The sequence below is a fragment of the Manduca sexta genome, chromosome 3, assembly GCF_014839805.1.
Source record: "Manduca sexta isolate Smith_Timp_Sample1 chromosome 3, JHU_Msex_v1.0, whole genome shotgun sequence".
In the NCBI taxonomy this organism is placed as follows: Eukaryota; Metazoa; Arthropoda; class Insecta; order Lepidoptera; family Sphingidae; genus Manduca; species Manduca sexta.
The window spans coordinates 7,463,657-7,607,835 of NC_051117.1; the positions used below are offsets into that span (position 1 = coordinate 7,463,657).

At 34.1% G+C, this 144,179-nt stretch overlaps 1 protein-coding gene and 1 long non-coding RNA gene across 2 annotated transcripts; one reads left to right on the plus strand and one right to left on the minus strand.

Moving 5' to 3' along the window:
• Positions 1-14,547: 14,547 nt before the first annotated feature.
• Positions 14,548-106,055, minus strand: LOC115451392 (zinc finger protein 135). Its single transcript, XM_037438670.1, is given in 12 exon segments — positions 14,548-18,942; positions 18,944-19,103; positions 20,532-20,753; positions 21,667-21,832; positions 22,910-23,035; positions 23,037-23,095; positions 51,804-52,035; positions 86,112-86,180; positions 87,410-87,478; positions 89,272-89,337; positions 91,136-91,761; positions 105,953-106,055. Coding segments are annotated over 11 exon segments (2,562 nt in total). The 5' UTR covers positions 91,664-91,761; positions 105,953-106,055; the 3' UTR covers positions 14,548-18,077.
• A 2,913-nt stretch (positions 106,056-108,968) lies between these two features.
• Positions 108,969-114,585, plus strand: LOC115451393. The gene is made up of 3 exons (XR_003939364.2): positions 108,969-109,167; positions 111,202-112,244; positions 113,288-114,585. It is a non-coding gene; the product is annotated as an uncharacterized LOC115451393 (long non-coding RNA).
• The last annotated feature ends 29,594 nt before the right edge of the window (positions 114,586-144,179 follow it).

Sequence of the window (144,179 nt, forward strand, 5' to 3'; positions counted from 1 at the left end):
ACACTAGTTATGCTGAACTGACTGGGCCGTTGAACTAATACCTTCTAATCGTTACTTTGTAGACTATTAATATTAATATCAGCCGTATTTGTCCCACTGCTGGGCAGGATCGCTGGGAAGGTTTAAAGGGTATGTACTCAATTTTTAATTGGAATTCGTACGCGCTTTTTATTTAAATTTATAATTGCAAAGTTTACGGAGGTAGTGACTGCAAATCATCCGCGTTTTTTATTTAAAATTTATAATTAAAAAGCACTAAAATTAAAAATATATTAATTATTTAACACTTTCGGCAGAACGTTTAATAACGTCAATTATTTTGTAATAAAATCAACACAATGTCTTCTTACGTCTTCCGTAAATTTATATTTACTCGTACTACGTTTTACAATGTTAGTAGTGTGAATCTCGGACAATTCTTGACATCTAGAAATCGCAATAAAAGCCTCATAATTCATAACCCACTACCACCACTAGTCCCATAAGGGTATTGAAATACTAGTAAATAAACTACGAAATATTAATAGTCATTTCTAAAGTGTTAGTTCAAATATGGACTATCAAGAAAATAGCATTTCACAACTATTAATTCACTTGGATCCATGAGGTACCGTGAAGTTTGTGTACGGTGGCCATTAATGAAGGAATATGCGTATAATTTTACTATATACAGTCTAACCTGAGAGAATTGGATAAGTGAGAAAATTATAAGTGAAAGTAATTCATGACTACTTCTTAAGATCTAAATACAAGAAATGGTTACAGAACTCGATGTAATAAGTAATTAATATTACAAATTAAACACATCCAAAACAAAATAAATGTTTTACTTTCTTCATGCCCTTGGGATTTGAACCTGCGGACATTCGTCTCACATCCAACTAGGTTATCGCTGCTGTCCACTAAAGTAATATTTTATATTTTATTTACTACTAAACATAGTAATAATAATAATAATAATATCAGCCCTGTATTATATACTTGCCCACTGCTGAGCACGAGCCACCTCTACTACTGAGAGGGATTAGGCCTTAGTCCACTACGCTGGCCCAGTGCGGATTGGTAGACTACACCCACCTTCGAAACTCGTATAGAGAACTTCTCAGATGTGCAGGTTTCCTCACGATGTTTTCCTTCACCGTTAAAGCGAACGATAAATTCACAAAGAATACACACATATTTTTTTAGAAAAGTCAGAGGTGTGTGCCATTGGTATTTGAACCTGCGAACATTCGTCTCGGTAGTCCGTTCCACACCCAACTAGGCTATCGCCGCTTAGTAGTATCAAACATAGTATCTATTATTTATTCCAGCATGGTCACCACATTATACAGAACAATAGCTAGGCATTAGAAAACTTCGCTATGAGAAAATCTACTTTCTAAGAAAAAAACATAATTGTATTATCAGCATATAAACGCAATCGGTTCAAGTGATGTCATTATGAAACTTCTTTGTCGGCAGTCTCAGGTTCGATCCGGTGAGATAACCTTTAGCAAGGATTAATTTGAAGAGCTCTATGAGTGAATGCAGGAAGAACTTGGCATCCTGCGGGCTCCGTTAAATTATAAAAACATATTCCAGTACTGAATTGAGAGTTACTGCAACAACTATGAACCTAAAAATAATAATAATTTATTTTAAAACAAAAGAATTACAGTCAGTTAGCAAAACATTCTACACTACGCACTCTAGGTTTTCGGTTATAATCTCTCAAAAGTTATAAACTTTCAAACTCCAGCTTTATATAATAATAAAAAGTATCCTATATCCGTCTTCTAGTTCTAAGCTACCTCCTTTCCCTTTTTGAGTTATAGATAGTGTAACTAACACGACTTTTTTATATATTATATAGATATAAATATAACCCTTCAAAGCATTGAAGAGCACAATTTCAAAACGAATGAATTGTTGAACACTTCTACAAACCATATAGTACACATTACCACCTACATAATACAGAATGATGATACAAACTAGTGTAGTACTGGGGCAATGTACTCATTATTTTCCTATCCTAGAATACGAACGAGGGACCTGTGTCACGCTTCGCTTACTCACAAAGCCATAGGTTATCAAACTGATTACCTTTGCAATGTAAAAAGCGGTCAAGTGTGATACGGTTGTGTTGCCGTGCGGTCCGTACAATACAGGGTAACATTTCTAATAATGAAATAGCTCTGAAAGTTAGCTATAGGTTATCAAACTGATTACAATGTAAAAAGCGGTCAAGTGTGATACGGTTGTTTTTCTATGCAATCCGTAGAACACAGTGTAACATTTCTAATAATTAAATAGCTCTGAAAGTTAATGGGTTGAAGTGGCAATGGCTACAAATGTCACAGTTCAGATAACTGCTGCAGTAGGCATGTTCTGGAGTGGAGACCGCGTCTTGACACGTATCGTGAGTCACCTTCTGATCAGATGGCGGGTCGACTTGCACAAGAGAGCTGTCAGCGACTGGATGGAAGTAGACCGGGCTCTATGGCGTACCTTGGGAGAGGCCTATGTCCAGCAGTGGACTGCATGGGGCTGATGATGATGAATACTAATTTTTCATACGAAAGTTTCTTAAAACATTATTTCGTCGGTTTACTGCAAGAACTCATTAACTGACAAATACAAAGTATGAAAGCCACTTTTAGTTTTATTTATATAGTTTTCCCTATATCATCTTAGATATAATTATGGTAAAATTAAAATACTATTAATAATAATAATATCAGCCCTGTATTATATACTTGCCCACTGCTGAGCACGGGCCTCCTCTACTACTGAAAGGTATTAGGCCTTAGTCCACCACGCTGGCCTAGTGCGGATTGGTAGACTTCACACACCTTCGAAATTCCTATAGAGAACTTCTCAGATGTGCAGGTTTCCTCACGATGTTTTCCTTCACCGTTAAAGCGAACGATAAATTCACAAAGAATACACACATGATTTTTTTAGAAAAGTCAGAGGTGTGTGCCCTTGGGATTTGAACCTGCGGACATTCGTCTCGGCAGTCCGTTCTACACCCAACTATGCTATCGCCGCTTTTATTTTTATTCTTAAAATCAAATGAGTATGTTATAAGTTATATGTTCAGGGCGTTATAAACTGTACTTGATGATTTTTTGCCATTAGTTAGTTCTTGCAGTAAACCTACGATTTATACGTTTTTATTTTTAGTATTGTTCGTTGGTATATCCGTTCCAATTCTATTGGCATCTCAGCTTTGACTTATAAATGCTGTTGAAAAATATTTAACATAATATAATATTAAATATAGTTTATGGCATGTTATCTATGCCTTGTTGCTTGTCAAGTCTATATTGTCTATTGCTGTACTCTATGGTTATATAATCTGTAACCAATTCAAATAGTTGTATGTTAAACGGTTCGCAGAAATATCCGAGTATAATTTTAATAAATGCGAATATTTATGAATATAGTTAGCTCTTTATTATAAGGAAATATAGAAATCTTAGAATAGATATTTATGAATTAACCCCAAATATAGACTAAGCTTCGTGTTATTTATTTTTTTAAGTCCATAGTGTGAGTTTTGTTCTGGAAAAAATACAAGCAAGAGCACGAGCAAAAAAAAACATATTCGATGAATATTGTAGTCTTTTTTTATACGGGCTGGGTATCAAACCTGGAACCTCGAATATCACAGCCCACATAACCAGCTTTCAGACCTATGCGATAATTAACAAAAACAATTTAAAAAATATTGATACCCAATAATGAGCATTTGTTTTTATATGTAACGTAGTATTCTCTATTAAACAAGAAATTGTAACAAACATACAAAGAAAACAACCGGATAATTATTCCATATTGTTAATTACAATAATTGTTGGGCCCCATGCATAAACTGCGCAGGCGCATCTAAATGCATCGTTATGGTAATAATGGCCGCGTCTTGAATGATGGGTTTGCTTTGCTAATTGTGACGTGCAAAGCGATTATAATCGCGATTGTAATTTCTTTGTAGGGATTAAGTATTGTTTATTGAGTTAATAGTTATTGATAGACTAGATAATGAACGGTAGAGAGAAGATTCCAAACCAAAAACTTACATTTCGAAATTGTGAGTATTTTTATTTAATACAATCTTTCGTTTTAAAAGTGAAGGCAAACATTGCGAGGAAACTTTAGAATTTTCTAGAAGTAATTTAAAGGTGAAGTATCTTAACCCGTTTTAGGTGAATGTAGTGGACTAAACCATCTCAGTAATAGAGGAAGCACATCTTCAGAAATCAAGTATACATCATTTTAATATTACGTTAATAAATGGGACCACATACCATCTTGGTTATCAAAGTCGTGAAGGTTCAGTTCATCCATTCTTTAAAGCTCCAATAATTTTTAACCATGTTATGTGCTATAAATATTTTTTATGCTACTAAATAATAATATTAAAGGCAAGCCAATTAACAGTTTAGGAATGGAAAGATCAATTTCTCGCGTCACATAAACAGCAAAAAAACACGCATACTATACATAAAATATTATTCTAGATCTTAAAGCCAATCTGCTATATCTTATACTAACTTTTGCTCGCGGATCCGCCTGCGTGAAAGTGTTTTCCAGGATTCAAATCTTGCTATATATTTTCTGACAGAAAGTTGCCGTTATACTTCCCAGGGTCTTAAACTATCTCCATACCTAATTTCATCAAAATCCGGTACGTAGTTTTTGAGTTTATCATGTTCAAACAGGCAGACAAATGTGGCAGGAGACTTTGTTTTGAAATATTTTTTTGAGAATTTTTAGGAAGAATAATTCCGTCATACATGATTGTTGCAGCGCACACAATGGAGGCTCTCAAAGGGCATATTATTGATAAAATACTGAATTATCGTATATGAGTTAGTTTTTTAAGAATTACACTAGTTGAAGCATGAAAGACAGCGCGTACAGCGTTTTGTTTTAAGAGGAAAAACTACGCAGTCACAATAAATTATATAAGAAAGAAGGTTGTATTCATATTTCATTTTTATCCATTTTGCAATATTCATTAAAACTCCACTCCTATTGGTCATAGCGTGATGATAAATAGCCTATAGCCTTCCTCGATTACTACACTATCCAACACGAAAAGATTTTTTAAATTCGAACCATTAGTTCCTGAGATTAGCGTGTTCAAACAAACAAACTTTTCAGCTTTATATAATTGTAGATATATAAGGTCATCCTTAAAACAACTTTCGTGACAAAACACAGTTTATTACAACGGTCAGTTACCCGTGATAGTTAAACACAGCGCGTAAACAGTTAATTACTGTTTAGTTAAATGCCTTTAACTGAGACTTTTAACTGCATGTAAAAATATAATTGAACTCGCAAGCCACTCAGATGTTAGATTAACACGTTAAAAGGCATTGTGTGGTATTATATTTTATTATACATATTACAAAACAAAGTCACCTTGTTTGTCTGTATGTAATCGATTTTCTCAAAATCTACTGAACGGATTTCTATGAAATTTGGTATGGAGATAGTTTAAGACCCTGGGAAGGTTATAAATCCCCGGAAAATATATAGCGGGACTTTTATCCCGGAAAACAACTTCACGCGGGCGAAGTCGCGAGCAAAAGCTAGTGTGTCTATAATTTTTTATTAAAGAACAAAGAGCATGTAATTAAGGAAATGTTAGCATTTTTTTTGGATAATTAGATATTTATTAATTAAGGCATGTATGTTTAGAGTTTATATAATTATATCGAGACGAGCTACTTACTCGCTTGCTAGTAAGCTCGATTGCTTAGAGGTGAGCAATACTCAGAACTTTCTATTTGACAAGTTTGCTTTTTTATACTTGTACAGCGAAGTGACCTGCACCTGATGGTAAGTGGAGTGGTCCAATAGAATGTCGACTGACGAGAAATGATTACCCCTCAGCAGTCGACACAATTATGCCGGCCTGTTATACACAGGCTGTTCTGAACGCGACACACGTGCGCCACTATGGCGGGTTTTAACACCTTGTGTACGGTGGTCGCTATCCGGGCGGATATAAAATATATCCTACCACCAGCAAACCTAACCGGACACTCTTATATTTGATAACATTAAGAATCTTTGTTGTTAGGCGTACTTACGACAATTTTACCATTTTTTAGATGTCATTCTGGCAGTCAGTAGGATTTTAAACAAAACTATACATTACAATGTTACAAAATGCCAATTATCGAAAACGTCAAAACAAAAGCCATTCTAGCGAAACAAACGTCTTAATCGCATGTGTTTAGAGTTGATATTCGCGTGACTGTGTGAAACGGTATTTTTTTTATTGTTAATTAACGCAAAGATTTTAATAGACGATGGCAATAGACTTATTTGTTAGAAAACCACCGAGCGTGGACGTTTGGACGCACAAATGCAGGGCTCGTCAACATTTTAGAAAAAAATACAAAAAAAAAACGGTTATAAATAAAATCAGTGAAAAAAAAACAATAAGCGTAATTCTTTATTTCCATAATGATTTTTTTTAACAACAAAAAGTTTTATTTATAGAAAAAAACTGTTGTAACTAAAGTTCAATTCCTTAAGATCTAATATTTCAACCACCAGTTTACAAATCATTCAGATTATTTCTAAACTATGAATAATCCTCTAAATTATTTTAAATAAACAATAACAGTATCACTAAATTCACTTTATGCTTTTTGTGGCAAATTTCTTTTAGTATTCATGGAAACATATCACTTTTCCTATTTAAAAATCGATATCCACTAAAATTTGTTAACAATTTACCCTAATTAGGCAACGAAGTTCATACATACCGCTTATTAGTAAGGATTAATAGCTCATTACAATATCTACGCAACATACATTCCAACTAAACGAAATATATTAATTAAATAAACAATAAAAACGTACGAATGCACGAAAAACTAAACGTTTAGACGCAAAAAGCGAGCGTAACAACACAAAACAAACCGAATCACATTAAATCACACACATTGGTCGCACGAAAGATTTACAAGTAGTGTTTTTAAACGCAAAGTCGTACTGTCGAAAATAAAAAAGTCAAATAAAGAAAAAAGTTTAAAAAAAAATAACCGTGAGGCGCCCCTGCACGTGAAAAGAGGTAAAGTGGAATGAAAATTACTTATCGGCGATGTGAAAAAGTGATGGAAGAAAAAACTCACTTAACGTATTCTTAGCGATGGGCGAAACACGCGAGCGCCGTCGCGAAACAACGCTATGGATACGCTAGCCAATAAAATATGAACACAATCAGAATAAAAAAATCGATTATAATCTAGAGTTTGTTTGAACGCGCTAATCTCAGGAACTGCTAAACTGATATTGAATTATTTTTACTTATACGAAGCTACATTAGTCTGGAGTGCTATAGGCTACTTTTTATCCCGGAAAAACTTTTGCACGCGGACAGAGCCGCAGGAAAAAGCTGGTCAAGTATAATATGATCATACAAAAAATAAGGTGAAAGATTCCCCATTACTCAGACGTACAATTTGGTAAGTCAGTTGAAAATAACTGTTATTTATTTAGAAGTGTCACTGTATACTTATAAGTCTTAAAAAATACGTAAAGCCGTTGGTCCTGCGCCTGATCTCTCTCCGGTCATGTGGGATTGCCGTCTCACCTATGAAAGTGAAGGAACAGAGAGTGCTTGTGTATTGCGCACACACTTGTTCACTATAATATCTCCTGCGTACCTGGCTGATCTTCGTTGAGATTGGCCGCCGTGGCCGATTTTCGGCTAGGAATGATACATACATTAGTTTTAGAAAAGAATTGAACATAACCTAAAAGGTTAATGTAGTCTTATTTATCTTCGCATATTGTTCACTTGTACCTACCAATCTTGTAACTCACCTAAGAAAACTCAAACTGTGGTTTTATATATACTTGCTATATGTAACTTTTAATTTCTAGAACACATGTTTTAGGTTATAATTATAGTCCAGGATTTTTTTTCGAATATGTCGCATACATGATTGTAACCTGTTTTGTGTTTAATAAACAAATAAGTAAATCTGGTGATAGGTCTCTCATATGTGAGAGTCCGCCTGGGTACGTACCACCGCAATGTCTATTTCTGCCGCCAAGCAGCAGTAGTCACTGTTGTGTTCCGGTTTCAAGAACAATGTAGCCAGTATAAGTACTGGACTTAATGAGACGTAAAATCTCATGTGTCAGGATGGCGAGCGCAGTGGAATACCAAACAATATTTGTAATTCAAGGTGTTGGATGGTGTTTCGACTGTTTAACGAACTGTCGAACGGCAAGTTCGTCTCGTCATTCAGAACAATAAAAAAAAATGTGACAGTTGGGTTAATAAAGCCACGTCCACACTAAGCTATCCGCGTGCAACAACGCCCCGATTCGCTTCTACATATTCTGTACTTGCGTATCAGTATTTTTTAAAGTTTTTTCCCCACGATTTATTTAATATTGTATTATTAGACTTTTTATTCGCCGTCTCGTTTCCACAACATGGAACTTTTGTTTAATTAATTCTAGTTACGAGAGACTGAACAGAGCAAATTATATTACCTCAGACCAGACGCAGTTATCATTTAGATTCAGTTATATGCCGGACCATTTAACATATTCCAGATCTATTTTGATTAAAAAATAAGTTTTTTTAAAAGAGAAGTTTTTTTTTTGATTGACGACAATGTTAACAATATTATATAAAAATTACAATTAAATAATAATATTAGAGTAACTGCGATTTGAATTACAATAAAATTACATTGATCCAAAAAAAATAATTAATAATAAGTATATGAGTAAAGAACTTTTAGCGTCGTTCTATGTTTTTTTATTTGGAGTTTGTGCTAATATTTAAAGTTAATAATCTAAGGGCATCCTGGTTCGTCCAAAATCTAATCTAAAAGGAATCCAAACCAACCGTAACACCTTACTTCTTCCTTTCTTACTAATATTACAAATGGCGTCGTATTAGGCATTTTTGTAACGGGCAAGGCTTTACGCGCATAGCCGCCATCGAAGCTTAGTTGTAAATAAAAATGCATATTTTCCATAATAAAAAACATTTATTGCACACAATTCACAGACATAGTTACAACAAATACTAATAAAAAGAACATAACACAATGAAAAAGAAACCAAAAATAAAATTAATGATAAAAGGTGGCAAAATTGAGTGTATTTCTAATACCTTATTGTTAATATCACGAGGTGTTACTTGCAAAAAGTAATATTACCAATAGCTTTTTTTACAACCAATATCAAAATGTAAAAAAGTCGGCAGCTTCCTAGAGCTTCCTACATGATTGTGATTTTATTATAAGCTAATCCATCAAGGGCGCCTCGTAGTTTTTCCTTCACATCTCCGGCGCTTTACATTTTCATTCTATGATAAATCGGTATTATCAGTCTGGTATTATGATCAATATAATTTATCACGTGGCTGGTGGGAAGGACGCATCCTTCCTGGATTTTATATTATGTATATAAATATGACTAATTTTGGATGTAATTCCTCCTTTACCAGAATTAATCCTACCTTAGGGACCGTTCAAATATTCCGTAACGCAATTTGGGGGGGTGTCTTGTAAAACGTTACGATGCGTTACAGGGGCGGGAGGGGGGTTCGTACAACGCGTTATGTAACATTGGATTTTTTATTTTAAAACAATAACAAAGGTATTTTAGCGATTTTTCGGTACTTTGCAAAAAAAAAGAAAATTTTAGAGATACATAACTTTTGGAGGGGTGGCGGGGGCGTATAGGAAAACGTTACAGCGTGTTACGTGGGGGGGTCAAAAATCTCCAAAAATTGCGTTACGTAATACTTGAACGGCTCCTTAGATCAAAAGCTAGAAAAATTAGGACATTGTAGTGGAAGGGGGCCGGCCGTATCTGCAGAAGGACGGATTATAATCGATGGAGCAGACAGGTGCTGGAGTGGAGACCGCGATTAGATATAGTCTGTTCAGAAAGAGAATCGCCGTGCCCGAAAAGTGAACTTTCGATTTTTACATAGCAACACTTCCCCGCCATTTGGTAAATGTTAAACTCATTGTCATGTATTGCTTTGTTATAAATGATCTTGCATGTTTTTTTTAGGGATTTTTGTATAGAAACGTACAGAAACTAAACAAAAGAGGTATTTAAAAACAGTAGCGACCTCAAATCATAGGACGGTTCTTGTTCTGAACAGACTATAGACGTAGTGTGGGTCACCGTACTGCTCGATGTACCGACGACTTGGTAAGGCGACGGATAGTGGATGGGTGCCGGCTACTAAAGACCGGTATAGTTAGCGCTCATTTGGAGAGGCCCATGTTCAGCATCTGCTCGATGGACTGAGGACTTGAAAAAGTCAGCGGGTAGTGGATGGATGCTCAAGACCGGGTTAGTTGGCGCTCTCTTAGGGAGGCCTACGTTTATTAGTGGACAGAGACAGGCTGATTGATAGGTTAGAAGCTGGAACTTGATCCCCTTTCTGGACTAAGTCTTGAGCGAGCTGCGAGCGCAGATAAATGCATATTGCATACCCTGATTAAAAGGATTATTGAACATTTTCTTTAGCAATCAGAATATTCATTCTAACAATAATCTGTTTTATTACGATTAAGGTGTTGAAAAATAAATACTTTCTAATGATAGCGAAGGGTCCATATAACCTGATTCTAACCGGCTTTCCTTTCGTAATTTATGTAAAATCTAATTATCAGTAGAACGATTTACAGACCACATTTATGCAATAGTACGTATTTGTTGTATGGGGTAACTTTTAGAAAACGTCACCCTTCGCCACTGCTTTCTGATGTAGCGCGGTTTTTCTTTCAGCAAATTTTAAAATCATTCAAAATTTCTATTTACCAAATAGTCCTTTATTAAAGCCCAGGTTGACTAGAGTTCTTTATTTTATAAATACAGCTAAAACGGGTTTTGACATAAATCTAAAAATTCGTCTTTTTGTCACTGACAATATATAGATGAAAAACCTAACCAACTTCCAGATGAAAATAGATAGAACATTTAAACTTGGTGCCCAGCTGAATAATGGTGTGTACACAAAGGAAAAAATAAAAAACGTTGATTTTTTACGATACATTTTCCAAACTATAGATTTTTATCCCCTTTCGAAATTATAATTGTAACAAAAAGTTTTTCTTTCGCTAAAGATACTATGATAAAAGGTTAGGTTAGGTTATGGTTGTATACTCAATTATTAATATAGCGCCATCTCGTGACACTTATGTTAAATAACTAATAACAACACAGGTCAACAAATATTTTACGGGATTATCATTTGATTAGAAAGTCACAAGATTTAAAGCAATTTAGTTGAATTATAACATAATAAGCGCCGTTTAAATAAAACTACAATGTAAAGAGTTTTTTGTCATAGTAAAATTTTAAAAGTAGTATCCTGACAAGACTAATATTTGATTTGGTACTCTGAGAATGAAATAGATGACGCTCTTCACAGTTTTTCTAAATGCTTTTATTGAAGGATCCAAGTTTGATTATCAGGCAACTTGATCGATTTTGCTTTAATTTTCTTTCACATTTTCTTACCAGTTACCATATAAATTATACAAGCTACACTTGGACACCGTATAAAGTTATTTTTTCTTTAAAATAACGCCATCTTTAATCGACTATGGGATTTAACTACTACACTGACTGTGCAAAATGCAATTCTTGTAATGTAATTGGTTAACACATAGTCTAATAGATGGCGTTGTAATCACAATATTTGACAATATCGGGATTTAGTTTTAAAAGAATCCAATAGAGGGCACATAACTTTAAAATATTACTTGACACACTGCATTTCTTTTTTTTTCCGCTTTCGACAGGTTCGTCTTAAATCTTTAGGGGAGGGCTATGTTCAGCAGTGGACTTTATGTTACTGATGATGACATTTCTATATTAAACAAGTGCTGAAATTCAGCAGCAGGAGTCGATTCAGTTGGTCTATAAACCATTTTCAACGTGCGTGAAAATTTTCAGGAAATCTTTTATACCTATTTTATGATTAGCAGTTTAGGTAGTTATAAAGTGGGTATTTTTACAAGAATCCAAGGGAGTTATGACGGCTACCCTATCCGCTAACGTTAAATGTTATATAATATGATGATAGATAAAGAAAAATGCCCATAAAAGTAGCTAGTGTAGTTAAGTGTAAGCACTAAAAATACGACTTATTTTTTACACATTAATATCAATAACTGCCTCATTGGCGTAATTGTATTACGGTACGACTGCAGTACTGAAGCTCAGGGTCGATCCTAAGGTCGGGCAAAGTGATGTTGGGTTTTTATATTCAATATCAGCCCGTAGTCAGAAATTAGTGCCGTATATGGCGATAAGCTGGCATTCTTTCACATCATGGGACAGAATATACACACGGCGAAAAGTGTGTGCACCAGTCGCGCCTATGCCTACCCATTCGGGGATAAAAGGTGTTAGTGTGTGTATTAAAAGTATTATTTTTTACGTAAATTAAGTTTTATTCAAAACTTTTTGATGATGAAAGAACTTTTCTCTTGGTTTGGCTGATTACTACAATAATGCTGATAAACTTCAAAAGAAATATCTATAAATTATTAGTTTAATATTATATTTTCAACTCCTAGTACCTTTAGTGAATTAATAAGCATACAATTACTCTCAATTCACAAAATTCTTATTAGATTTTTACAATTATTGTTATGATTTGAGATCTAATATCTATTAATTATAATCTTTGTATAATTTACGAGATTTATAAAATAATGAATTTTTTTATATAAAAATATTGGTATAGTTGGACCCACTTTACCAAAATGTAACAACTCACAAATCATCCAAAAATAAGTTCAGTATTAATAATTAACACGAAATTAAAATAAATGAGATACTTTACTGTTTGGCGAAACACTCTAAGATCTATTTAAACTGATACAAAAGGATGTGAGAATCAATGCACACAATTTTTTATAATATAGACATAGAATAATCCAACTGTATCAAACAAGAAACCAGAAATATTGTAAAATAATTGGTACATTTTGTACTGGGTCCAATTATGCCAATTGGATAATAATTTTTTTTCTTATACGCCTATCTTACAAGAATTATTCTTTTATTACACCTATTCGACAACAGATGGCGCTAATGCACAATACAAAGTGCAATACTTATAAAAATTCTTTTATAATGGTTTTTGAGTTTTTAATATATAAAAGTTAAATATTTTTGTATATAATATTATGTTTACAAAAGGGTGTTTAAAGAAAAACGCAGGTATGAATCATCGTTTTTATTTTTTAAAATAATTATAGCTAACCGTTCCGGCAATAATAAGTAGTTACTATCTCAATGACACAATAAGCATTTTCCGTTGTTAAAATTATATTTCTCATTTAAAAATAAAAATTAATCGCTTAATTTGTTCGATAATGTAAAATTAATAATTAAAATATCGCTTACAAACATAAATCAACACTAAACTATATTACATAGCAGTTCATTTGACTACACGTACCATACAAAAAAATATAACTTTTATAAAAAATATAAGATTCAATAAACACATTACTAATTTAATTCTTAAAATATAATGAAAACATGGCATCTTTTAATGTTAAATTATTAAAAATTAAATTAAGAACTTAGTTGTTTTAAATTTATGCACGATACAACTCTATACAATAATAATTAATTATTAATAATAAAATAATTAAACATTAAATAAACAAAATTGTCGTGAACACGTGACAGTAAACTTATAGTGTGCTAAAGGTGGGTTCACATGGCCGCGTTCGAAAAACCCTCTGAAAATTATTTGACAACACAAAAATCGTGTTCCGTTCAAACTTTTCATGGAAAAAAATCGTTTTTCATCCACCGCCATGTCACCAACCTTGAAAACATGTCAACACGTATTTGACTCGCCTAAAACATCGATTAGGTACAATAATATCGTCACATCACATTCCTAAAAGTATGTACAATTTCATTTTAAATACTCGCCAAACATGAATTTTGACATCTACCTAACCTTTTAATCTAACGCCTAAACTTGAATTTTACAAATTTTATATCGCCGAAATAGTTTACATAATTTTGAATGTACACTCGTTTCCATTGTTCAATACATCGAATGTTTTAATTTCATACAATTTTTGGTAGAAATCACGACACGTCAGAATAAAAATGTTAAACAAGACTAGAAATACACCAATCAGAAAGTGTTTACGTGGATAATGTGTAAACATTAACAAAATTGTTTGAAGTAACAACGTAAATGCCACATTGTGACATCACCGAGGCTAGGCGTACAATAAAGTAGACAAAAAGTAATGCGCTGTCGGCTCAGAAATGTTCGACGAAATTCTCACAAAATGTATTTTTTATTGGCCGCAAAAACGTTTTTCTCTTTCACATTCCAATTTCAAATTGTAATTTTTTTTTAAACTATTTTCAAAGTTCTTCATTTGAATTTTTGTGTGACTTCAAAAATGGATACGACGTATATAATTGGGTTATTCCCATAAAACACCAATAATAGATTCCAATACCTATGACATTTAAGTACGTTTAAGTACACGGATATTTTTGTATTTATGTGATTTTTTATTCGTTGTTCACTACGGACATAACAAAAACTAAGCACATCTGAATCGTGCTTGATTTTTGTTACCTAACGGGCTTGTTTATAAAAATTACAAAACGCTTAGTACTAAAAGCCGCGTAGCATTGCTGAGAAAAATTGTTAGTATTTTTTTTATAGAGAAAAAGGTCTAATTTTTACAAAGAAGCCCTCGACTGTATTACATTACATTAATTACGCTAACTTACAATAAGATACATGCAATAACTACTGTGTGTTTATAAATTGAAAACCTGGCTATCCTGTCTACACTTAACTTACGAATAAATGTGTATATTTAGCTATATATCTCACAAAACAAGCCGTTTTATAACAAACATAAACGAATAAGCGGCGAAAATCAAAAAATCATCGATAACAGTCAATAAGGATGTTTAAATTGAAAACAACAGCAATTTATTATTAAAAACTTAACAATAGATGCCGACCCTAAGGAACAGAGCCCGTACGGCCGACAACTAAAACTCGTAAAATTAAATGTAATGTAATCGCGTGTTCTGCTGCGAAATGTTTTAAAATAGTTTTTGAACGCTCTTCCCTACCGTCCGAGCGTCCTTCAGTCTCAACGTATTCACCTAGTAACACAACACGAAACAAATTTAACATTAATAGCCAATAATATTACAACATGGTATACGTCGCATCCATCTCCTGGGACACCACCGACAGCGCATGGTGAGGTGTGTATCCACATGGTTCAACTGAATCCAATACTATTGACTCTAAACGCAGGGCCCGTGGGCGCTGCGCACGCGCAACCCCCGCAAACCCCGCATGCCGTAGCAGGCATTAATATTAAATGTACACAGCTTAACTATAAAAATTGTTTTCGTTAAATTAAAATGTAGAAAATCATTTTTTTGAGAATCCATTTTTATATTTTCGTGTAACATTTGAAAAATTTCGGTTATCATAAAGTAAAATGTAAAACAACCACGGACAACTCGCAGACACGATCTGTTATACCATTTCGATGATCACAGAGTGCGCGGCGCAGGCGCAGGCGCGTCGCGTCGCCGTCGACAACTACGTGTACTCATCAGTACGTAAATTTTCCTCGTCCAAAATACAATGAATATTTTTTATCTAATACAATATAGGACGGCGGCGCGGCGCGGCGGCCGCGCGTTATCGCTTGAACACTTTCTTGGAAACGTAACGTTTTCTCAGTAACTCTAAACTCTAATAGTAGGATACAGGATCCGTGCTTCACGTTTTGTACAACTCGCCGCACCGAGTTCAGTCCCCTAACGCTGTTATAATAACTTTAAAAATACCAAACGTCCATAATTTTTTTTTCTCCCTCTACTAAGACCTAAATTTAAAACAATACAGTTTATACAATATTCATAGGAACTTCTTTTGTTGTTTATATTAAAAATTTATTTATATATTAAATTTATGAGGACAATATGTTTTTTTTTACATAAATAGCGATCCGTTCACGTGATTTTTATTGCCGTAATATATTTTTTGTTTTTTTTGTTTCAGTCGGAATTTGTTTTTCGAAAAGTATAAACGTTTCCTTGAAATAACAATCATAGTCGGGAAGCCTCGCGTCTCGTTGGTACCGGCCGATCTCACTCCAAATCATAATAAAACGCCGAAAAGTTTTGCATTTCAAAATCAATTAACATACACAAAACAATAATCGTGGAAAAAAATCTCTTCAAATAAACGTCAATAGAAAATGATAAACATTTTTTGGGCTATTGCATTCTGTTTTTTTTTTTCATATCGGTTTACATCGACGCTGCGTACGCAACGCCGATATTAATTCAAGAATGAAATAATTACGTACATTAAAATCAGCTTACTATACCTTACCTACTTTATGGTTATACGTATAACACAAACAGTGTGAACAATCAACGCGACTGCGACCGACCACAACCGTTGCTGATCGTTCGCACCGAATGCTACTTATTTATAATACATGATGATAATTATTAAAAGAATTATTATTCGGCAACACTTGACATTCTCTTATATGTCGGATCACAAAAGCATCCCCCCTCGACCCTACGGATCCAGTGTTAGGGGGGGAGGGAATGTTTTGCAATCTTTAGTAAAACTATAAATCTATTGCAGCGGCAACTGTAGCATATTTGCTGTGATTATGGCTAAATGAACGTGATACGTTTCATTTAAAACCATTTGAAATGATCAACTGGGCTATTGCTGTTCATTTAAATGTTTATATCATATGAAATAAAAATAAATGTAAAAGTTTGGGCTATTGTACGAACATCCGTGTTGAAAAGAATGTCTCGTGTTTGTTATCTTTTGTTTTGTATCCTCAAGTAGATTGTCGAAGCTGTTGGTGGTTTTAAACCTTCGACCTTGTCCAATATTGCATTGTCTTCACCTGTACGTATGTTCAGTGAAAAGTCGCTATTTTTCTTAGTAAAAATTATTTTCTTTTCAATAAAAACTCAATTATATAATCGTATTTACAAAAAAAGATAAGTAACGGCAGTCTTGTAAAAAAATCAATAATTTTATATACACAATGTACATAATTGTAAATAATCATATTCGTAGTCAAAATAAAAATAAAAAAATAAATGAAAATAAAAATAAACATAAAATAAATTTGTTATTGAAACAAAAGCATCAACGGTACTTAATATATCTAATATTTACATATTTATTATCTAATATGGCATTTGTATTAAAAGATATTGCGAAAGAAATGAAACGATTTTGAATGAAACAATAATAAATGAAACGTTTCTCAAATGTATAAAGACAATTTGTGCGTTCGAAACGTGACTAGCATAAGATTTGTTATTGCGCGAAAATATATAACGTTAAATGAACAAGATTTCCTACAATATTTGTAATCTAAGGAAGTTTACGCAACTAAATATTGCAGCGTCACTAAATGCGTTACAAATAAATGTGTTAAAACATTTTGGCACATCCAAAACTGTTTAGCTAAACTCGCAGCTCCGTGATAATAACTAATACAATAAATATAACATATATACGTCACCTCTACTGAAAACATAATCATAAACACCTGGATTGCACTCAATATTATTTGTCGTCTTTCACTATGTCTAATTGATTGCTCGGGCGAGTTTTTGTTCCATTTTTTGTTCAAACATTCGACTAAGTTAAAGGTACTTTTTCCATTATTTACATTAAAATTTTGTTTTTTTCTAAACGTTCTCGTATTTACAACAGTTAGTACTATCTAATGCGTATTGTTATTAACATATCTGTATACTTTTGCGGTCAACATACAACAAAACATTTACATTTTTGATTCCAAACTAACTCTGTGAAAACAATAACACAAATTACTAATCAGAGGCGATTTCACCCACGCTCCGTTCAAATAACACTTTTCATTTTTTGTTACCTCCTAAAAATACGAAAAAACTATTTTTGCATCTGACCCTTACGAACTAGATAAATTTTATTATTGCGTCGAAATCGCGTCGGATTAGTAATAGCTGAATTTTCATGGCTGAGGATTCTGCTGGAGGTGGACAGCTTGCTGGGCGGCTTGTTGCGCGGCCTGTGCCGCCTGCGCGGCTTGCGCGGCCTGCGCCGCGTGCTGCATGTGCTGCTGCTGGACGGCCTGCTGGGCCGCCTGCTGGGCGGCTTGCTGGGCGGCCTGCGCGGCTTGTGCGGCCTGGGCGGCTTGCTGGGCCACCTGCTGTGCGGCTTGTTGCGCCGCCGCCGCCTGCTGTGCCGCGACGGCTTGCTGCGCCGCTTGCTGCGCTGCCTGCTGCGCGGCCTGTTGTACTGGCGATGGAAGGTTGAAGCCCAGCATTCTTGGATCATGCAATCTCAATGCCTGTTCTAATCTCTGTTCTTGTGCGATTCTAAATGCCTCAACTAGTTCAGGTGAGAGTTGTCCGCTGGCATCGTTCGGTGCCTGCGGGGGGAAGCCACCGTTGTGTCTCAACGGGCTTGTCGCGTCATTTCCGTGTGCTTGGGCAGCTTGGGAGACTGCCAGTCGTAGCGCTTCGGCCTGGCTTCTCAGGAGTGCCTCGGCTTGTTGGATTCTGAGAGCCGCTTCGGTTGGCGCGGGCGGGGTCTCGGCAGGCGGCTGCGCGGGGGGAGGTTCTCTGGCGAGTTGCTGTCTCATCGCAGAGACGAGGTTGGCGGCAGCTACTTGTACAGCGTTCGCGCCTTCTCCAGGCTGTGCCATCATATTGGCGGCGGCTGCGGCAATGGCGGCGACTCTCTCGTCCCCGTACGCTTGGTGTCCATTGTTGGCTGACCGCAGCAGGTCGCTGAGCTTGTTGACGGCGGCGCCCGCCTCCGAGCCGGCGGAGGAGGACAGGCGCCCGTTGGAGGAGGAGTCAGAGTGCGCGGGGAGGGGGCGCGAGGTTCAACAGCCCGGAGCCCCCGGCAGAGGCCGACACTGCTGCGAGCAGGTCCCGTTCGCGTCTCTCCGCCGCTGCTCGTGAGAGAACGTACTGCGCGGCGAACTGGTGTTTGGGTTCCATTCTCATGTGCTCCATGTGAGATAGGAGGCCTGGAATTTGACGTGATTTGTGAGGGTCATGTATTCTTATAGTATTTGATATAGATATCAAAACCCTAAAAGTGTTTTTTTAATACCTTAGATCTAAACTTAGAAAATATGGTAACCAGGTGAAATCACAATAATTAATATATGAATAGATATATTAGGCTTTATTCTATTATGTTCATTTCATAAACACATCAAAAAACTTTGCATGAGCCCCTTCCCTATTTTAATATCTTAATAGATAACAGGAAAAAATCGATTTTGGTATCGTATTGAGTATTGACACCAAACACCATAGACACTTGTGAACCTATTGCTACAGTTTACAGGCTTGTGGTATGACTCATACGGTGTTAGATGGTATAATTTAAAGTAACTCGTGGAACGATATTTGTATCCGCCACGATAGCGACCACGACCAAATCAGATTTAGCCTAGCATACTCTGGGTCCGCCCTTGATAATCTCCCGTCAGCCTACTCTCTCTGGCCCCTGCTCCATTACCATCAGGTGCAGGGCAGTCACTTTGCTCAGCCCATATTAAAATATAAGATCAGAAAGTTGGAGGTGTTATCGATTCTCGATAAAGGAACTGGGAGTTATAAAGGGTACGATGGATGATGGTACTATGACTGGATGTCTATTTTTAAAGGCGTAACATCTTTGATGATGCATCGTTATTTTAGAATTCGTTTCACCTGTGACTAATCTTTGATTCCTATCTGATAATGATTACCCAATGAATTGAGGAAAAGAATTATATGTAGGAAGATTTTGGATAGAAACACACTAAAAGTATTAATGTAAAGGAAAGTTATTGCTGCACTAAAATATGAAGAAAATGGGGAAGGTCAATTGCACCAGACATTTCCGAACTCACACTTACTACAATTCCTGTAAGCCAGGATCAGTGGCACGCATTTTATGACAAGCGATGAAGCTCGGCGAGTCTCAGGGAACACTAATATGTCATTATCCGGCAACGAAATTAATCGAATAGAAAGATAGGGAGGAGTTGGAAATATTAATTGTCCACTTCCCTCCATAGCATCAATTGCATCAGCAGAATTTCCAGATAGATACGACCTTGTGGCCTTTAAAAATAGAGCATATTCCCACCTAAAAGCCCTGCTACGCATCTCTAGGTCTGGTATTGTAGATGTTCATGGGCGGTGTTGATCACTCATCATCAGATGAACCGTATGCTAGCCTGCCTTCTATATCACAAAAAAGTACCCTTTTTCTCTCTATATAACGATGATTATAGAATTTAAAATTTTGTATAAATTATCTACCTTTAATTTAAAAGATGTTAGTTTGACGAGCATGCTATGTTCACTTCTAAGGCACATACAACCGAGTATTTTTTTTTATTTGTCTACACTTGTAAATAAAGCCTAGTTTAGTAAATCAAACAAAAACATCCACTTACCACTTTCATGGGTAAACACGGCCTGGCAAACCGAGCACGGCCACATCCTCAAACCGCTGGTCAGCTGAGTCTCCGGATGGCACGCCAGATGCTTCCTCAACGACCCTTCGTTGACATAATGCTTCCCGCAGACTGGACACGGGTGGTTCGCCGTCCTCCGCTTGGCTATATAAGGATCAGTTGGTTTAGCTTGAGTTGGGTACGGTGACGTAGCAGGGGGGCCTGCGACGCGATCACCAGGAGAAAGGTTAGGTTAGGTTAGGTTAGGTTAGGAGGGAAAGAAAAAAAATGTCCAGGTTAGTTATGATTGTTAGTACAGCGGTGTGGAGACGACTTTTTTAATATGTTTGCTGTTCTCAAAAAAGTCGCCTTACTTAAATAGTACAAATAATAAGTAAATGAAATGGACAACGAAAATAAACCGGGGAAGAAATAATTTTGAATATAAACGAAAGGAAGTTACAAAAATAAACAAAAACAAAAGACGGCTATCGGTGAAATGAAAACACGAACGCAATTAGCGGAACAAATAAACGTTCGCGAAATTGATTAAATGTAACATAAACTATAAACACAAACGTGTTATGATAGTTTGGAACGCCATCCGAAGAATTTGTTTTTAAACCGATTGACAAAATGTTTGCAAAACAACCCCGGCCGAACAATAACATCCATTCCTTGAGACCGCGTTCCAAACGGGCTTATTTATTAACTCACTCGTAGAGATTTATGGAAACGATACGTTTTGTTTTACCGTTAATTTTAAAACCAACACCCCTTATGGCTTTGTGCCAACTGGAAGCTTTGTAATGCGAAATATCATGTAGCGTAATGTTTCGACTATCAAAACTAATTTATTATAACCGTCGCGGCAGGGCGAAAGTTAGCAAGCTTCCAGCTCGCAAACCTTAAAACTAACAGCCCCGTCTGTAACGGCGTTCGTAATCCCACTGTTCTGAATTCAAAAATATTATTGCAAAACTTGAACGTCCGTTACAAAAGAGGCTCCCTTATTCTAAATTCGAAAAACGAAGCCAACACTGAAAAAAAGAACGTCATGAACGTTCCTTTTGACACACGACAATGATGGAAAATTCGAATTCAAAAACCGAACGTCCCCATTCGGCAAACTTACTGGCAACACCGGAAGCGTTGGGGTCCTTGTGGGTGTTCTTCATGTGTTCTACAAGAGCTTCGCCACCGAACACAACTTTGTGGCATATGGGGCAAGGTGTGGCGGTCGCGCCACCTATCATGAGGGCGGCGTGTTGCTGCAAAACACCAAGGTGCAGCTGAAGCTCCTGATCCACCGACGTGGTGGGGCGGCGGGCATAGCATTAAAAGATTAGCATACATTCACAACAACAAAAACACATATACAGTAAAGTCAGAAGGGAATTTTGAACATAAAATCAGCCAAAAGACAATTTTGATTTTTGATGCCGCAGCATTTTTAAATAAAGAACAAAACATTTAAAATAAAAGTTTTTTTAAATCACATTATCGCAGTTCGAAATTCAAACATATTAAAAAATAAATATGAAAAATAAACGTATATTGTTTAAAATTCTAAAATTTAAAAATAAAAATTATATTGCTATATATGGTAATAATTATTTTTTAAAATTCATGGCATAGTCATATATTAATTTTGTTGTTTCTTATAAATATGATGAGTTTATATAATATAATCACCAATTGCGATTCAAAAGGTAAACTTTAAAGTATATAAAACAACCATCAGGTATTAGTTATGAAGATTAACACCTAATATTAACTATAATTATTTAATCACTATACAATGGTCCACGAGGCAATCTTACTACCCTTGTAATACGTCATAATTTAGCACAGCCAGTTAAAAAATCCTGAAAATTAATCTATTTAGACTGTCGCAATCTATGTAAACATAACCAGCGTAATTACTAGGCAAGATACGACCCCATCTCTTTCATGATGCAGTGTGAACTTCCAAGTTCTAGATGTTATTGGCAGTTATAGCGTTTACAATCAGCTCATGTTGAGAATAGTAAAGTTCAAATAACAACCTTATTCTCTATGACAGTAAGCTCGTAATACGGCCGTAGTAAGTTATTAATTAAATAAAAATTAACGTGTAATGGTACTCTATATGACAATTTACTGTCTTAAACGCGACGTGGTGCGTTACGTCCTTGTCAAAATAACTTGTGGTCTAGAGAATAAAGCCCTAGTGTAAGACGTTGCATCCTTTGACGATTGGAACAATTTTGCCGGCTTGCTGTAGCTTTGGCTTTTTAGGTAAAGCTAGCCAGCCTTATAGCACCTGTTGCCTCACTAGCTCAGCATCCTGTATAACAGCTCAGCGCAATTCTAGAACATTCTATCTAGATACTGACCTTGGCGGTGTGTGTTCTGAGACTGCTCTCGGTTGCGAACCCTTTGCCACAGATGTTGCAGTGGAAGGGTCTGTTCTTGGCGCGTTCCACCTGCGCGTCGTGGTTCCTGAGGTGCTGCTGTGGGTTTTGACAGCTGGATGAACGCCCGTCCGCAGTCTGGTAGGTGGCATTTGTAAGGCCGTTCGCCTACGAGACAAATATATAGTTAATATCAAAACAGCGGGGATCAGTTTGTGGGAATATGCATTTAGTACTGGATAATGTAAGGTTGAATGAAACAATTGTACTTGACGGGCAATTTTACATGTTACTGGATGTTATGACATTGAGATAAATAAAACAAATTCGAACTGCGAAACATTTTAAAAATCGAACACTGCCTAACGTCGATTACGCAACCGGTCAAGCCCCCGAACGTGTAAGCACCCGAAATCCGCGACCTAGCCCAACGAGAGAAAGCCGACGCGTTCCATTTTTAAAAATAAGACCATAATACGAACGCGCATTTAGCCCGTAGTGCGAGCGAGTGTAGGTCGTTGACTCGGGCACACATACACGCGGTGGCCCGCGCGGCGTGTCCGTGGCCCGCGTGCGAATGTGTGCGTGCGGAATGCGTTCGTACTTACGCGCGTACGAAGATATCGCGGAATTATTTCTCAGATACCACTAGATGTATGGATGTTAATATTATTTGTTTAGTCGGGCCAGTGTCGCTGTCATGTGGATGCTGCGTTAGGTAATGTTTGATGCTATGTTTCCCGCGCAAACTGTCATGGCGTCGGCTATACGTAGAGACGATCAGTGAATGGGAGTTTAATCAAAAATGGTTCAGTAATTATGGCGTATGACGACTTAAACACATGATATATATTATTATTCTGTGTCAAATTGTGCATATTTAATAATAATATAATTTCAAAAAATCATTTTGTCGAGTGACTAAAAATTTCCGAGTTGTAAATATTTTTGAATCTACATTTTAATACACGAAAAAATAGCTTGTATTTCTTTTATAAGACGGCTTTAGCCCCTTAATGAAGCCGACATCAATTAAACAGACAAAGTAGAGTGTCTAATATCAGAAATAACCTAGAATAGCGAACCTGTAACAAATAAAAATAAACGAGGTCTCCAATAAAAATACTAAGGGCAAAGGTCAGCGAGCCCCACTTGTATCTCGGATAGGTTGGCGCGCTGTGACGCTGTAACGGGTCCATAGCTATATTGGCACTAAATTTTACAGCTGAATTGGTTCTATTGGGTCCACAGATAAAAGTGTCCTTTGATATGTAGTTTTACAGCGCAGTTGACTTGCGACTCCGCGAGAATTATTGCCCCAATTATATCACAGGTATGTTGGTGGTATGTGATGAAAGTATTAATGATTTTTATATTTATTTTAATGGTTGATTAATTTTATTTCGTTTTTTTTCAGTCATAAATATTATGTGGGCAAATTAAATATATCATAAGTCTTAGTTGATATGATTTAACTAAAAAAAATAATAAAACTTTCGTACGGTAAATTGGACTCAATGTGCCAATTATGGTCTTGCAGTTGATGACGTCATGTGACCCCTGTGGTAAGGTTCGAGTCTCGGGCTTTACTTTTTGCAAACTGGTTATGTTAAGTAATCGCCTCGTGGGAGCATGTCGGCTATGAATTTTAAAGTCCCGAGTTCGATTCCGGAAGTAATGTCATTTTATAAAACTGTGTGTTATAAGGTGAATTTGCTTTAATCAAGTATTATAGATGCTTTAGATACGTATAAAGTGTAGGAAAAATTCAAAGCAAAAAAATACTATAAAAATTTTTTTTTTCCTTGATACCACGTACCTAACTGCGAAATCTTTCGCCGAATCTCCTAAAGGCAATAACATCAAAATTCTCACAACTAGAAATCGAACCGTGACTCCGTTTTACCACCCACGTTGGGATTAAAAAACCAACTCGATTTATGTGCCCAAGGATCGATAATTCACAAAGCTGTCCGTACGTAACGGTAAAACTACATCAAAATCGGTCAAGTGGTGCTCAAAGTTAAGCACACACGCAGACAAACATACTACATATACTATAAATTATGAAAGTATGTGAAGATGTTTGTACGGTTGTGTAAAGGCAAAACTGATAAATGGTTTTGGATAAAATTTAAGGCAAAATTTGATGGAATTAATATCGGCTTTATTTTCCAGCAGATTCGAGATTTTGCTATTTTTTAAATATTTTTTCTATGTAGCTGAAATAGTTTTAAATATGCTAATATGTTCCGTAGATTCACTTGAATTTAATAAGGAATACTGGATATATTGTATCCAATTGACGATCCGCCATAGTGGCTGATTCCGACGATTCTTGGATTGTTCACCTGATGTATATTTAATGTTATAGACTGGTAAGTGTACGAGTAAGTGAGCCATTTTATGTGAGTTATACGAAACGTGGATACCGGCTTACGAAAAATTAGTAAGGATTAAGGATGGGGGTGAATACCGGCTTCCATAAATTTCACCTACTTCGTTTTTTACACGAAATAATTATAAAGTTAAGTGTACCAACTGAAGCAAGCCGATGGGAATCGTGCTATGCCTTCGCCCCATAGACACTATTTTTATTTACCTTTCATTAATCCCTAATACAAAATTAATCAAACACCAACCCATTCTCACAATACACGTTATAAAAAACACACACATGCATACCATAGATTAATCTCGTCCACTGTAAATCTTCCTGGTTCGACGTACCGGCACTATTGTGGCTCGGTCGCCATTTTTCAACCTATACACTGCGATACAACCTACGCAATCGGCCACCAGCGTAAGTTGAGCCCTCGCACAATCTTTAGTTAAGGCGAATGAATTTTGCTCAATGATCCTTGTTTGGATTTGAATGTTTATATACATGCATGAAGCTTAATTCGAAGATATCTAATTTTTGGCAAATCGTTAACAAAAACACATTATTTTTACCTAAAATCTGGGCTTTGTTATATTACGTGAACTAGCAAAAGTGTTTTTTAATGATTTTTATTAGATTATCAAACGTAAAATCTTTAACAAATTCGGCCTGTATAGATATTTATGAAAATAAAACAAAATATGTATACGTAAGAATAATTTTGTCGATTTTTTTATTTTACGTTTCAATGTAAGTAACAATTGATTTTAAATAACGAAGCCTAAAGCCAGAAATAGCGACTTTTATTAACATTATTTACATCTCACAATGTATCATAAGGATAGATCTCTAAGTACAAAAAGTCTTATTATTGAAAATATTTCGTATAATACCGATAATCATCATGTTTTTCTATAACTTATTTGTAACTCATCGAATACGAAACAAAAATGTGTTCGCCTGACTGTAACCTATAAATTCACATAAAATGTAACTTACTACTACAGAGCAAAATATAAAAAAATTATAGGCACTGGGTGCTCATCATCCCAAAATATTGGATGCCTACAACAGATTATTTCAGTAGCAACATTGATATTTATTGGCGTACTTTCGTGTACTATGACAAACCGTATACATTATATTTAATTCAATTAGAACTACTTTATCAAAATAGATTTCCTGTCCATTAAAATCTAAATGTCTATATTCGCCTTAAACACTAAAGGAGAGAGGCACCGCGCGGCTCAACTTACACTGGCGGGATTTGTCTATGGTTATTTTTGTTATTTCTCTATGAATAAATGTAGGCAAGGGAAAGGCGCTTGCCTTAGCACCGTTTGGACGATGCGCGCCGCAAAAGGATGCTATCTATAGATTGCAAATTAATTTTAAACTGTATTATTTGGATATTAGGATTCTTTTTTTAAAAAGAATGTTTTTTTTTTTTCATTTTTGATTTTGGAATAGGAAAGGAGTTTTAATAGGTTATTTAAATCAAAGCCTAAATTATTTTAAAAAATGTTAAACAGTTATTTATATGTCTGTATTTTATTTTATTTTATTTAGCAACATAGGCCAGTTTAATTTAAGCTAAACGTTTTGCTGTCGAAAATAAATCATAATGCAGTATGACCGGTTTTCGGGACCAACGCCTTATAGATTTTATAGACGCGGCATATTTTCGCTAATACGTAACCGTTACCAACCTGAGACTCGAACCTATACTCCATAAGTCTCCTTTGTGTTGCTAACTGAGGTTGCTTCCATATAAAGTCTTTCTATAAACCCATTGTGAGGGTTATTTACGACAACATAATATATTATGTATATTGCCGTCTATATATCAGTCTAGACCTAGTATCTAATAAGTTTATGTCCTAGGTTTTAGGCCACATTTTATCTAGACCCGTCACGAAGTTACCGTGGGAATTATCTTGCCGAATAGAGGCACGGGTTATCACTAGTTAATTTATAATGGTTTAAAAGTTCATTCTGTCAAAATTATGCAAGGAACGTTCAAGTGTGCTTTGAAAAGATAAAAATAAAGATAATTTAAAAAAAATACTGTATAAAAAATCATAATTTATAAAACTACTTATATTAATTATTTGAGAATCAAAAAAAATTTTTTTTTATTGTTATACAACTTGATTACATATTTTAGGATCAAAGAATAATATATTTTTTTACCAATAGTTGTCACTTAAATTATATTATTTAAGAAAAAAAAAAACATTTCGAAAATATATAAAATTCATGCACACAAACATTTAAATACGAGAACAGTTAAATGCCATTCTAATTATATACATAAGTAAAAAGCTCGTCTCAAACATTCGTAGGTATTACAAATCCAGGTCTGCAACGTTCACAAAGACTTAGGCAGCCTAGCTAAAGCCTACGCAGTTGATTTACATACAAAAGTACTTCCCTACAGTAATACAAGAGCCTTTTGACTGAACGCGTAGGCATAAAACATTCTTGCCGGTGCCTAGGCGCGAATTAAAAAAATATCCACAGATTATGTACGTTTTATGTCTGATGGAGGTATTTTGCTGTTCCGCCTAGTTCGCGTAAATTGCTTTTATTAAAGTTGTTAACTATAATGGGTAAAAAACTAATTTCGTGCGATATTACTTTCTATGGGGTTTTAGCATGTGAGCGTTCATGGTAATTTGGGTCATATATCATTGATAAAATATCATGAAGTTTATATGTTTCGTATCCATAGCTGTATCATATATTTTATATTAAAAAAAAATAAAGAAAATGTTAGTTTTTATCTTTGTTCGATATTCAAAAATAAACGCATCGCGAAATGCGTAACACACCACGTCGATTTTAAAACACGACAGCCCGACGGCCGTGTGTGTGTTGCAAATTTATTTTTGAATTTGGAACGCGTCTTACGCGCCATTTCGACTTGCATCCGAGTAATTCACGAGTTTTTGCCGCTTTATTAATCTCATTTCTTTTTTTCTTATTTTTTTTAGGATGCAAGTTACTTAAACTATAGTGCCGTCCCTACTTCACAATTCTGTAATATTACCGACTATATTCGACTACTCAATCATTTTAATATTACTAATTAAATAATTTTGAATACGCAATTATCAAGATAGTATCAATAGATGCATGTACGGATTATGTATTGTAAATTTCAATTCAATTTGAATATTCCCTTTGTAGATACAATAGCGTAACAAATAATTTATTCTCAATGATATTAGGTGTGGCATGCAGGCCCGAACATCGATGTAACTAGTATTGCATAGACTGAGGACATTAAAAATAATCTTTTCAGAGTAGCCAATACATTAACGGCGTCTAGTGTCCGAAATAATCACGAACAGTTGAGATAAAACGCGAGCGCCACACGAAGGCGTGTAAATACATAATATTAATGCTACATTTATCATGGCTATTGGAAATTTATATTATTGGACATGAATTTGCGTGCACACATGGTAAGTGCAGCCGGCCGCGGGGGCGCGACCCCCCGCCCGCCGCGCGCGACCCCCCCGCGCGACCCCCTCGCCGGGACGCCCGCGAGGGGTGGGCCCCGGGTCACGCACTCCCAACTATTCCCACCCTCGCCCCCAACTATTTCGGGGTGGGCAGCGGGCATGAAAAAAAATATAATAGTATTCCACCTGCGTTCGACGGGCGGAATTTCGTATTGACGTACCGTTAAAATATATGGACGTCGCACCGCCATTTTGTTTTGCGCCCGTTAAATTTTGGCTTCGATATTTGAATATTCAAAATTGGTGTGCCGATTGTAAACTGTCCGCCATGTTTTTGAATGTATATAGCATTGTGAATGTTATTATTAAATGCATGAAATATAAATTAACACATTGATTGGTTTCCAAAGAATATGAGATAGTTTCCATCGATTATTATGTTACTGATAATGTTAAGTTTAATAAGAGTACAAACCAAATAAAATACCTTCCAAGACTGCTGATGAAAACCGTACTTTAACACATAAATGCGAAAGTTACTCTGTGTATTATGATTTAAGCTAAAACCGCTGAACTGATTTAGATAAAATTAGGTATGGACGTAGCTTGAGGCCCTCGGAACGACATAGGTTACTATTATCCCGGAAAAATATATAGCCAGAGTTTCATATTGGAAAATCTTTTGTATTCAGACGAAGGTACTACCAAAAGCTAGTTGAATGGTAAAAACGGATAACATTTTGTTCTAAAGATGACAGATATTCATGGGAAATGGCCAACATACGTTACTAAAAAATACTTTTTCCATAAAAATATAACAGAACTCAAAAGATGGCACTTAAAACCAATCTTAAAAAGCGACGAACGAAATCTGTGAAAAATCCGAGTAACTTTTTAATTGTATTCAGTTGAAAAAAGCAAACAGTTTTGCGAAGAATTTCCAACTCGTAGCGGGATGCCGGTCCCGCGTCTCGAGTTTTATCTTTCCTTTCTTTCGTTTTTTTTCTTTCGTTCCTTTCGTATCTTTTCTTTTTAATTTTCACCGCAGCGCTATCTCGCGAACGCTTCACTGGTCAAATAAAAACTGGAGAAGTTTCGCGAACAACGAATGGGGTGGAGACATTTTTATTATTCATAACTTTGTATTTTTGTTTCAATGTAGCGTAGAAATTCTGTAAGTGCGAATGTCGCAGTTTCATATTGCGGAAAAATAAATTACGGATTCATAAATAAATTAACAGTAATGTAACTTCGTGTTGTAGTTTTTCACGCTATATAATAAAATAAAATAAAAAATAACTTTGACTACTGAGTTGTACGCCTTAAAACCTACACTATGTACTATATTCATTAATATTTTTTTACGACAAAATCTTGGAAGAGATCTATATGAATTTAACAAGCTTGGACCATGTAAAAATATAGAATTATATTATCCGAAACTAGTCAAACTCGCATTTGCTTCAAATTCAGCTGTTAAGCCAAAATACATCATAAGTTGTTATTACAAAGAATCTTTTATCATTAAAGTTATTCGCCGAATATTCTAAAATAATAATATATTAACTATTTCCAAGAAAAAATTAAATAAACAAAACACTCCATGCCTTCAACTATTCGTCTTGGAAAATGTTTCAAAAGGTCGGGCAACGAGGAAAAAAGAGGAAACTTGGAAGTTTCAACTCTACAGCATTTTAAAATCTCAACGAGATACGAACTACTGAAAAAGGCTACACTTTTCAGCATCCCGCTGAAATATTTAAAATGGCGAATAAAGGGAAACTTGTAAACTATTTTTGTTTCTTTTATAACTGCGCTGTTGTTTTGTACAATGTTGGGAATTGGGTATTAATACCTTTTGCATTGGCACTTATAATCTTATACAGAGGTCTTAAATTCAATTATTAGATTGTAAAATAAAAATTAAAGTGTTATAATAATATCAGCCCACTGCTGCACGGGCCTCCTCTGCTGAGAAGGATTAGGCCTTAGTCCACCACGCTGGCCTAGTGCGGATCGGTAGACTTCACACCCTCAAAATACCTAAATAAAAATGATAAAAATGTTGGAAATTTATGCAGTTTAAATACTCCATCGCTGCTTATATGAAAGTCCTTTAAGTAAAATATCTTTTAATTCAAGGCTTCGTCTATCTGTGTGGGTAAATTTCATTTAAATCCGTTCAGAAATGACCAGCGTATACTTCTAACATACAAACAATATTTTACAGACTCGACAAAGTGACTCCCCTGCATGATGGTAACTGGAGTGGGATCCAGTAATATCGACTGACGAGAGATGATTACCTCTCAGCAGTGGATAGTATTATGCCGGCCTGTTGGTAAGGTATTTTTATTATCGATCAGAAACACAATGCCATGTATCAGGGTAATAAATTAAAATTAATAGACCAGCTAAGCTCCATTGTAATTATAGGTAAAGACGTGCGTCTTGCATTGGTATTAGTGGAATATTTAATTTTCATAATTAACCTTCAGTGTAAGTCGATTTATTGACTGCTTGGTGGCGTGGTTGTTTTACGGTACTGCAGTGATGAGGTCTAGGGTTCGATCCGATAAAGTTTTTCTATTTAATAACAAAGATAAGATAAGATTCTGGAAATTGAATCCAATATGGCGATAGACTCGCCCACTGTCATGGGACAGAATAAGTATGACGACAATTGCACCAGTTGTGCCTCTGCCTACCCCTTACTGACAAAGGGCGTGAGTGTATAAGTCTATTTACTGTAATTATGAATTTATTTTACCGATTTATTTTAGATTTTCCGACAGACGTTGGTTTTAATTTGGCATTATTTTTCCTTAATATTTGAACTTATTTAAGTATATTGTTTTTTTTTACTCATTATAATTATTATTTTTAATTATAATACATCTGAAAAAGGAAATAACGTGTTGCTTTGACTACAAACCTCTATTACAAGGGGTGTAGACTTTTTTTTAAGTAAATGCGAAAGAACAAAGATCCAAGTTGTACGCGATGGCGCGGTGTCCCTACAATCTTACTTTTATCTTATACTTGCAATGTGTTTTGCCTTTTCCGCAATAACATTAAGTAGTTAGTACAAGTTTTCAAATTACAAATATTTACTTAAATTATAACAAACAGATAAGAAGAGTGGTGATAGCCTAGTTGGATGTGGAACGGACTGCCAAGACGAATGTCCGCAGGTTCAAATCCCAAGGGCACACACCTCTGACTTTTCTAAAAATCATGTGTGTATTCTTCGTGAATTTATCGTTCGCTTTAACGGTGAAGGAAAACATCGTGAGGAAACCTGCACATCTAAGAAGTTCTCTATAGGAATTTCGAAGGCGTATGAAGTCTACCAATCCGCAGTAGGCCAGCGTGGTGGACTAAGGCCTAATCCCTCTCAGTAGTAGAGGAGGCCCGTGCTCAGCAGTGGGCAAGTATATAATACAGGGCTGATATAATTATATATTATCATTAAAACAAACACGCATCACGCTTTTATCCCTAAAGTGGTAGGTAGAGTGCTCCCAATTTGCGCCTTGTCTGTTCCCGTGATGTAACTGGAAGCAGCCTATCGAGTTTAGTTACAATAGTCTATTAAAAAAGGTTTTTGAATTGCTGCGATTTTGATATTTTAGTTACTTATAGTTATTATATTTTTTTTAAGCAATTTTAAAAAATGCCATATTACTATTGACTTTTATATCGTGTCAAAAGTGATTTTTCAAGTAACTGAACTTTGCGGCCCTTAATTTTTTTTAAATTTGAATAACTAAGCAGCATTCTCTTAACCCTTAACTACTCGCACGAATAAAATCGCTTAACTGCTCGCACGGGGTCCGTGGTGACCCTAATTTGTATGGATGAAATTTGATGATTCCTTTTTTTTAATGAAACAAGCGAATAGTAATTATGAAAGTACTTTATTTAATCTATAAGACATAAAACCACAACTTAAAATAAAATCTTCTAAGGCATAAAAATAACTAAAATATAAACTTCTACAATAAGGAACATTTTTGGCACAACATGAGATCATGCATTAAAATTTCATGAATATTTAGGAACTATGGCAATCATCGTTATTGCAGTTTTGGCAGTAAACAATAAACAATAAATAAATGCCATTTCTGCCTTTATGTCTTGAAAAATAAAAATTGGCATCTTGATTTGTAGAGTCATCTTCGTCGTAGTCCGGCGATTCGTTTGAAATTTCCTCAATTTCACTAGCTGTGTCGTGTTCACTATGAAGGACTTCCTCTGCTTCCGACTCTGAATCCGAATCCCCAAAAAAAAGACCCATGTAAATAACATATTTGTACGAAAAATACAAAAAAAATAAGTCTAAACCAGTAGAACGATAGAAATTATCATTTACTATAATATTTCATTCAAAGTTATATCAATATCTAAATAAAAACAATAGAATATAAAAAGCTTACCTTTCTCAAAAAAGTTACGTAAGTACTCGCACGGGGTCACGGCTTAAGAGAGCAGCGGCGTGGCCTTCACCTGCAGCGGCCTAAATGGTACTAAAGTATGTCCTTTAGCGCATATTAAGAGGCTAGCAGGCGCGCGGGGAGGTTCCAACTGTTGCAAGTGCATTTTTTCGATACGCGAAAGTGCGTTGACCCCATGCGAGCAGTTAAGGGTTAACTCAATTCTTGATGTAAAACGGAAGCGAAATAATAATAAAATAAATTAAGACAAATCAAAGCCGGACTATTAACGTGAGGCCCCAGTGCCGTTCATACCAAACTATACAAATTAAAAACAATCGTAACAATACTGGTTCGAATCAACCCTTGATCCATTTTTTGTCTACATCCATTATTCGAATTTCGAACCCTTACCTGTGACGGGTCCGAGAGGCCGGTTGTCAATCTATTTTCAAACTCCTATTTAATTGTTATTTTCGTTCGGAAACTATTATTAATTTGCCGTTGACGTTTGACACAGATTAAAAATTGGCGCGCATTTTTTGTTTTTTTTTTTTTATTTTACTGTAAGGGATTTGATATTAAATTTAATTATGAAGATAATTCTAATATAATATTACATCCTTGTAATAGGCAATTAATATTACAAATTGTTTTGATAAATTTTATTTATTATTAGCATAAACTCATTGCGTATCAGAATAAGCATGACGAATACTTTGTTTTTAAATATTACTAAATAATTTACCTTACATGACATGAATAATAAAATAATTGAATAATATCAATAACAAATTTAATTTGGTATGGAAATAGATTTATACCCTAGAGAAAAACAAAGGCTACTTTATGTCCCGAGAATTTTTTTATCCTGGACAAACACGAACCGCGGACCAAAGCTACAATTATATAATTAGATATTATTAACACATTTAATTTCTTATAAATTAAAATTATCGGGAATATTCATAGCTGTACGTTCCTAACACTTCACTCTTATTTGCAATAACACCAAACGCCGCAAAAACTATTATCAAAGGGTCGTCTGATAAGTCCATTGTTATCCGGCCCATCCCAAATTCCGGAGAAATGACCTCGAAAAACTGCAGCTGCCCCGCGGCCGGCGTTATTGTTAGCCAATATGCACGGAATAATAGTAGCTAACGCATTATTATGCTAATATGAACGCGAGAGGCATTATTTTATTCACAGGTAAGAATATCTTCCGGGGCCATTGTGTCGGACCCTGTGTTTGGACGTCATTCCAACTTGCCCGTTGCACGGACGCTTTATTTTTGTATTTGACCATCCGCCGCTCGTGACTAATTTGATGAATTACATCGCACATGGCGTTTTGAAGGGTTGAATTTTATGGTTATTGTAGATAAAAAATTATATGGATTATGTTACGGAATAATGGTTGGATTTTGTGTTTGAATTGATGAAAGAAATACTGGTGAAGTCGTTGTTAGATGCGAGAATATAAAGTATTTGCTTCTAACGAATAAAGTTGCGAAAAAATAGTCGTCATTATTACTGGCCACTTTTCTAATCCATAACCGCCAAATTCAAAAATGGAATCTGGTCCAGTAATTGCCGGAGCACGGGCGACAATTGTTCGTCCAATTAAAATGCACCGCGTTACCTCAGCACGGCCAACACATTCGGCTCGATTGTTCCAAAATTGAATTTTAATCACCAATTTCTTACAATGGCTCCGAACGGGCCCCGCCTCCGAAGAATGCCAAAAAATAGGGAAAATGTCGTTGAATTGCTCTCCCGTTCACAAACGGGTTCGATTTGTGAAAGGAGCCCCGCCAGCAATTAACTCGAGTATCTTTTGAGTTTAAATTAAGTGAAAAAATCTTTGGATCGACGCCCCGAATGATCTTGAGATAACGTTTGTCTATGAATTGAAGATTATGGACTAATTGTCAAAGGCGAATTTGTTTTCTTATGCTAAATTTGAACTTTTTGTTCCGACCAGATCAATTATTTGAATTTAGAACCCAGTTTTTTACTTCTTTTCACTTGATATTGTGACAATTCGATAAAAGTCTGTTAGTTTCTAAATTCAAAATAACAGTTTATAACCAAGAATCTAAAATATAATTAGCTTTTTTTGGTATTATTCCGGTTTTCCCTTCACAGTCTTAGCTAAGCCATAATAATTTCAAAAAAAGCGCGCATAAAGCACAGAGGTCTCCGACGGAGGTCGAGCATCGCACGCAAAATCCAAACGTGTTATACATCTATATAGTTTTAAACAAAAACCAGTTTGGGCCGTAGAGCGCGCCGTATTGCACACAGTGGTTACCGTTAGCCGCTGATGCAACTTTAGATGCATATAATAACATAATGGTACACTTATCTACACACGGACGGGTTTTTTGTACTTTAACGTCATTATTGCAAGTTTGACAGGAGATTTTTTTTAATTTTCGCAGACAGTTGAGAAATGGGGAAAGGCTATTGATTGATTTGATTTTTCACGAGATGTCGCAATGGCATATAGATAATGGAAGAAGGTTGATGTTATTTTCGATTTTATTGATGACAATGTAGATTTAAATGAAATGTGCGTAGGTTAAATTTTGGTTATAATTTTGTGTCAAACGTATACTACAATAACGTAGCGCTGTATTAGAGTCTGGCTCTCACAGAGTAAGAAAACTAATTTAGTTTATTCAAGAAAAGATTTATAAAGCATCAACAGCAACCCACTTTTAAACAGTTTCTTTGTTATAGTTGTTTTAAATTACAGAATTTTAATATAAAGTAGGACAAAATTACCTTTTTGTATAAAACAATACTTAAATACCCGCTCGAAGCACCCGAGTTATCGCCATCTATCACAACTCGCATTAAATAAATCACACGTAAACGTGTATGACATGCTCCAACAGCATTTAAATTACCTTATTTAACAAATAAAAACAAAACTAACAATGAATTTACAAATAAATTCCTTTATAATTAAAAAAAAAAAACAAAACCCCGATTTTTAACAAAACAAAAGTACAAAAATTTGCATGTCCCGACAATCAGTAATGGCGGAACGCATTATGACCATTGTCTTCGCAAGTAATTAAATTAAAAAAGGTAAAAGCAACACGCAATTCTGCCGCTAATTAAAGTAACGGAAGAAAGAAACGTCTAAGTAGTAAGTTGGCAACAAAAATACAAAAGGCGCCACAGGGATTTGGTGACGGAATGAGAGTTTGCGTGCCGCGTCACTTCTTCGGATTCCATATTTGAATTGTTTGCGACTGTTTTGTTTTGTTTATTCTTTTTTGTTTCTTTTTTATTGTCTACGGAACTTGGTCGATTGTTTTGGCGGAAATTATAAGTGCTTTAATTAGTTTAAATTATTGTGGAATACATTCATTCAGTTCACACGATATCTAGATTGTAAGAGTACAAGTAAGAATTTTAATATACTTTTGATTGAAACTATTAGCAATATCGAGATTTTGAAAAAATCTTGATATAGTTGCTCAAAAAAATTCGAGCACGTGTACGAATAATACTATACAATTTATACAGTTCTTATTTCGAAAGACAAATGAGTTCCAATTTTAAAAACACAACATTTTTTTCCTACCAATGGAATCGATATCGTAAATCGATTTAAAAACAGAACAGCTGTCGGTCCGACACCATCATAAAGTACGTTTTACGAAGAAATCACCGAAAAAACCGGAACACTCACATCACTATCGTACCGGTGATTTTTTACCTGTATTTTGGTAACATATGCGTTAACAGGTGCTGTGCGTGAGATTTGGAACGTCTATAGGAAATGTTAATATTGCGAGACACCGTTTTTACAAAACGTTCTTTGATACTTTGTATTAAAGTAGCTTTTAGGTATTCATTAAAATTTATTTGGAGAATCGTGTTATAATAAAGATAAGGTGCAGAAAATATTGTGTTTAAATTAAACTTATAATTTCTGCGCATCCTTATTTATATTTATTAATATCTACATGCTATAGTATTATAATATTTTGAATAATTGTATGCCAATTAATTTGATACATAACAGGAATCACACACAACACATATAAATTATTAGCTTTCGCTCACTTCGCCCGCGTGAACGAGTTTTCTGAGATAAAAGTCCCGTTATATATTTTCCCGGGATAGAAAGCCTATAACCTTCCCAGGGTCTTACACTATCTCCATACCAAATTTCATAAAAATCCGTTCAGTAGATTTAGAGAAAATCGATAACATACAGACAGACAGAGAAGGGGACTTAGTTTTATAATGTGTATAGAATGATATTCATGAATTCGTCCTCGTGAAATAATCTCTTTAAGATGAAAAATGGACTGAAATTTCCTCGGGAAAAAAGTAGGCAATATAAATTGTCTTTAGTTTATACAAGCGACTTTATCTAAGTAATAATTAAATATTCACATGTACCTTGACTTATCATAAGTGTAACTATGTTCGCCTACGTGATGAACAAAGCATTTTTTTTATTTTTAAGGCTATATAATTGAATAGACATTCATTCAAAGCTTATTCAAAAAAATATCAATACAAACCCATTTATAGATCCATAAACTAACACATCATTTAACAATTCTAAAATCTAGTTACGAATGTGCATATGAAAAGGCTGCCATGTTTTTCTCTGGACATTATGTAGACCTCTTTCAACAGCCAATTGTAATGCTAAATCCAGCATCTTTGTCTTGCCCGCTGTGTCCTCAATTTGCAACACTTGAGATTAGAATAAGGAAAAATATACGTTACTGGAATTATTTATGCGCTATATTTTCATGTTTGAATAGCTTAGATGCGTGACGAATTGTATGAAGTAGATATTTTAATAAATAAATAGATGTATCTTGTAAAGTTATGATGGTAATAGGGCCCAGTATTTTTAATATATAATAATATAAGCTCTGTATTATTACTGTCTCATTGCTGAACGGATTTTCTTTACTACTGAGAGGGATTAGGCCTTAGTCCACCACGCTGGCTTAGTTCGGATTGATAGACTTCACATACCTTCGAAATTATTATGGTGCATTTTTTACACCAAGCAATTTCCTCACGATGTTTCCTACGCCGTTAAAGCAAGCGATAATTCAAATATATGTACACATAACTTTAGAAAAGCCGGAGGTGCCTTTGGGTCTGAACCTGCGGACATTCGTCTTGGCAATCCGTTCCACTCCCTACTAGGCTATCGCCGCTTTTTTTCCTTTATATTAAAAAAGACTATAATTTTACAAATATTTCTATTTATATGAAACACTTTTTAGAATATTCTCGAAATCTACCCATATTTCAAATTATAAATAAATAACGTTTTCTTATTGAACAATTTTAGTTCCAAATTTAAAATTTAAAACCCAAATAGTAACAACACTGGCTGTCTAAGATGAAACTTGTACGAAAAAAAATCTTTTAAAGATAACTTTAATTTGCGCGAAAGAATAACAAATAACCAGCCTATTCGAGACAAAGGAATATCGCCCTTAAGAAGCATATGGCGGGGAAGGGGTTGCAAGTAGAAAAAAACAAAAAACGTTATAATTAATACGAGTAATTAATTGTGCCTTTGTTATAAAAATAATTTGTAAGACGCTTCGTCGGATTTTTGGTGTTTAATTATTAGTGTTGTTATATTATTTGGAATAGACGATTTATTTATAACGTATGAATGAACCTTGTATGTAAATTGTCCCACTGTTGGGCTCGGGAGTTTTTTTTTATATAGAAGTTCTTTAGTCCATTGAATTAATTTTGTAGAATTTTATAGTAGTCATATTTTTTTTAAGCTTCAAAAATCATAATTTTCACGTAAATGGATATTTTTTCAAGATAATTGTAATTAACAAATCTTGTAACTCCAAAAGTCTAGGCGTTTTAGAAGACCTAAATTCCATCTATCCGTTTAAGTAAAGCTTAAATAATTCCCAAATCGAAACTCCCCAAAAACTACAATCAAACTGCAATGGCGAATATTAAAAAAGTTGCAAAACGTGAGACAATTAAAAGAGGGTAAAACGGTAAGTCCATTTTAATACCAATCAGGGGCCGACACCTAAAGAAAAAAGAATATGGCCGAAGAAATTTCTCGCCCCAATATAATTTCCTAATCGCTGGGCCGAACGTCCGGTTCCGGCAAAAAAAGATACCTCAGGAGCGATGTCTTGTCAAAATACGATTAGCGTGGATGCGATCTTGGAGGCTTTGTGACTCTTCTTATTAGAAACTTGAATCATTTTGATTTGACTTGAGATTGGTTAAAAAAATCCTTTATATCTTTTTATTTAAGTATAATATTTTGACGGGTTTTTTGGCTTGAGTAATGTGACATATAATAATAATAATATCAGCTGTATACTGTCCTACTGCTGAGCACAGGCCTCCTCTACTGAGGGGGATCAGGCTTTAGTCTACCACGCTGGCCTAGCGCGGATTGTTAGACTTCACATACCTTCAAATTTCTTATTGAGAACTTCTCAGGTATGCAGGTTTCCTCACGATATTTTCCTTCACCGTTAAAGCAAGCGATAATTCACAGAGTAATATGATTTTTAAATAATATTAGCTCCAGCGTACAAGAGGCAAAATTACTACGGCCCTAGTTTCTATTTATATTACTTTTAATATTACCAAAACTCGACAAAGAACCCAAAGACTCTACCAATAAATTGACCGAACTGTTAAAGGTTTATATTATATCAATTTAGCTGATTTTTTATATGTCATTGCAGTTTGCATAACGATGGAAAATATCAAGAACAAAAAAAATTACTGCTAATAATAAACTGTCCAGTATAAAAATTCTAAGTGCGTTACTTCTACATATTCCATTCCTAACACAAATTAAATAACAATAATATATGCAGTCTTATCCACTTAAACCCAACGGTACGAATGTCAATATTTACTGAAGTAAAAGAAGGCGACAAAAAATAAATTAGGCAAAAGCTCATTTTGGGCTCAAAAATCTCCGTCGCGACATCTGTGGCGGGGCCGTGGGGGACATAGACGGGAGCCAGAGGGGCGTGAGGGGCAATCTTCATTACTATTTGAGTGCTTAAGTGTTTGCTAATGGGTGGAATATTGCATGTGGGTAGGCTTTGGAGTTTTCGAAATCAATGGTTTTAGGCATTGTTAGGTCTCGAAGAACTTCATGTAGGGATTTAAATATGGCCTCATAGTACTCCTGGCTGCTGAGAGGGTCCAAATACTAGTTAGAATGATTTGACAGACTTTATTGAACTTTAATATTGTAGAATATTCTTAGGTATGTACATTTTTAACAAAGTATTACATAAAATTATCGTTAAAATAATATGAAGATCTATTAGTAATATTATCATTAGATAGATTATCTCCAAAAATGTTAGTAGTAAAAAGCCAAATTATCCCCGTATAATTTTTAATTTAATTTAGATTTTTACTTTTACCCCGGGAAATTGTAACCCAAAACAGTGAGTAAAATCTAGTATATGATAAAAAGTGCGTACCCGATAACTAAGAGCAAAAATCATATTTCCCACAAGTACTACTCGAGTATAATTGAAAAATAACTTGGGGGTTTCTTTCACCCAAAAAAGCAAGGGTTTAACCTCTGGTTTACTTTAAATTACGAACTTTGCGCAACTCCGACCTTCCTGCCATTTTGCGTGTTTATCTTTAGAATTTTTATTATAAAACAATTTTGTGGTGTTTATTGATGCAAATCTGACCTGTGGCTTGATGCTGGCTGATCTCTGTTCGATTTTCAAATACGTTATTATTTTTTAAATTGGAACGATTCGAATGTTCGAATTTTAAACTTTGGGCATTCCATTTGTATAAAATGATAATATTATTAACACATTAAGGTGGAAGCTCAAGGTCCATTTTCATACATTTTGTTTCGGCTTTAATCTGGGTAACTAAACAAGTATTGGCAAGTAAAGAATTTAAATTCACGTCTAGTTAGTGATTAGTTCTCGCAGATTAAAGCCGAAACAAAATGTATGAAAATGGACCTTGAGCTACCACCTTAAAATATGTTATTTATTCATAAACAATCTAATTTAAAAAAATCAAACGGAAAGTCACGTCCTAAAAAAAAAACTAAGTTCTTGTATAAGTACTATATAAGCCATTGAAGAATTATTGATGCAAAATATCTCCAAAACCTAAAACTTAACGGTTGTCGAAAATCTTAATTATATATAGAAAAAATTTGCCAGTCGCCTAAGAAGTAGGTAAGCGTCATATCCGAATATAGTCGATTATTTACTAATAAAAACAATAAGAACAAGGACCAAAACAAACGGCAGGACCGAGCCCTAATTTAGAGGTAAACATCGGTGAAATCAAATAAAAACCGATCGCGCGAAACAACCTTTTTTCCATCTCGACATTCTGCAAATAGGCTTCTGTGTAGGCGGTAGGATGTGTTTTGATACTTGAGATAAGCAAAATAATATTTTTATGTATATACTGGTTTCGTTTTAGAAAAGCAAATTAATATTTCAAATATTTCCTATTGGAGTTAATGAGGTCTATATTTTTATTTTACCGCAAATAGCCTGTCACGCAAGAAACATATTTTAGTTATAAAAAAAATCGCATTTTTCAATAAAAAAAGTCTAATACGTAATTGAATATGCAATTTCGAAGAGGACACTTCGCATAAATATAATATCTAGATCTATATCGAGTACATTATAATAACAAATAACAAAAAAAAAAATATTGCTAATTGAACCTAAAGTCTAACCCAAATATTTTTTTTTATCCTTCTTAACACAAATGTATTGTCTGAACTTTTTACATTTTTGGACATGTACCATTTTCAAAATAGCATATTCGATTTATACTTTAATTAAAATACCTATTGACGCAGAAAACACGTCGTATCGCATTTAATTATTATATAACCAGGAAAAATGGAGCAAGAACAAAGAATATTAATTAATCCATAATAAAACACAACTCGCTGGTTTATATTAATTAAAAATATAAAACTATGATAACAATAAGGCAAAGCGAGCTCAATATAGATAATGATGACAATATATAACATAGTATTAATATATTTTTATGTAGTAATTCACTACAGCATTTTAAACATATAAACTAATTTTAACACTTTTTATTAGGGTTTGGTATATGGTTAAGTTCATTTTTGGATAGCAAATATCTAAATATCCCCAGTAGTTATACTGGATATAATGTATTTATCCTTTAAAACAGTATTAAAAGAATACTGAGCGTGAAATATACTACTTTAAGATGCTAGCAGAAAATAGAGCCCATATAATCTATCGAAAATATCATAATATTACATATAATACGATTAGCAAGTAATATTTGAGATGGAAAAAACCCAGTCACAATTATGTTTGGCCCGACCCGGGATTTGAAGCCAGGACTTCAGCGCGGAAGCCGTGTTCATACCGCGTACGCATTACAACTGCATCACCAAGTTAGTCAAACATAAAACTTATAGATTACGGGACCAAGGAAGGTTCCTTCTATTTCTTTCTTCCTTGATCCTGATAAGGTAACCAAGATCAGAGATACTACTGTCACGTCCAACTATTTCTTGTCATAACTACGGCAAGGATTTTTTTTTTTAAATTATATAACTGCCAATCTAAATATCAACTTACCGCTAAAAACATATATTAAAACCATATTAATAAATATAAAATAATAATACTATACTACTACGGAAAAAAAATACTTATTAATAATAAACGTTTTGATAAACCCAAGTATCAAGAAGGATACACCGCGGTACCATCTTTTCTGGAGGGTGGCACAAAGACGCGATGGAAAATGAAAAAAGCGACAGAAAAAAAGATAACCGAATCCCTTCCATTTGAACCAATCGTGAAAATTACGCACACTTCTATTGGACTTTGTTTTTTTATTTGCGTTTCGTGTTTAAGTATTGTTTTAAACAATCCACTGCGTTTTGTGATGTCCTGGTACTTTTTATTTGTTTTCAGGCAAATTGACATACTGCATTATCACTTGGCTGTAGACTATCTCAAGTGCTAACTTCTCGTCAATGGTTAGAATAAGCCAATCAAAACAACGGAACTGTAAGATTGTCAAACTTATTTCTTATTGGTAAAGTTTCACTATGAAACCGACTTTAGCGGGTAAGATCGTGAATAGGAACGAGGTATAAATGACAACAAATCTGACCAATGTTGGTACAAATATGAAGGAATTCCTCCTAGAAGAATTTCGGCCACGGCTGCCAATATCAACAGAGAACAGCCAGGTACGCAGGAGATATTATAGTGCACAAGTGTGTGCGCAATACACAAGCACTCTCTGTTCCTTCACTCTCATAGTCCAGTGAGACAATCCGACATGACCGGAGAGAGATCAGGCGCAGGACCAACGGCTTTACGAGCTTTCGAAACCTCGGGGGTATCACCGCTAACTTTCCGACATCGAACTGCGGCTCAGTAATTTTTAAGATAGAAAACCCCAGTTACAATTTTTTTTTTGTTTTGGTTTCACTGAGAAAGTCCCTTATTACTACCGCCCAGCCTTCGTGGGGGGCGACTGAGCGGTTATGCTGGGGTAACCGTGCCTTACGGCCCGGCGTTGAGCCGCCCGGATTTGATGACGACCTTTGGGCGACCGCAGCCACCCCTGCGCGGTGCCGCCTTGCGGCCCGTCTCCTATGGGGGGGGGCTCAGAAGCCCCCGCGCACCGAAAGACGCCCTCGGCGTCTACGGCAGCGTGAGGCCAACTACACACACTGCCGTCCAACTCGGGGTTAACCGACAAATGTGCAAAGATGCACAGAAATGCACTAGGGCGGACAGCCCCTGCTGCCCGCCGACGACCCCCTTCGTGGCCCCTGTTAGTCGCCTCTTACGACGGGCAGGGGATACCGTGGTGGAATTCTCCAAACGCCCCCATTCCACAAGGCGGGACAATTATTTTTGACCTGACCCAAAATTCGAAAACTGGACCTCAGATAGACGTAGGCAGAGACTATACAGCTTATAATTCCGGTACATTTAATTAATGTGTATATTTGATATTCCATACTGTCTACTATAGCCATCTAATACGTTAAACCGAATAAAATTTATTTGAACCTCAAAACGGGCCCTTACTGACCATACTACAGAGTTCAAAATTATTCTGATTTATTTAATTATATTCCAAAAACCACGTCAGTTAAACTGTACCTTTTAAGTAGGTATTAAGAACCACATAATATAACTCCCCGGTGTCCCAGTGGACGGGGATTTCTTTCGGGCGGACAAAATATTCCATTAAGATTTTTTTTTAAGCGATAAGATGGATTAGTTGCTAGAGTTACAATTCCCAAGGTCCCGTAACCCTTTGCGGTGTTGTTAATTTCTAATAACCAAAATGGCGGATAATTTTTTTGGGAACATTTTTCATTCTGTTTCATGCATCAACTGGGCTAGGGCTTTATTAAAAATGATTATTTGAAAAGTGAATATTTTGATTATATGAAAAGTGAGTAGGCACTGATATAAGCTCACGTACGGAGCGACATAGTGGTGAAATTACGAGCAATCTCCTTAAATAAAGATAAAAAAAATCTATTTCGAATGTCAATAAATAAAAAGTTCACTTGTAACAGAGAGAACTGAGAATTATTTTTGAAATGAACTTTATGTATCTTTTTCTCAATTTAAAGACTTATTTTGGTCAAAGTTATAAGGCAAGAAGTCAAAGGACATTGCATCACATTTCTTCACCTAGTCTCATTATTATAAACATTTGCCACTGCTATTTTGGACATAATATAACTTAACAGTCTCAGGATGACGAGCGCAGGGGAATACGAAACAATACTTTGTAATTCAAGGTGTTGGATGGTGTTTCTACTGTTTATGTTTGGTCGTATCGCTACCATCAGGCGAACGGCAAGCTCGTCTCATCACTCAAAGCAATAGAAAAAACTTTATTTTATCTTAAAACTATGTAAAACACCTATACACAGTGCTCAATTTATAAAATAACCGGACAAAATTCACGTAATGTTATTCTTACAGTCGGTGCCTAGCGATGTTTTACTAAATTATATTAAAAGGTGTACGTTTTGCCAAATATGTTTGTACCTAACCACAGTGCTGCGGCCACGCGCGGCGAGCGCTCATATGCATTTCCTTTAAATTAAACTAATGCGATATTCGATCGGTGAATTAATGATAATTTCGTGTATTTCACGGTGCCGTGCGGTTTGTGTTTGATTCTGAATATATTTGAATATGATTTTTTTAATTTCTTTGTGAGTTTTGTCCGCTAAATGTAAGTTCGGCCAGTGTGCGATAATTTACAGTTTATCTTGGGCTTCATCGAAAATCAAGAATTTATTATCAGTTTTAAAATACATCTTTTTTACGATTATCTAATTATTTCTTAAATCTATTTCGCACAGTCAAAAACGTTAATGGTTTCTTTCCAGATCTTAGAGTAATTTTTGTGACATAATTCCTTAGGCACAATTATCATTGTCTTGTAAAGTAAACTCTCCAATCTCTCGAATTTTCGTTATTGCTACTTCGTCATACATAGTTTAATTATACATATTTCTTATTCAACATACAGCTTTAAACAAACCATTCTTTAAATCATTCCAATCAACTGAAAAATCATCAAAATCATCCAAGCCGAACGTTAGCTGTACTCTTTCACGACTCGTTCCGGAATCATCGCTTGTATGGCGCAATGATTCTATTGATTTCCACTATCCCGCGTCCCCCCCTAACCCGTGACGACCCCCGACCCCTCCCGCGGGCACACGAGATCCCCCTCTCAACCCACTATGTACATAAGTATATAGTGGACGATAATTGGCAGGAGCGTGAATATCCAAATTGTATATACTTTGCATCATACATTTTGCTGGAGTTAAATGTATTGAGGTGGTGTGCAGGTTCGATTCTGGTTAATAGAAAGATGGTTTGTGAATGTCTGATGTCTTGAATTAGTTTTAATATATGAGTAAAGAGTGTTACAGGTCGGGTTAGATGCTTGGATACTTCATATTAGCTTATATTTTGAGTTTGATTATTGACTTACAAACTATAAACTATATATATACTTATAAACTTGTTTTAGCGTTAAGAGGTGTAAGAATTGCTTAATTAGCTGTCAAAACATCACCGGTTCCTAGTTTAAACCTTATTAAGAGGCAAGATGTATTTTGAATTACAGCTAATCGAGTAAATTTATGTTTTAACTAAGTATATCTTTAATAAGTCTTCAGTAAATGACGAATGACTTAAAAAAATCATGACTATAGCAAAATTTTATAGATCCAGAATTTGAATGTAATTGTTTTACAGCAATGCCTACCACATTCCGACCGATGTTCCGGTTTCAATTCTCAGTTCGATCAAAATGTATTGTCTGAAATGATAGCGTTGAAGTAATCCATGATGATAAATAACCTTCAGAAGGTTAGTCAATTTATCATATTGTTTTTCTTCGCTATAATACCTTAACTGAACTTAAGTGAAAAATGAAAGAATCACTGTCACCCGCAAATTTTTTATTTGAGAATCATCTTTTTTTTATTGCTTTGAATGACGAGACGAGCCCACAGTTACCTGATGATAAGCGGTACGACCGCCCATAAACAGTAGAAACATCATCCAACATTTGAATTACAAAGTATTGTTTGTTATTTCACTGCGCTCGCCATCCTGAGACATGAGATGTTAAGTCTTATTATGTCCAGTTACACTGGCTAGATTTTACGTTTAAGATATCCAAATACACGAATTCTAACTACTAAAAGTTTAGTTCATTGTGAATAATACGCATTTGCACTTTGCTTAATAAAAACCGTGATTTTCACGACTGACCGGAATATTTCAACCTATAGCTCACTCGAAAATAGTTCAAACAAAAAACCTTGTTCAAAAGGCGAATTTACCGAGGGAAATTATCGGAATATTTGCCGGAAAGTTGCTGTTGGTTCTTTGTTCTTTTGAATTTTTCAAGGCAACTTCGGAGTTAATATCGAGTTTTCGCGCCGCCGACCGGAACGGAGTGATGTCCACCTGGGTGTCGCAGTTTATTGTAATTAAATTAGAAACTTTTTTAAACAATTTATGGAAGAAAATGCGTGCTTTATGACAAAGATGTATGAACAGTTTCAACTCCGTTTTATAGAGAATTATTTTATTGATTTAAATTATTGTCACGCCTTTAACCTATAGTGGGTAGGAAGAGATGGAACTAGTATCTTTAGTTTTCCCGAACTTATATCTTCCTTAACTGATAGGCTCTTGCTAATCAAGCATAAATTCCGATACCAAACGACGTTGTTGTCTAATAGAAAATATTCCGATTTTTCCGGGATATATCGGTTCTCACTTCCATTATAAATGAGACGAATGTACCACATACCCTTATCACTACAAAATGGGGTCGACACTATACCTACTTAGTCCATATTGTACTTTCCTTACGTCAAATATTAATTAAATAATTGTTGCCAAAAATCGAACCCAAGCCCATACAAACAAAACGTATCAACAAAGCCCTGTTTCAATACATAAAAACTTAAAATAATACAGACACACTCAAAAGTCCCTTATACACCCAACTTTTCAATTTCAATACAAAAATTCTACACGACTTCGCAACTTACAAATATGACAAAAGACAGTCGAAAAACTCGGACCTTTGTTCGCTGCGTGGAACGAAACGTGACAATTAAAATTATGTTTTATATAGATGGCGCTCATGGATTCAATGTATACTGTCTTGCTAAGATAGTATGTATGTTACAAATAAGACATCATATCTTATAAAACGCATATTTTTCCGTCGAGAATTAAAAACAAGCGACGATAGCCTAGTTGGGTGTGGAACGGACTGCCGAGACGAATGTCCGCAGGTTCAAATCCCAAGGGCACACACCTATGACTTTTCTACAAAAATCATGTGTATATTCTGTGTGAATCTATCGTTCGCTTTAACGGTGAAGGAAAACATCGTGAGGAAACCTGCACATCTGAGAAGTTCTCTATAGGAATTTCGAAGGTGTGTGTAGTCTACCAATCCGCATCAGGCCAGCGTGGTGGACTAAGGCCTAATCCCTCTCAGTAGTAGAGGAGGCCCGTGCTCAGCAGTGGGCAAATATGCAATACAGGGCTGTTATTATTATTATTATAATTAAAAACATATTTTGCAATGCCTTTGGCATTAAATACGCCAATATACACATGTTTATAGTACATAAATAAAATAAATATATAAAAACACATTTTATGTTACACCCCATAACTAAAGGATCATACAAGAGTTCTACAGTGAAGATAAAATATGCTTTACTTCTTTTCCAAATAGGCCCAATTTTATAGATATATTAATTTAATTTGTATGAATCAAGTATCGATGTATGTTTTGTGAGTTGTTCCTTTTAATAAATAAATAAATAACTCAGACATTAATCTATATAGTTAGTTATTAGCAATTGGTAATAAGTCGTCTTATTTGAAATGTCCGTATGAAAAGATGTCACAGCGTCGAATAATACAAAAATAATATATTTACAGAAAATATGCTAAAATTCGCATTAAAAACGTGCAAATCATGATATGGAAAAAATATGAAGTATTTTACATTGACATTTTGTTAGTTCACGGTACATTGAGTGACCAACACATAAGCGCACAATTTTTGTACGACAATCTTCTCAATGTCCGCTCTATATTATCTCAGAACTCTTTGGTTGCAAATAAGGAAACCACTGAACGGATTTGGATGTAATTTGCCACAAAGACCTCGGCTTAGATTGACGTTTAGACTTTTTATTCTAGAACTTTCCATCCTAGAATAGTATATAGTTGGACTTACTTATCTAATTTATTCCGGGAGAGGTATATCACACAGTCGGAACCGCGAACATAATGTACGAAATATTGTCTCAAGTAGTAGGCCCGGTAATAAAAGTAAAATTATTTTACGGTTTCTTAGTACTAAATAAGCATCGATGTCTACTCTCCCCCATTGACTTTAATAATAAATCACCTTGTAATACCAACGTGGTGACGGATACTATCATGCCGAGTTATGGGGTAGGCAGTATTTATACTTAGAAATATGAGATAATTTATGGATTGGCGATATGGTTTGATTTTTAGTGAAGGCGTCTAAAACGGAAGGTTGACGGTTCGAACAAGAAATTAGATTAAGTGTTATTGGGTTTATAAGTAATTATTTGTTACAGTTCGCAATTATAGACTTGAAATTAGATTTTATATAGTATGATTAGTGGTATTTATATTTGTTTCTTCTTAAACTGTAATATATTTTAATATCCATTATTATTTAAAAAAATTCGGAAACACAATTTCTCAGGAAAAAAAAAACTTATAAAAAAGTGTTTTACACTTTAAGTATCTCTTGATCTTTTGTCACACACTTAACTGTGAAAGGAACAACCCTAACAAATGTAAAGATACATCGATACCGTCGCACCGGTGTCACGTGGACCCGACGCGGCGGCAATTAACGACAATTAAAAAACTCATTACACACTGGCAGCCGACAATCATCGCCTGCCAGTTACGTACGTATTAATTACATACACGCGTGGCTAATACTGGCATGTTAGTTATATGAAAAAAAAAACGGCTTCGGAATTTAAATAATTTATTACAAACTGACAGCCCTTGCATTCGTGTTTGAATTTAAATTAAGAATGAGATTTGGAATTTTGTTTTAAATGTACTGTTAACAGTTTCTTTTTGTTTTTTTTATTTACTAAGATTAAAAACAATCGGTAATGACGATTTTTAAGTTTATTTTATTTGTTGGTGTGAAGAAATAAATACCACCATTTTATTATTTATGAAAATAGTACTTAATATTTTAAAATCAGCTTATATTTACTTATAAACCCTGTGATTAGATAACATATTCCACAGTTCACAGGAACAGTTTAAAGTTCTTTTATTTAAATTATTATAAATGTATACCGGCTGATTAAGTTTTCTGTCACTTACATCAAAGAACTTCTCATCACGTATAAATCAATCCATATATCAAAACAGACGCACGAGATTCCGCATAAATCAATTAAACATCACTATAAAAACTAAACGTTTGACTTACAATGCGCGTACGTGTTGCAGAGGCCGCCCATTGGCCGCGCCGACGTGGAAAAACACGTGAACGCGCGAGTTTTTTTTTATTTTCTAAACGTAAACGTAACGTCCCGCGCCGCCATTGGCTGTCCGCTCCACCGCTGCCGACCATTGGGCAATTTTTTTTCCCGGCTTTTCACGTATACGGCGCGCGTATTTTTTTCCGAGGAAACTCTAGCCAATAGTGACCGCCGCGTTTTAATTATAAAACTTGTCCCATATTTTTTTTGCGGTTGGCAATTATTGGAAGGTTTGTGTCTATTGCGGTTTGTTGTTTGGAATTATAATTGCCAGGTCTAAAAATAATTGAATGTTTATGTAATAGTGTATGTGGAGGAAAATTTATTTACCTAAAGAAATAGTGTTAAGTATAAAGAGGCCTATAATTGTAGATATGAAATGTTTCATACCTTCATCACTGGAAGTTGGAACGAACGTATTTACTAAAATAAAAAAAAATCCTTTCTGGTTGTATTTAAATACGATGAGTAATAAAATTTTGAATTAAGAATAATACCTGGATCTCATTAGAAAATAATTTATATTTTTTTTACAGCCGAATAAACTACTCTGAATATTTTTCAAATAATTTAAAAAAGGAACAGAAGAGCCAATTTTTTTAATGCCAAATAAATATTGTTCAAGTGCAATAAAATTAATTATTATTTTTCTACGAAGATGTAAAGGAACCACAGAACATACAGCCTCATTTAATATGCCATTATTTTTCTCAGAAAGGAGGATGGTGTTACAGTATCGGCGGCGTGTTTAATTTTGGACTAACGTCTGGTAGACATCGCGCGCAACGTTTTACGAGTGTTCAGTTTATTTAAATAGATGTTGCTAGTTGCAATTTAATTTTGTTATATCCCAAACGCACGCAATGTGGATTTTGTTATATTTTCGACTATTCTGTAGGAGTAAATGTCAAATTTGATTTATTGATATTGTTGCGAATTATAACACTAAAATTTGTTGGCGGATTTCGTCCACATTCCTCAGATGAAGATATTTATTTCACACTGTGTTCATGTGTGGGGTGAGATTTGTGGAACTTAATTTTAAGGCTCAAAACTTTTATTCCTAAAAGCGACTTAATCTTGACGTTTTAAGAGACACTTAATTTCATTCTACGTCTCATCGGGAAGTAAATCTAATTGTATTTAATCTTGCCTAAAAGTTAACTAAATATTTCCTAAAATAGGTAAGTAGCCTTTACGCATTCTATTTTTCCTCTACTTCAGGAACTAGCCTCAAACACAATTCCACTACCTACAGAGAAACCTACTCCCATCCTACTTGAAAGTTGACCTAACCATCCCCTTAAAAGACCGTAAGGAATTCCTCGTCTTCATACCTACTTCAACCCTGATCAGTCAATAATAACAATCAAGTCCTCTTGACCGGGATCAGTCAATTGCCTCAGTCCGCACTGACCTGTATGCAGCCGCGTATGCTGTTGCACATGACTGAGTTGCTTGAATCTCCGGTCGCAGTACGAGCACTTGTACGGCTTCTCTCCAGTATGGACTCGTATGTGCTGCACCAGCTGGTGGTTCGAGCTGAACGACTTGAGACACTGCTGGCATTGGTGCGGCTTCACTTCCCCGCCGAGGCCGCGCTGCAGTTCCCGCGCGTGCATCTGCATTGCGCTCTTGTGCATAAATATCTGTAACAATAGGCTATGGTAAGTGTTTGCTGATGTGTGTTAAATTTGGGAGATGTTTTGTCTGTCTAAGCGTCTTTGGAAGACTAGAAGATTTTGTGGAGAATTAGTTGTAACAGTCAAGGTTTAAAAGACGCAAGAAAACAGTTATGCATTGAATTTGACACTCATAATTTAGTAGAACCAATATTAGGTATGAAGCGTTAACTCAAAAACTATATTTAAACTTGGTATGGCATTTGTTCGCCTCATAATAATATAAATTATATTACTAGTAACACTTTTGCTTAAAGAGAAGAAAGCGTGGTATCCATAATGTTAACAAATGTTCCCGACTACGTTTTAGCTACTCACAACTTTATCTATACTCTAAAATAAACCTTTATAAAAGGTTGTATAATAAAGATGATTTGTTAGTTTACGTGTGCATGATCAATACGCATAATTTATATCCAAGACTCCGCACTCTCAGGTTTCATTTGCTGTACATATAATTCAAATAAGTCCTTCCGAGTTAGTGTTTATTTTTGTATGATATTAAATATTGACCGCTTCGTCTACTTGAAGACCTAAACTATAATTTATATGGGCTCTGATGGCAATTGTATCTAGTGTAACTACTGGACAAAAGACTTAACATCTCATGTCTCAGGATGGCGAGCGCAGTGGAATACCAAACAATACTTTGTAATTCAAGGTGTTGGATGGTGTTTCTACTGTTTATGGGCGGTCGTATCGCTTACCATCAAGCGAACGGCAAGCTCGTTCAATGCAATAAAAACAACGGAAAGGAGTTCAGATAGAATGGCGACTGATGAGAGATGTCCCTCGCTAGTAGTCAGAATTATGTCCGCCTATAAATCTTTTACTTAAACATTAGGGTAAAACATGGACTGTCTGTGTACCAAATTTAATCAAAGCCTTTCATTTTTGCATTGACTCCAAAAAATATCCAAACAATTTGAATAGCTTTTGCTTTAGTATTATTAATTTTTTTAAATATAAGTTAAAATTTATTCGTTTGTTTTGATTTCAGTTACACAGAATAACAGTTTCCAGGTTACCTTCTTAAATCGAGATTTTTTAAACGAAGACGTTGCTATTTTGAAAATAGAATAAATGTAACTATTCGTTGAGAAACTATATTATAATTATTTTGAAGTAAAAACTCAATAACAATTCAAATAAAATCAGGTCACTCGAAAAACACAGTTATAAATATTAGTAGCTACATATTTTTCATAAATTAATAATATTATAAACGTAAATAACTATACGTTTTCATATCCTGTTATATTGTCAGGTTGTGGTTAATTTGTGTAAAGATACTATATCTTCCTCTGTAACCTTGTTTAATTATTTTATAAATAAATAATTACGCCAAATATCGCAATATGAGCGAAGATAAAACAAAAAGGTACAACGTTTTTTAATGTATATATGTATACTATATTTGTACCTTCCACCTGTAAAAACTGCATGAAAATATACAGAAGTTTCGAAGATAGGCACTAACAGAAAAAAATCTAAACATTGTATTCTATTGATCTTGTTTAGTATTTCTTTTTTTTCTGTCAATGTACAGACAGCCTGATAGTTACTATTTTATTAGATATATAGATTAAGAAAGCTCCATAACTAGCATCGCGCGATTTGAACCGGCGACCTTGTAACTGCTTATGCTAATGCAGATCCATTTTAGATTAAAAATAGATATTGATGGGTATTTTGTTTATCTTTTACAATTTGGCAGCGAGTATGGTATTTCAGTTAAATCAAAAATTCTGAGATTATATAGAGCGGACTTTGAGAAGATTGTCATAAAACATTTTGCTCTTATGCAATTGTTACTCAATCTACCACGAAACAAAACACCAATGTAAAATAGTTCATATTTTTTCCATGTTTTTAATGCGAATATCAGCATATTTTCTGTATATATTCGTTTTTTATTCATATCTAAGGACGCCGTGACATCGTGTCATACAGAAATTTTTAATAAAACAGCGACTTATTACCAATTGGTAACAACTTTTGAATCAAAAATTTGGCCCTGGTCCAGTCTATAACTAACTATATAGTTTAATGTTGGAGTTAAATTAATATATCTACAAAATTATTAAATTTTATTATTATATTAATGTAATTAATTAGGCGTATTTGGAAAAGAAATAAAGCATGTTTTTTTCGCTGTAGAACTCTTGTATGATCCTCTATTTATGGGGTGTAACATAAAATGTGTTTTTATATGTTTATTTTATTTATGTATTATATATACATGTGTATATCGGCGGATTTAATGCCAAAGGCATTACAAAATATGTTTTAATTGCCGACGGAAAAAATATGTGTTATAAGTTTAAGCTGTGTATTTATATATATGTTTGTCTCCGAGGCATCGTAGCTCCCAAACAAATGTATAAATTTTCATGCAGTTTTTGTTTGATCGTTCGTGTGTTTATATTGTAGTATTTCGAAAGACATTAAAGACGTTTTTATATCACTGAAAATGTTAATTAACACCTTTATTACTTTGTAATAAGTCTTATATTCAAAAAACATAAAATTGCGTAATAGCCACAAAGTTTTATCAATACGATGTTGTTATGTATTAAATCGTCTTAATCTAGAACTAATCTCTGTATTATTTGTGCACGCTTAGCTATGTTTATTGAAAACCCTTGCGATCGCAAAGAAACGACTTCGGGCACGCAACTGTGCAGTGCCGGCCGTGATCATGCGAGTATTAAATGGATTTACGACTTTTTTTACTTAGGCTTTAGGTATATTTTAGTTTGAAAGTAAATTATAAATGGTTAAGGAATAAATTAAAAAAAAATATTTGATGATGCAACTATTTATGTGAGTAATATTTTTTTAACAATTTAAATAAAATAATATAAATTAATTTATGACGAATAATAGAGAATATTTTTTTAAGTTAATATATAAATTAGTAAGCACTAATCGATCTTCCTAATATGATAAAATTTAATGATAAAATATTCAGTGAAATCATTTTTTTGTACCCTAAAACATTAAAATGTAAACTGCGTTCTAAAAATTGTATAAAAAAAAATATTCGTATAAAATTCTATAAATAAAATAAAAAAACATTACATTGAACAAAGTTGTATGATTGCGAAAAAATTAAATAAGCTAAACATCTAAATATTTTTTCATATTCAGTATTGACAGCGCGACAAATCAATTGGCAAATCACGTAACGCTACAAATAAAGTTACCTCCATCATCACATCAGACTTGGCATAATTCCACATTTTTTCCGACGGCAAAGCAACACTACACCACATCAATCACGGTAAAGACGACATCGTGAACTAAACGTCCCGTACATTAATTTTCAAGCGGAGGAAAACAAATTCAAAAAACAATTAAATAACATTTGCTACTTGAAAAATTATTTAAATATTATATTATTTTATCCTCTTCCTTGTTTGCCGAGAAGTTTATTTTGTCTCTAACAGGAAAAAACGTTAAGAGATATGTATTTACTAGTTACAACACGTATATCTTAATAGAAATATAACGTGCGGCTAAAAATAAAATAATTGACATAAAAACGTGTTTTATTTACTGTTTACGGAGAACTTAATCCTAATTGGTTTGCTAATTAATTCACATATAAATATATCTTTATTAAAAATGCATTGAGTTAAGTAATGATTAAATATTAACAAAAAATGACTATGATGTATTAATACTGTTTTTTTATGAATCTATGTTCGTAATAATAAAAATCTTTTGAAATGTACGTAAAATACATCAAAATATTCCTGGCAATATAAGGGCGACTACAAGTCTGTGTTATAAAGTTATTTATTTGTAGCTTTTTATGTAATATTTATATAAAACCATTATCATACTGTATAGGATAATTTGTCAAAAATGTTGTCAAACGTCTACATCAGCACTGCACTTTTTCAATATGGCAGAAATGGTTTTACTATGTTTGTAGGGTAAGCCGCTAGCTTTAAATCTCCAGTTCCGAAAAAATCGTGTTAAATGAACCACACAACATCGAACCCAAAGCCTTCCCACGTTGCCAGACCAAAAAAAAAACATTAAATATTTGAAAATAATTTAAGTAAATCACAAAAATTCGAAGTTTAAATTTAATTATATAATCTTTATTTAAATGTGGCCTATACTTTTGGCCAGCAGTGTAACCCTTTCACGCGTGTTAGAAAGTGGGACTAGACGTTTCGATCACGCAACTAAGAAATTGCAAAGAATTTATGCTTTTGATGCGATATGATGCCGAGGTCTTAGGTTCAGTCCCGGAAACGTACGCTCGTGAATTATTGCTGTTATTGATGTAATAGCGAATTATATTTTAAACTGTAAATGGTTTTTGTATGTAATGTTATATTAACTTCAAATCATATTAGTATTTTATGTTTTATTACCTATATATTTTAAAATTTCCTATATCACAAGGTTTATATTATTTTTGGATGTTTGAAGTAAAGAAACCATTAAACAGATTTTGATGAAATTTGACAAACAGACAATATCCTAGATAAACGGATAGACACTAATTTATATCTCGAATACTGTTTCTATGTCATTCACTTCGTTTAACATCAGGTGCAGTAACCATAATGCCGAGCCACTCCAAAAAAAAAAGAAAAAAAACGGAAAGTACCTACTGTGAGCTTAGAATATAACAAAAATCACTACTCCTTATTGTGATTGGTTGAAAGACAAACACGTGAGTGACGCATTGATCCAATCACAAACATCAAAATAACCATCGACATTTTTTGGGTGGTAGGTATCTCATATTAGAGTCCGCCTGGGTAGGTACCGCTGCTATATCCATTTCTACCGCCTAGCTGTGTGTAGTCACTGTTATGTTCCGGTTTGAAGGAAATTCTAGCCAGTGTACTGGACATAATAATTAACATCTCTCAGGATGGCGAGCGCAGTGGAATACCAAACAATACTTTGTAATTCAAGGTGTTGGTGTTTCTACTGTTTATCGGTCGTATCGCTTACCATCAGGCGAACGGCAAGCTCGTCTCGTCATCCAAAGCAATAAAAAAAAACTTAATCGTGTTTTTGGACATTCTAAGGCGCTGTAAGAGTCCACCGCAAAACGTCTCACCAGCAAAAAGCATTACCCTTTTTCGTTAGTCGGGTAAATACACAATCAGTCAGCCGTCCCCTTCAAGTAATTAACGCTATAAAAAATTAAACGCTTCCACGCAAAAAGTATGAAATATGGCGAGCACATTTTAGGAATATTGTCCCGTTTCGGGACAGCTTAATAACAGACTTTTTTTTGCATGAAATAGCGTTTTAAAGTACCATCAGTCGGTAAATAAAAATAGAAATAAAAAAGTACTCTTAGAGGCGCATTATACATTTCGCTATGTTGTTACAAGTAATAGACGTATTATATACGCGCCTTCTATCCCTGAAGGGGTGGGCAGAGGCGCAACTGGTGCACCCATTTCCGCCATGTGTATTCCGTCCCATGATAAGAGCGTGCCTATCGCACATATCGGGCAAAAATTCCAGACTTCGAGCTGATATTGACTCAAAAACTCAATATCACTGCCCGACCCGGGAATCGAACCCGAGAGCTTACTACTGCAGTCGTAATGTAATACAACTACGCCAACGAGGCAGTCCTAGTACCTTCAACCGTATTTTGATTCCGACCTTATTCTAGCTGAAAAACCCAATACCAACGATAAACGCCATGTTGTATTTACCACGTTATATATTATAGCAATCCTCTTTAAGACTATCACCGTAATGTCCAGAAGCAACGTGAATGATATAAAATAGTACTAGGACATAGATCAGGCCGTCAAAATTATAACAATCAAGGGTTGTTGCACCATAGTAGATACTAGAGACAAAGCTATACCTTCCATATATAAAGATCCCTATCACAAGCTAATATACTTGAAATTATTTACAAAACAAAAAAGAAAAATGCATAAAATATTCGGTATTCAACATTGATCCAATTCCGAACTCAATGAATCAAGAACTCGGTCAGAACGAACGAAAAAAACATCAACACGTTTATTTATAATGAACGAAAGAGAGTCAAGTTCAGAAAAATTACTCATTCATTCGTGTACGTCGAAAAATGCGGCCGAAATCGGCTGTAAGTATTCTTTAACGTTTTATATTTTAAAAATCGAATGCATTTTATCGGTAACTGGCCGCGAGATGTTCTGAATTTGATTTTTAAAATAGATTAATATTATGAAGTAACTTCATGCCTTTTTTCGTTCTCATTTTTCATTTTTGGAGGGTAAGCAGTAAGCACAGATGTGATTTTAGGTTTAGTATCAGTTTCGGGCTGTGTATATAGTTTATCGATAGGAAAATCTTGAGTTCTGTTTCTACATTGGGTAACGGTTTTGTATGTAATTTTAAAATACAATTTACGGGAAAATGTATAGATAAAAAATGTGATAAAGGTAATTGATTCAAAAAATAATATGCCTATCAGAGATGTTATAGTCTTTCCAGATATTTCAGACTTTAAGTCCGACAGATTTTAAATTGTAGCATTAATGTTCAATATAATTAATGAAGATAATACATCAACTAAAATCGTTTTTATCCAGCAATGATATCCTTAAATTATAAAATAATGAAAATAAAATTACAAACCAAAATAAATCTAGCGCGCGATTCAAATATCGAATCATATCTCGCGAAAATCGACCTTATAATCCACACTCGTCGATTCCCACGATGGCCAAACAAACAGGTGTCAAACTGCCAATTAACAACTTATCACTTCCCGTGTGTTTAAAAAAGCATACAAAAATTGTCGGACGATTAAAACTGTGAGGTGTTATTACACAGCGTTTAAAAATTGCGGCCGAGTGACAAATTAACACGTTCGCGGCAGTTGGGCGTGTGTGACTAACAAAGTTGCGTGCGATTGTTCTTTTTTTTTTAATTTTTTATCGGATTTCAAAAAAAGAACGAGGTTCTCAATTTGTCTTTTTTATTTGTAACTCCGAAACTCAGTCATTTATTGACAGATTTGGATAATTCTTTGAAAGAATATACTTCCAGATTGTTCTCGTAGTTCTTTTTTCAAACGCGGTTGAGTATTTTTTTTCTAAATAAAATAACTGGCATAAGAATGTTGTATAAGTAAAAGAAATTGCGAATTTTGCTTTCTTAAGTCTATTTCATTGGATTTTTAGTATCCCTAAAATCTAGTAGTTTAGGCTGAAGTTTGCGATGAGCTATTTTCTTCAGAACCCTAGCTTGTAAGACGGGTAAGTGAGTAACTTGGGTTCACATTTAAAAAATACCCCAATATTAGAAGACTAAGGTGATTTTCTTTGCTCAAAACTTCCACAATAACAGAAGAATCATGGATGCCGGACTTGTATAAAAGATTTTTATATTGACATAACAAAGTAACCCCACTACGCCTGATGGTAAGAGGAATGACTTTCAGATGGTCTTAACTGAGGAGCAATGATTAACCCTTGCCAGTCGACACAATTATGCCGGTCATTTACAGATATACACAGGCTGATCCCCGAACGCGACCTACGTAACAAATTTTTGCGAAATTTATGATGTGAAATGAAGAAATTTGGATCACCAGAAATCTGTAATTTGCAACATCTTGTTATTTATTTTTAACGCGGGGAAATAAGTTTACGGATGCGGACCCGCCGGTAGAGACAAAAGATGTTAAGTATCCCTAACCTACATACACTTAAATAATATTTTATCTACAATATATTGAGGAAAAAAGAAAATTGTGTTTTTTTTAATACTAATTTTAATAGTTGAAAGTCGGTACACAATAGGTAATTTAAATTTTCCTTCCGTAAAAACCGTAGAAATGCCTAGCTTTTATTCGCTCTGTCATTTTACAAAAGAAGGCTAATGTGGTAAAGAATAAAATATCTTTCTATTAGGAAAATAAAATTCATAATCGAGGTAGTCATTTTAGAGATAACATATTTAACTTCTCATTAGTACAATTATTGTTTTAAAGAATAACTACAGTATTTTATATTGCCTCGGTGGCGTAGTTGTATTGCATGCGCGGTACGGTAGCGCTCGGAGGTCCTGAGATCGAATCCCGGGTCGGCCTAAGTGATATTTGGGTTTTCCTACTCAGTATCAGCCCGATATGGCAATAGGCTCGCCCCCTATCACATCATGGGACGAAACAATTGGCGAAAAGTGGGTGCCCTGGTTGCGCCTCTGCATACCCCTTCGGGGATAAATGCGTGATGTGTGTGTTTACAGTATTTTTTCCTCACAAACGTATTATAAATAGCGACCTACAATATCACAATATTCATAAAAATAAAATATCAATATAAAATACTTATTTTATCCGCTATATAAACAATTGTTTACCCAACGATTTAAAACAAATGACGCATATTCCCGATAACAGCCGACCACACAAAACGGAGAAATTTAAAAAGGACAAGCGATCGATTCAAGGCGATTACTCACTGGCTGCAAATAACCGGCCTTGCCTCGCAAACTGTGCAAATATATTTGTACACTTCGTAAACATTTTTTAAACTGAATGATGTTGAGACTCCGTGATACTTAGATGTAACCGCGACGTCTATGGTAAGCGGTCATAATGAAACCACTTGGAACTACGTTTATATATATGTAGGTAGGATATATTTTATATCAACCCGGATAGCGAATAACATACACAAGGTGTTGAAACCTGCCAGTGGCTCACGTATGTCGCGTTCCGGGATTTGTCTGTGTATATTCAACAGGCATAATAGTGTCGACTAAGGGGTAAAATGCGACGATAGCCTAGTTGGGTGTGGAACGGACTGCGAAGACGAATGTCCGCAGGTTCAAAACCCAAGGGCACACACCTCTGACTTTTCTAAAATCATGTGTGTAATCTTTGTGAATTTATCGTTCGCTTTAACGGTGAAGGAAAACATCGTGAGGAAACCTGCACATCTGAGAAGTTCTCTATAGGAATTTCGAAGGCGTGTGAAGTCTACCAATCCGCACTAGGCCAGCGTGGTGGACTAAGGCCTAATCCCTCTCAGTAGTAGAGGAGGCCCGTGCTCAGCAGTGGGCAAGTATATAATACAGGGCTGATATTATTATTATTATTATTATTATTATAAGGGGTAATCATCTCTCGTCTCGACATTCTATTGGACCCCACTTACCATCAGATGCAGTAGTCACTTAGCCGTGCACGCATACAAAAATATAACTCTCTTTTCTCTTTTGCTCGCAGTTCTGCCCGCGTGAAAGTTATTCTAGGTTAAAAAGTCATCATTTCCTTCCTAAGATCTTAATCTATCTCCATACCAAATCACATCGAAATCAGTTTCGTAGTTCAGACGTGAAGGCTTGACAGAGTTCTCGTGTATAAGTATCGAGCTGGCTGAGCATGGACCTCCTCTTCTACTGAGAGGGTCTTAGTCCACCACGCTGGCTTAGTGCAGGTTGGCAGACTTCACAAACCTTTTAAATTCTTAAGGACAATTCTTAAGTATGCAGGTTCACGATGTTTTCCTTCACCGTTAAAGCAAGCGATAATTGACAAAGAATTCACACATCTTCGAAAATTGAGGAGTGTCTTGGGCTTTCAACCTACGGACTTTTGTCTCGGTATTCCATTCAATAGAGTCGAAAATGCCCAAGCAAGGTTAACGCACTTATATCTATATATATAAAAATCAATGTCAATTTCCCTTGGTCATCGCATCACGGGTGAACGGCTGGACCGATTTCACTATTTTTTGTTATTTTTGTTATTGTCAGGAGAAGGTTCTTTGAAAGAAAAAATTAAGGAAGTTGAGCGGAACGTTAGAAATTTAAGAAAAGTAAATTTCAGCGTATTTCAGTATGCACACAAATTCATAGTTAAGACGGTACAACGTCTGTCGGGTCAGCTAGTTTTATTATATTTCCTCTATTAGGCTTTTTATCTATTACCACGAAAGCTATTTTATTTTAGATACGCTACGAAATACAGTTATAGTCGAGTATGGCCGTACGTTTAGAGGATTTTGGATCACTGCCCACCGGCGGCCGATAAGGGCATTTTCTTTATAGCTGTTTTTTCTTGGCAGAAATCTAACCATTAATCTGGGTTCCTTGGACAGCGTACAAAAATAATCACATCTATTTTTTTTATGATAAATCTATTTTTATTTGTGGTGGTGTTGGAAGTTAATGTTGATGTTCATTCCCATCACATGGGACAGAATACAGACGAAAAGTGTGTGCTCTAGTTGCAACCTTACGCCTTGGGGAATAAAGCTATGTGTTATTATGACGAATTAATTCGTCATGTTTTTCAGTTCTTCTAGTAGCGAAGGGTCTATGGACTATTCCTGTCGGCTTCTCTTTCATAATTTATGTAAAATAATAATATATTAAAATTAAACTACTTTTCGGATTTTATCGAGGTTTTTTATGGGACTGGGAGTCCAGTGCCCCCCGTGACCATGAAGGCTGAAAAGTCTTCGAAAAGTCGGGAGAAAACTTAAATATAAAAAACCGCGATAGAATCCGAAAAGTAGTTTAATTTTAATGTCTAACATTCGCGTAATAAGAAATCATTATGATAATATTAGAACGATTTTGTTGACCTTCTTGCATATTAGTACTTATATGTTGTATCGGGTTGCCTTTCGGAAAACTTCATTATTCGTCACTGTCTTCTATTAGAAAATTTAGATAATTCTATAACAAAATACGTCAGAACATTTATTTATAATATATAACATAAGTTAACTGTGTTTGTTTTCTCTAAAAATCTCAACCTATTTTACGATTCTTTATCTTATATTTATCTGAGGATTATGACGCATTCGTTATAATGACCAATGTATTATGACAATATATACTAGCTGTGAATGCAGTTTTGTCCATGTTAAATTGAATATGCATTAATAAACAGCCTATTTATTGATTTTTGTAATCGGAAAGTTTTATTGTGCTTTGGGATAATAGCCTTTATTATATTTCAGGTTTATCCGTGTACAAAATATCATGCTATTACCCTAAGTTTATAGCCTGACCAGGAAAATAAAAAACCTGGTTTGACGGCGTACTTTAACTTTCTCGTTTTTAAAGGTTGTCAATACAAAAAAAATATTTCGTATTTTACCACAACATGGCGGGCTTTTTTACCTTTCTAACATTTTTCCGTTATCTTTAAAAATCTACGTTTATAATATTCAAAAAGAATGAATGAAATACGCCTCAAAATTATTTCAGTTTCAACAAACGTATAAACTAACTCTGAATATATTGATGTCAACATGTTATTATAAAACTATGTTATTATGTCTGATTAGTACACTCTTTTCAGGAAATGAGCTTACATATTTTCAATGACTACAGAACGAGAAAATTGTAGCTCACCTACAAATTGTCTGAAATTAAATCTATGATTATTCTGTAGTTATATATGCTGTCAATCATTACATCATCCGCCTATTTCATCTGTAAACTGAACTCTAAGATCAATTTCCCATATTTGAAATTTGTGTCCTACGCATATTGTAATACAGTTATAAATTCCCCAAACTATATTAAGATTTATTTTTAATTAACACGCACGTAACAGAACTGGAGTCTTAATACTAAATCTGCATCTATATATCGAGCCTCATTATTATTTATTCACTAATTCTCAATACAAGATAGCGGTCCGGTATAAATCACGGCGTGTTCCGTCCCTTTCTTTAGTACTAAGTGTGAGCGAGAGGAACGATTCTGCAGTCTAGTTTCGAGATAGCTGTTAAGATACCCTTATCGCGACCCTACGCCCACAGGGGAATGCGCTCTGACTATTGGACTTCCTGTAATAGTAAAAACTTGATTTTTAAGCCTAATAGTTGTATTCAAAAAGGATTTATGGAGACTGGAAATGTCTAGTTTAACTGAATTTAATATCTCAAAAAGCTAGTTTTCTGTAGTTATTTTGAATATAAATGAACGTTATAATATTCTAAACCGAGCAACACACATCACGCCTTTATCCACTAAGGGGAAGGCAGAGGTGAAAATAGGAAACCCGCCTTTCGCCTGTGTGTTCAAACTCGTGATAAGACGAGCTTATCGTTATATTATCGGGCACCCAGACTCCGGGCTGATATTGAGTAGAAAAACTCAATAATTTTGCCCAACCTGGGAATCCAACCTGGACCTCAGAGGGATGTCATACCTCGCACGCTGTACAACACCAACGAGGCAGTCTTACAGTATTGGTTAAAGGGAAATGTGTTTTTAATAAAATCCAAAAAACTCAATTTTAGGATGCAACTCAAAGACCCAAATGACGCCGGAACGCAACTCTTCAAAACTAGAAGCTATGTCAACAACATAAGTCCACTGATCTAATATGAATGTCAAACACAAAACCTATCGATTAAATTCGTCAATTCTATCTTTTACACTTCATAGGTCACGCAAGTTATGAGTAATGCATTCGAGTATAGGAATTAGAATCCCAAATACGAATAGAACAGGTTCATATTTGACTGAAATTATACTGGGTTGTTAGCATCTATCAGAATTCGACTTAGAAATCATGAGTGCCTTTACCTTGAACTCTTTGTACCTGGACATATATCATGACACAGCGGAGGTATACGAGGGAATATAGATATTTTTCCCATGACAATAGATCAGAAGGATAACTTTGTTGATACCCTAAAATATAAAATTCAAAGGAAATTTTTTCATCATAAAGAGTACACCAACATTGCCCTAAGAAACTATTAAAATAAAACAGAAATTCGTTTCCAAACTCTATCAAAAGGGTTAAAAGAATTAGTTCAAGGATTTCAACACTCAAATAAGTCCAAGTCAGTTATGCCAAGAAGAATCAACGCATACCCAACGAAACAGGAGCCAGAAATACGCTTCCATACTCCTCAAATGATGAAGAGAATATAATTAAAACAAAACATCACGCCTCTGTCTGCGAAGGGGTATGCAGATAGACAACCAGAACACTCGCTTTTAGTCACGAGTGTTCCGTTTATGAGACTATCGCCATATCGCGCATAAATTCCAGACCTCAAGCTGATTCTGAGTATACACCAAATAATTGTCCAAGCTATACAGAATCAATGATATAACTGAAAAAGTCAGTAACCATAAATTCTTTACCAGGCTCTTGATGAAAAGACTAAACAACATTTGCCCAAGAATACTAGGACACTTTTGTTTACTTTTGTTCTCCGGTTGCCTTCTTTCTTAGATGTAATCTCACTCAACATTTGGAATGAGGTCACTTTGCTGAGCTCTTGATAGAGTTTTTATTGCTTTGTATGATGAGTCGAGCTAGCTCTTCGCCTGATGGTAAGCGATACGATCACTCATAAACAGCAGAAACACCACCCAACACCTTGAATTTCAAAGTCTTGTTTGACATTCCACTGCGCTTGCCATCCTGAGACATGAGATGTTAAATCTCATTATGTCGAGTTAAAATGTTCTTAAACACAACAGTGACTTCACATTGCTGCTTGACAGTAGATATAGACATTGCGGTGACCTGCCCGGCAAACCTACCCAGGTCAACTCTCACATATAAAAGACCTACCAGTCTAATAACAAGTAACCAGAAATCCGCCTTCAGTCTTTGAACAGTTTCAGCTCTCAACGTCAGTCCACGCCTTGGGAATTAGTCAGACGACAAAAATGCGGGCCGGCACTCCAACCATCCCGGCACGGCCGGTGTAAATAAAAAAGGCAATAAACACTGTGCCGTTCCGACACTGACCTATGTCAACAAACCGAGCCGCTTGTGTGCGAGCGTTTGTGTGCGTGGGTAGTGTAGGGTAGAGCAGAGATTTCGATTTTTTATGTTTGATAGAGTTGTCGATTTGGGACTTTACAAGTTTTTTTTTTTTGTAGAGTCGCATCTCTTTGGAATGTTTTATATGTTTAATGCATCTGCTAATTATGAGAACTACGCTTTCTGACTCTAATATTATATAATTTACAAATGTATTTTTTGATTTAGTAACTGCAAAATTAATATTTGTGAGGAAGTGAGATTTGAAGACAATTTTTTTTGTACTATGTGTTTTATTATGAAATAAGCTCGATTTCAGTTTACTAGTTAAATCATTTTTAAACTATGACTTTTTAATTAACCAAATATCAAGGTCATCTTACATAAACACACTGTTTAATATCAGCAAAAAATTTGGCCAGTAACACAACAGTAAAAATCTAATATTTTTTAATCTATATTCCTACAAAACACTTACGTAGTCAAAAACTCTACCAATAAACAATTCGCAAATTTCTCTACATCGGCACCGCTCTACGGCAGACTAACAGGGAGACAATGACAGGCACATTCAGATAACCTCATTTCTTTCCGCGATAGCACGCACACACCCACGCCGCAATTGTACTGCACACACACATAGAACTAACAGCGTAAAAAAGGACTTCTATCAGCACATCTTGCTGCCAGAGAAAGCACTGACATAAGTGACTATAGTATTTTTCGTAATATAGTTTCAACCAAGGATTTGTTGTATTCATTTGATGATTCTGTTCGTTAATAGAACAAAAGGTTTAGGAGCTTTGAATAAATCATGTCACTGAACTGCATTCATTATGAATGAATGTCAAGTTTCATACTGACATTTTTTTTATAACGTAATTAAATTAAACACGATCTATTTGCGAAAATTGCTTCACGTAAGCATTGTTTAGACCTAAAGAATATAGGCCTAATAAATCGACAATATAGCCTAAAACATCGTTCCATAAATTAGAAGCTTAATACAACAAAAGAAACTAAAATTTGGTAATCTAAAACTGTAACTGGCTTTTAAGTAGTAGTTTAGCTTGTAAGTAGGGAACAAGATCTATTAATTGTTATGACTAAAGTTAAGATCCGGAATCAAATAATACAGTTTCTGATTACATTAGTAATTATATTATGTTATTATTATTTGACAAACTAATTAGCTCTGTTCGTTATTTTAGCTCTATATTTCGGAGTTTACTATCAAATTATTCAATATCCTGGTATCTTATAAAGATGTACTATCATAAATCAAGAGCATATATTAAAGACATATTATTTTATAATAGTATTACAAATAGATTCTATTTTATAATATTCCTAATTATAGACAGTATTTAGGCACTACAAGGAAACTTCTTAAGGAAATTTTTTTTTTCAAAGAATAATAATTTTAGTAACACGTTTGTAAGGCTGCATTTAAAACATTTTTAAACCTCAAAAATAAAATATGATAACTCTACTAAACTATTTTCATGAATTAAATCATTATCCTTCTATATTGTCATATTTTTATTCAAACATGATCAAGAATTATCATATCATAAAAACCCTACACTCACACACTCACAGCACAATAAAAATGTCACTCACATAGCATCCATGTGTGTGTATGAACGGTGATGCAATACCTAATCGCGTTTATCGGAGAAATGACTGCGCGTAGAGAATTTTTTATTAAGCTTATATAATAGTTTAGACATTGTGTAATGTAGGACGCGGTCGTGTGTCGGACGTCCATGCTGTGTTGGCTGTTGGTGATTTGCGTGGGAATTGTCTGGCTGAATGATAATGATTAAGCGTTGAATTTTGACGCGCATGGACCGACGAGCGAGATTTAATTAGACGACTCTATCTGATGACAATATTTGGCTATTTATGTCTGCCTCTACATACAATTCTAAGATACAGATGTTTTAAACAGGCTGGTGTAATTGTGTCGACTAACGAGGGATAACCATCTCTCGTAAGTTGAAACTCTATTTGGGCTCTACTCGGCTTCCCGAGACTGACATTACCTTGTTGAACCCCATCCTGCTTAGCAAGTGCAGTCACTTTACTGAGGCCAAATAAATAACTCAAAACAGATATTCGATATTGTCAAACATGTGACTCTACATAAGTTTACAGAATTAAAAACACTACCCACACTTAATACCAAGAAAAATAAATAAAAGTGACCTGTGCCTAAGACCTTAAAAACGTGAACGCTCCCTCAGGGTCTCTGATAAGAAAACAAACGACGCTATCACGCAAGTGCAATGCACTGATGAAAAAGCCTTGATTTTTATCGTTCAAGAGCCTATTGAAGACAGGGATTCCCTTATTAAATATAACTGGAATATAGAGTTCTCTAGAAGTTTCTAGACTTTACATTTTGGATATCTAGGGTTTGGTGTTGTAAACTGGAGGGATCCATGATGCAAAAGCCAAGAATAGATCTCACATCATCATTCAGGACTTGGCTTTAGGAGTATATTTGTTAACATTTCTAAATTCTTTATTTCAGATGTTAATGGAGTGTTTATATCTCTTGGCTAAAACCTCATCTTGGCAGTATGGTAGTCATAAAATGGAAACAAGATACTTTCTCCTTTACACTTGAACCTTTCAGGGTTAAAAATATATTTAGTTTGCCGAAAATAACGCGGTTATTGCGTCGAAAGGCGTCGTATGCAGCCGCATGCAGTATTCATGCGCCCGCGCATGTCACGATCACGGACATCGAACTTGCATTTTTAAATCGATTACGCCACAATGGCTCCGTTTTTAAACTTATTTCCTTTTCCGATTGTATTCCAAATTGTTTATTGTGTGTAAATGGTTTTATTTTTTTTCTTTTTGTTAATGTCATTGTGTTTTTAATTATGCCATTTTTGTTATTACAAAATGTTAATTTTTACATTTGTGAAATGCCTAACATGAAAAATAAGTTTAAAGAAAATTGAATTCCAGTCAGTACGTAAAAAACGTTTCATTCTAAATTCAAACTTTTTCTTTTCACACAACATCCTAATGAAGGAACAAGGAAGGCGCGTGTCTGCCAATGGTCCACGTGTACACTTGCAATAAAAATAAAACGCCGCCGCGGGCGAAACGCGAGAGTTCGCTCACCTCCCTAACCTAAGACAAGAGCTGCGCGCACGCATCACGCACACACGCGTCCGTTTGTAGGCCATGTGTACACGCTCGGTTAAGGCGGTGTATGCAATCACTTCGCGTTTGTCTATGACTCATGTTTAAAATCAAGACAGTTTGGACAGTGCGCTAAAATGTGTTTGAGTGTTTGTCATATGTGGTATTTGGAGCGTTTTATAGGATTAAAAGTCGTGCTGTTAATAATAAATGCATCTTTAGAGACCCAAAACCTAATAAAGATTTCTGAAATTATTACAACTCTTTGTCTCATTACCTACGACTTTACCAGAATATTTGTAAAGATTTATGCGTAATAGTGTGATGGGCGTGTTTTTTTCACATTCTATCCCTTAACGCACACCAGCGCTACGCCCACATGCAAAACGGTGCGCGTGCGCCGAACAAGTTTAGACAAACGGAAGAAATATTATTCTCTTTTTAGGTATTCGCTCCAGTCTATTCCTGATGTATTTCAACTCTACATTTATTTGAAATTATGTTTTTCATCTATTTCAACAAAATTATGATTAATTTTAGTTATAATAAATTGTACATATTGTATGTGATTGACACATCTAAATTACTTAATTTTTTTTGGAAATAAATAAATTAGATTTCTATGTTTCTTACCGTTAAGGTTAAAAAATACTTTATAACACGAAATATTTACAAGAATCTCAATGAAATTGCTTCTAAGCGAAAAACATAAAAAAGATATAATTTGTAGACGACTTTAATGCGTCTAAAAGCTTTTTAATTGAATTGTCTGAAACATTCTTTTTTAATGGGTACATTATAAGAATGTCTGTTATTTTTCTTTAAAAGTCAAAGTTACTGTAATTACTTTAGTAGCCGAAATTGACTTTAGCTTCGATTTGTGAAGACAAAAAATAAATAGAAACATAGTTATGATACATTGTTATGCATAAAGATATTTGTATGGAAATTAAGAATAATCTGTAATAGTACAGATATTATTTTAGGACAGAATGGAATAATATTAAATTTCACAAACGGATAGACAGTTTTTAGATTTACCATAATATAGACTTTTAGGTCCGGAAAAAAAATATTCCGAAAAAAGTCAAGTTTTCAATAACTCTATCTATATAACTCTTTATACACAATATTCTTGATAGCCTATAAACTTATTTATTTAAACATATCAATTTAAGTCAACATTTAAATCCGCACCGCATTTTTGCACACGCCAAAGCAACACTTGCACAACACCGACCTAATTAAATACAAAAACAATATAATATTACAATATATCAAAGCTGAACCCGATATGCGCACATTTTTCTCTCCAGTGCCCGACCTACCGCAACAACATGCTTATTGTCTCTACATGTGTTAGTGTGTTGTGTAATTTTTTACATGGACACTCTTTAGATATTTTCGCAATGTGATAAGCGAATGTGAATGAACTTGAGAAATGCGAAAGCGTTTAAATAGAGTCACGTATGGATTTAGTGACGTCTCTATGCTCGTATTTGTCACGACTTGTAACCTCGTGTGACGAATATCGGCAACGTAGGACTGTTATAATTTAATAGAGATACTAGAAGGCTAATAATAACGTGTTTGGAATTTATAGGCAAAAATGCAGAGTTCGTCGTATGTTTTAACCTAAAACATGCCCTAAAAGATAGCCAAAAATACAATTGTTATACCAAAACTTAAGCTATCTAATTAATAAAAATAATAAATGTTTTTCGAAGCAAAATCTCACATAAACCTATTACAGTTTACTGTACACAGTACTTTACTAAGGCTTCTATCAAATCTTACATTAATATTATACTTTTTAAACAAAAGCAAGCTAAAAATTGAAATAGGTAAATCATCAAGAAGTCCACACAAAGTACACATTAACGATGAATGAGTAGCAGATAAATGTCCCCGCAAAAGATAAAGTCGGAATAGCCCTGAGAGCGTCGGACAAAAGAAGTTTATTTTTAAAATCTCAGCCAGCCAGCAAAGTTTTCAAATAATTAAATTTTATTCTCACAAAGTGTTTTTTTAATATTTTCTCTACATGACGAGGCAAAGGTCTTGCGCGTGAGCTTTTGATACTGTTTGCAATTCCTTTTTGAGGTTTATGTTTATTATAATTTTAGATTAAAATCTTTGAGAGTGAAAATATGCTTTATGGGATTAATTTTAAGATCGGTTTTACAAATAAACGTTATTAATCAACTAATTAATGTTTTACTTGTTGTTTTTACAACATGCATTTTTTGTTTTAAATGGGTAATGTTCTAAAAAGGTTTGGTTTCTTTAATACCTACATGCCTATGTTTTTTATTTGTCATATATTATTACGAATTTGAAGGTTTAATAAATCAATGCAATACCTTTGTTAAAATAACTCCTCATTTAAAAACAGGAAACTTTATTTATATAACCGAAATATACACACATACTTAATTACATATTTTATTTATACATCTATAAGGATATATTATAAATTAAATGTGAACCGAATAAACAACAATATTCCTTACTGGTAGATAAAATGTCTAAAACTTATTATAAACAAAAAAACATTCTAAAATCAAAAAAGTAACGCTTATTCGAATGCTCTACATTATATAGTTTCAAATATAGAAGAAGTAACTTATAACGTTCCAAACTATTTTTTTATCTGATTTGTTTATGTTACTTAATATCTGAAGAAAATGCATTGCAATTCAAATATAACATCGATAAAAACTGTTCTTCTATTTTAACCTCCTCTTGATATTTGGTAGAATTATATTAAATACAATATTTAAATAGTATCAAATATCAGATTGCCGAACATCACGTGCTTTAATGGTCACCAAAATAATGCCAGTTTAAATTCTTCATTAAATATAATGATCCTTTCATTTACTTTATTGATAATCTCTACAAAATTATTAGAAAATACAATTTTAATTAATAATTATTCTTTCTTTTATAAAAACTGCGCATTAAAATCAAAAGTACATACATAGATAAATAAAGCAAAATATAAAGCTTGTTTTCTAAACAGTAATCTGATATGTTTACTTCAAACTTATTTTTTGTAAATAATGAAACGTTGTGAATATATTTTCCGCCATATTGCCAATATTTTGTTTATCAAATCTATTGCGTTATTGTGAAAGCAGTTGGAACTGGTTTAATTCGGCAATAAAGCTTTATTTGATACACCAAAAGACACCTTATGGAAATAATATACAGTAATTAAAACATTTTTTCGGATTTTATCGTTGTTTTTTATACTATAATTTTCGTTACGGGGTGGACTGAGGCGTTGATCGTCCGAAAATACATAGTTACAATATCTACCCGCATGCTATAATTTTATTTTTGATAATATAAGAAAAAAAAATTCAACATCTTACAATTGCATAAACATAAGAAATCAGTATAATATACTTTAATTATTTGTTCTCCATAAAAATTTCAAAAGGTATGTGAAGTCTACCAACCTGCACTAGGCTAGCGTAGTAGCCTGAGGCCTCACCATACCAGTAGAAGAGGCCCGTGCTCAGCTTTAAGCAGTATGTAATACAAGCTGGTATTACTAATAATATATTATATGAAATATGGAGGCAAAGATTCCTAAAACTAAAGATTCGATAAATCGGTTTTGGTCTAAGTAAAACATAGTAAATTATAAAATCAAATTCTGCCACATGGACTAGAGATTCCATCGCTCATGTATGTATGGTTTTCCAACACCAATATTGCAGTTCTCAAACCTACCTAAACCAAAGGAGTAACACCCAACATTGTCATTAATATAGTCTAGTGGTCAGTGAATTAGTAAAAACAATAAAAAGGATATTAAAAAATATTTTTTTCTCTCGCCTCTATAAATCCTAATAAGAAATTACAATATATCTCTACTAATCCAAATCATAACATTTATTGCTTTAGAACTAGACGTTAAAATAGCGAAAATCACGTCCCGACATAGTGCACAGGGCAAATGCTACGCTTGGCACAAAAATAGAAAGTCAGCAACATAAAAATAAAGTAAAAATGTTAAACTAAATGTCACGCTGACTTTTACCTTGCTCTTTGGGTTAGGTCACTTTCTCTTAAGCACTAACTTAGACCAGGTAATGTGTAAATTGAAACGAGATAATCGTTTGTACTTTGTTGAAAATATTGGAATAGCTATGGCAATTTATACTTATAGACGATTGTGCGTATTATAATATATTATATATAACATGTATTTATTTTTCTTGTCATATGTTTGACAATATACTGAAAAATTAAATAATAAAAAGTTCCTATAAATAATCAGGAAATCTAAATAAGTAGAATCTTTAGGGTATTAAAATATAAGTACGAACTATAAAAGTATGCAAAACATTATTTTAAATTAATTAAACGACTGATCACCCTTATTAAAAGCCAATTTTTAACCATAACAATTTATCAAAAATACATGATTATATTATCCGATAACATTACCCAACATTATGAAATATCTATAAGCAACAATGATTCATACTATATTACATTTCTATACCAATTATATCTAAAAAATAATTAAACTATAAACTTTAAAACTAAATTGGCCCGCGGTACTTGGCAGATAAATTAAAATTGACGTTATTTATTACTAGAGTTAGGTTTATAATCACGTTATGTACAAGAAGGGAACAACCATATACCTCTTAGATTCTATTCAATTTCGCAATACTAATTTTGTTTATTCAATTCTATAAATTTGCATCATTCTCAATAAACTTATTAATTATATGTACTTGTCTGATAAACGGATATCCTGTACAATATAGTTGTCACCAATATTGTAAATTTACTTTCTAAACTTATACGACGTGTAGATTATTTTTATTTTATAAAGCGTAATGCGCTGATACTCAGAAACACAAATCAATTTAAAATAATAAATACCTGCATCTATGACGTTTGTTTAAAAATCGAACACAACCACGTAAATGACAACTCATCTCACGAAATGTCAAACGTCACTTCACTTGCACGTAAAAAAGTCCAACAGCGAGACGGCAACTTCCTTATTATGTCACAAACGTTTAAATTTAGAACACCAGGCCATAGACCGTAAGCGTGCTGATTTTTTTTCACTCAACTCTTTAACAGCAAATAGGTCTGTTTACGTCAAAATGTATTTTTCAAATGTGCTGCAAAAAATCGTTGTGTAGCCGTCTCCGTGGGTTGCAGGCGTACTGTTTATAAGTACCATAGTTATAGAAGCATGGCATCGTAATGCACTTATGTGTAGGTACTTGCTAAGTTTTTTATTATAGTCGGTTATATCCACGCGGTTCCTTAGTTTGAGACTCGTTTCTTTTAACACTTCTTGGTGGTTTTCTATTACGTAACAGTTTTGTTATTACTAACCTACTTGCTATGAAAGTTGCTTTGCGTTTCGTCCAATTGTGTGGGATTGGACTTCCTAAGTTAATGTGGAGCGGACAATCTGTCTCAAGACATTAGCTGGTGTAAAATTGAGATTTCCTTTGATGTGGGTACTAAAAACTTTATGAGGTAACGATTTATATTCGGTTCGTTGCTGTTTTAGTTTCAATATTAAACCTAAAAGTTTATGAATAAAATTTTAGTTTGTAATTTATTCTCTGAGAGAAGATAATTAAAAAACAAGGTAAGCATTGAGTGTATAACAATATAGACGTTATTAAATATTAAAATACAAATTAGAGTGAAACTGAATCTCTAGAAGGAAAGAAAAATAGGCATTTAATTTAAATTTTATTATTTATTCTACTCATAAGTTTTTAGATCCATTCGACTAAGCGTATAATCTTCTAAATCCACCCTAAAACACCCACTTTCAGGTGAAAGTTCATATAAAAGCAAGTATCAAGACCGCTCGGGCGCGGCGAGAGCACGAGTGCGAGCGAGACGGCACTACATGCAGTTTTTCATCACGCTCTACGCCCTGACACGATGTTTTTTTCCGTGATTCGTTTTTATAACTCGTCTTACGATGCTTTCTTATAGGAAATAACTTTTTGCCCCGGGCTTCACTCGAACAACGTATTGTTTTTTATTATTTTCGCTATAAACATAAACGTTTTAACAAGTATTGTTTGGTTAGTTCTCGCGGGAAGATTGAACGAGTAAAAATTTTGTGATCGTACTCGAGTTTTGGCACTTTTCGTGAGTTTTATCATCGCTACATAATTTTTGCGAAACTGGATTCTATTTGTATTACATTTAGGGTGAAAATTAGAATCTAAAGTCTAGTCTTGTTACAATCATGTTCTCTGTATATACGACCTTATATTCAATAATGAAATATATTTATTTACCAAAAGAACATTTTAAAAATTATAATAGTTAACAATGACTCCCATACTAGGCTAAGGCTGTCCTATGCGAGTCACGAGTAAACGTTAACATGGTGTTTTATTTAATTATTAACGGTTTACGGTAAATATTATGTTTATAATGTAAATAAATAATAATATATATTAATATATCGTTTTAAGGGAAAATACTTTAATGTACAATAAATGAACATAACACAGATACCGTCTCTATCATGGGTAGTAATAATGGCCGCGGAGAAACGCAGGTGGTCCTCGCGTAAGGAAAAACTAAGAGCTTTTATTTTCTTGTAATGAGAGTATTCTTTTAAATAACTGGCTTTCCCGCGGAGTTAAACATGTTTACTTTAATTTAATTATTTTATAAGGAATTTTATTATTTCTAATTGTAAGTAAAGAAAAATCTTACTTATATAAATGCAAAGGTTCGTGTTGAGTGTTTATTAGACGGAAATTACTGAATGCTTTTAAATGGAATTTTGCACATGGATTGACCATGTCTTGGATTAATTTAAAGACTACTTTAGTAGTTTTTATTTCGCAAAAGGTTTACCACGGGGCCGAATCCGCGAAGGAAAATTATTACAAATCACTATGCAAATTTATTTATTTGCGAAAAAAAAATAATTGATTGTCTCGGTGGCTTAGTAATATTGCAAGCGCGATATCACACCTCCCTGGGGTCGCGGATACGAATCCCAGTTCGGGCAAAGTGATACTGAGTTTTTCTACTGAATATAAGCTCGTGTTTTAAAATTTGTGCTCAATAGGGCGATTCGATCGAACATTGGGTGCACCAACTGCTCCTCTGCCGATCCTTTCAGCGATAAAAGGCGTGTGTATAAGTGCATGTAATTTGGGTTAAGTGATTTTAAATAAGATAAATGGTAACGCTCATTAAACAAAAAACTATTCATCATTTCTTAAGGCTATATTTTCAATACAAAAATGCACAGCATACAATGCTTAGAATCGAACTTATCACATTATTTTCGTAAACACACTATTTCCTTCATAACCTATTAGGAAACATTTTTACAAAACAAAGTCGTTATATCGTTTGCACATAATTAGTATTAAAACACCGTGAAATGACCTAATAATTTGTTTCCATTCTAGACTATTAAAAATAAGGGGACACTTAGGTCCGAGGTCCAACGATGCAGCAAAATTAGGGGTCTTGTAATGAGTAGTTGTGCGGACGTAATGCAATGGTTAGTCGATTATTGTACCGATGTCGCCACGTTTATTTATTATTCAACTGGTTTTTAATCGATATTACACAATCGATTTATTTTGAATGTAGAATTTGAAAGATGAGAAAGGTGTTGCTTATTTGTTTACGTTTTTTAACAATTTTAAATTTAGAAATTTTAAGTTTACTTTTTAATATTATGTTTTTTTAAAACGCTTTAATTTTTAGTCAAATTACGAACAGTTTTTGAAAACACAATTCAATAATTACACCTCACGTAAACTCTTATAAAATCTAAATATAGGTAAGCGTAGTGATTTTTAAAATGCCATAATCTATGTATAATTATTTAATAATATTTGTAACATTACAATTTCGAATTACAACTCATTGCGCTCGTCATTACATCAGGAGTTAAGTCTACGATATTAAGTGTAATTAGGTATGCTGTATTACATCAATATCCTTTTAAACGGAACTGCTTGGCGATAGAATAGACAAACCTGATACAAAAACAAAGCACAAAGCACAAAAAATCGTAAACTTGATCACATCACGCTTTCGCTTTTCAGAAGCTGACAGACTTTCAACCACATTTCGCCTACATTGGATCCAATGTATTGGGGGATAGCCCATCACCATACCAAATACAAATTCCACTCTAACTTGATCCAAAAAAACTCAATATTGCTTTACCCAACCCAAACCCAAATCTACAATCACTCTTGAACCCTAACTTAAATTAGGTAGCGACCTAAGTTAGATTTAAAAATGTCAGACTGCGATATTTTTAAAGTCACAATCACAATATTTTCAAGGCAAAAGGAACAAGTAGGAAATTAGGGAAGATGTTGGCGCGAGACGGCGAGACGAGAATGGCCTTCGTTAGCCTCTTTTAATTTTAGCTAATTTTTATCTTCCAACGTCGTGGCCTTTTTTACTGTAGCACGAGCCATTAGCTCCGATATACTGCGATTGAACGGGGTTGGTACTTGATTTTATTATAGTGACGGTTGGGGTTTGAATTTGGAATGCTTAAATCGAAAAACGATGTGGCAGTGGTATGTCTTCTCATCTTGATTATAGAAATGGGGTAACATCTTATTATGTATCAATGAGCATATATCTTATGATGGTTATATACCTCATATATGGCTTTTATCTCCTGCCCTAATAAGATTTTTGCCTTCGTTATATAGATATATTAGGCTATCGCCGCGCATATCGATAGCCTGGTTGGGTGTGGAACGGACTACCAAGACGAATATCAGCATGTTCAAATCCCAAGGGCACACACCTCTCACTTTTCTAAAAATCATTTGTGTATTCTTTGTGAATTTATCGTTCACTTTAGTGGAGAAAGAAAACGTCGTGAGGAAACCTGCACATCTGAGAAGTTCTCTATAGGAATTTCGAAGGTGTGTGAAGTCTAACAATCCGCACTAGGCCAGCGTGGTGGACTAAGGCCTAATCCCTCTTAGTAGTAGAGGAGGCCCGTGCTTAACAGTGGGCTAGTATATAATACAGGGCTGATATTATTATTAATAATAATATAGATTTTGAAAAAATCCTCTTTAAGTAGTCAATAAAATAAATTGTATGCTAATATACTAGAGGCGATGAAAATAATTATAATTTCATTGAACATTGTTTACATTAAACGTTTATCGATTTCCTATTTATTAAATCGTCTTGAATATAAGTGAAAGGTCATTGATAAAACATGGAAAAATAGGTTTAGAATGAATATATCCGCAATTAATAATCATTATACAAACATCTTAGAAAAAGACATTTTAGAATATTTCTATTACCTTCAATGCTTTCTAGAAAAAAAAATTAGATTAAAGTGATTTGTTTTTGAATATACAAGTAAAATTTGCTTGTGGTCCTTCAAGCGGAACGTCAATAATCAATCATGCAAGCCGGCATGACTATGCCGATAATCCGGAATTGCTTATATCTTTTGCCGGCACTTTATTTAGGCTTCACTTTGTATCAGGTATAGTAAAGCCACGTTGACGACATAAAAAAATGCTTTAAAGTATCAAGAACATGAATCCCAGTAGTGAACGCGAAGAAATCTAATTTTTGCCGAGTTTTTCGTACTGTCCGGTCCCCTGGCGCGCTGTTTGCTGCCAATTTAGGTGTTTGTGAAAATTTCATTTAACCGTCATGTCCACATCTTGTTACAAGCCATTAAACCCTTTTTTAATGTTCGCGTTAATTTTTAAGGAAAAGCGGTCATTTTTTCGATTGCGTATCTCTTTGTACCGAATCTTAATGCATTCTTGACGACTTTTTCTTTAGTGGGGAGAGTTAAAATTAATGATAATGAGGAAATTTTTATTTTAATGACCAGATAAATCATATTTACTTTTATATCAATTTAGGGTATTATTAACAATAGTCTGTAAGGTAATATTGACTGTTGCGAACGGGTTCGTAAGTACCTTAAAATTTTTTAATACGTGTATAATTAACTATCATTCGCTTTAATGGTAAATAGTATTGTAAGGAAAAACATACTTGGGAATTGTATATAATTAGTATATGACGTCTACCATCTCTTAAATGGCTCCAAGACATTAGACATTATTTATTTCTTGTATGGAAAATCGAACTCTACTGCCTCGTAGACAACTTCAAGACATCAATTCTTTTTGTAGAAAAACGCGTGTGTAAAAGAACTAACCATCTCTAAAGAACATATCCAACAGTACTTAAAGGTTTTCAGTATACTTCAACCCTCAAATAAGGAAAAGAAACCCACAATAAAGACACACCTCGGTTCCTGGACGGTTTTTTGAAACTTGAAAATTTATATCGCAATTAGCAACGACACTTTTAACCCGCCAACATTATTAGAAAAGTTTGTGTCGCTCGTAAAAATAACCTGTTTTTTACCGGTGTACACCTGAGCGCACGTGAATAAATTATTTGAACAATATTAGGAATTTTACGGTTGGATTTATGTTTTTTTTTTTATAAGTTTTTTGATCGGCAGAGGTTTCAATTATTTTTTTTATAACTATGATAAATTATTTGAATAATATTAGGAATTTTACGGTTGGATTTATGTTTTTTTTACAAGTTTTTTGATCGGAGGTTTCAAATAAAATTTTGTATGACTATGACTATGATTACATACAGTAATGGTGATCTATATAACCCGATTAATACCGGCTTCTCTTTTAGGTTTATTTACGTTTGTCTTAGAAAAAACAAAAAAAAAATTAAAATGGCCGCGAAATGTTATCTACAATATTTTCTTCCATCGGGTTACTTGAAAAATGTCATCCTTCATCAATGATATACAGTATAAGATATTGATGCATTGATTATTTATGAATGTTAGTATAAAAAGTCTCTGAGACTAGGCATTTGGACAATTAACATACTTAGAACGTGTAAATAATTTAGCTTTAAGCAAAATTTTATTTCAAAATTCCCAGAGGAATATATCGCGCAAGAACTTGAAAACCCGTTTACACTATCGGTAATATTTACAAAATTCTGTACACATGCGACTCGGCACAAGTCCTACAAGCCTTAAAATTTTTAGAAATCATTGCTGTAATTGTTCAAGGTATAAAAATCGCCTAAAACGACTCCAGCAAGTATTCTAGCTGAACTATACTCCGGTTTATTCATACTATTATAGTTTCTAGAAAAATCTATAATTAAGCAAGCAACACATTCCCTTTTCAAATAAATCAATTAATTAAATAACGATTCACAAATCACTTAAGGACAGACTGAAGAGTGTACTCGTATGATGTCAAAAAATATTATGATATAAACCTTTAAAAAACACAATGAAAGAAAATAATATCCCACATAACGAAAACATGAACTAGAAATATTAAAAACTACGTTAAAATAAACATAAAAAGCGAAGCAAAACACCCTAATTATGAATAAGATATCGAAGGGTTGCCGGAATGATAGAGCGTCGCGACTCGGACTGCTTTATATTTAAAATTGTCCAGGGTTGTCTGTTTTGAGAAGGATAGTTCTTTAAATCCTATTGTGGTATGCAAATGGAGCCTTTATATGTGTGGTATAAATGTTAGCAGTTAATTCAGAATCTATAGATCTTGGATAATATTTAAAATACAAATAGACAATGTCTTGATTAGCTCCATTTTTATCCCAAATAAGTACATGGAGACTTTTATTCCGGAAAAAATGTTATACGTCGGCGACGCCGCGAGCAACGTCTAGTATAAAATAATTTGGAAATTACATGAAATTTTTACAGCCACGCCTTTAACAAGAGGTAGGCAGAGGCGCAAGTGAGGTACCTACTTTTCGCCTTATGTAATCCGTCACATAGTGTGATACTGAGTAAAGACCCAAAATTACTTTATCCCTCCCGAGGATCGCACATAAGACCTCCAATGTAATTGTAATATAACTACGCAACCAAGGCAGTCAAATGTTATAAGAATTTACATTTTAAAATTAATAGGAATAAATGACATCTGTATCCCAGTAACATTATAAATGCGGCAGTTTGTGAGGATGTATGTATGTTTGTTCCTCTTTCACGAAAAAACTACTGAACGGATTTGGATGAAACTTTACAGTAATATTGGTTATACATCAAATAACAAATAGGCTACAATTTATAATGACTTTATGTAATTGGATCATAATATAACAATACATATCAAGTTAGTCGGAAAAAAAAAATATCCCGGAAAACTCATTCACGCGGGCGAAGCCACGAGCAAAAGCTAGTATACTATAAATAAAAGGCAATCCCAAATACTATATCTTAATCCTCAGCATCACTAAACTCCTTCCACCGGACCCAACCCAACCAACACCATAAGAATATATTATATATCCATAATCAAAAATCTGTTCTAAACTTTTTCATCGTTAAAATCAAAACCTCTTTCCAACCCTGCCAGTAACTGAGGTAAGACTATCGGCACAATCTCCAAACCTATTAAGTTTAAAAGCTGTTCGGTCATTAGATCGTTTTTTTAAACGTCCTCGGTTCGTACAATTTTTCCTCCCCTCTTGGACACTTTTCATAATTACACCCGCTCTGCCTTACAAGATGGCGAAATTGGTGGAGAATTTTTATTTTTTATGAATTGCGTTGCTGATATTGTGTTTTAAACCTTTTTTGTTAGATTTACGAGAATGTTAGGCAAAGAAACCACTGATAGAGTCTTAACCATAAAGGCTGCATGGTCTTTGAAATGTTATGAGAAAATTTAGCAAAAATTGCGAAAAAAATACACAATCTAATTGTATCTCTTTGTTTTTATGATATTAAGTTTAGAGACTGCCTCGGTGGCGTAATTGTACTGCATGCATACGGCAGCGCTCTGAGGTCCAAGGTTCGAATCTCAGTCAAATTGAAATAAGTCAAACGGGTTTATTTGTTTTCGTGTTCACTGACGGAGTTCGCAGAGGCCGCTTGCATCTTAGTTATACTTATTATAATGTTATAAAATGTTGGTTAGTAGTATTTAATATAATACTTAAGATGTCCTGCATTACTGTATGGGGTAACAATTGACGTATATTCTATAGAGACGAACGCCCATGTAAACTATTTGTTCAAAAACTAAAATAGCAACGAAAACTTCATTGTTATAACCTATTGATTTACTTGAACAACAATTAATTTTACTTATTTGACTAATATTTTATATTCAAATCCAGGTTTACACTTAGACTCAAGTTCTTATATCATGAGCCACTCCGTACATAACCACAAGCTGTCAATATTGACCATACTAAAGTCAGTTTGAATGGATTCAGTTGAACACAGTAAATGTTCGGAACGCCAAATCTAGTACGTAGTACATATATATCGATGAGTGTAACCTGTAATTAGTAATATGTGGAATAAATAAATAAAAATAAATGTAAACGGTGTTTCGAACAGGCACAGTGATGATCAAAGGTTGATATCTAGTTAGTCAATAATCCATGTGGACGCCACTTATCAAATGGAGTAGAATCGTTGCCCTCCCGATACAAAGACTTATATTATAGTTACTTATATTGTCGTTATCTAGTTTAGGGCCCGATTCACAACTTCAGAGTAAATGCTACTATATATTTATAAGTCGACCAAATACAAGTCATACTTTATGTTTCCAAATATATTGTAATAAAATAAGTATTATCTACTACGTAAAATTTTTAATGAACCTTATGACAGTTGTCTTTAAAGTTACGGCTGTAAAATTTCATATTTTTAGACTATGAAATATCAAAAAACATCATAAATATAGTAAGGTTATTTAAGCGACTAAAAGTTATCGATGTTCCAAATAATAGAATATAACACTACGATTAAAACATGCAACACGTCACTGCTGGTTAATGTATTTAAAATATTATTATTTAGGAACTTTTAATTATAAATATTAATATATATTAATCGATACTATTTTTTATTTTTAATTTGTCCCTGACACTTTACTTTGACAGCTATCATACTCATCCTAAATTCCACAAAGTATAGCCGTTTAGTAAGCGGCGATAGCCTAGTTGTGTGTGGAATGGACTGCCAAGACGAATGTCCGCAGGTTCAAATCCCAAGGGCGTACACCTCTAACTTTTCTAAAATCATGTGTGTATTCTTTGTGATTTTATCGTTCGCTTTAACGGTGAAGGAAACATCGTGAGGAAACCTGCATACCTGAGAAGTTCTCTATAGGAATTTCGAAGGTGTGTGAAGTCTACCAACCCGCACTAGGCCAGCATGGTGGACTAAGGCCTAATCCCTCTCAGTAGCAAAGGAGAACCGTGCTCAGCAGTGGGACAGTATATAATACAAGGCTAATATTATTATTATAACAGTTTAGTACGAAAACTTACAAATTAAATTTACTGAGGACTTGTGAAATAGGCCCTTAAACTTATATTGTTTCAAGTATATTTATCTAGTGCATATACGATAAAATAAACGAAGCCAATAACCTATTTAAAAGAATCTAATTCCTTAAATATTGTGATATATCGAGTCAATTTAAAAACGTCTACTCCATTTAAAATTAGTACTGGGAAGCTTTGAAATACTGGCAACCACCCCTTTCTCTTGACCTCAGCGGTGTGGGGAGAACGGGGGAAACAGAACCCGCAGGTTTAATTCGGAGAAAAATATTTATGATTGGACAGATGTGTTGCGTTTACCCTGAGAGCATACGTGTCACTATCTCCAGGTTCTTTGAGTGTGCATGGACTATAATGAGCCTGGAGTTCGGAAGTTACCAATTATTTATTATGAGTTAGACTTAGGCTTGTGAAGACCGTCGTGTGTAATCACACACACACACGCTTTTATCTCCGAAGAGGTAGGCAAAGGTTTATATGTGATGCACCCACTTTCCGTCGTACATATTCCGTCCCATGATGTTATTCCTATGAAGCATACCTTTCGCTCTATCGGACACAAAATCCAGACTCCGGACTAATTCTGAATCCAATATCAACGTGTCTAATGTACTGAACTATAATTTTATTATAAAAAATTGAGAATACTTCTGTTTATTTCTAGGTAGACTATAATGACAGTGAAAGAAAGTATGGTAAACTTCCATAGTAAATTCAAGGAGTAATACACACTGGTACTTTAAAAGCCGGCATAATAATGGCAATAACTGACATTCACCTAACAAGCTCTTGATTTACCGTTCCATCACGCATAATAACCAAAAAATGCCGTACATCATTAATTATTTAAATATTTACAAAGCGGCCGCCATTGATTTACTATCGGTGAATAAAAAACATCGGTACAGTCGAACAAAAAAACATGTCCGCAACGGACGGCGTACGTCAAAAGCGTCTTAATTTCGAAAAAACAATTGCTATTTGAATTTTAAATGTGGCAGGAGGTCATATGGTGGGATTTTTTCGCAAAGCGGCACCACAATAAATCTGGATGCAATAACTATAAATTCATTGCGGATCGACATGCAAATGTACGGAGATTTTTTTCGGCAACGTTTGCTGCGAGCGAGTTTTTTTTGGACAAGAGTTGGTGTGGAGTTGATTGTGTTTCTCAGAGTTGGACTGAACTATTTTAGATATAATTAAATATTTTATCTATGCTGGATAAAAATATGACTGAGGTTCATGCTAGTCATAGATACCCAGGCACACAAAAATTTTTTTTTCATCCACACCGCAAAAAAAATCATAAACAATGATGATCAATGAAACTTTAATACTTGAAAAAAACTTTCTAATGACTAATTCATCATGTATCAAAATCTTGGTAATTATACCTATATTAATTCTCTCTTTCTAACTTCCATAGTCTAAAGATATTTTGTCAAAAGTCCTCTACTTTTGAAAAAAATATGTTCGTATGACATATCCTTATATTAATACACTTACGAATGTATTTCCATTTTTTTACTCGTAACACACTTTTTCATTTAAACTTGTTTACGAATTTATTTCAAATTTTTTACAATACAAACCAACTCCATTCTACTTTTAGCCCACTCTAAAGATCAAGTGCCCGCTCGTTCACAAAGAGTGCAGTTTTTATTTCGCCCCAGTGTACTTTTCCGTTTCACATCCGATGCGCCGCTTCACTTTTTTTCTTTTTTTGTCAGACACCTGTGCTTTTGGCTTTTAACTTTAGGATCTAGGTTATATTGTGTTAGTACTAAGTGGTTTATGGATATAAAAAACACGTGAAAAATGAGTTTAGTGTTGGATCTAAGTTGTTTACGGCAAGAAACGTAAAAAAGTTACAACCTGAAATGGCTTCTATCGATCTTTAAATAAAGTTTTCTGTAAATGTTACTTTCGAAGTACTTTAAAAATTATGATTTGTATGGCTTTTAAAAAGTAGTTTTAATCACAATATTAAACCTAAATTACCCTCTAAATATGGTTTAAATTCAACTCGTCACACCCAAAAAGATCCGAGATAGCTATCATTTACATCCAATATTATTTATTCGATAACCCCTTCCTATGCAGATGCGTTGTAAAACACATCCTGAATCTCAAGTACACCTTGTACGCAGATGGCCAATACCTTTGCCTGTATTTAAAAAATGGCGCGCAAATTTCCATTAAATAAATTGTTAACACGCCTGCGACTTATCTCGATCGATACTATTCGAAAAACGTTTCCTTAACCACTAATGAATATGCAAAACATAGATCGGACCTAGATATTTTATAGGAAAAAAAAGTTGGCCGTAGACGCGTTTCCTTTGCCACCCACTGGCTCGAGATGTCGCGATAAAACGCTTTAGCGCTAAAAAATAAATTTACGCGATTTATACGCCTTACGATTAGATAACGAGGGAATTTAAAAAGTAAAACTCACCTTAAATAAGTATTATTTGTTACGAGTGATTGGTTTGTTAACCAATACCCCTTTTGTTTAGGAACGCGATTTAGCGACTGAGTGCCACGAGCATTCGAAATCGAACATACGTTTTCAATCAGATTTTTTAAATTAAGAATTATTTTTAAAAACATTCTGGAATTCGCATTTAAATTTTTTTAAAATCGAATATGTGTACACAGCCGCCGCATCGCGTCCCCTACCCTTGGAAGATAACAATACGCATTGAAACAGATGCCAACTCACTCGCTGCAGTGTCGACCAGCACTCCTCTAGCGTTCGCTCGCTGATGCTCTGTCCTGACCGTGCTTGTTGCTGCGAGGAACAATATGTGAGTTAGTACGGTACACATTACAAATAAGAAAATATATCTAGAACCCTTGGTAAAGCGATTTATTTTTAATTATTATTTTAATATGCCTGAATCTTGTGCAATTTGATCCATAGAGTTCTTTGATTTTTATTTTTTTGTTTGACTAAGGTACTCGTAAAATTTTTAGTTTTTTTTTATAACAATACAAAGGGTTTTAGTGAAAAGCAATTAAACAGAAGACAAATGAGAATGAACACAAGCGTTAGAATAATCAACTCTTACTGTGACGAAGTATTAAATTTTAATTTTTCCATTTCTCAAAGTAAGAATTCATTTGAAAGGCAAACTTAGCAGTATTCTCTTTACATAAAAAAAAATAACTGCTAAGTTATTAAAGTTGGAGTCAGCGAACTTTGTCATGTAGATTTTAAAAGACTTAAGGTTGCATTTTTTAATTTAAAGAGTGTCAAATATATTTTCGACTAAAATTCACTGACTTAAGAAGAAGTGTGGTGGTCGCTTTGGAAACTCACAGTTTTTTTTTTTCAAATAGAAATTTCTTGTTTTCGCGCATAGAAAAATTGCATATCAACAAATAATTGATCAGCAATTGATGCCATTTATGTTAATTTGATAACTAGGAGGTGCATTTAGCAATTATAAATTTTATTAAAAATGTAATGCTAACTAATATGCTCACAATATCGCTCTGTATTTCCGTCGGCACAGAGAATCCGACATTTCCTTTGTCTATTTTTAACAATTTCAGTCATAACAAAATAGTGATACAATTATCATATCATTCAATACCGATTTACTATTTTAAGATAGTTTTCCTTCTGTATAACAAACTATGCAATAGATATCAAAATGTATAATTTTTCAATGTGTAATCCAATTTATACCTACATCAAGTATATTCATATTAATTATGCACTCAATTGTAGGTATTAAACCAAAGAACCCGATAGCATACTGATCTATCTTTACTTTTTTATTTCAATATTGTACATGACTTGAAACATTTTTTTATTTTATTTTTTTCTTTTTTAATGGCTATAAGCACTGGGTTGCTGTGCTACGCCAAGACTTGAAACTTCTTCCTATTTTTAAATTTATTTACTCATAAAAATCTCGACAAATGAGTTTCCAAAGTACCGGCCAGTGCGATAGTGATGTGAAAAGTAAAAACAATAATTACATCGATATTGAGGCTATTCAGGAAATTTACCAATGCGAACGGCAACATGGCGTTACGGTCGCCGAGCGGCGCGTCCGGCGTCGGCGACTGCTGCTGCGGCTGTCGCGTGCAACAACGCAACACGTTAATAACGGTATTTGTAACGATTATGTTATCGTGATATTTGAATTTTGGTTGTTTAATATTATGTTAATATGGATTGTATTAATTGATTTGATGTTTGTTAGTATAAATTGTGTAAGGCAGTGTTTCCCAAAAAGTAATCGATAACCAAGCGATTTACTAAGTCTTACAAAATCAACATTTATATCAGTAATATGAATGAGTAATTAGGATATATAAATATCGTATGGCCAAACGTTGCAATGGGAAGAATAGATAAATGTTTCTTATACCTGCTATGTTTAAGGAATTCGAGATTTTATATTGACTTATATGTTTTATTCATGAGTATTAAGCGATAAGAAAGATAATTCTTGCATAACAGACTAAAAACACAATAATGCTTTAATAAGTAATGAATGATTTGAGGTGGACAATGATTTCAGAATCCTATTTTTAATACCCAATTTAAACAATTTGAACCTAGTCTGAAGATGATTTTAATACGTAAACTCATTGACAATATAACAAATTATGTTTTTATTTAGCTTTGCCTCATGTGTATTATGTATTTTTTTTTAATATTGTATAATATCATTGAAGCTCTGATTGCGTTCCTAAACTAAACTCTAATCGTACTAATTCATAACGAATATACCTATCTGTCACAAACAATTCAATTTTGAAAATGGAACACATTTGAAAAATAAAGTATAAAAATCGTTTTTTAAATTTTGCTTGTAATAATTATCCATTTTTACAATAATAGACAACTCTCAACTTTTTTCATTCAAACTTATTTACAAAACAACATATTTAGATGAAAGTCACAATCGTTTTGCCAATACCTATCGCATATTGTTTCATACAGATAACAAATAAGTTTCAATCAAAGATTTTTATAATCAGCCGCTCGCCTTGCCTATAACATTGAATATGGATCTATTATAAACGTTTTATTATTCAAGATAAGTTATAGATTTGACATTTACAACAAATTCTAGTTAACACTGACATTTCTATACACAATCAAATTCGTACCATTAAACATATCTTTAATCTGTTTGATTTTAAATTAACTACAATTGTTTGTCGTTACAAAACAATAGTTGCAATTGTCATCACCGGATGGGAGCGACTAAACATGAAGATCATTAACGGGAGAAAAATTGAACCATTGGGAACATTTTAATCATTAGAAACGATATCTGACTAGAATTAGATCATTCTAACTTCCTGCAATACCTTTACAATTTAAAATACCGATATATGTCATGTGAAATTCCTTAATGTGCCTTCATTTATTTTGTGTAATTCAAATATCACGATTGGAGGTACTTAGATTAAAAGACTTAACACCTTTATTACAAGTTAGTTACAACCTTATATATCAATAACTAGACAAACACAACTATAAGCAATAAAAAGCAATTTAGCAAAAATGATAATAAGGCAACTTAAATGTTAAACTGGCCGATTAATGAATCGATACAATTAATCGAAATGAAACTTACCCCGTCACAATCGATTAAACTACACAACACTGGCGTGCACATGCTGTTACGGTGAAAAAATAAAAAGACAACTGATTTTTAAATTAAGAACGCTGATTTAAAATTAGTCATAAGGGACAAGCGTAACGGAAAGTGTTAACGCGTCTCGAGAGACCAAAATGTGACTTCTAAAATAAATAAAAAAAACGAAAAAATTTGCACGAATCATGACACATTGGCGTAATAATAAAAAAAATTATTTACATCGACATTATTGAGTGTAGACAGTAAATTTACCAGCGCAAACGGTACTAGTGATCTCTCGCTCATCGTGGAGTCGGCCGATGGCGATTGCTGCTGTTGCTGTTCCATTCCAACGTACGAAGGAGGCGGCGTGAAAAAGAGAGATAGCCAAATCAATATCTTGCATTTTTTGCGTGTTTCAAATAATATTCCCAAAAATATTTTTACACGGCGATGATAGTTATTATATTATGTACAGCAAATTGACGATAAAATTACAAACAATAAATTCTCTGCATCTTAAAAAAAAAATCTATACCCTATTTTGATAACAGGCCCTTGACTCAACAACGTAATAGAAATATTAATAAATCAAAATTTAATTAACCGTTGCATCGAAAAAACTAACCACAAAAGCGCAACAACGTCGTCGAACCGTTAAATCTCGAATTGAAGTAAAAAAAAAACTATATGAATACGAAACTCGAACGGGAAACCAAACCGGTTCGCAATACAAACAAAAATTATTAAAACAAAAAAATATTCGAAATGAGAACAGATTCGCAGTAACAAATAACTGTCAACACCCCTTCGTGAAACAAAAGCGCGGCGGACGAGAAAAAAAATTAAAAAATAAAATCGCAACGTGCCCCTAATCCGCGCCGTGGGAAATAGACAAATGCAAGGTGAGCGTATCCGAAACTAATTTAAAATGTAATATTCCTCTTTTGTTTTTAAATTTCGTATTTCGAACACGACAATTGCTGAAGTTTTAATTTTTTTGTGTCGTTATTTCCAGCCAATTTAAAGTTTTGATTAAATGCAAAAGAAATGCCGTACGGTGATAGAAAATTGCAAGCTGTAGTTCTATTACTAAAATAACCAGTCGGTTCCTATTATTCTTTAGAATTTACGACATCTTTTAGCAACCGCATTACCGTCAATATAAAACAGCGAACCACGGAAGTCATGGAAATAAAATATCAAAACCAATAATAAGCCATATGTCCAAAACAAACATTTGTCAAGAAACGAAAAAACCTATCGAAGACATGTTGATCACAGGGTAACATAAAAATAATAGAATTATCACAGATTATTGTAATTTACATATCCTTTCATAAAACCGGATGTGTTGTGAGGACAAAAACGATTTAATAATAACTTTGACGCAAAGGCCCTTAACCCTTTCTTGAGTTTAACAAAAGCTTTACAATATGTTGCCTTGGTTCGTATCTTTTTTTTTATAAGAAGAAGGGATCATTCAAATTTGGAACGAGTTTTGTCAGACCTCGTGTAATTTTCTGAGGTCAGTTGACCAACAATCTTTGAAGGAAACACACGTTAAAATTTAGTCTATAATCAAATAAAGAAGGAAAAATAAATTATTGTGATAATAAAATGCCGAATGTTAAGTAGAATTTATTTATTGCGCGTGAAGTGAGTGTTCATTTTTATTTATTTGTAAATCATACTACGAGCTACGGTAATATTTTGTTCACTGAAATTTTTATTATTTGTTCGTTTATTAAAATTTATTCAAATGTAAATTACAAGGAAAGTAATCGTCACATGATAAAAACGGATAAGTTTAACCGCGACTCCGTCTTGCCGACGGTAAGAAAACTCGCTAGGAAAACCTTTAAGTCTCTCACTTTGAAAATTTCTTCATGTTTCACCGATTTTAAAAATGTCTATTTTATTTTTAGTAATAACTGGCACGAAATAAAAATTTATATTGTCTTCTCGTTAAAAAAATATGTTAGATAATTTTTATTATAAAAATTACGTATTTGAATCCTGAAAACTCTAAGAACTTTTTAATTCTGTTACGATAATTTGCTAATCCGTACATTTCATTTTAGATTTTCATCTACGAAAATTGAACACTGATAAAATGTAAATAAATATGACTGACCTGTATCTCATTGACGAGTTTGTCGGCGATGATCTTGTGGTCCGGCGTCGGCGGAGGCTGCGGCGTGGGCGGCGCGGCCTGGTCGGGCTCCGGGCGCAGCTCGGGCGCCGGCGAGCCCGCGCGGGAGCGCGCCCACAGCTCCTGCATCTTGAAGTGGCGCGCGGGGTCGGCGCCGTGCAGCGCGGGGATGTGCAGCGACAGCGGCGCGGCCCGCAGGTCCAGCGCGCTGCCGCCCGCTGCTGCCTCGCCGCCGCCTTCCGCTGCCGTCATCTTGAACGAGTTCTGCAGCCAGTTGGCCACGAAGCTGTCCTCCTCCTTGGGCGCGTCCAGCAGCCGCGGGAACGGCGGCGCGGCGCTCGGCTCGAACGCGCCCTCGCCGCCGACCTGCGATCCCTCCTCAGCTATTTTCGGTACTTTCGCCTCCCTAGGTGAACCCTCCTCTACCGCTTCCGTCTTCCGATACTCATGGAGGTCCCTGTACCTCTCCTGGAGCGCTAGGGATATATTCTCATTGAAGTATTTCAACATTAATTCCAGTTTCGGACGTATGGTCACGACGATGGCATGCGATGTCTCGCGAGTCCGGGTCTAAGTGCGATGTCTTGGACGAGAGGCACCGCGCGTATCTGCAAACAACCCGCACTTGAGACTACGGCGCGTGGCGGCGTCGCGGCGCCAAAATAAAAAAAAAACTTTTTCCGAACAAAAAAATCTAATAGCGATCGCGTCAAGTCACCCCCGGAAAAGCGAAGGTCGGACCGTGGAAAGCGGAAGCGAGACCTTCTTGAGACGCGGGCGGGCGACGACTAACTTCTTGGTGGAAAACTTGAGCGTCGCGACGCTTTCTTGCGGGGTGGGGCGGACGCGCGCGCCTGCCGAAGACGCCGGTCCAACTAGCAAGACGCGGCGCCGCCCCCGCCGCCTTAGACGCGGCCAAGAACATCCCCACCGTCGCTGGGCGCACGCGCCCCGCGTTTTTTCCGCGGAAAAATGCGTCCGGTCAAGGAAAAGACGGCGCGGCGGCGGTGGCCGCGGCGGTCAGCGCCGTCCGAGCGAGCGGCCGCCCGCACCGCCCGCCCTCGCGTCCACTCGGATTTCCCAAAAACGCGTGACGGACCGCTCTCACCACGGCCCACATAACAACTATTAAAAGGGTGCTAAGGACGCCGTAAGGGTGTTCGCCCCTCTCGCTCGACCGACCCTGTTCCCGTCCCACCCCTGCAGGCTAGAGCGGGACGGATAGCGCTCCCCATTTTTTTCTAAGCCGCTATTAGTGAGGGAGGAAATGAAAAAGAATGGGTTTCTTTGTGATTTTTTCTTAATGGCGTTCGTCTCGCTCGCACTCGTACGTTTTATATAGCGCTGTCTCGTGCGCATTTTTTCGAGTATTCTTTTCGCGACGCCTCTTTACTATTGAATTATTTTTTTTCGTGTCCAGGCGGGGCTTAGCTTATGGGGTTTTAGCCAACGGTCTTTAACCTGATTCATTTTCACTGTTTTTACCTAAACTTGGGAAAATTAATCTTAGAACTTTTTATATGAACGAAAATTTTAATGTTGAATCAAAATGCTTCAAATGCCTATGCGAATAAAAATAAAATCTATGACTTAATCGACTTATTATTTTGTATTATTGTTAGTACATTATTTTATTTTGCTATCACATCGAGTATCCAAGTTATTATTAGTTCTACTATTATGAAATTGTTTAGGGTTCTTATCTGAGCACAAGTGTACGTGTTGCGAACCTCTCGCGACGTTTCGCGGAAAATTCTCACGTCGCTACCCCACGCAAGATGGCGTGAGGTGTCGCGAAAAGCTAAAATTAGGCTACTGTTTAGATGAATATTTTTTTATACTCGTCATTGATGATTTAAGTATAAAAAATATAAATTTTGTCTATCAATCTTATAGAATAAAATTAAAAATATATTTTATATCACAGATTACACTGTAATATCTAAACATATTTCTAACTTAAGTCTGTGCTGCCCCCTATTAAGTTCCAGTTGTTCTTCCATGAAACTTCTTAGAATTGTAAATGATATTTAATTTTAAATGTAAATGTACAAAAGTACTTTTATTAATTATTTGAACTAAATCGTCGCCAGTCTAAAAACCCGAAATATGAATAACATGAGTTGGAATGTCTTTTCATACTAACACGACTGTCTCCTCTGCTCCTAGTAAGTGGAAGGCGTCAAGAGTAGGTATAGACTGTAGAGAGGTGATGATTATTCGTCAATCAACACTATTTTGTTAGCCGGTTCCAAACTTGTTTCATAATATAATTCGATGCAATCGTAACCGTCAAATACACTGAACGTGAGATATAGATATTTGGCATCCACAGATTTTTCTATGTAATTAGATCTAGGTTTTGTAGTTCTATGAAAATTTTAATATCATTAAACTACATTTTTATAAATGTAAAGAGTTTAATTATTAAAACATTTTCTTATTAAAATCAAACCTTTACATCGCTTACAAAATTTTCCTGTCTCTTAGATATGACTGCCTTGAAGCGTCGAAATATCTATTCTATTCAAAGGCGGACTCGCATCAATCTCTATTGTGGATGTTGAAGGTTGTTACCAGATGACCCACAGTCTCATTAAAAATATGGAAACAGCCCAAGGGGCATGGTGGGGGCTTGCAAGGCATGGATCATGCACAATTCGCAAGGCGTAACCAAACAAAGAGGTTTTTATCGTGAGATCATTAAAAACTAAACAAAGCTGTAATGAGCAGGCGGGGCCGCGTGGGAGTGACTTCGATTCCACGGTGGGTGCACATGGCGCTGGTAGGGGGCGCTGGCGACGTCGGAATCAATGTTTACCACGTGAATCGGAAAAACTATGAAGTTAATTTAAAATAAGCATATGGTAATGAATATGGAAAACTGTAATAGCGTTTATAAACAGCCTGATGTTAGTGACTAAGGTTTCGGGTAATAAGTACATTTCCTACTATCTTACTTATGCAAACCAAAGTAGCTATTATGAACACAATAATAGTGCACATACTACTATCTCGCAACATTTAATACAGCAGATCCCGGTGTGTATACATTGAAAGAAAAATAATTAAAAATATTTGAAAATTTCTGAAAGTTTGGATGTTTGTTAGAAGGGAATGCAGAAACTACTAAACGTATATCGATATGAAATTTGGTAAACATATATAATGTCTAACGTTATTATGAAATTCTTACAAAAACTTTTAATCGTGGTCGGTCTCTCATATGCGAGGTCTGAGCAGGTGTCGTCGCAATGTCAGCGCAATATCTACTTGTACTCCAAGCATGCGCTGTATTCTGTTTTGAAGGATATTGTAGTGTAATCACTGAGCAGTATGAGACTTAACATCTTCTCTCAATGTTACGAGCGCAGAGAGCCGCACAATATTTAATTCAAAGTTCTGGTGTTACTTCTGTCTATGGGCGGTCGTATAGCTAACCAACAAGTGAGAGAAATGCACGTCTAGCCATTAAAAAAAATAAGAATCAAACTATGTTTCTATCGCGGTTTTTATATTATAATTTTTCCTGACGTTTCGAAGACTGCAGCCTACACGCTCACGGGGTGACGGAGTTTTTCGTCCGAAAAGTCAAAGTTCCTATATCTACCTACATTTTACAATTATACAACATTTTTAAATTTTGTATTATTTTAAGCATAAAAAATCATTATAATAAGAATCAAATTCACTTTAGCAAGTATTCATTCGTCACGAAGATACATTTAAGTGTTTTGAAAGTAACTCTCATTCTGCCATCAAGTTTGGTTGTATTCGTATACAGCAAAGTGACCCCACTACATCTGATGGTAAGTGGAGTGGGGTCCAATAGAATGTCGACTGACGAGAGATGATTACCCCTCGACAGTCGACACAATTATGCCGGCCTTTTGGAACCGGACATTCACAGGCTGATCCCGGAACGCAACACTTACGTGAGCCACTATGTCGGGTTTTAACTCATTAGTACAGTGGTCGCTATCCGGGCGGATATGAAATGGTGGTTACCAGCAAAAGTAGCACTATAAAAGCATTATTGTGTTTGAAGCTAATTTGAACAGAGCAATAAATGAATATCATGATAGACGCAGTGGCATAGTTGTATTGCGTACACTGTGCTCTCAAGTTTGGTTCCTGCTGTATAATAGCTATTGAGTTATTTGGACGAAATACTCAGTACCAGCTCGGAGAAACTGTACCGGTAAAAATGGCAAATAGCTAAGGTCACCATATAATCCATAATAATATCAGCCCTGTATTATATACTATCCCACTGCTGAGCACGGGCCTCCTCTTCTACTGAGAGGGAATAGGCCTTAGTCCACCACACTGGTCTAGTGCGGATTGGTAGACTTCACACACCCTCGAAAATTCCTAATAGAGAATTTCTCAGGTATGTAGGTTTTCTCACGATGTTTTCCTTCACCGTTAAAGCAAGCGATAATTCACAAAGAATACACACAATTTTTTTTTAGAAAAGTCAGAGGTGTGTCCCTTTGGGATTTGAACCTGCGGACATTTGTCTCGGCAATCCGTTCCAGAACCAACTAGGCTATCGCCGTTTTTTTAGTGATCCATAACCTAAAGCAGAAATCCATACACTGGGTAGATAAGCACAAAAACGAAATATACCAATCCGAACATCGAACCCTTCACACCAGTCGGACGATGTTCTACGCCGATGCAGTATGACCAGACCATGCAGAAATAAAGTTCATTTTATAAAACACGTTCGTGTGCGTCCAATGAAGCAGGCTGATATAATAACATCGGAACAATGAATCGGCCGGCTGACCCCACGCTTTTTGGGACCTCTCTATAATGGTCGCAAACTGACTTTGGAATCAGGAACAATTATTAGCGAAACTGTTTTATTGTTAAGTTGAAATATTTTTACTAAACTTAAATGTATGTATTTAATTAATGCAATGAATTTCTACAGTTTTTTTATAAATGGTGGTAACGATACGACTGGCCATTAAAGATATATTCTCGCGATATATTTGTTTAATTTTTAATCAATAATTTTTGAAGTACTTCGTATTATATTAGTATTACTGCGCTCGTGACCTTGAGACATTGGATGTTAAGTCTCATAATGCTTAGTAATTACGGCTACAATGCTCTTCAAACAGGAAACCAACAGTGCCGCACACTGCAGCTTGACGGTAGTAATAAACATTGCGTTGGTACCTAGATGAACCCTCGCATATTTGATACGAGAGACTTACGATTAGTGAATCAAATAAAAGATTCATTTACAAATAGTTTCATTAATAAATATTGTAGAACTTTTTGAAATTTTTAAACTACCAAAATGTTCCTTATTAAATTTTCTATCTTATAGTGTTGGGTACGAATTGATATGATATGTAGTTTAGGAGATTTTCAGTTTTTTTTACTATGAAATTAAACAAAAAATAATAATTGAAACAATCACGAAAAAGATAACATATTGTACATATATTATTATTATTTTTTTTCTTTATGAATTATAAATTTGGAATAGATACCTTCTAAAAATACAGTAAGCGCGCCGTTTTGCAAATGGCACTGATTAACAGCCATTGCCAATATAGTACGATTCCAATCTCAATCTTCAATCAGATTCCGATAATGAACCAATCAAAATATCTCATATGTAAACTTATCAAAAACCTTTGTTCCGATTGGTCCATTTTGAGATAGATCGAAAAAATCGGGATCGTTTATTGAAAATTCTGGCATACACCCCGACTCACAAATTTTTTATCATTACGCGACCTCTCCAACAGTAATCATATTTCAGTTAATTTACAAAAAACCGTAATATACTATAAACCTAAACCTTCCTCGAGAATTGCACTATCTTTTAGCAAAAACCGTACAAAAATCCGTTCGGTAGATTTTGAGAAAATCTAAAACAGGCAGCTTTTGACTTTGTTTTATAATATGTGTCATCATCAACCCTGTATTATATACTGTCCCACTGTCGGGCACGGGCCTCCCCTACTACTGAGAGGGATTAGGCCTTAGTCCACCACGCTGGCCTACTGCGGATTGGTAAACTTCACACACCCTCGAAATTCCTATAGAGAACTTCTTAGCTATGCAGGTTTCATCACGATGTTTTCCTTCACCGTTAAAGCAAGCAAGAATTCACAAAGAAACCACACATTTTTTTTTTAAACTCAGAGGTGTGTGCCCTTGGGATTTGAACCTGCGGACATTCGTCTCAGCAGTCCGTTCCACAACCAACTAGGCTATCGCCGCTTGTAATACGTAGATGGCGGTTAATGAAGAATATTCCGCGCCCACTGTGGCGCGCCGCGGCAGCTGTGCCGGTCATTGTTACACTTTTATATTAACTTGCATAATATCCGTGCAATATCAGCTAAACGACATAGTTCCCTGTCTGGAGTAGTACTAGTGCATGTGGTAAGAATCTTCTCGCTAATATAAATGCGGAAGTTTGTAAAATTATATGTAGAAGTAAATACTGAAACAGCTGAATCAATCTGGATTCTGACCAGCCATTAGATCCACTGTAATGTAATTTAGATTATTATTGTCAGTAATCTGTTTAGTGTATCTTTATAAATAAATAAATAAAATAAAATAAATCCGGATGAAATTTGGCGTACAGGCTGACCGGAATGGACACAGACTTTCATACCGGTAATGTGTCCTATAGGAAATAAAGGAATTTTTAAATAATTGTGTGTGTTTTAAGAACATTTGTAGCTGGAAAGGCTTTTTACGCGGACGAAACCGCGAGCACCACCTAGTAAACTATTAATTCCATAAAAATAATGTATTGCAATTTGGTAGCTAAGAAGAATAATTGTCAATAATATTAATAATTTTACATATAATCGTAGACAAAAGGCACATATTTTTATATTTACTATTATACTGTTTAATATCTTTGTATGTAATGTACAAAAAACGACGGTCCAAAATAATATGAACGAATTTGATGACATAATAACCAAATATTGAAGATGAATGGCTAGAGATAGAATAGAGCAGACTCAAACATCACCGAGCGATTGTGAACGACATACTTTGATGAATTACGTTTTATTACTAATAATGATAATGAAGAAAAATGTAAGTATTGAAACTATAACTAAATCTATATGGGAATACTTAGAGTTGGTTTAAGTCAAAGTTTAAGAAAGTTAATGATGTGTTTTTATTTATTTATTAAAAATCCATAGTTCTTAATACTAAAGTGATACAATATGATACACATTTCTTAAAGCCAAAACCGGACTTACATTTTGTTTATACGTTTAAATAACAGGCAGTCAAAAGTGGGATAGTGTTTCTAGGGGAGCTATGAGGATGTGTATGTGTGTGTCCAAAGTTATAATATTTATATTAATCTCATCTGTATCCTTATATATTAAAATTGATAAACTCAAAAACTAACCAACGTATTTCGATGAAATATGGTATCTAGATAGTCTGAGACCATGGGAAGGTAATAGCGGAACTTTTATCCCAAAAAAAATACCAATGGTTGCAAATCCACGAGCAATACCTATTTAAATATATAATTAAAAATCATAACTTCAACTAGCCACAATAGAGCTGGAAAACAAAAAGTTAACCCTTACGAACTCAAGACACTTTCTCACGTTCGAACTATTGGAACAAAACCTTTTATCTCGCAATCTACGGAACTTTCGCAAAGGGTTAAACAATGAAACAGACACTACCGGTTTGACAAACCATTTTTTGCCCTTTAAGAGAAAACAAAAAGTTGTCATTATTAAAACCCTTGTAAAGATATTCCATCAAGCGTATTTGCATAATTCGTATAGGGTCAAATAGGCCCATTCATAATTTTTTGTTGATTGTCGAAATATGCTTTATCTTAAAACTTGTTTTATTGAATACATTGTTTTTTAACCATGTATCGAATAACTGTTAAACAATATCTCGAAGTACTACGTGTAAAGACTAGTTTCCTGGTGGCTTAGTATGCATTAAATATAACGAATATGAAGAAACAGTAATTTATATCTTTCTTGAACGTTATTCTGAACCAAATTCATTAAAATCGGTTGAGTGGTTTAGCCGGGAAAACATACAAATAGACAAGGTTATTTCCATATGTAATAATGTATTAATTATACACACACGCCTTTTATACCCGAAGGAGTAGACAGAGGTGCAACTGATATACCAACTTTCCGCGGTGTGTATTCCATCCCATGATGTGATATCACTTCATCGGACACCAATTCCAGGGCTGATATTGAGTAGAAAAACCCAACACCACTTTGCCCGCCTGTAAATCGAACCCTGAACCTCAGCACTGCAGTTTTACAGAAGTACTTGTAATCTATGGATTCTAAATAACTATAACTTACACTATCGGTAGTGTACTACTACTTAAGACCTAAAATCTAAAGCCTATTAGTATTAGCACCGTATTTAGTAATGGAATGGGTGACGTATGTTCAATCAACAGATTAGAAAAAATTGTATTATTTTTTTAATTTTTGATCGACGTGGCTAAAAGCCTAGCATACAGTGTGCACTGTGTGTACCTACATAATATATTGTATTTTTGACTGTACTTTCGTGTGTTATTCTATATGATTTCCTCTTTAATTAATCTAAATGAACATGACAATGTATACCAATATTTTATTTATTTAAAAAATCCCTAAAAAATCGTAAAATGGCTTCCGTAACTTCAAAGTACATTTAAAAAAGCAGTAACAGACAAAGTAAACATGACTCAAAATATTTTTAAGTACAATTTCAAAATCTAGATTGTCACAGCTTTCCAACAATGTCGCGTTTGACGCAATCCCAGATTTATCATTTTGTTACTCATTAAACAAGCGGACGTTTTAACTTTCACTTTTAAAGTCGGGTCTGGCCCGTGTTATTTGAATTAAAAAGAAAACACGAACTGCAGACTAAATGCTATTTTAATTAGCGACTTAAAAGACATGTACGCCGAGCATAAAATATTTTTGCAGGTTAAGTTATACGGATATTTGAAGGGAGTTTTTTTGTATAATGTTTTGAGAATATTTCTAAAGTTTATAAATTAAGTTCTTGAAGAAATTTTTCTACTTGTATATGGGACAGTTTCAGTGGTGATTCCAATGTCAAAAAATGTAGATATTCAAATATAAAATTGTTAAGTAAAAAACCAGAATCAATGATAAAAGTAGAATTATGAAGAAATTAACTTAGTTTTCTGAGTATAATATTCGTGTTTGTTTAACATAAAAAAAGAATGCTTACAAAATCAATTTTTTATACTTCCCTGCAGTCGTATTTACAAAAAAAAAATACTTTATAGTTTCCTTTATAATTTGAAAGTTAAATATAAATACCAAAAATATTGACCTTTATGCTTCGTTAACAAGGATTCACACTGAAAACTCATATCAATAATTTTATGACTCAGAAACCGAACCTACAACCACTGTGACCCACAATGACACCAAAACATCAATCAAAATAAAACCTATTACCAAAATATGATTATATTATACGAAGATTGTTATTACACTGTCAAAAATTGTAACTAGCACTCAAATCAGCCATCAAATATTCAAACGTGAGTAATTAAAGTGGATTGTCGAATCAATAAATCGGAAGAGTGCCGGTCAATAATCGAAGGCTACTTGATGTTTATGGGGCTTTTTGATAATTAAATTTTGATATCAGCCCTGTATTATATACTGTCCCACTGTTGGGCGCGGGCCTCCTCTACTACTGAGAGGGAATAGGCCATAGTCTTCCACGGTGGCCTAGAGCGGGTTAGTAGACTTCACACACCCTTAAAAATTCCTATAGAGAAAGTCTCAGGTATGCAGGTTTCCTCACGTTAAGTTTCTTAACGTTGCCTTCACCGTTAAAGCAAGCGATAATTCACAAAGAATACACACATCATTTTTTAGAAAAGTCAGAGGTGTGTGCCCTTGGGATTTGAACCTGCGGACATTTTGTCTCGGCAGTCCGTTACACAAACAACTAGGCTATCGCGCACTTATCCTGCATCCTGGGGAGTAATCCTTGCCGATGAAACCACTCCAATGTAATGATTAAGCGTTAATGAATGTTAAGGGTATTAAATGGGTTTAACATTAATTGCAGAAGTCGACTTAGAAAAGCAAGTTTTACCGCGTAGACAACCACGGCAAGCACTTTTTGTACTTGCATGGCTAAGTGACGGCATCGCATCTGATGGTAAATGGAGTGATGTCCAATAGAATGTTGACTGACGAGAGATGATTACTCCTCGGCAAGACACAATTGAGGAAACCTGCACATCTGAGAAGTTCTCTGTAGGAATTTCGAAGGTATGTGAAGTCTACCAATCGGCTCTACAGCGTGGTGGACTAAGGCCTAATCCCTCTCAGTAGTAGAGGAGGCCCGTGCTCAGCAGTGGGCAAGTATTTAGATCTTGCCCACTTGTATTATATACAGGGCTGATATTATTATTATTATTAAAACACAATTATGCCGCCATATTGAAACCGGTATACAGGCTGATGCGGGAACGCGACACACTTACATGGGCCAGTATGGCGGGTTTTAACACCGTGTATATGGTGGTCCCTATCCGGGCGCTACCAGCTTCCTTTGACCTAGGTGACCGACATTGTAGCTAGTATTACTATGCTTGAAACTGTTTAATATCTCAGGACAGCAGTGCAATGCTTATAGCCCTATGTAATCACAACAGGCCGGCATAATTGTGTCGACTGCCGAGGGGTCACTTTGCCAGTGCGGTTACTTCAACGTGCATGAATAAAAAAGCTGTCTTCAAAACCAAAGTTACATTTGCTATAATATGTCAAGATGTTTATTCCAAAGAGGTAAGTTAGGCCATAATAAAATCATTTGAGCAATTAAAAAAAAAACCTTATTGTAACGATATCGAACATATTTAATTCGAATATAAATTCCAAATTTAAAACGCTAGATTACAACAAATTACCAACGGGAAGTAGCATAATAGTAGTTATACATCAGTAGGGTTAAAAAATACCCGAGAACTTTGTCGGAGGTATAATCGGGGGTCATAACGACCGGCCGCTCACGCACCGCGACCTATTTTTAATCATTTTTGGAAGAACCGGTGAAGGGTTACGGTTGAGGAGAGTGGAAACTGCTTTTGTTTTTTTTTTATTATTTTGTGAGCCTGCCAGTTATTGAAGTTGTAATGTCTGATTAGTGTTTGAGTAAAAATGTGACGTATAACGTTATAAAATACGGTCTATAATCTATTCACTAATTTATAATATTTGGAGTATAAAGTATAATTTTATCATATTTATTAAATTTTGAATATAATCAAACTTTGCTCTGATATAAATAGATCAACAATAGAGAATCTTACAAAAAATGATAGACTTACAAATCTACATAAGTCTTACAAAAATAGAAGAAATTCAAATAATACACCAATAAATTACTTCACATTCATAATTAATTAGCTGGTCATTACCAAAACGCTCATAGAAAATATAAGTGTAAAATACTCATGCAAAATATTCTTAATCGTCTTCAAAGAAGGTTACTCAATTAATCGTATTGTTTTTTCTTGTTTTAGCGAAAAATTTTAACAATATCACTACTGTTAATTTTTTTTATTACATATGAAATCGTTCTTTTATTTTCATCATCATTAGCTATTTAAAATTCACCACTGAGCATGTAGTTCATTAACTTTTCTACCTAAATGATGTTTTAAATAATTTATATCTATAAAGTCCGTTTCCACACCTCGTAGTCGAAGCGTACAATAATTGATGGTACTATGCCGTGACGATACAGCGTCGCCGACTGTCTGTTTGTGTGATCAATAAGTACTGTACGCATTACTTTTTTAGACTACAATATATTTTTGTACAAAAATAAACCCTATTTAGAATGCCTTACGTTATATTTCGACGCTTGAAAGGCAATCATATCTAAGCGACAAACATACCGAAAATGAATTATATAAATATATTGAATCGCCATTTTTTCTGCGTCATTTGATCTAGGTTTTGTAGGTCTAGGACAACTTTAATAACATTAGACTATATCTTTATAGAATAAATAGTTGAATTTTTATGAATTTTCATATTAAAATTAAACCTTTAAAGCACTCTACTCAAAAATTTACTGATTTTCGCTTAGTAAATCGTATGCAAAATAATAAAATAACCTAAGCTAACCTAATAAGTCTCCAAAACAATTTCGAAGGTATGTGAAGTCTGCCTACACTTCAGCTTGTTCAACTAAGGTCGAAACCCTCAGTAGTAGAAACCCGTGCCCAGCAGTGGGCAGTTTATGATTCAAGGCTATTATTATGATATGGAAAATGGACTCAATAATTTATATAATGTAGTACTTACTTTCAGAGTATCACCAAATACAAAATAGAAATTAGGTCCTTACTAAACATATTATTATAAACATTTTAATTATCTCCTGTTTTTATTTGTAGTAAGACTTTTAACACGCTTAAAATATGTTAATGGAGTACTTTCTGATGGACGCCTTCTATCGGATCAATTAAATTATCGTAAAATATTTTCCCAATTAATACCACCTATCCAATATATAGAAAAATGTCTATCTTGTTCCTTCTATTCTTTATTAACTAAATTAATATTTTCGTTAAGTTTTCTTAAATTTTCTAATTTTCCGCGCATTTTTTAAAAAAAATTCTTTCATAAGAACCTTCTCCTGACAATAACAAACATAATAAAAAAAATAGTGAAATCGGTCCAGCCGTTCACGCGTGATGGCGTAACCAAGGGAAATAGGGATTCATGTTTATATTATATAGATTATTACTAATAGATATTACTTAGTCTATGCTTGCTTCGTATCTAATATAATATAGGATTGTTTGGCGCCAAGATAATGTATTAAAGTACATATTATGACTAACAAAATAAATATTTAAATAACTAGACCACATTAAACTAACTTAACACATAAGAACTGTTATAGTCAGATATGCCCTAATTTTGAATACTAACATTACTTAATAAAATACAATGCACAAAATACAATCATCCTTGATTAGATTAACATTAACTCCAAATTATCCTTAAGGAGGGATTATACTTATCAGAAATAAATAATATAGTTCTGTCAAAATTCCAAATGAATAACATAAGTAATAATGTAAATGCATTTTTTTACGTGCACAGCTAAGTGACCCCGCTGTACCTGATGGTAATTGGAGTGGGGTCCAATAGAATGTCGACTGACGAGAAATGATTGCCCAGCAGTCGACACAATTATGCCGGCCTGCTGGAACCGGATATAGCCAGGTTCATCCCGAAATACACAATTACGTGGGCCACTATGGTTTTACAACCTCGCGTACGGTGGTCGCTATCCGAGCGAATATAAAATATATCCTAACATAATCATGTGATACTTAAAGAATAATAAAAATACTAAATTCCATATATTTATCATAACTGGTTGAAAAAGTAAATTATACACAAATATATTAACGTCATCAATACGAAAATTACTTATTCCCTCACCATATCTCAAAACCCGTAAACCACAAAACCAATGCCCCGAAACATTCACCAAATTGACCGTTAAACAGTGGCCGCTAAACAAACATTTAAAAATCGAACAAAAAATTTGAAAAAAGAACCCCACCCAAATATCACGTGTCAAAGCGCCGCGTTAAACGGTACAACCAATAAAAAAACCCACGTGGCAGGATTGACACGTTCTGTTTAGAAATAAAAAAGAGACTGGCACAAAAACGAACCCCGATATTAGGCTGAACCAATGGAAAAAGAAAAAAACAAGGAAGTTTAAACGGTGTTCTAGAAAAAAACGAGTTAATTGGTGGTGCGCGTGCCGGCCTACTTTTTTTTTTGTTTCTTTTGTCACCGGCAGCCCTATGGTGTTTTTCTGTGGGGTGAATTTTTTGCTGCTATTATGACATTGCCTTCGGCTGTCAAATTATATTTAAATAATTTTTCGAACGTTAACACGGCATAGTTTTTTATGTACAGTTTTTTTGGTAAACGTCGAGGGTGCTTTTTTATATTCAATTTGTTGGTGCCAGCTACCGATATTTTTTGGAGTAGGTACTTTTTGTAGCACTATTAAATAAATGACTATATAATTTATAGATAATTTTATAGTCACATTTGAATTGGTCACAATTCGTTTTGCTACTACGACCCGCGTCAGATTTTGAAAAGAACACAAAAAAAATTAAGACTGTTGTCAGACAACGCACAGCTTAAATGATTTCAGAAACACGAAATTTTGCACACAATTTTATATTTTTAGGGGTTATTGCGTAATATTAGAGAGATGTATCATAATTGTAAAATCTTGTTGGTAATAAAAAACGTGACAAACCAATCAATATGAATAATACGACATCTATCGGAGAATAGAATAATTACATGTTATTCTAATTAGAATTGTAAATAAGATTATAAATCTGTTAAACAATTCTGGTTAAAAAGTAACGTTATATAAGAAAACAAATATCTATATTATTTACTTAGAAAATTCCAGATGGAAGTCCAAAGTTCAATTTAAAAAATCCTCATCAGAACTTAGGTACTTATACGCAATAAAGATGTAAAAACAAAATAAAGTGCTTCGATTTCAATACCTTGATAAAATTGAATTAAAAAAAATAATTTTGAATTTGGAATATACACTAAAGAAGGACAATTAACACTCATTTCCAAATTCCGCGTTAAAACTGGCACAAATACTTCAACAACCGAAAAAGAAAAAAAATAAAAAACAAAAAAAACACATTACATAATAGCGGAAAGTTTTTACCTCGGATGTACGAAAAAACAACCGCCCCGCACCGCGTCGCCTTATAAAATTTCCATTTAAAACACACAGCATTATTATCTTTTTTCTAACGAAAAAATGCATTTTTGCACATACTTACACGTTGCAAAAACCACAATTTCTCAACGGATAATGAACTTTAATGTTATCGATGTAAAATAAATATTTTGTTGGCATTATTTTAGCGTTAAGTCACTTGGGAACGACTGTGTAGTTCCTTGGTCTACTTTATTGGTTAGTGATGGGGTGAAATATCTTTAAGACACAATCAAGATTGCGCATTGCGTAATAGTTTAAGAAATAAAAGAAGATTCATACAGCCTGTCTTATTTTGTAAGGTTGTAGGCTTTGCAAATATCTTGGTACTCAATTTATTTATTTACCCTACTGTGGAATATTTTTTGGGAGAGCCAAATTTGATAGTCATCGTGCAATGAAAATCACCAGGCAGTTAATGTAAGTGATTTCTTTGTTTTAATTTCTTGTACTAGATGAATATCAGCTCTACAGCTGATTCTCTAAAAAATCTCCCATTAGGCTACCCTAATGGGAGATGTTATTATTAAAAATATTCTATACTGATGATGGTTGTAAACACTACCGACTACTCTCAAAAAAACACGCAATAAAACTTTAAAGGTGCTAAATGTACGCCTGTCCTATATAGAAATTTTCATGCTTAAATGTATAAAAGAACAAAACCTTGTAAAAAATTTATATAAACTAAAAAAAGTTGAGACATTGAAATTATCGATTTCAACATCCTCATAAAATAAAGGACTTGACCTTAACAACTGTCAAATTGGAAGCAATAAGAATGTAAATCTTATAAGAATCAGTTCTTCGGATACTTATTAGATAAACAGACCTAAAAATGTATATAATTTCGTTATATTTTATATATTAAGCAGTGTCTGATCAAGGCAATGAAAAAGATAAAATATAAATCATAACTCAAAACCAGACGTAAACAAATGAGAGTTGAAACAAGGCAAGCCTAGCTATTTAAGTATCACTTATTAACCTCTAATACATGAACTATATAATATTCCATGAATAGAATAAGAATAATTAAGAGTATAAGAATTATATTAATACATAATATAATAAGAGTTGAAATATACAGCAAGCCCTGCTATTTAAATATAACTTATCTATCTGTATTAAAAATATGATTTTTAAACTTACTTATTCAATACCAAATCTAACAAAGAAGCTCCCAATCACAACAAAATATCACTCAATATTCCATAACATTACTGCGTTAATTCAGCATAACACAATCGATCGATTATACCCACTCGACTCAGAGCGTCGCGTGCGCATCACTAGCTGCGCGTGTGTGCGTGCTGCGTTATACGGAGTAGATAAAATTTTGAAAAATTCTCAACTTTTCCGCGATAACCCCGCAATGGCGCGCGGAAAAAAAGCTCTGAAGTCATATCTATAGTGCTGACGGTATGTATTATAATGTATTCATGTCATAATATATAATGCTATAATTTAATGTTATTGTTTGAAGAATATTTACATTTAATTCATTTTGGCGTTGTAAAATATAAATCTAATGTACACTGCTTCGAAAAGGATATAAAATTAACTCGATTTTTTGGATTGGTAATACGGAAGAAATAAATTTATTTAACAATAGGTGTTTCTAGTCATCATTATTCTTCCCCGCGTTGGTATAACAGCTTGAGTTTAATATATTTATTTATTTACATACTTTCTATACATCAATGATAAAGGTGGACTTAATGACAAAGCCATTCTCTACCAGTCTACCTTTGGCTGATACAGAGATGAAACAATATAGGGGTAAAAATAAATTTATTTACTTATGTGGTATCATTATTAAATACTCTGCTAGTTTCGTGAATTCTTCGCTAAATTATATTTAACTAATAAGACCGTCAATTGTACTCTAATTAGTTAATATTACACCATGTTATATATTTTTTCTTGATGTATTTATAATAGAGTCATAACTAAATAAAATTATCAAAATATACCAAAGACTCAACTCCATTTATTTCTAATCCATATCAATTAAGTCGAGTTTAATCGTAGATGTTCAGTTTGCCGCGCTTTCTAAAAACGTGACAGCGCCATTCCCGTGATGGCCTGTAGGTTATCTAAACTGTCACGTGCATCGAAAACGCCTGGTTCCGTATAAAGCGAGTACCATATCCATCCGAGGGGTTTCGAGACGTGCTCCCTTGGTATTATATTACAAAAGTATACTCAAATACAATTTAACATGAATCATGTTTGAGGAAAATCCTGTAAATTGAAATTGATATTGATTACGTTTAAAACCATTGCAATAGTTGCCACAAAACAACCACGTGTTTTTGTTGGTTGTAGGACATATTTTATAAGCCCGGGCAGCGACTACCGTACACAAGGTGTTAAAACCTGCCAGAGTGGCCCAAGTAAGTTGTTGCGTTCCGGGATCAGCCTGTGTATATGCGATTCCAACAAGCCGGCGTAATTGTGTCATGATGAGGAGTACCGAGGAGGAGTAAGAGAGGGAGAGTCTTGTTAACATTGTAATATAGAAGTTGTTTAAATTTTTGTTAGAAGTAAACTCATACATTGCAGAAAGGATTTAAGAAGCAATACTGCACACAGGTATAGCAAATTCTTTAATAACATATAGAAGACTTTTAAATAAAAATTTATACAATAGAACTTTTATATCAGAAAGACTCACCAGGGCGGAGTCGTTAGTAAAATGTAGTTATAAAATCGTTTTATCATAATTTAGAATTTGAAGAATCCTTTATCCCTAAGAACTTACACAAGAATTGCTACGGTATATGAAGTCTTCCAACCCGTTCGAGACCATGGTAGAGTAACTCCTTAACCGTCTCAATAGAGGCCATTTTCGCACCAAGAGGTCAATATATTATTATGACATACATTATTGATATACCACTCCACTATAAATAAGGCCCATCTTATAAATAAACTGGTGCCTTATCACATGCTCTCGACTAAGTACGAGTTTTATACTTGTAATCATAGAGTTTCTTTGTGCGAGTCTAGATAAAGGACTATTTCTATCTGTGGAGCGCACGCGCACCGTGTCGCACTGTGCACGCGCACATACAGTTTTACAAGTCGTGTCTGAACATTTAACGTTGTTGGAAAACGTATTGGACAATTTCGTTCACTATTAGGCGTTTTGTTGGGTAAGTTTGTGTTTCGGAGAGAATGGCTTGATTTTTATAATTGAGTACATTGGATATAGATAATTGAAGTGTCATTTTCTGAAGTAGTCAATACAATAGTATTTTGATTTTAAATACAAATAAATTGGTACTTTAATGTAATATTGACTGTTTTAAGTATTATCGTGCTTTCACATCAGTTATTACGTATTCTGCTAGGATAAATATATGTCTAGATAATATTGGTGACATTAAGCAGAATCTTAGCGAGTTTTGGAAACTTTTGATATACACTAATTCCCGTAAATTAAATGCAATATCCTCGAAGGGGTGATGTAACCAAGGCACTTACTATGTCCCATATGTGTTCCATCCAACGATATGATATGGAGCTAGCCTATCGCCATACCAAGTGATCATTTTTAGAAATATTTAGAATTAAAGGTATTTAAGGGGTGGAAATTCCTTAAGATCAAATGTTTACTGAGTGACATACATTAAAAACATCACGCCTTTCTTCCATTTTTAGAAGCAATCAGAGGTGTAACATACATTTCCCTAGTTATAATAGATCTCATATAATAGGTGGCGAGTCTATATTTTGTAATTCATAACGTCATGCAATATAAAAATGAGTGATATTTACTTATTTGTTTCATCTTTATTGTACACCAAAAATTAATGATTTACTGGTAGTAGGATATATTTTATATCAGCCCGGATAACGACCACCATACATAACATGTTTAAAGCCGCCACGCAATTTGTAGGACAATGTGAGCAGTAAGCTATGCAAACGTTAGCTAACCAATAAAAAAAAATTGCTGGTTAGTAATTATTTTTTATGACCTTGTTTATGATACATGTTGGAGAGAGGGGACTCCCTAACCAAACCTTATATTTTGTAGGACAAATATTATTTCACGTTATTTAGATATATTATATTAAACTACAAAATTCCCCCTCGGGAACATGAAGGCTGCAAAGTCTTCGAAACGTCCGGACAAACTAAAATATAAAAAATCGCGAAATAATCCGAATAATAGTTATTTTAATGTCGAACATTCGCGTAAACATAAGAAATCATTATACAAAATTATCAATTTTTAATATTAATAGATGATTTTTGGCACAATGTCAGCAAAAGTGAAGATGTGAGTGTAGTATGAATGTAGTATGTGAAGATGTAAGTGAGTATGTGGTTTCATTTAGTAACGCAATGTCAAAATGACCCTTAATACCACAGAATCAATAAATAGTAGTTTTTAATTTCGCACGCACCAGACCTTACCCAGACTGGGGTCAAACATTAGTCCAACACAAATCAGATCACACGGCACGGTACAGTGGTCATAAAACCGATTATTCTGGATCATCGCAGACGCATCTCCTATGCAGAGGTCATTTCACTGCGGAATGGACCCTATGATATTTGTAAAGCGTTGTTTTTCCTTTCTGCGGTTTTAAGATGTTCGGAATTTAATTTCTAGCGAAGCTTTAAAGTGAAGGCATAAGATTAAAAAGTATGAAGATATAATTATAATTTTTGTGCCAAAAAATATGCCAATATAAAAGTAAAATATTGTGACATTTGTTCATAGTAAACACTAGAAAATATTACTGTGATAAATCTATCATATAATATAAAAATATCAGTCCTATTATATACTGTCTCATTGCTGGGCCTCCTGCACTACTGAAAGGGATTAGGCCTTAGTCCGCCACGCTGGCCTTGTGCGGATTGGTAGACTTCACATACCTTAAAAAAGTTAATTACTTGACTCAAAATTCTTATAGAGAGCTTATCAGGTATACAGGTTTCCTTACGATGTATTTCTTCATCGTTAAAGCAAGCGATAATTCACAAAGAATACTTAGATTTAAACCCGCAGAGTTTCGTCTCGGCAGTCCGTTTTACTCCCAACTAGGCTATCGTCTTATAATTGACTTGCATATTTGTGCCATTGTATCAATATCACCTATTTTCATTTGTTTAACATTTAGGCGGCTGGTATACCATAAATAATAACTAATATTGACTTTTTTACATTTCAGGATTTCCGGACTACCATCATGTTCCAGTTTGAGACATTTGATATACTACGGAAATTATCACAGGTCATGTAAAATTACTTGATTTCTATAGGTATCTTAGTACTTTTTAAATTAGAAATTTATTGCTGAGAAAAATAATATAAAAACCGATATGACTTAGCTCGTACTAAAAGTAGAAAAGATCTATTTGATTGTTGATGATACCAGGACTGGTTGTTTCGACTGTTTCGTTTATAGTCGCATTAAACATGTTTGCACAAAATCAAACAATTTAATAAGACATCACTATCACCATAGTTATAGATATTTTGACAAAAAAATTGTTATATAAAGGCATTTTAATAACTAAACCTATCTATAATTGTATTAAATTTTACATTCATTTAAGTCCTTTCTTATTTTTAATATTGACTAACTCTAATTTATTAATACAATTTAAAGTTAGTCGATACAAATAATCTGGCCGTGAAAAAATACAACCGTCAAAAATCAAAAGAATGCGAAATAATAGTAATGTTGAGGCGGAATACACGCACTGCACATTTTCATTACAGCTGTGTGTGCATAGCATTAGGCCGATTAAAAAGTAAACGCGACTGCTTAGGTCTAGTATGGGACTTGTAATAGAGACGGACCTTAGTTATCGATATTTAAGGAATTTCGAATGTATCTTAGCTTTGAAGAAGACGTCTTGATTCAAAAATAATTAAAAATTAATATAATTATGTTATCGATATTCTAATTACTGTTTATGTATATAAGATGTAAATATTAAATAAAAAAATAAAGGACTCCACTTCTAACAAGTCGGTTTATTATGTAAAAAACGGTATTCTGAAAATATCTAAGGCAACAACATTTCGTTTCAGCCACTGATGATATTACGCAAAAGTTGATGAAAGGCAGAAAGAATTATCAATTCGAACAAAGTACAGAAACTCCTGCCAACACACCATTATACTTCTTATAAATAAACACATCGCGACGTACCCAAAATGAAGCCAAAACCTACGCCTCAACGAATCCTTTAGAAGAAGTCAAAGGTAACTAAACCAATTAGATATAACCCAACACCATCAAGCTACATGGGAATCCAAAGCCTCCCAACAACTTAACATCCATTATCGACACCGTTACACATCGATATCGACAGATAAGCGCACCACTAGATCTCTAACGGCAGACTGCGCCAGCGCACTATAGATAAATCTTTTTACTGCGCACTTTGATTAGAAAATTCCTTTATTAATTGACTCGTTTAATTAAACTGATTCCTTCGCTTCCTTGTGATAAAATTAAGTTTTAAGGGTACTGTTGTTATACTAAATGTTATAACGTTATAAAATAATCGATAAGTGTGTATTTTAATCGTGAGTTGTTTTAATTATGTTTTAATTAACGATTTCGACCGGCCTTTATTTAGTTGATATGCGAATATTTATTGTTTATGTAATAAGTTATCTATGGCCAGTAATTTATAATTTAATTTTGAATTAAAATTATGATACTAAAAAAAGTATCGGTGTTTTTAGTTCTACCCGTGATTTTAACCCGAAAGTACGTAGTTACTGTATTAATTAACGTCTATATTAAGTTATGTTATCATTTAATGACTGTCGTCTACTTCATTCCATCTTTTATTATTTAGTAATCCATATTAATTGACTAAACCAAAGTGTGGACTCAACCAACGGCCGTTTTCAATTTTCCCAATCAATCTTCCAATTTGGAAAATAAACGAATTCAGATAAGTCATTTGCGAAAAAAAAACTTAATTCTGATTGGTTTTCACAGTGGAATGAAAAATGTATAGAGATTTATTACAAACAAATTAAGAAAACGAGAGATAATCTATTAAAAGAATTTAAGGGTATGGAACATTAACTTAAAAATTGAATCACTTAAACCCACTTATTTAATAAAATTTAAATACTTGAGCTAAAATAAAATACATAAGAATTACCATAACACATTTTTTGCCTTAGTCGACAAACGAGCAAGCGTTTTGAGTAAAAGTAACATTAATATTGACTGCTACTGTCAATAAAATTGACCATTTCTCATGAATTTTCGATTTATTTTACAGAGCCGATGGTCCAAACTCCAGAGCCCTGAGAACTGTTTGAAAGATTTATTCGATTCCCAGCCTATCTTTAGACTGAAACAATGTATGAGAATAAGGAAGTAACGAAGTTTGCTGTATCTCCAATAACAATAGTTAAAAATAGGCATGAGTTTTAGAAAGGACTTGTAAATAATGAAATACCTTCCTCATCGTGTGTAAGAATGATTGTATTTGCATTTATAATACTTGTGAGATCTGATGTAATGTACCAACTTCGGTCTTAGATAATATATTGTTGTTGTTATACTATGTGAAGAGTGTGGTCACTGAAGATGCCGCCGGCACATATTGTCATTGATAATTAGAAATTGAGTCGTTTATATTTTATAGGACACATTATAATAACTTCTCGTTGGATATCTTGAATTCTAAACTACCATAACATCCAACAAAACAAGCCACAATCAGACATGTTCACGGAAACGTTCGCGTAATGCGTGTTTCTGCCAAGTCACAAATCGAAAAGGCACGCTTTTACAATAATGCATTGAACATTTCTTATTTTCAAAACGCAATATTCTATCGGTAATGCATAAAAGAACTCGCAACACGAGCTGCGCGTGCGCTGGAATTCCTATGAGTCGAACATAACAAAAACGAAATCCTATCCAGCATTAGAATCTAAAAAGGGATCATAAAATCTCGGCATTAGAAAAACAAGTCGAGATAGGCCGAGAAAAATAAATTCACGACCCACGCACGCGACCTATCCCAACGGACACACACGGTGCTCGCGCGAAAAAACGTAAAAAGCGAACGAAAAAAAAATTCAAGCAAAAACGTTGCCGACGCGAATATATCCGAGGCGAATGAACTGCGAAAAATAAGACGAAAAAGGTACGCCCTCGCACATGTGCGTTCGTCCATTTTTTTGTTTCCGTCTCGTTCTAGCGCCAAAAAAGGCTCGGGTGCGCACGCGCGCGAAAGGGACGCGCTAAAAGAAAGCGCGCGGAAAGAGTTGGCCGGTCGTTGGCGCGGTACCGGCTAGTTGCGAGCGTTGCCGCCAGGGGCGCTGGCGCGGCGGGAAAATTTCTTCCTGTTTTGAGTTTATGCGCGCGCCTTTTGAGTTTTTTTTTTGCGGTCATAATAGTATTCTTATTATCTATGGTTTGAATTTATAGACGTCGTAAAAATATCGGTCTTGCGTTTTAAAAGTAATTATAGTGTTTCTATGTTGTGATAATGTTCGGCCGTGAAATATTTTTCTAAAGGAGAATGTAACAGTTCTTCTTTTTTTATTAATTAAAATTCTATCCAATTTTGGATCTTTCATTTCCAGTACGTATTACGGAACATAGTAATCCTTGTTTGTGTTCATATCTAAATTTATTTATCTCCTTACTTAATTAGAACAATCGTTCAATAAACGATAGCTGTCTTAGCCTCATTCATAACGATAAACAATATCGACATTAAAATCTATACATATATAATTTCTTGTCTATTATATAAAAAAACTAGCTCAATGCAAAACAGCCTTTATTTCATCAGCAATATAATCTAATATATATCAACGACGTCTAATGAAAATGTCCGACGCTTGATTTAAGGTCTTGCGGCGTTTTTAATTGATGCTTTTTCTTGGCATATTTATAGTTCACTTATTAAACCGTAGGAACACTACGGGTACTAGCGTAGGTTTTGCTGTATGCACTAAATTAAATCTAGAGCTGTAAAGTTCTATGGTTAAAAACGAGGTGTTTTAAGTCAAAATGAATCTTATCTGTTCCCGATCTACGTATTTGAATTGAGCAAACTTTTATTATATGATGTATAAATTGAAATTAAACTTTTTTGCAGTCTTCATGGTCATGGGGGCGTCTTCGAAACGTCGGGAGAATAATAAAATACTAAAAACCGCGATAGAATCCAAAAATTAGTTTAGTTTCAATGTCTAACATTCGCGTAAACATAAGAAATCATTATGATGTATAAATATTATTTTCTACCGTCATTCATTACTAATATTAAAAAAATCACGGAGAAACGTGGACAAAAATTAAACAAAAAAAACAGAAGGATTTATATATTTCCTTTAAAAGTCATAGACATATCGATAATATTTAAATACAAAACTTATCACAATAATAGATTTTCTTCACCCCAATAGCTTGTTCCAATTAGTCTAATGATTTAGGAAGTAATAGCTCAAACGGATAGCCGCCATAAAAAGTCGGTCGTCACCGCTCTCTCGAGCAATCCTTGTTAACATAACGAATAGTTAAATGGAATTACGTTGTTGGAATCCAATGTAGAATTTGAGGCGAGTTTCACTTTAGAAAGAGTTTGGTTAGAAATAGTTTTTGTCGGATATAATACATTTTTCAAAAGTAGAATGTTTGTAGATGTATGGTTAAACTTAAATGTATATTACATTTAAGTTCATTGATTAAAAGTATTTTTTATTAAACCTTGATGTGATCTATGCGGAACGAATTTAGAGTTAATCTTAAGTTTTTATAATATTAACGACCATAATGATTTCTTATGTTTACGCGAATGTTAGACTTTGAAATAAAATTATCTTCTCAACGTCAAGACACTGTGAGCATCTGCCTAGATCGGACCGTACGGCTAAAAATAAAAAAATGTGTAATTGTAAAATGTAGGATATGATAGGAATGGATATTGTAACTTTGACTTTTCGGACGACCGCTCAGTCTGTCCCATTTTAAGGCTGCAGTTTTCGAAATGTCGGGAAAACATAAAAAAAACGCGATAAAATCCGTAAAACAGTTTTATTTCCATAATCGACTATTATATTAAGTATGTTGAATTATTCATCAGATAATTCTTATATATTTGAGTTGATTATATCGTTTTACTTTACCAATGAACACTTTTTGATATCTTGAAATGATTATTATTTTCCATAGAGAACCTATAGAATACAGCCTGAATTGGTAGCCAAATATCAATAATCAATTCTGATACATGCATACCTATGTCCAGTTATATTTGATAAATTAAAAAATAAATAACTAATACGTCAAGGAAGCCTTATACCTTCTTCAACTTACTTCCTATCTCAATTGATGTTTTATCCATAATTCATTTCTATCCCATTTCTAGATGACAAAATCCACATAGGAAAAGTTCAATTTGGAAAGATATTATGTCCTAAATCACTCGGCATTATAAAGACATCTAACTCAGGGTGACAGGAGAAGTGTAACGCTTGATTTTACGTATTATTATTGTTTTAAGAAGTCTTACTATTACTTGCTCGTCTAGATTATCTATAAAAACCTAACGTTTTATTCTCATTTCCCAGATTGTCCATAATCCGCGTTATATAAGAAGTTTATCTCAAAAGAAATATAATAACATTGTGTTGAAACAAACGGGCCGTAGCCGTGCAGCCTCGTGCAACCTGTTTTTTCTGACATATCGCGTTACACTCGACATATTATAAAACTTTATAAAATAATCTAGCTTCTAACTGAGGTTGAGGCGTTCTTTGTGATGGTTGTGTTCGGTATTTATGGCATATTATTTATTGAGTTCTATTTCTTACATTTTTGGGTTAAAACAGTGATTGATAAAGAATTTTTAGCTGTTTTCGTATCGTAAATATCTATGATTCTCTCGGATTCGCTTAGAGAAGGTTGACAATTGACATCACGCAAACTCCTAGTAAAATACTATGCGAAATCATTAATCCAAAATGCAACGTTATTGAAAAAATCCTTTAAGTGGCATACTTCCTAAACCGTATTATGATAAGATCTATGCCATTGCTAACATCTAAAAGGAACAAAGAGGAGAAAGAAAAATTGATAGCAATAAAATACTGTTCAAGTTATTTACTAATTAAGAATACTCATCGGTCAAATTTCCGTTGGTCCGTGATTACATACGCTTTCCTACAGTTCCCACGTGGTCTAGATTAGAGATATCCTTCATATCCTATAATATAGACAATGCTACACCTGGTGTGATATGAGTCATAGATTATAAGTATTCGTACTTATTTGTTCCGCTAAAACATTTTTTTATATACGAGCATAGAGGCACGTAGGGACCTAATTGCATCCGATGGTAAGTTGAGTGGGGTCCAATAGAATGTCGACTGACGAGAGATGATTACCCTTTGGCAGTCGACACAATAGGCTACCGGACTCATTTTGGTTCTTTACTATTATCGAATATTTACATAATATAAATTATAACACAGAAGGAATTATTAAAATCCGGTAAAAAATCAACAAGTTATAAGACTTAGAATTTCGGTGGAAGGGGTAATTAACAAGAAATATAAAAGAGACGAAATATCCACATGTGACGTCATCGGGAATTACGACGCGTGCGAAAAAAAGAGATGAAGCGATATCCCCACATCGCGGCCACTTCTGCACATTATAATTTTTAAATATAAATTACTCGCTCATTTTTTAACCAATATTTATGCAGTTTTCACAGAAGTGCTTCTTTTTCGTATTATTAACAATTAAATATAGAATAATGTACAAAATCAAGCATAGGCCGGTCCCCTATTATGCCGGCCTGTTGGAACCGGATATACACAGACTGATCCCGGAACGCGACACTTACGTGGGCGACTATGGCGGGTTATAACATCTTGTGTACGGTGGTTGTTATCTGGGCAGATATAAAATATATTCTACCACCAGCAAACCAACAGTCACATATGTGAATCGCCTAGAATTTAAAGTTACACTTTAATTTATTTGGTTCGGCTTGAAAAATACACAACTTATCTGGGGTTACATATTATTTGCGTTATGATAGGGCCTAGACTGTCGGAAGTAAATTTGATGTCCCATGGTTCTAGGTAAGTTGAACGTTTGGGTATAAACGTTTGAGACAAAGCATCATACTTCAATGTGGATTTTTAAAGACAAAAAAAAAATAATTGTAATATCTTAATAATTATAATTTCATGTAATTCTACCAGTCTACAGGCATTTTTTATTCACAAAAAAAGTAACAATTAAAGTAAAAATCAAAAGACAACTCAAACATAAAAAATAGTAACAGTAATTTTTCCTGTAAGTAACCACTGAGAAAAACCAAAAGACTGACAACACAACAAAATATAAAAAAAAAAAAAACAATTTTTTTCAATTACTCAATGACAATATCGTTATGAAATTACCAAAGCACTTTATAGGTTAATATTAATCAGTAGGTACGTATCATAGATCACTAGATTAGCCTTTATATTTTCGTATGAAGATGCTCGATAGAAAATTATCTAAACATTACCTATAACGCATAACTGGCATTTAAAAATGATTATAATGCTCATATCGACATTATTTGAAACGATGGATATAGGAAAATGTCAGTTCTAATGTTGGTTATTAATTTTAAAGTAATTTTACATAATAAAAATGGTATAATGTGGTGAGTCAATTATTTTGTTATAATAATTATTATTTTATGTTACCATGGGATTTATAGAGGCAACTTTAATGAATTCTGATAAAGATAATTTAAATAAAATATGCTACACATGTTCTTTTAATAAAAAAAAAAAATATGTTACAACTACCTCGCGGTCTTTTTTAGTAGCTTTATTTTCATAGTATTTTTTTTATAAAAATTGATAATTCTTTTTCAAAGCAGTTATAAAAAAAATTACAATTAGTTAAAAAAATGTCAAAAGGTAGATTTTTAATTTAAATATTAATTATCTTAAGAAAATGAAGCATCCTGACTATTTATAAAATCAAAATTTTAATAGATGAATTACAATAATTCTGTCGCCTTTTTACAAAACGTCTGAAACTAATTTATTAGACCACCACATCCCACTACAGTACGTATCCAATAAAAATGTAGTATTACCAAATCAATCAAACACATTCCTAATTCAAATTAAAAACCTACAACACATTCATGACCCATCCGAATTCAACCTTACCGCATAAACATAAGGATCAATACAGCGTGTAGTGATGACGTAATTTTTTTCTAGCGACCACCGTTCACCGCACGGCACGGCCTACCTCCCCCCCAGCCCCACCACGCGCACAGTCAATGTCGAACCAGTTAGGTAACTACGTTATGACATAGGTACCTATTTGATGTGTGGAATATATTGTATATGATTATTAAATTATCATGTTTTTTTCGAACTTAGAAAAACAATGTTATTTAGATTTATGAACTCAACTCAATGGTGATAAGTTAAATAAGAAATAATAATTGTGTATTATTACAAAAATTATAATGATCATAAATGTTCATTACGAAAGTAAATAACTTAATTTGATATTATTTGTAAGTAGCTCTCATTGAATTTGCTGTTTACCATTGAATCCTCTTAGGCACTCTCTTTAAAATATTTTATATCGATGTCATTATAATCTGCTTGTGACCAAATAAATAATAAAAAAGTTTATTTATTAATAATCCTTAAGTTCTCAGCTTTAAAATCATAATTCAAATCTAAAAACCAACATACCTTCAAAATTTATCAATCATGATCTACTACATCCATCTACACTGTGTCGGCGCGCGAGTGAGTCAGTGTGCGCGGGCGCAAGTTTTGCAACCAAAATTCTACCGGTTCTAGACAATGGCATTATTAGGCGTTAGACGCCATTTTGTTTTTAAGTAAGCGCGCTCAATAGGTACTAATAGAAAAATATTGCCCGATTTAAAACACAAAAGGCTCTTTATTTTATATGTACTATAAATTCGATGCGGCTTAGAGGTAAATTGCAAACTGAGTTACCATTAGATATACTGAGATAATGGGGAAGTGGGAATAAAAAGAATTTACTGTGCTTTTAAATCTTTAATAGGAAAAAGGAAAAAACATTTTGTCCTATACATAACATTATTTTACAAAGGTATTAATGTAAATAAAACATGCGGATAAAGTTATTTGAGGAGTTGTGATAAGGTTCTTTTTACAACCTAATTTTATGAGGTTTTAATTCTATTCTATCTTAATTAAATTTACCAAAGTATTAAAGCGCTCTGCACCACGTGGCGACATGGTCCCGTCTGCTCTTCTATACCGACTCTACATTTATTTGTAAACGAATCCAATTGATCATAATGTTTTCCGAACCCTTAAGATATACAATTGTCCTCTATTTTACTATGGTACAGATAAGTGTAGTATGCCTAAATCTGAGTTATAGTTTCACTTTCAAATGTCGATGTGATCAAAAAAAATAATTAAATATTAATTAATGTATATTTCACCACCGCAATGTTTATTTCTACCAAGCAACAGTGTGAAGTTACTGTTGTGTTCCGCTTTGAAGGACATTGTAGCCAGTGGAACTACTCGACATAATAAGACTTAACATCTCATGTCTCAGGATGGCGAGCGCAGTGGAATACCAAACAATACTTTGTAATTCAAGGTGTTGGTCTTTCTACTGTTAATGGGCGTATCGTTTACCATCAGACGTACGGCAAGCTCGTCTCGTCATTCAAAGCAAAAAAAGAACGCCCAAATTAATAAAAATATATTAATATCAAATATTTCCTAACATAAAACAACATTCCCAAACTACACTATCAAATAAATATCAAAATCAAAAACATCAACATTCGCAAATCACATTTGCAAAAGTGTTAAGAGTGGTGCGCCCACGCATGGCGCAGACTAATAGCGCTCGTGACTGGCGTATAGGTATTTAGGACTCTGCCCTGGTATTATCTAGGAAATTGCACGGAAAAATAGGAAGATATTGATTTTGTAGGTTTGGTTATAATAGGGATTGGAACGAAAAATGGTATACATTTAATAACTATCTCTTGTAGAGCTTACTAATGTTAAATAGGGATTGGAATGAAAAGTATTACTCATTTAATGTCTGTCTCTACTAATCCTTACTAATTTTATAAGTACGATAGTATGTTAGTTGGTCTGTTGACGTCTTAAGGCTGATGTTTTGTATGATCATATATTCATACTATAGAGTTAATTCAAGAATTAGTTTCTTTCATACGACCACGACAAATTGACCAAAGTAGAGTCCAATAAAATGTTGACTTATGAAGATTACGCCTCGACAGTCGACACAATTATGTCGGCTTTTGGAACTGGATATATACAGGCTGATCCCGAAACGCTACATACTTACATGGGCTATTACGGCGGATTTGAACACTCTGTGTATGGTGCTCGCTATCCGAGCGGATATAAAATACCTTACCACAAGCAAAATATCCTACCACCAGCGTTTTGGATTATTTGTACTTGCTATTCTCTGATATTAGGCACCTACTGACGTGTTAACAATTCTTTCACTAATAAGTAATTACATTATCTCTGAATTTAAAACCTTATCAAGAATGAATAACAAGAATGAAAAACTTTATCAAGAATGAATATTAAAAATGCGGGCAGTCATGATGAAAATTTTGATCATTATACTCTGAAAATACGCCTACCTATTGAATCTACAAGCGGCGATAACTTAGTTAGGAGTGGAATAGACTGCCGAGACGAATGTCCGCAGGTTCAAATCCCAAGAGCACACACCTTTGACTTTTATAAAATTATGTATATATTCTTTGTGAATTATGGCTTGCTTTAACGTTGAAGAAAAACATCGTGAGGAAACCTGCATACCTATAAAGTTCTCTATAGGAATTTTGAGAGTGTGTAAAGTCTACCAACCCACACTAGGCCAACGTGGTGGACCTAGGCCTAATTCTTCTCAGTAGTAGAGGAAACCCGTGGCTAGCAGTGGGACAGTATATAATACAGGGCTGATATTATTGTTATTGAATCTAGAAAATTCAAACAAATAACTTTATAGCATCAGTTTTAAATAAGCTATACTTATAGCATAAGTTTTCAATAACCTCGAATTATGGTTAGGTTACGGATTTTACTACACAGTGGGTGTATTTGTGGTACTCCTGCCTACCTCTAGCCATACAAGCGAGATCTATGGTACAATAAACATAGCATACCTTCTTATAAACAGACGTTAAAATATAGACGTTCGGTTAAACAAGGACGGACTAAACAAATATCTAAAAATACCTTGGCATACATAAACTGCATTATGTTTTATGGTTTGATGAAATCTAATGTCTGAATATGCTTTTATTTTTAGCGTTCCGTACGTCTAAGGAAACCTTTATAGGCATTAAAATTAAACTACTTTTCGGATATTATCGCGGTTTTTTATATTTAAGTTTTCTCCCGACGTTTCGAAGACTTTTCAGCCTTCATGGTCACGGAGAGGACTGAGGTGTTGCATTGTAACATTATAGGATCAGTTTGTTGTCCGTCTGTCTGACTAGACCGTTATTCTAAGGAACGCGTAAAGATATGTTAAAATGTATATCAAATCTTCAGGTCCATAGTCTCTTCCAGCTGTTAAAAAATTAAACTTGTAAGTCAACGCGATCAAGAAATGTTTATGTCGCATATTTAATTATTTCACAAGGGAATTAAAACCTTTACCTTACTTCCCGTTGACGTGGAATTACGTTATTTAGGAAGAAACAATGTCTTACAGCACAAGTAAAGGACAAGTCGTGAAAACCGTAAATATTTATTTCAATAAAAAAAGATAATTTGTATGTAACTATCGGTGCGCGAATCTAATTCGCACTTTTTTTTTTATACCAGTATAACTAGACAAGCTAGTAACTAGCATTGTAAATGTCACGCCTGTAAACCCTAATAATTCAAGACAATTCAAATAAAGTTTTTAATAACGATACACAAATACCCAAAGAGACGTTGGTTACTCAATTTTATTAATAACGATGAACAATAAATGTTTCTAGATATTTGCTATTCCCAACACAAAGATATATAACACTACATTCGTCAACCTACTATTACAAGGTTATTATGCCCAAATAATTTTTTTAATTGATTTTATGGCGGTTTTTTTTATAATTTTCTCCCGACGCTTTGAAAATTGCAGCCTTCAAACGAGGCGGACTACGGTCGTCCGTAAAGTCAAAGTTACAATATCTACCTACATTTTACAATATATTATAATTTATTTTTAATGTTTATCTGTTTAAGATCCAAAAGTGATCTACGCAGAGTGATTGACAAAAATAAATTATTTTTCAATGAGAGACACATGATATAAATTAATTGTGACAATATCAAGCAATGTCATTGGCCATGTCTCATTATAAGCTCAATTGTGTTACACTTCTGCCTACCACGGAATAAGAAAGATTCGTAATACTATCTATCTATCTATCCATGTACGATAGTTATGCATTCTTCCTCTTTCTTCTGTTTTTCAATGACAGACACATAAGTTAATTGTGACAATATCAAGCAATGTTATTAGCCACGTCTCATTGTAAGCTCAATTGTGTTACACTTCTGCCTATGAAGAAGAGGCGTAATACCACATATCTATGTACAATAATTATGCAATCGGCTATATAAAGAAGGCATTGACGGGAAAACTGCGCAATACTAAACACCAATGAAAAACTAAATCACGTATAGGCGGAGTGCACACTGCCAATAGAAGATCAAACGTGGCGCAGTGTAAACATTTCTTTATACGTTACGAGTTGTAACGCGTGTGTACACAACACTGCATAAGCGGACATGTTGCGGTCCAACTGTAAGGATTTGTTCGAAATGGCTAGATTTTATTTATAAATTGTCTATTCGAATATTGTAGAGATGTTATGGAGATATATTTGTATATAGCATGTAGAGTTGGCTTTGTTAAAAAAAAGTAGGAGTAAAAAGTAGAAGTGATGGTTTGTTTATCGCTTGTTTCGTTGTGAGATTGTTGACACTTAAATCACTCAACAACCACTTTTCTTGCTATTCCCTACATCTTCACTTTATGGCAGTCGGTTGATGGGTAGTGGAAAATACAAAACAAAAATAGCTTATAGAAATATGAAATTTTACTATTAAATGCAATTTAGTTTAGTTCGTATCAGTGAAAATGACAATTTGAAATGACAGCCGAGTGAGATAAAGTTCAAACTTCTCTGCACTGCGGTTTCTTATCCTAAAACTTTTGAACTATTTGTAAATATATGTCATACAGAGCATATGTGTAAATTTCGGAACGTAAAATTTCACATTTAATTGACAGACCACTCGCATCTCCAATAGAGAGCACGGGCAGAGTAACTACCTAAGCCTAGTAACAAAGAATGTCGGTAATCCATGAATATATATATATATATATATATATATATATATATATATATATATATATATATATATATATATATATATATATATATATATATATAAATACACCTCCCTTTATCAACGAAATAAAAAGTAAGTGAGAAGCAATTATTGATCCTATATTTAACTCTAACCAAGACATATCGATAAATTCCGTATTTGAAAGCCGGCCAGTGACGTACAACGCAACTAGTGATGTATACCCGAATGCATTCGAAAGAGCTGGGAAATATCGCGAATGTTTATTTTAACTGGCTGAAAGAAGGCAATCTGGCGTTCGTAAGGCTGGATTTACGCGAGCGGTTGACTGTACCACTCGTTAATTTAAACGCTCATCTAGGGCGTTTATTTTCTTGACGTTGTATAACAACAAATAGGTTATTGGTTGGTTTTCAATGTTTGTTTTACTGTTGTTAAACTTGTTAATAGATTTAAACTGTAGCCTTACGTATGTGCCAAATTTTACGTATAAATTTAAAATTATATATCAATACGTGAATAATTTGTTTTAACATATAAATAAACAGTGTTTACAAATAGTAAATACTTGGTTTAAGTACATCCTATTTCCTGTACTACCACTTACGTATATTTTTTTGTTTTACTATTTCTTATTATGACATAAATAATATTTAATTTCATATATTAATACCACCTTCTTTTGTACATAATATGTCAATACTGAAGTTTTTACTTCTTGTTATGCCCGTAAAGGACTTTTAATAACTTTATCAACAAACCGCACTGCATTCTTTATATCTTATATTACTTTTACCTCACTAAAAATACAGCACGTCTTATGAAAGCATCCATAAAATCGTCTTTTATATATTCGCTCGAGAAGAGCTTTGTAATATCAAGTTTCTATAACAATTTCTCGTCCTTTATAGCTGTTTGCACCGCAGTAAAACACTCGGCTTGCCGCAGGCCTAAACCCTAGCACGTTCTATTTTTAATGTTTAGATCGGTTAATGCGCGCGATGCAGTTTTATGTACAAATTCGCCCGCGTGCGCCGGCCGGATGGAACGCCCGCCATTTTTTAAATTTAAATTTAGAATTGGAATCAGCAGGAAGCTCTTCTATTTTAGAATTTTATTTATTCGCCTAGGCGTGGCGCATAAGCCACTCCTATTTCTATGAATATGAACGATAAACATCAGCCAGCTATAAATAATGTTTTTTTTTTTCGTCCAATGGAACGCGCGTAGTGATGAGTCATGTTTTTTTCAGTCATTCGGTGTTAGTAATGTATTAGACATTTGCATTAGAAATGATCTTATAATTATATGGTACTTCCTTGAGATGTTTACTAAGATTAAATATGCGTATAAATATTTCTTGTTTCGCAAAAACAATTGTGACAAAATTATCGTGCACATGTTAAGAATTTGAATGTACAGACTGTATTAGTCAAGTAATAGTTTTTTTTTATTTAGTACAACTGAATCAAGCAAACATGCTTGTTTTATGGTGAATGCCTTGACGATCCGTAAGCAGTAGCAACACCGTCTAGAACTTTGTATTACCAATTACAACATATGCTTATGCATATGAATATGCTTTTGTAGTAGGACTTTGGTTCTTAAGTTTCACATAATAGGAATGCTATGAAGTCCTTAAAATCAAAACTCATTGACATTAGCATACTGCTTGGCAGCAGGAATAGACAAAACGGTGTTTTTCATCCAGGCATATTTTCACTTTTCTACTAGCCTTTGTTATGACAAAGGCTAGTAGAAAAGTTTTGGTATGCCCTAATGTTAGGTCGGCGCAACAAGCATATCACAATACTGAAAAGATTTAGCCGTCAACTTTCTTTAGGACATCCAGTCACAAGAAAGTTGTGTTAGAAAAACTGAACGTAGGAATCGAACTGAGAACCTCCCGATCCATAACCCATATCCTCATTAGACTTAGAGAAATCCGAGGAAACTCAAGTAGGATACAAGCAATGTGTTTTTAACAGCAACGTTGACCTTCGCATGAACTTTAAGAGTTCACGTTTTGACTCCACGGACCCCGACGATAGGACATTTGAACCAAAGAATTAATCTCATTACGTAAGGTACTTCTGCTCAACCATTCTATATTGCTCTGGACTGTGACTTAAATATTTAGGGCATGGATTTTGATAAGCGTGTCCAGGTTTGGTTCTTGAAAATTGAGGAATTAGGAGTTTTTTTCCTTCGCCTGATAATATAATGGCGATAAGATACTGACATAGAAGAGAAGATATTCCACTGCTAGGAACGAACCTGTACCACTATGATTGGGTGTAAATGGTTAATTACTGGTGGTAGGATATTTGTATTCCCGGATAGCAAACACCGCAAAAAAGGTGTAAAACCCGACATAATGACCCATGTAAGTGTGTCGCGTTCCGGGATCAGCCTGTGTATATCCGATTATAACAGGCCGGCATAATTGTGTCAATTGCTGAGGGATAATCATCTTTTATCAATCGACACTATCTGGACACTAATCCAGTTACTATCAAAAGCAGTGAAGTCGTTTTGCTCGCATAAAAAGAGGGTTTAGGTCTATGCCCGACGGAACATTATTTTCACAAAAGCTCTACATGCCATAGCATTAGATTTTAAGTCCCATCTCCAAGTAATTACAGCACAATGTCCTTCAAACCGAAACCGAACCGAACATACACGCTGCTGGGTGATAGAAGTAGACATTGCCCATTAGACGATGTATATATTGAACCCTACCTACAAGTATACCAGTCTTAGGTTATCCTCTCCATCTTCTGATAAGAAATCCTCATATCCCGTATAATTGTGTCAGCATGCGAAGCGCATCGGTTGCGCCGACGTTATTTTTACCCAACCTTGAATTTTAGTTGGTATTTTTGTGCACCTACTACACTTGGCTCGGATTCGAGACGCGTGAAAAAATAAATAAATGACGCGAATGGCGTGCGGTTTTTATGTGCTTTGTTTGAGATTTTGTATTGTTTTTTTTTTTATTTAGTTGTAATTGAGACTGAAATGTTTCTCATTTCAAAATCAGTTGATATAGACTAAAGTTTTGGTACAGAGAAAAAAATACAATTAGTTTTTTTTATTACTGTGTAGAGAATTTCATTTGTATAGTCGCAAAATAATAAATAAATTTGTGTACCCACGTGGGTATAATTTGCCAGATGGTTTCCTACAAGTTTCCCGTCATCTAAAGTTGACTGCATGATTGTGTAACTATTATATCAGGAAGTTGGCACGGGTTCTTATTTATTACATTCGTAATAGAATTGTGAAATTTTAGTTTTTATATAATTTTATCGAAGTATTATTAGTTTAAATTAAACAAGGTTTCCAAAAATATAGACTTATGGATTAACAAAGCCTTAGATAACCTTTCCTAAATCAAATCAAATCCTTATTGTATAATATTTTGGTACAAGAATGGGTAACATTATAATTTAATTCTACAAAAATCAACCCTATTGGGTGTACACAATTATTTTATATACAAATTATAAAATATGAAATATAATTTATTCATGATAAGTTTAAAGATCTGTTTTAAGTTTCTTGGCTAAAAATCAAAAATGCGTAAAGTATTTTTTTTATTTAATAACCAAAGGCTGATTTAATAATTAAATATACTTATCCACATAGTAAAGTACAGTACGTTTAAGTTAGCAATAACATTTCCAATATGCTAGTTCAATTGTTTCATTATATTCAGAACGGTTATAATTTATTGGATGGATTTTAAGTACTTATCTGACGTCTGAAAAATCCACCCTTATTTATATAAATGATTACAAAACTTATTAAAAGAAAAAAATATAATTGAAAAGCAGAACGCAATTTCTTTTGCTACAATGTATAGAGATTAAATATGTTTGCATAAAGACGTTTCGAAAGAGATGATGAGTCACGGTCCATATTCCGGGATTACCCTGAAGTTAATATAAAATTTTCGCAATAATTTAAGGCCGGCAAAAAGAAACAACAAAGAAACACACCTACAGTTAAGAAATTTACACATTTACGATTTACTAATGCATATTAAAAAGCAATGACATCATCGATTAGCAATAAATAAAAACAGGTTCTAAAAAAGCATAAAATCGAATAGAACTAAAACCTAAATCCAGTCACTTATTCACACGTGTGTGTTTGTCTGTGTGCGTAAGGCCACGCACACACAGCTACCTCAATGCCCATTCGCCGAGCCCGCGACGCAGATTTCAAAATATACGTTAATGTTCATTTTTCGCCGTTCTATTTTTGAAGTTTTTATCCCTGACAAAGTGTGAGTGAACAGTCCTGATACTTTTTAGGTCAGGACATTTATATCTCATGACAGGTTAGGTTAATATGTAGGTCGGAAATTCGTCATTTTTTTCTATAACTGATTATTTTAGGATATATTGCAATTATTAAAGCAATTTCAAGACTTGATATCGAGCCCTTTTCCAGTACAAAATTTTCATTATATACTTTTATATGATCAAAATATTTTCTTTCCAACCATTCCAGGATTTATGTGTTTACTTCTAACAAATATAGAAGCTTCATAACCTTCATGAAAATAATATTATTAGTACTGTGTTCATTTTTTAAATAATAAATAAGGATTATCATCTGATCATGGTATATGATTACTATCGTCCATAAATACTGCAATATAAAATTGCCTAAAGAGAACCTTGCGAAAACACGAAAATTGATTGCGTTTTCGTATATCATACGATTGTAAAATTGTGATACAACTTCATCGTTATTACGTTTATAGTTTGGAAAAACTAAAAAAGAAAACAAAACGTCATAACACATGACATAACACGAAGCCTCCTCACATTTAACATGCCACGTAGTACCACAATCACACGTCATACAAAAATATAAAGAACCAACACAGTTCGCCTTGAAACATGGACGTAAATAAATAAAAATATTTGCATCTTCTACGTATAATCGTGCACAAAGAAATAAACAGGTTTTCTTTTAATAAATATTATTTCTCGGTATCTTCGCTGTAATGTAAGCGGCCAACGTTTTTATGAATAATTAGATAACATTAGACGTCTATGAAAAGTTGTTATGCAGCGATTTAAGTCGTGGTATGCTGTACCGGCATATTTAAGGCTGTCTGGTAAGCTATGGAGGTATATGAAAACATTTCAGAGCTTTTATTAAATGTCTTAAAAAAGGGTTAAAAGCGGTAGTGTAGCCAATTTCAATATATTTTCGCCAATAATTGCTCTTAAATGTTGAAGATAATACAATTGTCTTTAATGATGATCAGTCTACTGTCCAAATAAATAAGGTTATAATAACGCAGAAACAGTTCGATCGTCAGGCACTGAAGAAATTGTTTTCTTTTTACTAAGAAGGCGGAAAAAATGTTTTTTTTTTTAAATTTTATGTATTAAAATATATTTAACAATAATACCATGAGCCTTGTTAGTATACCATCTGATTGCTGGACGCGGGCCTCTACTACTGGAAGAGCTTAGACCTTAGACACAACACCGTCCAATTGCGACATATTACATATAAACGACTCTACAAATCCACAAAAACATAAAGTATCAAACCCACTGAATCCGCCTACACCTCCTTTGTGTTTTTTGGCACCGCCGCCAAACATCGGTTTATATGATGCATCCCGCGTATCGCTAAAAAGCGACGCACACTAACTCATGCACTGTTTACATAGAGGCAAAGGAAACTTGGATGTTCCTAAAGATTTTAGTAGCTTTTTAATTTTCGGTGGTAGGTAAAAAAAATTTAAATAGTGGGAGATGTATAGTATAATACAGCCCTGTATTATATAAGTAAGCGGCGATAGCCTAGTTGGTTGTGTAACGGACTGCCGAGACGAATGTCCGCAGGTTCAAATCCCAAGGGCAACACACCTCTGATTTTTCTAATAAATTAAGTGTGTATTCTTTGTGAATTATCGCTTGCTTTAACGGTGAAGGAAAACATCGTGAGGAAACCTGGATACCTGAGAAGTTCTCTATAGGAATTTCGAGGGTGTGTGAAGTCTACCAATCCGCACTAGGCCAGCGTGGTGGACTAAGGCCTAATCCCTCTCAGTAGTAGAGGAGGCCCGTGCTCAGCAGTGGGCAAGTATATAATACAGGGCTGATATTATTATTATATTATATAAGTACTGTCGCATCGCACGGGTGTCATCTACTACTGATGAGGATATCCCTCTGCAGTTAAGACGATTTTGCCTACAATTACTACGGGCATGATTGCCGCAACTGAAGGTTAAACCTCCTTCAGGAAGTGAATATCTGACCCTAAATATTAATTTGATTAGCTATAAACAAAATTAAAATAAAACTATTTTTTATATTTTATCTTAATTTTCTTTCGACGTTTCGAAGACTTTGCAGCATTCATGGTCTCGGGGAAGACTGAGGTCGACCGAAAATCAGTTACAATATACCTACATTTTACAATTACACAAAATTATCCGCAGTTTGATTCTACATTAAGCAAACATAAACGCGTCATTGAGGACAATTTCAAAGCTCATTAAGATGATAAATGGAACATGTGAATTACAAATTGTACGTCCAGTTCGACAGCAAGAATATATATACTCCTGGATTTTCAACTGTACGTAGAATACGTAAATTTGATATGGGTACAGAAAGTGACCCACTGCGCCTGATGATAAGTGGGGTCCAATAGAATGTTGACTGACGAGAGATGATTCCTCTACAGTTGACAAAATTATACCGGATATACACAGGCTGATCCCGGAACGCGATATCTACGTGGTATGGCGGGTTTTAACACCTTGTGTACGGTGGTCGCTATCTGGGCGGATATATTTTTTATTGCTTTGAATGACGAGACGAGCTTGCCGTTCGACTGATGGTAAGCGATACGACCGCTATAAACAGTAGAAACACCATCCAACGCCTTGAATAACAAAGTATTGTTTGGTATTCCACTGCGCTCGCCTTCCTGAGACATGAGATGTTAAGTCTTATTATGTCCAGTAGTTACACTGGCTACAATGTCCTTCAAAACCGAACACAACAGTGACTCCACGCTGTTGCTTAGCGACAGAAATAGACATTGCAGTGGTATCTACCCAAGCGGACTATCACATGTGAGAGACCTACACAAATTATAACAAGACAAAAATACCCACAGTCTAGTATTTCGCGTATTAACAGTTTACAAATTAGTCAGTCTATTGTACGCTTCCAGTGATCCGATGTATAACTGACTATCCAAACAGGCCATTGTTCTATAATGTTTTTGTTCACTCGTCTTTCGATAGATTCGATTTATCGTAGGAACTAGTAAAGCTCTGGGAGGTGCAAAGAAATTTCGACTTTAATGACAGTTTAAGCTGTTTTTTTTTTATCGAAAATTTTGTTTGAAAGATACATTCAGCAATGGCTGATGATAGGGTTCGTATTCTTTTGTAAAAAACTTTGCTGTATAAAGAACGGTTAAGGGTCCAGAGGAATCTAAACTGGAACAGTTCTACGTCCTGTAATGGAGAATATTGATTAAGTTCAGGATAGCAATGGATAAGGCCTCTGCCATATTCTGGGCTAGAAACTGGTTCTGAAGTACTTAGTAGAAGTTACTAGTGGCAATTCGACCTACATATTTTGTAGAAGTTAAGTAATGGCTGATGGCATAAAGCATTATAAATTTTGACATATTTGTAATAAGGCCTTTTTTGCCTTAGTAGAAACATTTGACATTTTCCCGATAAAAAAAATCTTTTTCGAATTTAGAATATGAATTCAACCACAAAATACGTAAGACTGAACTCCTGATACTATCCAAGAAAGGGAAAGACTTAATTCCGATTTTATCTCAAACGGGATAAGATCCTTTATCGCGGTTCGAGATCTCAGGTATGCTCTCTGTGACAAAGTAAAGCCGGTTGTTGGGCAACAACTATTGTCTAATCTAATCAGGAATTCCATGGTTAAATCTGAATGTCCGTTACCATAGAAAATAAGAAATATACCAAATATAAAAATACCGCTCATTGAATAAACAAAAATAAACTTTTCTTATGATATTAATTATAATATGTTGAAATGATTTAGATAATTAAGAGAATACTAGCAAATTATTTAATAATAATATGTTAAATTATTTGGTATTTAACAAGTTCTTGTTAAATATCAGGAGAAAATTATGAAACCGCTATAAAATCTGCAAAATAGTTTTATTTGAATATCTAATCAAACATTCCAGAATTCAGAAATATAACTCGAGAGTTTATTACACTAACAAAAAAAAACAAGCAAAACTAATTTTCGTAACAAATATCTTTTTCGTTTTAAAGTTAACGTGGTTAGTCAGCACCATAAATTATTCACATATTTTACATATCGAGGAATCCGCCCCGTGACCATGCAGGCTTTGAAACGTCAAGAGAAAAATCAAAAGTAAAAAACCGATATTAAACCCAAAAAATAGTTTTACTTCAACATCTAACATTCGCGTTAATATAAGAAATCATTTTAACAAATTTTTTATTTTCCTAATCAGCTTTAGTAAAAAGAAATACATTTATCATCTACCCACGATACGTCCCTTAATCCAAATACACAGTAAATATCGACTGGCAGTAACGCAACAGCGCAGAAGAACATATAAATACCACTTTCACATTTTATGAAATCCAATTTTCGCAAGATTCGCTAGTATTATGCAAATGGTCAGTAAACGTACGTAAGTTAAACTGGGTTTATTTGGATTTATTCCAATATCCTTGTTAGTTGGTGAGTGGAAGATACGGTTTGATATTCTAAATCAGTTGGACGTAAATCTATATTTCCCTAATAATGAATCTCTATTTCCCTTGGTCGCGCCATTACGCGTGAACGGCTGGACCGATTTCACTTTTTTTTTCGTTGTGTTTGTTATTGTCAGGAGGAGGTTCTTATGAAAGAAAAAATTGCGCGGAAAATTAGAAAATTTAAGAAAACTTAACGAAAATATTAATTTTATATAACTGTCAATTGTTTGAAATGACTGTCAGCGATTGACAGAATGCGCGCGTGCATACATAGTTAAGACGGGACAACGTCTGTCGGGTCAACTAGTTTGTAATATAAATATCCATCCCATGGTTGTCTAGAAGTCATTGCCTAGAGCAATAAGACCGCCATGAGCTTTTTGTCTCTCTTTTCTTATATGTATTATTTCGCCGTGGCCGAAATTCGGCTAGGAGGGATTCATTCATTCATTCATTTGTATTATTTATTCTGGTAGAATAAAGAGTATAAATAAAAAAATATATGATTACAATATAATTATTTCTTAAGTTTATGAGACTTATTTTTAATTGTAAAATGTAGGTAGATTTTCTAACATTTGATTTTTCGATACAACCTCTTCAGTTCTGTAACCATGAAGGCTGCAGTCTTGGAAATGTCGGAAGAAAATTATTATATAAAAAACTATGATAAAATCCGAAAATTATTTTATTTTGATGTATACATGTTGATAATGTGCAATAAATTTGTTCGGCATTATATTGACTGGACTGCCTGAGTTGTTTCAAGATACGACTGCAGTGCTGAGGTCTCAGGTTCGATTCCCGGGTCAAGCAAACTGATATTGGGTTTTTCTACTCAGTATCAACTCGGAGTCTGGAATGTGTGCCCGATGTGGCGATAGGACCACCCCATCGATTTTTTTATTTTAAGTTATACTCATATTAATTTATTTATAGATCAAATTAATAATTAATTAAAATTATAGAATTTCCTCAAAACGAATTATTTAAATTTATTGATGGTAATATAACAGGCGATTTCATTACTTAAATATGATTTTTTGTGTTGCATTATTACTTCTATAAAAAAATATATTTTATTTTAGTAATCATATTTATAAAAAATAATATACACTAAGCGAACTAGTATTATAAAAAATAACTAATAGATATAATAACATATCCACTAATCTAATTTTAATTCAAAACATCCATTATACAGTTAGATCGACACCCGGTTAGTATTACAGTTAGTCTAGAATCTAGAAAAATGCGCCTGCGCTCGGGTTACAAGCTAACAGTTTAGCCGTGTCGCCTGTGTGGGCTATTTGCATGATAAAAATGTGGCGAGACGATGGCGTGGACACAGCTTTAGTTTATAAATCGGTTTAAATGCGTAGGTTTGTGAATACAGGTTTATAGTTAAAGGAAATGCTGATTTGGATGAAATTTGAGCACATTAAGCGGCCATAGCCTATTTGGGTGTGGAACGGACTGCCAAGACGAATGTCCACAGGTTCAAATCCCAAGGGCACACACCTCTGACTTTTCAAAAATCATTTGTGTTTCACTTTAACGGTGAAGGAAAACATCGTTAGGAAACCTGCACATCTGAGAAGTTCTCTATAGAAATTTCGAAGGTGTGTGAAGTCTACCAATGCGCACTAGGCCAGCGTGGTGGACTAAGTGCTCAGCAATGGGCAAGTATTTAATACAGGGCTGATATTATTATTATTATTAAGCACATTGATCAAATCCTTGATGTATAAATACTATTTGTCCCGGGAAAGTAGACAGTGATGATTGTTATACGAAGCTGATGACGAAGCATGCAAAGCGGTGAGCATCAATAATGTTATTAAAATACTAGCTTTTACTCGCAGCTCCATTCGCGTTTAAACTTTGTCAGATATAAAAATCTCATAATTTTTTTTCTGAAATAAAAAGTAGCCTATATCGTTCCCAGGATCTCAAACTATGTACATGTAAAATTTTATCAGAATCAGTCCTGTAATTATATTGTATAAACATGACAAACAGACAGACACACAGACAAATAAACAGACGGACAGGTAGGCAGAGTTAGATTCTAATTAATATTATAAGTATGGAGAAGTATATTTTTATAAAAAAATCTATTATATATTTTCAGTTTCAAAAATATATGAATATTACTATATGTTACTATTGCTATAATTGTTACTATAATGACTGTAGAACGGTACTCAAACCTTACTGTGCTGTAGTACGTAATCTTTGATTAACACTATTTTTAATCTAGAAATCTCTGTCCTGCTGATATTGAGTACAACATTTTTCCAACTATGATAGAGCCGGTTATATTAAAATGTATGTAAATTTGTGTATAAATCGAACCAGACTGTCTGTTTGTACGCGTTTCCATTGTATACAAGGATTTACAATACGTCAAAACGTTATTTAAATTATTAAAATAATTTAATGGGTACACATATTAGAATGTGATTTTAGTACTTTATATTAAGAATAATAAATGTGGGTACTGTTAAAAAAACCTTATTTACACAAAATAAGGTTGAAAATACCTCTAATCATCTCTCGTCCCGATATTCTATTGGACCCCACTCCATTTACCACCAGGTGAAGTGGAGTCACTTTACTGTGCTATAAATATAAACCTTCACTTTTGCGTCCCTTAAAATAATAGATTAACTCTGTCGATATATAAATTAATCGATTGTGTTAGTTTTACTTTTCCACAAAACCATAATGAAGTGATAGACAGCGCTTATTGAATTTTATATAGTGAGTGAAATGTTCGGTGTTTCAAATATCAGCTTTCTTCTCTCATCACTGTTGTCGTAAGACACAAATTTTCTGTCCTAATGCCTATTTTTAAGACACTGTATCCTAGATTCTTCTGGTGCTGTGTTTCCTTAATTATGGTGACAAATGAGCCACATAGCCCATGCGACTATGTGGCTAATTTGTCATCACAATTCCGAACACAAAACATTCCAACCACTCTTGCCCAATTACTTCAGAAAGACCATGTTTTAATTATTCCAATTGTAAATACGATAAACAACTGTTTCCCTCAACTACTTCATAACTAAGTAAATCAAATATTTTTTGCCGTAAGACAACGGACACGCGACAAAGTGCCTACGTATGCGCCGTACGTAGTCCATAGCAACTTATTGCCTTTAAAATGGCGTTACGTAACTATGCGCCGGCGCATGTGTGCGTGTGTGGTGTGCGCATGAGTTTTTCATTGCGTGCATTTTTCCATTTTTATAGTCTAGGATGTTTTATGCGATTTTTATGACCCAGTGTTTTATGTAAAATAGTGATGGATTCATAAAATAGGATTTTCTAGAACTTTTAAGATTTTACATCTGAGTGCTAAGATTAAGGTTTATAATAAAGTTCGACATAAGTTTAGTTTTTTTTATTGTAATTTATAGATTGAATTTTTTTTTTTATAGTAATATATTTATTATTAGTGATAAAATATAATATTAGTAATATATTAAATGTTAAGCCAACCATGATATTATCAGATATAGAAAAAAATACGTATAACCATTTTTAGCATAATTTTTCCAAAAATATAATTACCTAATCCGATCAAAGCTCCCAGCTTTTTCACAAAGCAATGTTTTCAAATCTGCAATAACCCAAACTAACATATAATCTTAGAAAATCCCACAAAACCATAGCCAATTCAAAAACCATAGAGCAACATCAAAAGGATTTAATATAATACTTGTCTTTAGAAAATTAAGTGCGCTTACACACCGCGGGGTAACGGTAAAGGAAAATATTGTAAGGAAGTGTGCACGCAGGTGGAATAATGATTTCTAATGTTCTCTACTTTGTTTCTGTCGTGTTACTGTTACATGATGTCGTTTCTTTGTCCGTTTTTGTATTTAGATGGCCTTATCCCATCCAAATGGACAACGGAACACAATTTAATAGGTGAAGAATTAAATATTTTTGGTTAGAATTTCGAAGGTATGTGAAGTATGCTAGCCCGCACTAGCCAACTTTGGCTTACTAAGGCTTTAGCTTACTAAGGCTTTAACTCTCTTAGTAAAATATACAAGGCGGTATGTTGTTTAGGATTTAATTTTGTTTTACGACCATTACTGCCTGTCACCAAGCACTGGACAATGCAGTTTCAAATACTCAAAAAAACTACATAAAACATTACCTGATCTAATAATGAAATCATGACCTCTCGGTCTACAGCCCACACGTACTAGACTGAAGTTAAACTTATTTTGTCTGGTGGTAGGATATATTTTATATCCGCCTGATAGCGACCGCCATACACGAGGTGTTAAAACCCACCATAGTACCCAGCCTATATATATCCGGTTCCAATAGGCCGGCATAATTATGTCGACTGACGAGAGATGATTTTGGACGCCACTCCACCTACCAAGAACAGTGGCTCACTTTGCTATAACAAAAAAAATAGAACACAAAAAATTACCTAACAAAAAAGCTCATTCTAAAATACAGGACATATGTTGGCTAGTTTTTATTGAAAATGTCCAATGCGTCCGCGAGTAGACACTTGTATACAAACAATACCGGCTCGTTAGCGCACTCGGCCTCAAAGAAATATTTTATTTATACGTCACAGCATTGTGCGGTGAAATATAAGAATTGTTTACAACAAATATCGTTACGATAGGGGAGACAGGGGAATGACCAAAAGCGTCAGGAGCTGGTCTTTTGGGCATACATTGAGGTAAGTGTAGACTGACAAGTTATATGTTGTGCAAGAACTTCTAGATGCGTTTAGAATCGCGGCAGTGTTTCAATAGTTCACTTGTGGTAAGCTTCAAAATCTTTAGAAGTCGGTTTGCCGTAATTGTACGCGGTAAAAATCAACTTCGCTTTATACTAAAAAGTGAATCTATTGAAAACTATGTTTAAACAAGGCCTTCTTATTGTGTTCTGATGTTCGAAATAGAGATTAACAATTATAAATTTATCGACGAAATCAATTTTGTTCAGATGGAGCAAAAAAAAAAAGAAAATATCACTTAGATTCGAATTATATATTGATTTCGTAGGCTCACACAATATTCTAGATGCGAGAAGTCGTCTAAGTACACACTACATAGTCTCTGCTGGCTACAACATAAACACAATTGTATTCCCGTTTTAACACATTATCTAGCCACCAGCGACGATATATCTTTGCTAGGCACTGTACAGAAATGAATCATTATGACAGGACGACAGTACTATTCAGTTTTTATATTATTTTCTATCAAAACATTATTGCAGGGTGACGAACGCAGTAATAATATATACTTGCAATAATGTATACTTTTATTCAATATCTCAAAATCAGCCCATCAGAAACGGCTATCATTTATATTTGTCAATCGCACATCAATCTTGGAATTTAACAAGATTAATTACAAGAAAAACGTTAGTTTAATTATATTTTAAAGATTAATCGAAATTTATTTTACCACCATTTTCAATAAACAAGCGATCTTTTTTTTCGATTTATCTTAAAAATGGACCAATCAGAACAACGTATTTTGACATGCTTACAAATGAGTTATTTTGATTGGTTCATTCTCGGAATCGGATTAAAGATAATTGTCATTTTTTATGATACATACCTAAACGCGCTCATAGCCAAGTACATTCATCATTAAAAAACATATATCAACTACATTAGTTTCATTCAATTCTATTATTTTTCCGAGGGCGTCAATATAATAGATCGCAATGGAGACTGACTGACACTAATTCAATTCAACTTATTGATTGATTGTCAAGCACTCAAGATTTACACGAGAAATAGCGCAATGATTGTTTCAATAAACCTGTATTAACATTAACTATAGTTTGGTCAACTGCGTAGACTGAGAAAGCACGAGTTCAATACCCAAACCATACTTTGGACAACGGCGATAGCCTAGTTGGTTGTGGAACGGACTGCCAAGACAATTGTCAGCAGGTTCAAATCCCAAGGGCACACACCTCTGACTTTTCTAAAAAAATATGTGTGTATTCTTTGTGAATTATCGCTTGCTTTAACGGTGAAGGAAAACATAGCGAGGAAACCTGCTTACCTGAGAAATTCTCCATACGAATTTTCGAGGGTGTGTGAAGTCTACCAATCCGCACTAGGCCAGCGTGGTAGACTAAGGCCTAATCCCTCTCAGTAGTAGAGGAGGCCCGTGCCCAACAGTGAGACAGTATATAATACAGGGCTCATATTATTTTTTTATTATACTTTGGACAACTCGCTGGTAGAAAGATATTTGCATCCACCCGCATAGTGATCACCGTACACGACTTCAAAACCCACCATACTGGCCTATACTGGAGCACGTATGTCGCGTTCCTAGTCTAGGGTGGTACAATTGTTTATCTAATAATCATCTCCCGTCGTTATAGTTTATATGGACTCCACTCTACATTCCATTAGGCGCATTTTTCGGGAGAAAACAATTTCACAAGAGCGTTAAAGTTAACAATTATGTACAAACATGATTACCCACAAACAGTACTAACAAAATATTAAATTTTATCAATATTATCAACGCTTTACTGCGTTTCTCATTACTAACAAATAGTTTAATAACCAAATACTACAACATCGATATTGCTTAACCGCCATTTTCAATAGACGCTTCCATTGTTTTTTTTTTATCTATCTCAAAAAGTGACCATTCAAAACAATTTTTTTTGGCATGCTAACAATTGACATTTGATTGGTTCATTCTCGAAATCGGATTGAAGATTCAGATTGGGATCGGTTATTAAACGCGGCTATTAATCAAACAATATAATAGTGTTGCTTGGATATATATTTTTTTAGTAGAAAAAGCAAGACTAGTTAGTTCCTTGCCCGTTCTTTTCTGGTGAAAACTGCTTTTCAAACTAATGGTAGTTTTATTCTTGACGGAATCTAAATAAAGTACAACCTTTAACAGATTCACATAAATTGATGGAATATAAATAATGTTTATTCTATTACGGGTTCAAAATAAATAAATTTATTTCATTTCATATAAACACGGTAAAACACTTAAACCTATCAAATCTCGTATTCTATATCATCTAGTATTAGGAAGAGATCAATGACTTATCTACCTTAGAAGATAAGACCTTACTATAATAATATACAACATAATTATAGTAAAATTATGTTGACTCAGATAATCAATAGGTAGGTAATGGAATAAACGAATAATCACGTATTTTCTGTATTTATGATTCCCGACATCGTATTATTATGTCGGAATTTAACAAAGCTTGCGTCTTGGAAGTTTAATTAATTCTTACTAATAATTATACAATTATCCGTTATTTACGATGTATATTTTAATGTTTCATGGCATTTGGAAAATGTTTTGATGTCATCTGAAGAAATTAGGTAGTTTTAATTTTAGTACAACAAAATGTCACAGCAATTTCAGATAGGAAAGAATGGTTGGTCGCAATTACCATGTCATAAAATTATGTTGTTGATTGGATTTCAAAACTTGGTGGTTTTAAGAAAATGGCGGATTTTTCGGCATGTAAGCAATAATCGCTGACTTTAACGCTAATAATATTTAGTACCGTACCGAGTATAGATTTATAATGTAGTGTACACTAATATTTTGTTTATTAAATATTAAACATATTAGGAACTTTACATTGTTTCTTTCGTAATTATAAAATCAATACCGAATTTAGGCGCGTAATCATAATTCAAATTAAGAATAAGTTGCTTCAAACAGCTTTCTCAAAATTCAAATTAGGAACATAACTAATTTTTAAACGGGCACTCAACTTTTTACGGTTTGGCCATTCAACCTTTTCAGCCTACTTTGCAATAAAATAATCATATACATTAAAACCTCAGCCTATTTTACAATTAGGCTGAATAGCTTTAGATTGAGCATTATAAGACGCATATGTACAGAAATAGATGCTAGCTGTTAGTAACTGACCGATTGCAAGGATCTGAACGAACGCTCTAGGGTAAACTTAATCACTGAAATCACGGCGTGCTAACGCTTTAACTATAAGAGTTAAAGGGATTTGTATTGAAAAATGTTATTTTTCGCTTGCAACACCTCAAAAAGTGTTTCCGAAATGTAGCCATAGCAAAATGTGGGTAGTAAATTAAGTAATGTTAGAATAAATCAATTAATATTTCAACTTATAATTATATACAAGCAAGCATTATAAATTAAATTTTATAGACTGTATATTTTCTTGGTTTTGTAATTTATCCGAGGTTACAAGAATTGATAGTGACATTTCTGCCTATGCTATTAGGCTGTGAGTTGGAAAAGACGCTAAATCTTTTAAATTAAGCATTATTATGCAATTTGTACGTGATAAAAGTTAATAAGAAGAATATTTTTGCTTTATTTTAATATAATCTTTACGAATATGTTTTAAAGATTATAAATTCTCTATACTGTTTTAGGCCTACTTATTGATATGAAAAATATTCAAAGAATTTTTATAATTAAATATTCTCTATTTTATAACTATCCTAATTTTATCAACCATTATTACTTTATAATTGTACATTATACAATCTTGAGTACAAAATTAGAGATATCTTACTCCTTTTTACTTTTTTATATATCCTTCCATCATTACAGAATAATATTAAAATAATTTTACTCAATCTTTTTTTTAACCCATAATCGCCTAGAATCCCATGCCATCAAGCCTTGATAAGACCACGCACGGCCAAAACCCCGTCGCCACTGCACCGGCCCATAAGTTTGGAAGGGGCCACAGCCTCCCGCCAACTGGCTCCACCCAAAAAAGTGGCTCCCACGCCAATAAGGTGAACCCAAGCGGGCCACTGGCCGGCAGATGCCGAAAGAATTCTTTTGATGGTGTTAATCTTGTTTTTTGTGGAAATCTACGCCATTGTACGCTATTTTAATACTTAAGAAAGGGTTATTAATTTTTTTTAATGGGCTATGAGTAACGTTTTTTTTCTAGGGAACGCATTTTTTTTAAATAGCGACATAAAATAAAAAAGGATGAATAGGCTTTTTAGATACATATATATTTAAAAAAAAATAGATTATGATTGTTATTCACACATACAAATATAAAAGGCAACTAACCTCAAATATGTCCCAACACTTCACAGAACGTCCTCAAACACATTTCAAACGGGGAACAAAATATTTTCAATAATCATAATGTCCGATAAAAATATTTTGTTCAAGACAAAGGCCGATTTTCACGCGCCAAAATCTGTTGCGAAATGACGCACACTTTTTTATACCTCCGTTGTGTAACTTTTAGTGTATTTTTTAATTTCACGCAACAACGGCGGCTGAGATTTTTTTAATTTATAGTTTTTATTGCACAATAAAAAAAATAATAACTTTTTCACAGTTCTATAAATAGATTTAAAAAATGCTGCCAGTCACATTTTTTGAATTTGGAACGTAATGGCGCGGCGGCGGTGCATTTTAAAAATCGATATGGCGCGCGTTAAAGTATCGATTGTATTAGCTTAAATCACTGTATTTAGTTAGATTTTTCAACAAAACCGTCGTTCCGTTTTCATTGTAAACGCTGTGGTGTTGCGCGCACATGCTGTTTCAACACATTATGATCTAACACTGGCCGACTCTCGATTGCAGAACATACTTATTCTAAGTCAACTTACATTCGTTCATATTTGCCTGCGGGCCGTAGGGCTGCGCTACGAACTTAGAACTTGCCTCATTGTTACAATGCACGCGAATTCCTTTTACTCTGGCTGAATAAAAAAAAGAAAACGACATTGATTCTTAGTTTAGCTAAGGAGTATGACTTTATTGTAAGGAATTGAGCATTAGAGCGAAGGAATAGTAGAGCTGCAGCCAATAGATAATTTAATAATTTATATAGCAGTAGATTAAGTATAAGAAAACTACAATGTTGCGAATTTCAAATGATACGCTCTAATTAATGTAAGCCTGCTATGCGTAAGCTAATAAGATTATGATTTTAGAAATTTTGTTGTAATATTGACTTTGTTAGTAGAAGTACATAATTATGTTAATGAATAAAAATGTCTCTACTGAAAATATACTTAGTAGGAAAACTAGAATTTTCTATAACTTAAGCACATATCATTTGAGTTGTATATTACAAATTAATTCATTATTATCTTCTGGAAAAAAAATTAACAAGCAAATTTAACGTATTTTTCTGTTACAAACTTTTTTCATTACATTTTCACAAACAAACGAATTCAAATGATCACAAATAGACGTTAAAAATAGACAATATAAAAAAACAAAAACACAATCTTGGCTATCGAACACTCTTAAATTATAAAACTTATTTGGCTCAACATAAATCGACTTTTTAAATGTATACTATGTTTTAGACCGTTAATAACCATTAATGTCAATAGAATTTAAAAATAAACTTTTTTATCTTTTATTTTATCTTTTAGCCTATCCAAATTCATTATAAAAATTTGTATAGCAACTTCCAGATCTAAAGAACATAATAATATCGATACAAATATAATACAATAAGAATCAAACACTGACTTCTATCCCTCCTACGTCTTGTTAAAAAAATATGCAAAAAAATAAAATAAAAACAAATCCTCTTTATCTTTCTTTTACAATATCAAAAAAAAACATAACACAACAAGCATTGACAAAATCCTGGCCATAAATATGGAACTCTAAATTCAAATCACGCATTTATTCTTCTTGTAAACTTTTTAAAATACGACTGGCTGGATCCAATATATCAATATGAGTTTCCGGGAAAGTAATACCCATACTATTAACCGTAAACAACAATGTATACGCGCAACCCTAGAATTCGCGTAGTACAAGAAACGTCTTGCATATAATAATATGTTTTAGCCTATATCGAGCGGTTACAGCCGAAGGCACGTAACGTGCGCACGAGAGTGCTATTTTTGTAACGGTTATTCGTTATTGGAATGCTACTTTCAACGCTTT